Source organism: Paroedura picta, chromosome 4 (assembly GCF_049243985.1).
Source record: "Paroedura picta isolate Pp20150507F chromosome 4, Ppicta_v3.0, whole genome shotgun sequence".
NCBI classification, from domain to species: Eukaryota; Metazoa; Chordata; class Lepidosauria; order Squamata; family Gekkonidae; genus Paroedura; species Paroedura picta.
This window is the reverse complement of record NC_135372.1, coordinates 138,416,997-138,560,644: the sequence shown is the minus strand read 5'-3', so window position 1 is coordinate 138,560,644 and position 143,648 is coordinate 138,416,997. Positions and strand designations below refer to the sequence as shown.

General features: G+C 48.7%; 1 protein-coding gene and 1 pseudogene across 1 annotated transcript; both read right to left on the bottom strand.

The window, feature by feature from the left end:
* Positions 1–38,299: 38,299 nt before the first annotated feature.
* Positions 38,300–131,938, bottom strand: NTSR1 (neurotensin receptor 1). The gene is made up of 4 exons (XM_077335799.1): positions 130,788–131,938; positions 49,045–49,246; positions 41,456–41,546; positions 38,300–38,681 (listed from the first exon to the last, which is right to left on the bottom strand). Exons 1-4 carry the CDS (start codon positions 131,481–131,483, stop codon positions 38,432–38,434), a joined length of 1,239 nt encoding a protein of 412 aa, XP_077191914.1. The 5' UTR covers positions 131,484–131,938; the 3' UTR covers positions 38,300–38,431.
* Positions 87,532–88,390, bottom strand: LOC143836478 (small nuclear ribonucleoprotein F-like; annotated as a pseudogene).
* Positions 131,939–143,648: the final 11,710 nt, after the last annotated feature.

The following is a 143,648-nucleotide window of genomic DNA, read 5'->3' as shown; positions in this document are numbered from 1 at the left end:
CTCACTGCAACATGGTGTCCTGGGGAATCAGGTGGGACAGCGGGAGCTCAGTGGGTCACTGTTGTTGTTCTTCTCAGCCATTCAGTCCAGTCCGACTCTCGGCGATCCCACGGCACAGCTGTCGCCACGATCCCCAATCCGCAATCCCTCCCTTTTTGCAAGCAGCAAATGGCATTCGGAACCTCTTCAATTGTGCAATAGCATTTCATGTCTCCCTTTTAAAAAATCTTCTAACTTCTTGCATTTCAGATTTCAGTATGCGTCACTGTCTATTTTTGCTGCCCTTGGAAGATCTGCATTTAACTGTCTTGCTTTCCCCCTTTTTGCCTGCAGCTTTTGCTGCTTTCCTACATTCAGCTATTCTTATAGTTTCATCTGAGAGCCATTTTGTTCTTTTTCCTGGCTTCTTTTTCCTTGCAATGGAAGTCATGCCATTCCTTCTTATGGAGTCGTGTCCTGAATTGTAGATGGTAAAATCCTCCGATGGAAAAAAATCATCATCTGTCCAATGTAATTCACTGATGCCAAGGAGGTCAATGTTCAACCTGACAATTTTGACAATGTCCAATTTCCCTAGGGCCACTCCTCGAACATTCCAAGTTGCTATTCGGTGTATCTTTGTAAAGCTTTCACCCTTGCTTTCACCACTGGCAGCATCAGCACCTGCGGTTCCTGCTGGATTTGCTCCAGGCATTTCATCAAATCCACAGCTCCTTGCTGCAGGTCCTTGCTCCTCCCCCGTCAATTGTCGGGTACCTTCTGACCTGAGGGGCTCACCATTGGGCACCACACTGAAGTAATTTCAGAGCTGTACCTTAGGATTTTCTTGACAAAAAGAATAATTTAATAAGCTATATTCCCATTGTTTCATTGTCAGGGCTACTGGTATTGGGTTATTTGGCTAATATAGCAGAGTTTGCCCAGCCATAGAAGTGTGAAGCTGACTGCAGTAAATACATTTCCCAGGGAATATATTGCAAAGAAGATACTTACAATTATTCAAATAGATTCAGTTTACATTCAGGATGCAGTCAAAAGAAGATAAAGGGGCCTAATGGAAAGCACTTTCCCTGTTGCAAAAGGCCAACTTGTTTTGCATTCTGGGCATGGGAGGAAGAGGCCATTGTCTCAACAGACAAGACCTGCAGAGACCAGGGCTGCCATCTCTGGACTGGGAAATAACTGGAGACTTTGAGGGTGAAACTGGGAGTGGGTGGGTTTTTTGAGGGGGAGTGGAGTCTAATGCTAGCTAGTTTGATGTAGTGGTTAGGACTTCTAATCTGGTGAGCCGGGATCGATTCTGCACTCCCCCACATGCAGCCAGCTGGGTGACCTTGGGCTCGCCACAGCACTGATAAAGCTGTTCTGACCAAGCAGTAATATCAGGGCGCTCTCAGCCTCACCCACCTCACAGGGTGTCTGTTGTGAGGAGAGGAAAGGGAAGTCAACTGTAAGCCGCTTTTAGACTCCCTCGTTTAGAGAAAAGTGGCATATAAGAACCAACTCTTCTTCTTCTTCTTCTTCTTCTTCTTCTTCTTCTTCTTCTTCTTCTTCTTCTTCTTCTTCTTCGGAGCCCACCCTCCAAAGTAGCCATTTCCCAAGGGGAACTGATCTCTGTCACCTGGACTTGAACTTTAAAACTGGGGGATCCCTAGGTCCCACATGGGAACTGGCATCCCTAAATCTCCATGGGAGGCCATGTCAAGAGAGGGGTCAGAGGCAGCTCCTAGGTGAAGACAAAGAGAGGCATTTCACTCAAGGAGATAACACCGGTACAGCCTTAGAGTGATGCCCCCCCCGCCCCGTGTCTAGGTACTCCAGGAACTAGTGTGTGATTATTCACATGGGGGAAAAGTAAATGAGAAATGCCCCATTCATTGTCTGGATAGACTTTTGACAAAACAGAACACAAATATCAATGAATGAATCAATGTGTTTGAAAGGCTCCTGGCAGTCTGCTTTAGAGAGCTGAGGAGGTCGGAGAAGATGGGTGGGTAAAAACAACAACAAAGCCCTGACATCAAAGCTTTACAGCCAGAAAGGTTTCCTGTCGAAAACGATGAATATGAATGGGGAGAGTAACAGAAGTGAATGCAATGAATTAGACAAAACACAGTGCAAACGAACATAATTGGAACATAACAAGAATGATAATGAAATTGAATGAAGATCAAAAACCGAGTTTACAGATCCTTAACCTACATCATAGGCAGCCAAATTGGACAATATGTATTGGTCGGTATCCCTTGTAGCAAAAGCAGAGGCGACAGCAGGGGTCTGTCTGATCTCCCCCCCAACAAGGCTGCATAATAACTTCTGGGAGCTCTTTGGCCTTCATGGGTTGCCAGCTCTTGGTTGGGGAATACCTGGAGACTTTGGGGGTGGAGCTTGGAGTGGATTTGAGGCAGGGAAGGAGCTCAGTAGAGTATAATGCTGGGGAGTTCTCCTTTCTTCTTTTTCTCCTTTAGCTGGCGATGGGTGGAGCAGGAGGTATTCTGCATGGAGCCAAATAAAACAGTTTAAAAAACAACCATTTTAGACCACATTATTATATTACAATCGTTGTTCTGCATTGAATATAGTCTGTTGAAAAACTACGCTGCAATGCTCTCTGCATGGAACAATTCATAGCCCTGCCCCCTGTGGTTTCGCCAACTCCGCTTTGTTCTCTAATGTAGTCACTAATCTGCATAACTAAGGAGCTTCTCTGCATGGCTAATAGCCCATCTCAGGCAGGCAGGAGAGAAATTAATCAATGAAAAGCCTCTTTCAGAAAAAACGCTTAAAAGACGCTTAAAGCACCGAAGAGGCAGTTCACCATGCAGAGCAAAATCAGTTGTGCGGAGTAAATTCACTCTTCTGTGCAAAGATCAGAAAAACAACGATGTATTTAGTGAGTTTTCATCAGCTTATCCATCATGCAGAAGAGGCCCAGGTTGTCCTCACAGCCAATGCACTGCTGGAGGTGCCACTGGATTTTCTGCCTTGTTTATAACATGTTTCCACTCTAGGCAATTGGGGGCAGCAGCTTTGGCCACGTGGAGAGTCAATCGCTGGCTTCTGAGTTCTTCCTAGATCTGTTTCAGCCAAGTTTTCTTTGGCACCAGTCGTTGGCTCTTCCATTCAGGTGGCCGTTCTTGCCGGAGGGGTTTATGAGGCAGTCTGCTGGTGTTGATTCTGTAGACATGGCCAAACCACTGCACTTTGGGATTGGTTCTTTAATTTGCGGTTGGTTCTCACATTTTGTCCAAATTGTCTCATATGATCATGTAAACTGATTATGGATGGGGATGACTGCACTGGGCTTCTACTGATTTCTGTGCAGGGGGAAAGGAATCCCCCGGTGCACATGGTTCGCCCCAGAGCTGTGTGCACACGTGCATAACTCCGGGGCAGGTGGGTTCCACTGCTCCTCATGGTGGCAGTGGGGGCAGGGGGCTGGGGACATGGCACTCCCCCTGCATGATGGTGGGAGAGAAGCATGTTGCTATCCCACCATTGTGTTTGTGGGGGGTGAAAACACCCTGTTGGGCTCCCCAGCATCGTGAAGCCATGATGTCCGCCCCAGATATCTATTTTGGAAGAAGAAGAAGAAGAAGAAGAAGAAGAAGAAGAAGAAGAAGAAGAAGAAGAAGAAGAAGAAGAGTTGGTTTCTATACCTCACTTTTCACTGCCCAAAGGAGCTTCAATAAACTATCCAAATAACCCAATAACAAAGAGAAAAGACAGGGCTTGACCCCTTCTCTCTGCTCTGCACGAGCATAGTAATTAAAGAGAGAGGCAGACAGAGAGAGAGAGAATATGTTAATCTGCTTCTGTGCCTAATAAGAAACAGTCTTTTCTGGCAAAGGTCTCCAGATCAGATGACTGCGACCGGGTTGGTCTCCACCGGCCAGCTTCTGTTAGCAAGATAACGGTGCCCTTTAAAATGCTTGCCGTCTATCAAGGCCTGTCACTCTGCATCCCTGCCTCTTGCTGATTTCCAGTGACACTCTTGGCTAGAGACGTAGAACTCGGGGGGGGGGGGGGCTATGTGTTGCCAGCTTCTCTTTGTGTGGCAAGGATAGGATACATTCAAGTTAGCCCTGCGGGGCTGAGAAATGCGAGCATCCCCATGGTGGTTGTGGTGGTAACCCATTAGGGTTTGCCACCCTAATGAGGTGGCCAGAACGAACAAAGCGTTGACGAAGCAGGGGGGTTATGCTATAGCACTATTTATCTTCATGGTGTTCTTCCCAGGGGAAGGGAAAAGGAACGAGTCTGTTCACAACCCCCCCACCCCCTCGATAATCAGGGGTGGGTGATAATTGCCTCACCCTTGATTTCACTCTCCTGTTAACAGCCTGCTGGACAAACCAATTTTGCACTGAGTTGCTTGTCTTCATGATCCCTCTCCCCCTCAATTTGTCGTCAAGTAATATCTGACTTAGGGGTTACCCTGTAGAGTTTTCCAGGCGAGACGCATTCGGAGGTGGCTTGCCAATGTTTGCCTCTGCATCTGTTGGAAGATTTTAAATATGCACAGAGCCCAGTAGCCTACCTCAGAGACGATGTCCTTTTAACAGTGGACAGGGAGAAACCAGAGAATTCTCCTCGATTTATTGCCCAACATAAGATATTTGAAACATAGAATCATAGAGTTGGGAGGGACCTCCTGGGTCATCTAGTCCAACCCCCTGCACTATGCAGGACACTCACAACCCTCTCGCTCATCCACTGTCACCTGCCACCCCCTTGAACCTTCACAGAATCAGCCTCTCCGTCAGATGGCTCTCCAGCCTCTGTTTAAAAACCTCCAAAGATGGAGAACCCACCAGCTCCCGAGGAAGCCTGTTCCACTGAGGAACCATTCTAACTGTCAGGAACTTCTTCCGGATGTTGAGACGGAATTTAGAATCATAGAATCCTAGAGTTGGAAGGGACATCCTGGGTCATCTAGTCCAACCCCCTGCACTATGCAGGACACTCACAACCCTCTCGCTCCTCCACTGTCACCTGCCACCCCTTGAGCCTTCACAGAATCAGCCTCTCCGTCAGATGGCTCTCCAGCCTCTGTTTAAAAATCTCCAAAGATGGAGAACCCACCACTTCCCGAGGAAGCCTGTTCCACTGAGGAACCACTCTGACTGTCAGGAACTTCTTCCGGATGTTGAGACGGAATTTAGAATCATAGAATCCTAGAGTTGGAAGGGACATCCTGGGTCATCTAGTCCAACGCCCTGCACTATGCAGAATGCTCACATCACAATTGCACATCTACTGTAACCTGCCACCCCTTTGCCTTCACAGAATCAGCCTCTCTGTCAGACGGCTCTCCAGCCTCTGTTTAAAAATCTCCAAAGATGGAGAACCCACCACCTCCCGAGGAAGCCTGTTCCACTGAGAAACCGCTCTGTCAGGAAGTTAGATTCGAGGCAAACAATTAGAACCTGTTCTGCATAGATATTCAGACCTGCCAAAAAGGGAAAAGATAAAGAAGCTGCAAAGTGACGGAGGAAGCCATGCAACCAATTTTGCGCTGCCGCCATTAAGGTGCACAAGAATGGCCAGCAGGTGCAAGAAAGCAATTGTGTTTTCAGCAGCCTAAATTGGGTCACCTTGTTACATCTGGGAGCCAGTTTTGAGCCTTGGCAGCCTGTGTGAACTCTGACCGGGTTCGGTTTCAGCAAATGATTTTTACAAGAAGGCACTGAGCCCCCCCCCCAAAAAAACAAGCTCTAACCGGTGGCTTTTCTAGTCACAAATATTTGTTGTATTGTTTAGCTGTTGCTGGTGACTGTTCTGAAACTATTTGACAACAATGTTGGTTGGAATTCTTTTTTTAGCTTTGTGTTCTCTTGTTGGGAGTAATTCTGCCGTCCACAGTTCCCGCTGGGCTGTGAGATTCGCCATGAAGATGCACAGCACTGGTAATGCTGAAATAAGAACTTGGCTTCCATCATTTTAACTTCACATAGATAACTATGTGGTACAATTTACCAATAAATAACATTCAATTAAACACTGAAACTTAAGCACCATTAAGACCTTTAAAATTGAACATACCGGCTAATTCACCATCAGGCATTCCTGTCTTCAGTTTTTGGGTTTGGCTTTGGTGTGTGTGTAACCATATAGAGGGAGCCCATTGATGTTGTCATGTTCAGTGGCCCCAACCAAATGCCTGGTGGAAGCTGAACCAGCTCTTGGAGGGCCTACAGCTCTTCCAGGAGCTCATTCCAGGAGCTCAGGGACAGGACTTAAAAGGCCCTGGTCCAGTTTGAGATCAGACGTACTTCTTTAGGGCCAGGGATCACCAATTTGTTGCCTTGTGCGTTTTTAAGAAGGTTATAGCATCAATAAAACACATGCTGACAATTAAGCAATTTTCACTGTCTGTTTCTCCATGGTATTCTTCTATGCGGGATGTTTTTCTTCTTCCTCTCATTCTCTAAGTCTTCTACTTTCTGTTTCAACGGAACAATATGCCTCCCAGTTCTATTCGCCTGTATATTGGGATGCACTGCAATATTCACCGAATATTGTGCAACATAGTTTTCACCCTGAATCATAGAATCATAGAATCATAGAATCATAGAATCATAGAGTTGGAAGGGGTCATACAGGCCATCTAGTCCAACCCCCTGCTCAACGCAGGATTAGCCCTAAGCATCCTAAAGCATCCAAAAAAAACCTTTGCTTGAAGACTTCCAGTGAGGGGGAGCTCACCACCTCCTTAGGCAGCCTATTCCACTGCTGAACTACTCTGACTGTGAATTTTTTTCTTCTGATATCTAGCCTATATCGTTGTACTTGAAGTTTAAACCCATTACTGCGCGTCCTCTCCTCTGCAGCCAATGGGAACAGCATCCTGCCCTCCTCCAAGTGACAACCTTTCAAATACTTAAAGAGGGCTATCATGTCCCCTCTCAACCTCCTTTTCTCCAGGCTGAACATTCCCAAGTCCCTCAACCTATCTTCATAGGGCTTGGTCCCTTGCAGATGGAGAAGTAGTTCTTGAACTTGCAGATGGAGAGGTAGTTCTTTTGTTGGAGGCCTTTACACGCAGGAAAATGGCTCATTAGTTGCATCAAGTTGCATTTGCATTACCTTTTCATTGTAAATATGCGGTAAGCCGTAAACCAAGAAAAGAAATGCAGATGTCAGGCCAGCATAGAAACAAATTGGTTTAATTCCCTGAGGGGGTCCCTTCCCCCTCATTCTTAACTCATTCTGCCCCTAATTAATGTTGCCATGCAAACCGATATTGAATCCGTGCAACTGGAGGAGCAATTGTATTGCTGGAAAAATAGGTAAAGCTGCCATATTATTTTAAAATTACTCATGCCTTGCCGAGAAACCTGCACATTTGTCCTTCTGGCACACAGTGTCTTGGGCATATCTATTAAAGGATCCGATTTGAAAAATGCATGGCATAACATATGTCATTCCATTTTCCCAAAAGAAGAAAACGAATAGCTTCATTACTGACTAATTAGACAGATGGAGAGTGAATCAATTATAAGGAGGCCATTGTCTGAATTCATACTCGGTATAATTAGGTTGGTTGGCTGTCATCTGTCAAAAGAATGGGACCAGAGGGGGGGGGGGGGGAAACCCAATACATTCAAACTTCAGGAAATTAGAAAACATTTGTCTCTTAGTATCCTTTGGTGGGTGCTGGAGGGGTGGGTTTTAATTTTGATATTATTACATTATTAGAACCAATCAGTCCATCAGTCTTTGTTCTTATAACCTGATCTTCCTGTGAGGCTCAGGAGAGGTAACATCAATCGATAAAATAGAGTCAAAAGCATTAAAATCGCCATTTGTAAATTTCCATCATTGGATGTAATGGAGTTCATAAGGCAGCAAGCTCTTTAGGTGCCCCTAGAATTGCCCCCCCTGGTCCAATCTTTTTAAACAGGGGTAGTCAAACTGCGGCCCTCCAGATGTCCATGGACTACAATTCCCAGGAGCCCCCTGCCAGCATTCGCTGGCAGGGGGCTCCTGGGAATTGTAGTCCATGGACATCTGGAGGGCCGCAGTTTGACTACCCCTGTTTTAAACATGGTGTTCTTTTAAGAAGTTCCTGTAGTTGTGTTGCAAATTTGGTGTCTCTGCCTGAAACCTCCACACCCACTCTCAACTGTGGCAGGAGAAAAGAAAGCCATAAAGTCATTACCTGAACCATTCCATCTCTTTCAGGGGGAACCCGGAAGTGACAGAGGGTAGCTCTAGGAATCACTGGGAAATCTGTGGTTTCGCCCTCTGTCACTTTTTGTCCCCGTGGCAAGAGAGAAGCCATTTTAGAGGAACGATCCAGCTCAGCTGCCATCTCATTGCACTCTAACTGATCTGCAGGCCTCACCTCCTTGTCAAAGGACTGTTAATTAGTTCACACACAGTTCTGCTGTGAAACTGGTATGGGAGGCTGAGCCACTTCTATTCAGGGAGTTCCATGGAGACTGCCCGGTGAGTGGGAAGGTCAGGAGGTCATGGCCGGCAGCTTCTACAGAATATAAGCCAGGCTTTTTCAACCAGGGGTTCGTGAAATCCTGGGGTTTTCTACCTGGCCCAGGTAGGGCTCCCTGAAGGGATGGGAGTTAATTAGTTTTTAAATGTATTCTTTAAATTTGTTAAACGTTTATCAGGTAGCATGAGATGGTCATGTTGATGGTTCCCCCCCTTTCCCAAAATGGCCAATGATGGTGTGTCCACAGCTCTGCTTCCCAACTGTATTCTGCACAATTGCGCCACATCTGGGGTTTCTTGAAGTCTCAAGATTGTTTCAGGGCTTTCTCAAGAGTATAAAAGTCAAGAAAGGCTGCTATAGGCCAGGTGTAGTCAAACTGCGGCCCTCCAGATGTCCATGGACTACAATTCCCATGAGCTGTCAGGGGCACATGGGAATTGTAGTCCATGGACATCTGGGGGGCCACAGTTTGACTACACCTGCTATAGGCCATGGTAGGGAGGAACCGATGTGGCTAGCCCAGGTGAGCCTAGTCTCGTGACATATCAGAATCTAAGCGGAATTGGCCTGGTTAGCAGCATGCCGACCGTCAAGGAATACCAGGACCATGATGCAGAGGCAGGCAATGGCCAACCACCTCTGTTGCTTTGGAAACCCTAAGTCTGCAGTGATTGGACGGCACTTCTCACCAAAGCTAGTGAACCAGCTACTTTCATTGCTCCTTCTTCCCCCCTCTTGGGCTTGAGTGAATTTTCTCATGGTTTCTGTGCCTGGGAGTGGTGGAGCCTGGATGCCAACTCCTGCCTTAAACCACTTCCCCCCCAGTCTTCCTCAAGCCTGTCTATTAACGTGTGTGGTGATGTCACTTCCTGTGCCATGGCACTTCCAGGGTGTGTGGAAGGAAGGTGTGGCCAGATGACATCACTTTTGGGGCTCCTCAAAGTCTGAAAAATTATTTCAGGGGCTCCATGGTTGAAAGGTTGAAAAAGGCTCCTCTAGGTGGTGGTTGGAGATCTCCTGGGATTACAACTGATCTCCATGGAGATCCATTCCCCTGGAGAAAATGGCTGCTTTGGGAGGTGGCTGCTATGGCAACATACCCAGCTGAGGGTCCTCCCCACCCTACTCATACACTGCCCCCCAAATCTTCACCCCTTCCCAAAATCTCCGGCTACTTCCCACCCTCGAGCTGGCCACCCTTGGTGTCCATGTCATTTTATCCCCACTTAGTGCAGGGAGAGGGAGCAGAATACACAGAATCTCCATAAAGGCCAATTACAATTGACATCAGTCTGCTGAGAGTTTGTGTCTCCGTCTGTAAAATCAAAGGCATCTGATTGGATCGTTCTGCCAGCGTGGAGGGTCCTCTTTTCACATCACATCGTATAAACATCAAATGCCAAACTGAAGACACGGTGACGGACAGGATCCGGATTGTTGTAAAAACTATTAGGAGGGAATTCAGGTATGAGATCATCAGTCGCAAACGTCCTTCAGAATAGCGATCCCCAACCTGTGGGCCGCGGACCACATGTGGTCCTTCGACTAATTGGAGGTGGGCCCTGAAGGGCGCCTTCTCCCCCCCGGCCCTTTACTTCACCCCCCCCAGCCCTTTACAACACACTTCATTGTTGTGGCGTGTCTGTATCTTATTTCGAAGGGATGTTTAAACATTACCATAGCGATCAGAGAGCGTTAGGGCAGTGGTTGAGAGTAGAGGAGTAAACTACCCCCCCCCCCACCACCAGGCCTCAGTAAAAGGCATTGAGTGGTCCCTGGTGATAAAAAGGTTGGGGACCACTGCTTCAGAAGACCGGGCTTTATAGAGACGTCAGCAGCCTGAACCCAGGACAGGGGCTGCTAGGCATCCTATGGGGTAGCCAACCTCCAGGTGGGACCTGGAACAGCCTTTTCCGACCTTTTGACCATGAAGGAACCCCTGAAATGTTTATCAGGCTTTGAGGAACCCCGGAAGTGGTGACATGCTCCTTCAGAGAAGTGGGTGCAGAAGTAAGATGCGGGTGCCAGCCAGCCAGCCAATCGATTGATCGATCATTTGCTTTTCCCATTGCGGAGAAAGAGATGGTCTGTAGGGCAACAGGGGAAGGGGGCTCCAGTGTTGTCTAGAGATGTCAGTGGCCATCCAAAGTTCTGGAGAAGGTCATGTAATCTATGGGGAGCTCTTGTGTAACCCCATGCATTTGCCCAAAACAGAGATCCTTTTGTTGTTGTTTTTTCTATTTGTAACATATCACAATTGACTGTTTTTTGTTTGCATTGTGTGTAATTTTGCTATGGTAGCCCTGTTGTGTTGCTTGCTGGTTGACTGGGGGGGGGCATTTTCTCTTGGCCTTACCTACCTCACAGGGATGTTGTGAGGATTAAAAGAGCAAAGAACTATGCCTTGAGGACCTTGGAGGAAATAGATCTGGGGTTCTTTTGGGACTTGGACCTGGTATGGAAATACAGCCGCAGAGTCACAGAGTATACAGTTATTAGTTACCTTTGTGGGTGAGGCACAGATCCAGACTCACAACACTTTGAGGTTTAAAAGAGAGTAATCTTTGCTAGAAAGATTATTTAGACATATATATATATATCATATTCAACTGCTTCAGTCTCCTTACTGAAACAGAGTACAAAAGTTTAAAGAGTAATAACAAAAGCAGCACATTGCAAACCTCAATGTGGTTAACAATGGCAGCCTCTGATTTGGAGAACTAACTTTGATTCTCCACTCTTCCTCATGCAGCCAGCTGGGTGACCTTGGCCAATTACAGTTCTCTCAGAGCTCTCTCAGCCGCACCTACCTTGCAGGGGAGAGCAAGGGAAGATGATTGTAAGCTGCTTTGAGACACACGAGGCCTGCTGGGTGATCTTGAGCCAGTCAGTTCTCTCAGAGCTCTCTCAGCCCCATCTACCTTCCAGGGTGTCTGTTGGGAGGAGAAGAAGGGAAGGCGATTGCAAGCTTCTTTGAGACTCCCTTGGGTAGGAAAAAGTAGGGTCCAAAATCTCAGTTCCTACTTTTTGTGGAGAGAAAACCCCCAATCGTCCCTTCCCACTTTCTAAAAAAATACCTGCTAGGCGGCAGGGAAGCTACTGGGGGCACCCTGTTGGAGACCCCTGGGACAGAGCACTGTTCTTGCTTCTGGCACCTTGCTTGCTGTCAAGACAGAAGGGAAAGACACTTTACTGGCAGCCCTCTTGTAAAAAAGGAGTCAGGGCTGTTTTCAATCTGTCAGAGTGTCACTTTGGCTGAGGCCGACGAGGAAGCCCATCTCTATTTCAAGACTGCATTCAGCCCCTTTCCATCCTTCCTCCATGGCCTGACTTGACAAAACAACCGGCGGAGCTGACAGCGAATATTTATATCAATAGACTCCGACAGCAGGAATGGAGGAGTGTGTGATACGTACCTTCTCCCTCCCCCGTTTCCGTTTTGCTGGCATGTCTTGGTGTCAAGGAGACATTTTGTTCCAGGCCTTTGAAAAAGAGAGCGTTTTGTCGCTTCCTGACTTTCTTTTCTTCCCTTCTCTTGAGACACGGCTTCCAGGATATTAGACCTCTCTTTCCAAGTGTCAGAGCGCATTCATGAGCAACAAGGATGTTCCTCAAGATGTCTAGGAGCGCACCGTCTCACTTCGTGAGATCTGGGCTGATTCTGCACTTACTATGTTTTTTTCCCCTGTTGTGGATCCTGCTGAATTCAGATCGGTTTGAACCCAGGTTTTCCTCCTTCCTCCTGCCCCCCCCCGAATTGTAACAGAAAGCCTTCTGCACTTGATTGGGGAAGCTGAGAGGGAGGAGGGGAGAATTGGCCACGAAGCTGAATTACCTTTTCTGTACTAGCGAGGGAGTGTGTGCTTTATTTCTTCTCTTTTGACTCCTGAGCCAGCAGAGAACGAGGCAAATCTCTGCTGAGAGAAGTGTGGGCTTATGGAGCACAGTCACTTTAAGACAGGGAGGGAAGACTTGCAACCAGGAACCAGGAAATCTTTGAACTGACACGCTGCCCAATCAGGGAAGATTGCTTTGCTATGCCAGCATTGCAGGCATGGAACAGGAAGTGAATTTGCAAAAAGCAGAAACCTACACTTATACTGGTGGCGGTTTTTCAAATATCGTGGCTTATATCCTCTCCTGGGTATCGCGGGGGAAAGGTAGGGTCACCGTGGATCAATCATGCATGTTGCAGAGGGAAAATTTAAAGCACCCAGAATCAAAATGGAAATCGAATTCAGGCAGTGGGGGAGGGATTTATTTGAGCTGGGATAAAACCCCCCATAAAAAGCCTCATGCAGACTCGACCCTGGTACATGTGAAGCTTCCTTATATTGAGTAGGACAATTGGTCCATGAGAGATCAGTATTGTCTAGTCAGACTGGCAGCTGCTCTCCAGGGTCTAATATAGAGATCTTTCGTATCACCTATGACCTGGTCCTTTTCACCAGAGATCCCAGAGAGCGAACATCTGGAGCAGAGGTCCATCAGTAGCCATTTATTTATTTATTTATTTATTTATTTATTTATTTATTTATTTATTATTTATTTATTTATATACCACTGCTCTCAAATGTCTTGTGGCGGTTTACAGAATTCATAAAAACAATACAATCCCATAAAACCCATTAAAAACTTCATTAAAACACAATTAGCCTCAAGGTATAGATGGAATGCTCTACGTGGGGCAGTGTATTCTTGGTGCTTAGGGGGCAAGAGTGGGAGGGCTTCTAGACTTCTACTCCTGTTGGTGGACCTCCCGATGGCACTTAGGTTTTGGCCACTGTGTAGCACAGCATGTTGGACTGGAAGGTCCAGGGGTCTGATCCAACAAAAAAATTCAGTTGCAAAGTGGACTGGGTATTATTTACTGTGCATCTCTGCTTCTAGACCAACATGCACGACACATCATTGCAAAACATGTACATTTCATGGGGATAACTGGGTGCAAGAAAACAGGAAAGGAAGGCCAAATAAAGAATCATTGCTCTCAGTTAGTTCTGCAAGTCTCCCATGTTGCAGCCCTGTGCAAATTATGTTGGCAGTTTGAATGTGCAGAAAGACCGAAGCACCAGGCTACTCATATAATAAAATAGTTTTTATTCAGAAAAGAAACAACTATGGGCACAAATCCAAATGCATGAATGAATGAATGCATGCATGCATGCATGAATGAATGAATGAATGAATGAATGAATAAAAGAGGAGAGAAGAGACCTAACTATCCAGCTATCTGTTGTTTGCAGTCATTCTGTCTGTTCAACATCTGCTCTGGAGAGAAGCAGGGGGACAGTGTGCTCAAAAGAGCAGGAAGTCGCCTCTTGAGCCAATCAGAACCCAGGCAGAGATCATTTGAAATTCCCATCCTATCTATGCTAATGACTGGGGAAGGCACTGGCAAACCACCCCGTATTGAGTCTGCCATGAAAACGCTAGAGGGCGTCACCCCAAGGGTCAGACATGACTCGGTGCTTGCACAGGGGTTACCTTTACCTTTTTATCTATGCTATATACATCTCCTCTGATGCCCCCTTCAGGACACCCTTTACATTGCACTCAATTATGCTCTTGCACCCTCCAACCAATGAAAGCCTTCAACAGGAAAGCAAAGAGAAGCAATCTTAGAAGCAGAAATAAAACAGAGAATGCCATGCCCTCGGGGAAAGGAAGCAGGCTGAAAGAATCAGAGAGCTCTCCCCATCCAACAAGGAAGGAAAGATCCGGCATGCGGCTTTCAGCAGAGAGTCCGTGCCCCTTGAGAAATTGCCCAAATTAGCAAGAGACAGAACGTGTCGGCCTCGCTCGGTGCCAACGAACAGCAGAGACGACATCATTCTGAGGTCAACGCTGCCAACTCCAATAAAGCGTTTGGAAGGCTTTGCCTTGTCCTGATCGGAACTGAGGGATCACCTTAGCCCATAATTGCCCTGAACTGGCAGGAGGGCCAAAAAGGAAGCCCGTTCATCTGCTTAAGGAGGTCGGTTTATTTAGCCCCGCTAGTGAGGCTTAGTTGTGCATTAGGCTTGCCAACTACGGGTCGGGATATTTCTGGAGATTGAGGGGTGGAGCCTGAGGAGGGGAGGGACCTCAAGAGGGGTATGACGCCATAGAAGTCCAGCCTCCAGGGGAATTGACCTGCATCATCGGGAGATGGGGAAGATGGGGAAGAAATTGAGGTAGTGACAGATTTTGTTTTCCTGGGCTCCAAGATCACTGCAGATGGGGACTTCAGCAAAGAAATTAAAAGACGCTTGCTCCTGGGGAAGAAAGCTATGGCAAATCTAGACAGCATCCTAAAAAGCAGAGACATCATCCTGCCAACTAAAGTGCATCTAGTCAAGGCTATGGTCTTCCCAGTTGCAATGTATGGCTGTGAAAGTTGGACCGTAAGGAAGGCCGAGCGTCAAAGAATTGAGGCTTTTGAACTCTGGTGCTGGAGAAGACTCTTGCGAGTCCCTTGGACTGCAAGGCGAACAAACCGGTCAGTCCTAGAGGAGATCAGCCCTGCCTGCTCCTTAGAAGGCCAGATCCTGAAGATGAAACTCAAATACTTTGGCCACCTCATGAGAAGGAAGGACTCCCTGGAGAAGAGCCTAATGCTGGGAGCGATCGAGGGCAAAAGAAGAAGGGGACGACAGAGGATGAGGTGGCTGGATGGAGTCACTGAAGCAGTCGGTGCAAACTTAAATGGACTCTGGGGAATGGTAGAGGACAGGAAGGCCTCGAGGATCATTGTCCATGGGGTCGCGATGGGTCGGACACGACTTCGCACATAACAACAACAACAATCGGGAGAACTGAGGCAATTCCAGGGGAACGCCAGGTCATTCTTGGGAGGTTGTCAGCCCTGTCTCTGTTTGATGCTAGGGATGCCAGTCTCCAGGTGGGGCCTGGGGATTCCCTGGAATTACAGCTGGAAGGTGGAGGTGGGGAGAGAGGGAGAGGGAGGGAGGGAGAGGGAGGGAGGGAGGGGGGGAGGGAGAGGGAGAGGGAGGGAGGGAGGGAGGGAGAGGGGGAGAGAGAGGGAGAGGGAAAGGGGGGAGAGGGAGAGAGGGAGAGAGGAAGGTGGAGAGGAAGGAATATATATATTTTCTTGGCCAGCGCTGTTTTTCTGTTCAGCTCGAAAGTTCATAGCACCATCAGGGAGCCCCAGTGTCTGCCAAATGCTGTTTCATTTATCCGCTGGAAAGTTCAGATTTAGGGAAATGGCTCCAATCAGTCTGCACCTAGGGAGTAAAAAGCTGGAGCGTGCAAACTTTGTAGGACTGCCAATTGTCTGCAGAGGGATGAGGGAAGAAAAAGTCCGGTGCCTTTAATGGAGACCACCTCTGGTGTTATTTACCAGGTGCTGGCATTTACCTGCATACTGCAAACAGCTGCCAGTTTTCACACATTAAGCCTCTATTAAAGGGGCACAGCCTTTCTCTCCAGTTAGAAGGTAAAAGGCGCTCATGTATAAAGGTAAAGGTAAAGGTATCCCCTGTGCAAGCACCGAGTCATGTCTGACCCTTGGGGTGACGCCCTCCAGCGTTTTCATGGCAGACTCAATACGGGGTGGTTTGCCAGTGCCTTCCCCAGTCATCACCGTTTACCCCCCAGCAAGCTGGGTACTCATGTACCCATCATGTATGGGCAACAGCAAAGGCCCAACCCTCAGCCTCTGTGGCCAGTAAGAGGAGGACATAAAATGGCCAGCAGCTGGATTTGATGGAAGTGCTAAGTTCTTTCAGGGATGTTTCAGGCCCCAAACACCTTTTATTTATTGACTTACCTGATTTATACCATGCCTTTCTTCCTAATGGAGCCCTAATCTGGTGAGGTCATTATGTTTCCCTGATCCTCCACATGCAGCCAGCTGGGTGACCTTGGGCTTGTCACAGCCCTGATAGGGGCAGTAACTTCAGGGCTCTCTCAGCCCCACCTACCTTGCAGGGTGACTGTTGTGGGGAGAGGAAGCTACTTTGAGACTCTTTCAGGTAGAGAAAAGCGGCATATAAGAACCAACTATGCTTCTTCTTCAGTAATATCAGGGCTTTCTCAGCCTCCCCTCCCTCACAGGGTGTCTGTTGCAGGGAGAGGAAAGGGAAGGCGAATGGAAGCCTCTTTGTGACTCCTTCGGGTAGAGAAAAGCGGCATATAAGAACCAGCTCTTCTTCTCCTTCAATAATCTCAGGTCTCTCTCAGCCTCACCTCCCTCATAGGGTGTCTGTTGTGGGGAGAGGAAAGGGAAGGCGAATGGAAGCCTCTTTGTGACTCCTTCGGGTAGAGAAAAGCGGCATCTAAGAACCAACTCTTCTTCTTCTTCAGTAATCTCAGGGCTCTCTCAGCCTCCCCTCCCTCACAGGGTGTCTGTTGTGAGGAGAGGAAAGGGAAGGTGAACGTAAGCCGCTTTGAGACTCCTTTGGGCCATGGAAAACAGGGTATAAAAACAATTTGGCATCCTGTTTGGATGTCTTTGATACTAACAGCTCTTGGATCCTTTGCAGCTTCATTCAATCAAAGCAAAATTCTGTTTTGGTGTGCGTGAAGTTTTGTTTTGATAGACTGGCGGGGAGGGGATGCGTTCTGAGGTGATCAATAGCGTACACATGACGCCAAGGAAGAGAGTTGTGCTTCAAGGAATGAAGGATCAGATTATAAGAACGTGGCAAACCTTCCGACTGATCTGGCCATCTCAAACTGCTCTTCGACATTCCCGTTTCTACCTGGACGCAGTTCCCAAAGCGACAATTCCCCACGAGGTTGCAGGACAGTTGTGGGTGTCGACACGCAGCAGCCACACGCCACAAGAACAAGGATTGCCATGCTCCGTTTTGGAGGATGAAGGAAACTTAACTGACAAACTGTCAGAAAAGGGAACGTCGGGAAAACCTTTCGAAGGCTGACAGCAGCCTGAAGGGATGAGCTGGATTCGAGGCTGATCGCACCTTCGGGACCAAGAACAGTTTCAGGAAATGAGCTTTGGCGGATCAAAGGTCTCTTTGTCTTCTGAGACAAAAGCCCACCCCCTGATATTCAGGTGGGTCTCTAAGGGGCTTGTGGACTCGAATCTAACTGTTCTAATGCAGCTCAGCTCACAGTTTGTCACCTTATCCCCCTCACAGGGCTTTGTTGGTCATTCCTGGCCCCAGGGAAGTGCATTTGGCCTTGATCCGGGCTGGGGCCTTTTCAGTCCTGGCCCCTACCTGGTGGAATGAGCTCCCAGGAGAGCTGCAGGCCCTGCGGGAGCAGCAGGCTTTCCGCTGGGCCTGCAAGACGGATGCCCTCCCCCTCCCTTAGAAAGTACAACATCCTTCCACCATCTTGAGGATGTTTGCTGACACAGCCCTCTGCCGCTCGGTGGCAGGCATTCCATTATGGGGAAGGATTGTTTTCCGCCATGTTGGGTTTTTTTTAATTGGTTGTTGTTTTAATGGGGTCTTAAAGGTAAAGGTAAAGGTATCCCCTGTGCAAGCACCAGGTCATGTCTGACCCTTGGGGTGACGCCCTCTAGCGTTTTCATGGCAGACGCAATACGGGGTGGCTTGTCATTCCCTTCTCCAGTCATGACCGTTTACCCCCCAGCAAGCTGGGTCCTCATTTTACCGACCTCGGAAGGATGGAAGGCTGAGTCAACCTTGAGCCGGCTGCTGGGATCGAACTCCCAGCCTCATGGGCAGAGCTTTCAGACTGCATGCCTGCTGCCTTACCACTCTGCGCCACAAGAGGCTCTTATGGGGTCTTATTGGGGTTTTATTGTTGTGGGGTTTTTTTATCTTGTAACCCACCATGAGCTGGCGTGCCCTGACATCTTTGGACTGTGTTCCCGATCTTGGACTGGGCCTAACAGGTGCTGTGTTGACCCTCCCATTCAGGACAAAGGTCAGAGCATCTCAGGTAGCAAGTAGGAGATGGGAAAGCCCTGAGATGTTGCAGCATTGCTGCCAATCAGAAGAGACCAAACAGATCTCAATAAGCCAGGGGTCTGATTCAGCCGACTGCAGCTTCAAGTGTTTACAAGAAACATTCGGGCTGCCAACACACTGCTCTCAACGCGCATACTCTGACTGGCACCAGGCAACAGCGGTGTCACATGCACCTCGTACCACTTGCAATTTCCAGATAATTTCCGAGGCAGGTCCCATGGGGAACATCATTGGCACTGTTTTATGTTTTCAGCTATTGTATTTGAGACTTGCATTATTTTAATAATGTTTCCCAGCTACCTTGGGCATTTTGCAGAGGGAACAGCTGAGCGGTATTTCAAATGCCATCAATAATGAAGCCGTTTGCAGCTCTTCCTTCGGCTCATTTCAGAGAGGAGGTCTTTTGCCACCTCTGAAGTCACTTTTCTCCCGCATGGTCTTTTGTGGTCGGAGTAGGGGAAGGGCCATGGGTCAGTGGGATAGTTTCTATTTGGTCCCAAGTTCAATCCCCTGCATCTCCAGTTAAAAGGAACAGGCAGGAGGTGATGGGAAAGGCCTCTATCTGAGGCCCTGGGGAGCCATGAAGTGGGGGCTGTAGCTCAGTGGCTGAGCCTCTGCTTGGTGTGCAGAAAGTCACAGGTTCAATCCCCAGCATCTCCAGTTAAAAGGAACAGGCAGGAGGTGATAGGAAGGACACTCTATCTGAGACTCTGGGGAGCTGCTGCCAACCTGAGTAGGCAATACTGACCTTGATGGACCAAGGGTATGATGATTCAGTATAAGGTAGCTTCATTTGTGTTCATGTGGAGGTTCTACCTTATTTGACTGTCATTCAGTGCAATGCCCCTGTGAGAGTTTGCTCTGCTATACAAAAGATTCTGATCATATCTATGAAATATTCAGTACTTGATGTAAGGAGCCTGTTGATTTATCCTCAGCAAAACAACCTTCTTTTGCTCTCATACATGTTAACATATAACAACATCAGAAGAACCCTTCTGGATCAGACCAGTTGATCCATCTAGCCCAGCATCCTGTCTCACACAGTGGCCAACCAGTTCCTCAGGAGGGCCAACAACAGGGCAGAGAGGCCGAGGCCTTCCTAAGAACATCAGAAGAACCCTTCTGGATCAGACCAGTTGATCCATCTAGCCCAGCATCCTGTCTCACACAGTGGCCAACCAGTTCCTCAGGAGGGCCAACAACAGGGCAGAGAGGCTGAGGCCTTCATGAGAACATCAGAAGAGCCCTGCTGGGTCAGACCAGTGGTCCATCTAGTCCAACATCCTGTCTCATCCAGTGGCCAACCAGTTTCTCTTGACGGTCAACAACAGGGCAGAGAGGCTGAGGCCTTGATGAGAACATCAGAAGAGCCCTGCTGGGTCAGACCAGGGGTCCATCTAGTCCAGCTTCCTGTCTCACACAGTGGCCAACCAGTTCCTCTGGAGGTCAGCAACAGGGCAGAGACGCCAAGGCCTTCATAAGAACATCAGGAGAGCACTGCTGGATGAGACCAGTGATCCAGCTAGTCCAGATTCAGGTGGAGCTTGAGGATCGATGGCTTTGGTAGTATGACACCACCATCCTCCAAAGCAACTACTTTCCCCGGGCAAAGTGATCACTCTTACTCTGGAGGTCAGTTGTAATCCCAAGATCTCCAGCACTTCACTTGGTCTTTGGTAGTCCTAGGATAGAGGCAGTCCTTTTCCTGATGTTGCCTGCCTCCCAGCAATGATATTCAGAGGTTTCCTACATCTCTCTCTTGATGCTTGGCTTGTTACAGCTCTTTATTCCTTATATTAATTAATCATCTGACCGATCTGGTTGCCTCACTCCCATTAGGCCATTAGGACTTCAGGAGATCAGTAGCATGGTTGTCCCCCGGCTGAACAAGGGATATAGATAGTGTTTTTTGCCTGCTGCCTCGATATTGATATTGATATTAATTGGTTTTAGTAATTTTATTGAGGGAACTATGGGATTTTATTGTAAATTATTTATTCTGTAAACCACCGTGAACCTAAGGGAACGGTGGTATATAAATTCAATAAACAAACAAACAAACAAACAAATAAACGAACAAAACAAATGAATATTAATTGAATTTGTTTCCACCTCTTCTAGACTAGCTGGCTCGGGGTGGGTTACAAAATAAAAAGCCCCACAATTGAACCCGACCCTTACCATCCCTCTGACAACAAGAATAATCTAAAACTCCAGGCCCATCCCTCTCCCAGCAGCTCAAACCCTGCCTGGGAGGAGGCTTTTAAATAAGGAGTTTGCCCAGGTGTTCTGGCTATTTTGAGGAGGGGTTCTCTGATCTTCTCTACACCAGCCCCAATCAAATGCCTGACAGAAGAACTCCAGCTTGCTGGCCCTGCAGAACTGTGTAAACTCCAGCAGGCCTTCGGTCAGGAACTCCAAGAAGTGATCCTGAAGGAACTCACTTGAATGGCAGCATCTTAGAGACCCAGGTTTGAAGCAATCAAAAAGAAGTATTTATTCAGAGAAGTCCAGGCAGGCAGGTTGACAAAAGCTCACAGAACAAACTGTTTGACAGAGACAAAGAGCCCAGGCTTGTGAGGGGGTTTTATACCTGGGGATACGTCAGAGGGGGTCCCAGTGAAAACCCAGGAGTGCGCTTTGATCAGAGAGGTGAGAAACAGGATCGGATGTTGAGGCTATGCAAAGGGTACAAGGCCGGATAGAGATAAGCCATCTCCTCTGCTGGGAGTGCTTATAAATGCAAAGAACCAGAGGAGGGAACCAGGAGCCTCTAGGGAGGACACAAAGCCTCTTTTGCATGATGGAAAAACTGATGAAAACTCACTAAAAACATCGTGTTTTTTCTGATCTCTGCACAGGAGAGTTAATTTACTCCTCAAAACTGATTTTGCTCTGCAAGGTCAACCATGTCTTTTTGCTTATAGCGTCTCTTCATCGTTGTTTCTGAAAGAGGCTTAAAGATGATTTATTTCTCTCCTGCCTGTCTCGGCCGCTCTATTAGTCATGCAGAGCTTCCTTGGTTATGCGGATTAGTGACTGCACCAGAGAACAAAGCGTGTCACTGAGTTTCTAATAGAGTCTCTAGCAAGTGGAGTTGGCAAATTTACAGTGGGCAGGGATATGAATTTTTCAACAGACTATATTCAATGCAGAACAACAATTGTGGTATAATAAAGCGGTCTAAACTGGTTGTTTTTGAAACTGTTTTATTTGGCTCCGTGGAAAATACCTCCAACATTCCACATTCCAAAGGTGAGAGGGAGGGGAAGGATATAGGAACCCGGGAGCATGCTGCTATATTAGAAATGGGTTGGGTCGAGAACATGACACCTTCTGCTCCTCCAGGAGCCCATTCCACCAAGTTGGGGCCAGGACTGAAAAGGACCCTGGTTGTGGTCAGTTACATTTCCCAGGTTGGGAACCACCAACAAATTTGCCCCAACAGAGTGCCCTGCAGAGGGCATAAGGCGATAGGTCACATGTGTCTGATCATCCCATTCTGACATTGTCTTTGTCCCTGGGAATGTGCCCTAAAGAGTCCTGGGTTGCTTGCAAGAACAAAAGACCATTGTGTTGTCCCGACCTTCGGCACGACAGTCTAGACGGGTAGTAAAAAGCATTGAAGCATAGTCTGATAAATTCTCTCTCTCTCTCTCTTTCTCCCCTCCCCCTCCCCATGGCAATTTGTACTATAAACAAGAGAAACTGCCCTGCAGTCCATCAAATCTAGGACTTGAATCTTCACTCCTTCTCTGTACCCAGCAATGAAATGTGATTTCTAATCTAGCTGAGTGCCTCGGGTATCAGTGACTGGGTAAAGAGACAATAATGCAATAAAATAGAATGTTTTCTCTTGTTCTTCAGCAATATTTTCGTTAGAGAAGAAATGAGCAAAGAGGGGGAAGGGAGTCTAAATTTCTAACAACATAATGGAGCTGAACTGATGAAAGACGTAGAAAGAGTGATTTTCCTCCTCTCCTCCCCACAGCAGCACCGCCCCCAATCCTGACTATTAATTTATTGAGGTTGTAATGAGGGTCGGTGAGCTCAAATTTAATGCAGATGACTCACTCCCTAATTGATAGGCCCCCCTGGAAATATTCCCCCAGCAAGAGATGGTCCTTAGCTAGGAATGGCCTGCCATGGTAGTTTAGCCCCAATTAGGAAGGAGTCCTTGGGCTTGGAAGGGCTAATACGGCGTCAGCTCTCCGCCTCCAACTTCCTGCCAGTTTCAGAATATTTACTTATGAGTAAGTCATGGCCCTCAGCCAGGAATGGCCCACCCTGGTAGTTTACCCCTTATCAGGAAGGAGTTCTCTACCAGGAAGGGTTTCCCGAATGGGTGAGGGTTAATCCATTTTTAATATATATTTTAAATTTTAAACATGTAAATTTGTTAAACATGTCAACCCACCCACCTCCCTTCCAAAATGGCCAATGAGGGGCCTGGATGGGGTGGAAGGGGAGGGGCCCCAGGTGAGTTTATACCCAGATATCCTTCCCAACCGTATTCTGCATGATCATACCGCTTCTGGGGTTTCTCGAAGCCTGAAGAAAGTTTCAGAGGTTTCTCAGTGGTAAAAAGGTTGCGAAAGGCTGGAATATTCTGATTTCTCTAACCTTTGTGTCCTTAATGCATGTTTGTGGGTTGTTTTTTCTCCCTCGTTTCAGATTGCTTGCCGGGATGACACCTCCCCACGTAATGGCTCAATGTTCTCCTGAATCCTGAACGGATGCTAAGTCCTTGTCTTTTGTTACAGGCAGGAGGGACAAACATTTACCACTGCTGAGAGCTTGTCTCGAGCAAGGAGGTTAAAAGTTGCAGCATGTTTCGTCAAGGTTGTTTCTCCCGAGCAAGCGGTTGACAAGTGGCTCCAAAATGATTGTAACAGATATGTGCAAAGTGCTTTTCACTGTTGGGGTGGACCCACACCAGAGCGGGTAGCCAGAGGCCGGAGACGTGGCTAGGGCTTGCAGGAGATGATTCTAAAGTGAGGCGAAGGTCTGACTGAGCACTCACAGCAGCCGCGTGGATGAGCATGCCAGGGGACATCTCCAAAAGGCATGAGGTTGAGGCAAGTGATAAAAAGAGCCGTCCTTCAGCCAGGGTGACCAGACTGTGGCGCTCCAGATATCCACAGACTACAATTCCCAGGAGCCCCTGCCAACACTGGGCTCCTGGGAATTGTAGTCCATGGATATCTGGAGCATCACAGTTTGGCCACCCCTGGATATCATGGGAATTGTAGTCCATGGACATCTGGAGTGTCGCAGTTTGGCCACCCCTGGATCATAAGAGGCTCACTATTGGGGAAACCAGGGGGCAACATCCTGCGCATTGCATCTAACATCATGCTGATTCTGTGAATCTAAGAGGTATATGGGTTTGAGGGCAGGATGGGATGAGCCCGTGCTCAGTTCTCGTGGGCCTTTCTTCCATGACCAGGGTCATGTTGTCTGCCACTTTGGGATCAGGAAGGGATTTTCCTCCATCCTGGATTGGCCCAGGGATTCTAGAGGTATTTGGCCTTTCTCTAAGCATAGAGCAGATCAGTGGAAGAGTGTGGAATGTGGTAGTCACTGCAGAAGGCTACAGAGATCAGTTCCCCTGGAGCAAATGGATAGAATCATAGAATCATAGAGTTGGAAGGGGCCATACAGGCCATCTAGTCCAACCCCCTGCTCAACGCAGGATCAGCCCTAAGCATCCTAAAGCATACTTTGGATACTTTGGAGGGTGGACTCTAGGGCATTGCCCCCCCCCACTGAGGACTCTGTCCTCCCCAGGCTCCATCCAGGAGTTCCTCAACTTGGATTCAGAGGCACTTCCCCTCATTCTCCACCAGAGGGTGGCAGATCTGGCAGCCATAGTTGAATGGGAGGGTGGACTAGATGACCATTGATCCCCCTTTCAGCTTTATGTTTAGGGCACGTGAGGGGAAACGGCCCTGTCAAAAGCAGAGCTCTTGCCTAAGTGCTACGTATTATTAGCTCATATCCCAAATGAAATGTGATACTGTGAAACTTAGTTCAGCTATTGACTGGCAATCACTGAGGAAGATACAGAAAGTGGGCTAAGAATACCCGGGACCCCGTTTTGGTTGCTGATGTTTGGAAATTAATGGATACTGATGAGTTGAAAATTAGAAATACATTCGTTACATAAGAAGAAAAACTACTTTCATACATTTGTGCCATTTAGATTTGACTTTTGACTTCTAGTTGTTCACAAAAAATCCACGGTGTTCTTTCTAGCTCCCAGGGTCCAGCAAGATCAAACCAGCATGTCTCGTTCAAAACGACATCAGCGGAAAAAATCATAGAATCATAGAATCATAGAGTTGGAAGGGGCCATACAGGCCATAGAATCATAGAATCATAGAGTTGGAAGGGGCCATACAGGCCATAGAATCATAGAATCATAGAGTCGGAAGGGGCCATACAGGCCATAGAATCATAGAGTTGGAAGGGGCCATACAGGCCATAGAATCATAGAATCATAGAGTTTGAAGGGGCCATACAGGCCATAGAATCATAGAATCATAGAGTTGGAAGGGGCCATACAGGCCATAGAATCATAGAATCATAAAGTTTGAAGGGGCCATACAGGCCATAGAATCATAGAATCATAGAGTTGGAAGGGGCCATACAGGCCATAGAATCATAGAATCATAGAGTCGGAAGGGGCCATACAGGCCATAGAATCATAGAGTTGGAAGGGGCCATACAGGCCATAGAATCATAGAATCATAGAGTTTGAAGGGGCCATACAGGCCATAGAATCATAGAATCATAGAGTTGGAAGGGGCCATACAGGCCATAGAATCATAGAATCATAAAGTTTGAAGGGGCCATACAGGCCATAGAATCATAGAATCATAAAGTTTGAAGGGGCCATACAGGCCATAGAACCATAGAATCATAGAGTTGGAAGGGGCCATACAGGCCATAGAATCCTAGAATCATAGAGTTGGAAGGGGCCACACAGGCCATCTAGTCCAACCCCCTGCTCAACGCAGGATCAGCCCTGAAACCAGGGGAACTTCCCGGGTGCTGTGCAGGCCCTGTAGAATGTTGGATGACCTTCGACCTTAGGCGCCCCTCGTCATCGCTACACCCTCCACCACCCATGGGCCAGCACAGGCCTCAGAGCTCTGCCCAGCCTTCCTCCCCACCGCTTCCTGGCTCTTGAGATCAGGCGCGATGCTTTTCCCCCGATGGGCTCTCGCTGCGCACCCGCTGATGCTAATAATCCTGGCGCGAGCACAGGGAACATTCTGTTTAATTGAATTTAATTCTGAGCAGCACATCCCCTCGAGGAGCTTTGCTCACTTCGTGCTGTGCACTGAGTCCTGCGAGTTGGCCGAGGCCCGCCGCACTAATCGCTGCCCCGAGATGCATCAGCCGGCAGGGGATGGCCTTTACCGCCCAAAAAATTTGTTGCAGGCAAACTGGCAACACAGGCGGGTGTCCCGTAGGACAAGGGGGGGCGGAGGAGAGCGGGACAGGTACAAACGTCATGGGGAAATTATGATTTTGTACGGGATCCCACTGGTCTTCCCATTAGGCAGCCGGCAGGAGGAGCCATCTGGATTGCAGCAGGGGAGGCCCTCGATGTTGGGGTATTGGGTTGGCCAAACTGGCCTCCACCGTAAGACTGGTGGAAGAACTCCATCTTGCGCCCTACGGAACCAACCCTGATGTTCTGTTAGGGCTTTAATGTTCTTGGGGAGCTCATTCCACCAATGGAAAAGCCCTGGCCTTGGTCTAGGCCAGGTGGGCTTCTTTTGGGCCAAGGATTACCAGGTGATTTGCAGTTGCTGACGTAGCGTCCTTCAGGGGACGCATTCACCTGGTGGCCTCTGTGTGAAGGGAAGAAGGGCCAGAAGGTGGCCTGGGTGAATGAGCCAGCTTGGTGCTGTGGTTAGAGTGTGAGACTAGATCTGGGAGACCCAGATTCCAATGCCACCTTGTTGCATCGGAGCTAGGTGGGTAGCCTTGGGCCAGATCATATCCTTAGCCTATCCAACCTCATGGGGTTGTTGTGACTGTGTTGCAGAGGAAAGAGGAATGAAAGGTTGGATTTATGAACATAAATTCTCCTGGAAAAAGGGATGCTTTGGAGGGTGGGCATTATAGCACTGTAACCCCTGTCCTCCCCAATCTCCCTCCCCAAATCTTCAGGAATTCCCCAGCCTGTCAAATCTATGAGAGAGAAAGCCATTATTCCAAAGTCACCTTGAGAAGGGCATGGCTGAGTGGGGACCAGAGGCAGATAACCTCCCTGGTCCCAGTATGATGCTCTGACCACCACACTGTGTCTGCTTCAAGACAGCGGAGGTTGTTGTCCCCTTGCTCTCCTCAAATAGACCTAGGCTGCTAGCATGTGAGTGTCAGAGGTCATGACCCCATCCAGTTCTGGAAGGTTCCAAGGATCATCCTCCACAGACAAAGGAGCACAAGCATGCAGCTGAAGAGTGAGTACATGGCTGGTTGCAGGTTTGGTTTGCACTTGGCTCTGGGTTCTGCTGGGCTCCTCTGGTCAGACAATGGTTCTGCAGGGCTTTCAAAAGTGCCCCCCTTGAATTTCTTTTGCTGGGATTTTCTGGTTTGACAATTCTGTTGGGCATGTCATATTGGCTTGTGGTTTTCAAGGGAGTCCTGGATGCTGGATGGGTTCTGTTGGGCTTGCTATTGGTTCTTGCATGGGAGACACTGAGCAGTAGTCTCTGCAGGAATGCCCTTTTGCTTTTGCCCTGGATAAAGCAGGACTCCCCCACACGTTGGAAACACTGGGGGATGTAGGGGGCACCTTTTGGGGGGGGCATAGGGTTTCCCCCCTTCAGCCAAACTTCTTGAAAAGAGAGGATTCTTCTGTGGACAAATGCAAGCAGCCCTGGTGCAATTTTAGTGCATGTACCTTTGAAAACAGCCCCATACCTACTCCTGTTAGGCTATAATGGAGCTGAATAATACTGCATTGATGAATTAAAAAATTCAAACACCATACCGGTATTTGGACCCTGAAAAATTGGGGATTTTGATATCCTTTGGATGCACACCTCCAACTAGGTCCTTCTGCATGTGAAACAGGTGTTCTGGTACTATGCCATCTCCCACAACTTATCATCCTGAAAACGTTTTTCATCTATCTGGAGGAGAAAGTTGGAATGTACAGGTGCAGGTGACCCGCTGAAACACTGTCAGTCAAAACAAACCCTCTGGCTCTTTATTTCTCAAGATCAATGCATGACAAAATAGTACCGTACTGTACAAAGGTTAATATCAGGAAGCTGCTTCTTATTCCTTACAGTTGGATCTAAAAATACATTTTTTGTAGCATTTTAGTTTGGTACATTGAGAAATGGGAAAAGGAACTCTCTTTCCCCGCTCCCTTTTACATGAAAACTGTCAATGGTGCATTCATTACTTTGAATTCTTTGTTCTATTCGACAATGGATTATATAGCCCCCCCCCAAAAAAACTCAATAACCCAGCAACAAGAGAGCACTTATATTTTTCGCCCTTTAAACGACTCAGCTTTTGAATTTCTTCTGTAAGGATGAGACACTGAATATTGCATTGAATGGGCTGACGCCTTTGCAAACAGAAACGGGGATTGTTGTCGTGAAAAGTGCGGGCAGGTTTTCATCTGAACCGCTACTCACTAAACTGGTACTCCAGAACACATTAAAAACAACAACAACAACACTGGAACTAAAGACCAAAGTAGATGGGAAAACATCCTTGTGGGTTACACCATGAGGACATCGTGGTCATTGTAAAGTCACTTCAAAAAGTCTACAACAGGGGTAGTCAAACTGCGCCCCTCCAGATGTCAATGAACTACAATTCCCATGAGACCCTGCCAGCATTCGCTGGCAGGGGCTCATGGGAATTGTAGTCCATTGACGTCTGGAGGGTCGCAGTTTGACTACCCCTGGTCTACAAGGCCTGATGCAGACATGTAGAATTCATTGACGCAGGAAGTGGTGGCAGCTCCAAGCACAGATGGCCACCAGAGGGAACTGGAGAAACATCTGAGCAGAGTCCCATCATGTTCTGACCCTGATCAGGCCCACTGCATGGGGAGCAGAGGGATTCTTGTCCCCCACACACACATCTTATTGAGTCCCAGAACATCTGCACCTGCTGCAGCTGTTTTGGCACGTCAAAAGATGCATTGGGACAGGAGTGCTGTGTTGTGGATCTGGTCAAGATGGAGCATAAGAACATAATAGAAGCCATGGTGGACCAGGATGGCCCATCCAGCCCAACAGTCTGAGTCACACACTGGCCAAAACCCAGGTGCTATCAGGAGGTTAACCTGGGGAGGGGCACAACTCCCAAAGCCCTCCCACTGTTGCCCCTCAAGCATCGAGAAGACAGAGCAACACTGCTCCAGACAGAAACATAAGAGAAGCTATGTTGGATCAGGATAATGGCCCGTCCAGTCCAACTCGAGTCACACAGTGGCCAAAACCCAGGTGCCATCAAGAGGTCCACCATACCACCAGTGTTCCCAAAATTCCAAAAGCCTTCCTACTCTTGCCCCTCAATCACTGAGAATACAGATCATCACTGCCCCAGACATGAAAATAAGAGAAGCCATGTTGGATCAGGATAATGGCCTATCCAGTCCAACATTCTGTTTTACACAGTGGCCATAACCTTTGTGCCATCAGGAGGTCCGTCAGCAGGGCCAGAACTCCAGAAGCCCTCTCAATCTTGTGTCCCCTCTACACCTTGTGACTAATAGCCATAGATGGGCCTCTGCTTCATAGGTTTCTCCAGTCCCCTCTTCAAGCTATGTTTGTAGCCACCACCACTTCCTGCGGCAGTAAGTTCCAAGTGTGGATTTCTCTTTGGGCGAAGGAGGACTTCCTTTGGGAAACCCGAGGATTTTGAAATGACTTTGAGATGACAGCAATATCCATTTGGCAGCCAAGAAGCGGTTGTTGCATCTAGTTTGGTCATCAGTCTTGGAGATATGGAGGTTCTAACAAAGGAGTGCAGCTACTGTGTACCCTTGACTGAAGAACGGAACAGCCCTTCTCTCTGGGATGGTCATCCTGTTCCACTGAGCATGGAGCATCAGGAGAAATGCTCATGGAGTGGTGAGGCACACCTGTGCCTAACCAGCCAGGTCTGTCAAATCAACTCTAGCAATCCGTGGAATGACGGATGTCACAACCAGATTTCCCTTCTACCTAGCCGTGGCACTTGAGTAATTTTTAAAATTTATTTATTTAGGGCATTTGTAAGCCCTAAAAGTTCCATTTGAGAAGAGCATCTGGGAGGTGGCATAGAACAAATATGAATAATACAATCCTGGATTCTTAAAGCACAATCATTAGCCATCGAAGCATTCATGACCTTTCTGCATTGTGTGTGAGCAGCTACAGCTCCCCCCACCCTCAACTATTAGGGCTTTCAAGAAAGGAAATGTGATTTCTGAACAGATGTCAACTCTGCTGCCTCCTCTCCTTTGAGAACGAAGCACTGGAGAACATGACTTTCCAATCTGCCAAAAAAGGGAATTGCCAGAAATCCCTAATTCTCAAAATTCACTGCCCCTTACAGAGAGATCAGTGGGCCATAGGGAGAATCTGTACACTTTCACGCTCACTAGATAATACACTTTCAATGCATTTTATCACTGGATTTTATTGTGTGAAATGGCAAAATCCACTTCCAAAGTGGATTGACACTGCATTATTGAACACTAGTAATAAAACCCGTTTTGGGAAACAGTACAATGGGCACCAGAAAAAGAGGGGAAGGGGTTCACGATGGGCTGTAGCAAAGATGGGGAGAGCAGACCTACCAGCTTGCTTTCCCTGAGCAGCCTCTAGCCACTGCCCCGCTAGCTTGCTCACCTACCCCAAAGATCTCCAGCCTCCAGCCTCTTTACCTGCTCACCCAAGCAGCCTCTAGCCTCAATCTGGGTCTCTGCCAAGCCACTGGTCCTGAGGCTCAGCTGCTTGGCAGGGTTTTTAACTGCTTCCACTGCACCCCCCCCTCTGAAGTTGCAGAGAGTGTTCTCTCTGAAGCATCAGAGGGGTGTGTGGGGAAGAAAGACCCCACCAAGCAGCTGATCTAGAGGCTCAGCTGCTTGTTAGGTCTTTAAATGCTTCTCCTGCACACCCCTCTGATGCTGCAGAGAGGGCTCTCTCCACAGCCAGAGTGGTGTGCAGGGAAGAAAGATCCCACCAAACAGCTGATCTGGAGTCTCAGCTGCTCGGCAGGGTCTTTAAATGCTTCCTCCAAAGACCCAAAGCAGGCACCACTTGGCCACAGGAGTCTACAGTTGTTGTTGGGGAAGCAGGTGTGAGGTGAAGCATCCTCAGACATGCTGACATTACACAGACCCTGCTCCCTGCTTTAAGAAGCAAGTCGTCAGCAATGCAGCTTGCCTTTTATATAGCAGAGGATGCGTGAAAGTGCCCAGAGTTGTGAATCCCTCCACCTCCTGGTACAGAACAGCAAGGGCATGCAACGAGACAGTATTAGCATCTGTTTTACAGTGCTGGAACGTTCAGCCGATTCTGAACAAGGGCATGTTCCGGAAGTAAGTCAAGGGCACAACCGCACTTTACTTGATGTAGCCACTGAAATTGGCATCCTTGTGCTGAGTTCTTTTGTAACCTCATGTAGAACATGATTTTGGTGTCATCAGATCATGCGTTTTCATAAAGTTGAGTTTCATCCAAAACATTTTTATTAAGGCATTTTCTTGGGGGGGGGGGAAGGTGGCCAAGGGTGAGGAGGAGTTTCTAGTTGCCATTTTTTTAAAAAGATGCCAATTAATTTGGCTACTTATTCCTAATGTTGTTCCTTGCCCTGAGACTTCAGGGATAGGACATGATAACAGTTCAAATCGAGAAGAAGAAACACATGGAGCAGAATAGCTCTGACCTGGTAGCCCAGGCTAACTCAGTCTTGTCAGATCTTGGAAGCTAAGCAGGGTTGGCCCTGGTTAGCATTTGGATGGGGGACCACCAAGGAATTCCAAGGGCAAAGAGCAGAGGTAAGGTAATGGCAGACCATATCTGTAAGTCTCTTGCCTTGAAAATCCGATGAAGCCAACGGCAACCTGGTGACACTTTAAAGTTGGCTTTCTCAACCAGGGTTCTGTGAAAGCCTGAAGTTCTTGACAGCCCTGGTTTCTGGAATGAGTGGGAGTCTAAATATATATTATTTATTTATTTCTTATTAAATTTCTCAGTGGTATGTCCATATATGGTCATGCTGACACACCCACCCCCTTCCAAAATGGCCAATGATGGGCCTGGAGGGGGTGGGAAGGGGAGGGGCCCCGGGTGGGTGTGGCCTCAGCTCTGCTTCCCAACCATATTCAGCATGATGGTGCCACTTCTGGGGTTTCTTGAAGCCTGAAGAATGTTTCAGGGGTTTCTTAACGGTAAAAAAAAAAAGTTGAAAAACGCTGCTTTGAGAACCAATGCTCCCTTTGTTCAGCTACCCTTTGTGCATTTGGCAAAGGGGACTTTGACTTTCAAAAATTCATACATCAAAAATCTTATGGGTCTCTAAGATTTACTGGATTTGAATCTAGCCGTTCTACTGGGGACCAATACAGCTACCCTCTGAAACCAAGGGTATGTGCATATAAAGTGCCATAAACCATATAAAGTGCCACCACCAATTTATGACAACTTCAGCAAGGGGCTTTTAAGGCAAACAAAAAGCCGAAATGGGATTGCCATTGCAGCTCTTCAGAGCCTTCCTTGGCGGTCTCCCTTCCTTCCTCCCTTCCTCCCTTCCTCCCTCCCAACTCTGCTTCGTTTCCGAGATCGGGCTACCCTATGCTGCCTTTCTTCCCACAGACCTGGACAGCTGCCCTTCAATTTCACATTCTGTTCCGGCAACCTCAGCCCCAAACCAGGATCCAGAAACAAAACAGGCCAAACGGTTCGTTTTGCGTTCGGCGGCGGGGAATATCCCTTAGCGATTTGCAGTTTGCAATTTTGCCGTTTCACTTTGTAACGGAATGACTGTACGATGTACCACACTCGACAAAAGATCGGAACACGACTCGAAATTATTGCACATGAAAAGCTTTTGCCGTGTCATGCAATTTGCATGAAAGTCTGCTTATGGAGAGAGAGAGAGAAAAAAGAATATCGTTGCCCTACATAAGGGATGCTTGATTGAAGCCAACGACAGCATCCAGCATTAGTGAGCGCGGCATTTGCACGGCGTTCTGTAAAGCCGTTTGACACAGCCAATGAAAGCATCTGTTTATTTCCCTGTCTCCATGTTGTGTCCCCGTTAGGCCTTCCATCTGCCCTTCTGTTGCACTCACTTCCTTAAGAACAGAGTCACTGGAGCGAAATCTCGCACGCACGCCGAACCAAAGACAAGGAGAAGGGCACTGCCCGGATGCATGTCGTAAGGACCTTTGGAGACAGAATCCGGGCTGCGAGGGGGTTTACGGGGGAGGCAACACATTCTGGAGCCTGACTCCTCCAAGCCATCGAACGGATGAAACTCTCAGGAAAACCGAGCAGAGAAAGCGATCCTTGGGAACGTGTTTTCGAGAAGTCATACGGCGGCCTTGTAAAAACAAATGTGACCCATCTGCTCTCGCTTCGCTTCCCTAACTTTCTCATCTTCTTTTGTAGTCCGAAGTGGAAATTAGAAACGTCTAATGGGACTGCGAGGTCTGCCTAACTCAATTTCACGCAAACAGAGAGTTCCCGGCCGTTCAACTAATGTCTGACTCCTGCTCAGAGAACATTCTTGTAGCGCTGATGAAGAGCATACGTGGGTTGTCCTTGACAGTTCATTTTACCGTTCACCTAGTTTGCCAGCAAGCAAACTAAATCACTTGTCACATCCATCCTTAGATGACATCTCTCTAAGCATGGTGCTTTCAAACTTCCCACCTTTCATCTTCTTTGGGGTTGTTTTGGTCCTTTATGCTCCTGGCTCTCCCGCTGAGTTGTGGCGCTTCCCTGGGTCCTCTCAACAGCGCCCGTCCCGTCTCTTCCTTGCTCATCCCGCGTTTACTTTCTTTCCTCACTTCAAGGCTAATCTGCCCGGCAAGGCAGTCTAAACACCAGATGGCTGCTTGGGCTAATTTTTTGGTTTTGCACCTTTTGAGATCAGAGAACAGTATTGTTCTTTTCCTGTGTGAATCCAGGTTCCTGCCAAAAGCCAATTCCTTGCTCCCTCCCCCACCCCCCAGGCCCAGGTCTATATTCTATTCAACCCCCCATCCCAGTAATTCCTGTCTACAAACTTATGCGATGTGCTGATCTTTGTAATGATTCTCCAGATAAAGACTTTTGCTTAAAGATTCATCCTGAAACCGAAGAGTGATGTCTTTGCTGCGAATCTCCTGGTTCTCAACCACTTGGTTCCTGACAGTGAAGCCCATCCACTTGTCCACTCATGAACCCCTTGCCTTGGAAACACAGGGCGTTGTAGGTGATCCTGGGTCATCTTGTGGGGCCATACAGGTCATGTAGGATCTCATTGTCACCCTGTTCCAAATGAACAGTCTGCCTAGAGCAGGGGTGGCATCAGGCTGGTAGGGGCTCATGGGAATTGTAGTCCATGGGCATCTGGAGAGCCACAGTTTAGCCACTCCTGGCCAACACATTCCTATGGCTGCATGTCACATGAGAAGACCTTCCGGGGCAAACAAGCTGTCTTCCAAGTGGGGATGCAAAGTGGCTTCCCTCTTCTGTTTTAGTTTCACAACCACAATTCTGTGAGATAGGTTAGGCAGAGAGAGAGACAGAGAGAGAGAGAGAGAGAGAGAAACTGGCCCAAAGGCACCTGGCAAGTTTCTATAGCAGAGTGCAAAATTGAAACTCACTCATCTTTCAGGTGAGGGAACCTAATGTTTGCTCCTTCATGTAATAGTACATAAGAAGAAATCTGCTTTATGCAATAGAACATAAGAGCCCTGCTGGATCAGGGGTCCATCTAGTCCAACCTCCTGTCTCACACAGGGGCCAACCAGCTCCTCTGGAGGGCCAACTACAGGGCAGAGAGGCCGAGGCCTTCCTAAGAACATCAGGAGAGCCCTGCTGGATCAGACCAGGGGTCCATCTAGTCCAGCCTCCTGTCTCACACAGTGGTCAAGCAGTTCCTCTGGAGGGCCAACCACAGGGCAGAGAGGCCTTAACAAGAACATAAGAAAAGCCCTTCAAAATCAAGCCGGTTGTCCCTCTAGTCCAGCCTCTTGTCTCACAAAAGTGGCCAACCAGTTCCTCAGGCATAGTGGCTGAGGCCTTTCCTTGATGTCACCCCCAGGTTTCTGGATTTAGAAGCTTCAGTGGCTCTGAATATAGAGGTTTCCCTCAGTCATCCTGACTAGCAGCCACCGATAGATATCTCCTCCATGAATCTATCTCATCCCCTTGTGGCCATCACTACATCCTCCGGCAGCAAATTGCACATTTTTACCACTCTCTGAGTAAAGTAGTACTTCCTTTTGCCTGTCCTGATCCTACTGCCCGTCAGTTTCACTGAGTTCTAGTATTTTGGGAGAAAGAAAGGGGGGGGGGATGTTCTCTTTGTCAACTCTCTCCACCCTTAGTTCTCTCTTCCCTACATTGAAAAGTCTGAGATACTTCAGCCTTTCCTCCTGGGGAGGGTGCTCCATCCTTCAAATCATCTATCTAATCTCTTTTCCAAGCTGTTGGTTCCTGTGGCCATCACTACATCCTCGGGCTGCAAATTCCACATTTCAGTCACTCTCTGTGTATAGGACTATGTCCTTTTGTCCAGGGGTAGTCAACCTGTGGTCCTCCAGGTGTTCATGGACTACAATTCCCATGAGCCCCTGCCAGCGTTTGCTGGCAGTGGATCATGGGAATTGTAGTCCATGAACATCTGGAGGACCACAGGTTGATTACCCCTGCTTTTTTCCATCCCGAATCTACTGCCCATCAGCTTCATTGGGTGCCCTGGTCTTTTCAGAGAGGGAGAAACATTTCTCTTTGTTCGTCTCTCTCCACCCCATGCATAATTTTTAAAAAACCCTCTATCACATCTCCCCCTTAGTCATTTTCCTATCATAAAAGTCCCACACTCTTCAGCTTGTCCTCCATCTTGGTCATTCTCCTGTGCACTTTTTCAAACTCTCTGGAAAAAGGCTTTCCCAATCAGGGTTTTATGAAACCTTGGGCTTTCCTGATGGCCCTGGAGGGGTTTCCTGAATAGGGGAGACCAAATTAATCGTGCATATGTATTTTAAATGAGTTAAATATTTCTCCGGTGATATGACCTTATATGGTCATTTCGTCCCCCTGCCCCCTCCCAAAATGGCCAGTGATGGGCCTGGAGGGGGTGGGAAGGGGAGGGGCCCCAGGTGGGCGTGTCCACAGCTCTGCTTCCCAACTATATTCTGCACGAATGTGCCACTTCTGGGGTTTCTCAAAGCCTGAAGAATATTTTGGGGGTTTCTCAGTGGTATAAAAGTGGAGAAAGACTGCTCTGGAGATATGGAGATAGTTCTCTCTTGATGCTGAACATGAATTCAAAATGGAAGAAGACTTAGGTTCTATTCTTTCTTTCTTTCTTTCTTTTTCTTTCTTTCTGTCTTTCTTTCTTTCTGTCCCTCTCTCTCTCTCTCTCCCCCTCCCTCCCTCCCTCTCTCTTTCTTGCTCTCCCTCCCTCCCTCCCTCCCTCCCTCCCTCCCTCCTTCCCTCCCTCCCTCCCTCCTTCCTTCCTGTCTCCCTCCCTCCCTCCCTTCCTTCCTTCCTTCCTTCCTTCCTTCCTTCCTTCCTTCCTTCCTTCCTTCCTTCCTTCCTTCCTTCCTTCCTTCCTTCCTTCCTTCCTTCCTTCCTAACATTTATTAGCTGCCTTTCTCCCTTGTGGAACTCCAGGTGGCCTACATGCAGAGAAGGGCTTTATGCTTCTTTCTTAATGCGGAGAACGAGGTGCGCGGCCTTTGTAAGGCTGCCCGTGGACAGAATTAGCATTTCACCAAGGGTGGTGGGCACAGCTACAGAACGGCCGCTGCATCAGGCAGAGCTGTGCATGCAGAAGAAGCCCAAGAACAAGGCAGCGGAGAGAGCATTAAAAAATGCGCTGGGAAAAGGTTGGGACGTGCAAGGGCTACAGGGTTCAGATCCTACAGGGGGCATTGGGGGAGATGAGTAGTTAGCAGTTGCAGATCAGGAACTTCCTGCTGTTTTTGAAATAATCTCCTCCTACATCCTGATTGGCTCAGTTGGAGACTTCCTGCTCCTTCGAGCACACTTTGATTTTGTGTCGATGGGAATATCCCTAGGCACCACTTTTTCACCACTTTGGGGAGTCCCACTCTCAATCTGTTTTGCCTCCCCCACTGATGTAGTGTACGCATGCTCTTAGGCCTTATAGTCACCCTGGATCTTTGCTACACAAAACAAAGCTTGAGAAATCTTCCTCCTTCCTAAGGAGCATTCCTCCAGCTTCGAAGAAGACAAGTTGGTTTCAATACCCCGCTTTGCACTACCTGGAGGAGTCTCAAAGTGGCCTTCCACTCCTCACAACAGAGACCCTGGGGGGTGGGTGGGGTTGAGAGAGCTCAAAGAGAACTCCTCTGTGAGAACAGCTGTGACAGGACTGTGACTAGCCTAAGGTCACCCAGCTGGCTGCATGTTGAGGAGCGGGGAATCAGACCTGGCCCACCAGATTAGAAGCTGCTGCTCTTAACCATGACACCAAGTTGGCTCCTTAAGAAGATCTTCCTCCAACAGAAAGGATGTTGAAGTTGGAGGAAACCTCACTAGATTGCGAGAGCTTAATGGTGCCCACTGACGGACCACTGGTCCATCAACGCCAGGATCTTCTGCTCTCCAAGGTCTCTTGTCGTGGTCTTTAGCATCCCATCCACTGAACTGGAGATGTCCGCGGTTGAACCAGGTATCTTCTGCCTGCAAAGCAGAGGCTCCTCCACTGAGACACAGCCACCGACCTGCTTGGCCATAGACTAGTGCCCCATATCCAATTCCATATACCACCGTCTGACTTCTTGCCTTCTCCTCTTTGTTCTTCCACTGTCCGGTTCTCCAAGCAGAGCTTTCATTCTCCTCAGCCTTCCAAGACTCATGGTTGGCACCGACACAAAGGTTACACACAACTGCAAGTTCACAGTGCTAGAAGTTGACCATGAGGCCAAGCCCCAAGCCGATTTCAATGGCAAGCATAAGAAGCGGGTGTCCTTTGCTGTTGCGGGGGCTTAGCCGGAAATGCTTCTCTACCAGCAGCGTTTCTCTCCCATGGAAAGATCCTTCAGTCTCATAGCGCTCACTGAAGGCATTAGTCAAGCTCCCACTATACCAGGCACATTCAAACGAAAAGAAGACGCTTTCCTGGGTCAAAAAAGCACACAAGGGAAACGTAGCGCCTCGGAGCTAAACCCAAGATGGCGCGAAGGGCCAACCAAGTGACGCGAACCCAGGCTGGCTTCCCCAAATGCCCTGTACTCAACAGAGTTCAGCTCAGGTTCCTTAAACACCACGACAGTCTCATTCCCTGAGTATCGCATGCCCTTCTGAAATGAACAGTTTACATTCTTCTTACGATCGGATAGGTTTCTTTCTCCCCCCCCCCAAAAAAAAACACACCAGTTCCTTCTCACCCAAAAAGGAAAAGAAAAACCCTTGAAAGAACCATGTCATTTTTGACATGTCATTTTTTCAGTCTCAGAGTCACCGGAAGAGGTGGTCTCCATCTTTCGAACGTTCCTGTTGCCTTTCCCAATGGAGACGTTGACGACCAAAGAGGCATTCAAGCTTGACTCGATGGCTGGCAGGCCTTCCTCACTGATGCCACAGATGAACTTTAATGCCAGATCTAAGTTACAAAACATGGAGACGTTACTCACGGGAGGCAAGGGCCGATGCGTTAAAAGAACCCCAAGTTGGACGAGCGGAATGGCCCTCGATTGGCTCTGAGGGACGACAACCAGCAAACACACATTCATGCGAGAGTGAACTTGGAGGCCATGTCGAAAAGCGGTACAGCCCTCTTGGCGAGGTCCCGTTCAGCCTTGAATCGAGACCCTCGTCCTTCCGTTCCCTTGGCGACGGCCAGGTCATTAGTAGGTGGTTTCCCTGGTGACTTGGCTAGAAAAGGTATGGTTGCTGGAGATGCTGTTGGACTTCCGGTTGAACTTGGTCCTCTTCTTCTTCTTCCTCCACGGCAGGCACACGAACAGGAGCGTCGAGAGGAAGATTTGGCGGAAGTTGGCCGACACCAGGTTGTACAGGACCGGGTTGATGGCGGAACTGACGTAGAAGAGGATGTTCGTCAGCATATAGAAGTAGTGGTAGAAGTCGTAAAGGAAGCTGGTGGGAAAGGGAGAGAAAGACATCATCAGTTGGGTTTACCAAGGTCATGTTTTTGACCTTTAAAGACCTAAAAGCCTTTGAACTGGTATATCTGAAGGACTGATTTCCCCCCTCCGGGAACTGAGATCATAGGGAGAGTCCTTCCTGATTGTCCCACCAATCAATAAAGCTTTTACTGGGGAGGGCTTTTTTTAAAGAGCCAGTTTGGTGTAGTGGTTAGGAGTGCGGACTTCTAATCTGGCATGCCGGGTTCGATTCTGCGCTCCCCCACATGCAGCCAGCTGGGTGACCTTGGGCTCGCCACGGCACTGATAAAACTGTTCTGACCGAGCAGTGATATCAGGGCTCTCTCAGCCTCACCCACCCCACAGGGTGTCTGTTGTGGGGAGAGGAAAGGGAAGGCGACTGTAAGCCACTTTGAGCCTCCTTCGGGTAGGGAAAAGCGGCATATACGAACCAACTCTTCTTCTTCTTCTTAATAGTGGCCCCATGATTAAGTATGGAAAAACTCCCCCTGGGGTTGGTACCTGGCCTCCTTACTTTCGATCTTTAAGAGTCAGCTAAAGATGGCTTTGTTTAAGACTGCATTTGATTAAAAATTGTGAATTTAAATGTTGGGTTTATGTATTTTTATGCACTCTTGTGCTATGTATTTTATTGCTATTGTGAACCACCTTGAGTTCTGTAAGGGAGAGAGGCAGCTAATAAATGTTTTAAATGCATAATAAAGAAAGGTACCCTGACAGTTAACGGTATAGTTTATTGAACTAAGCAGGCCTGACAGTTTCTGTAAACAGTTAGACACATAGGAACAGACCTGGAAGGCACTCCAAGGGTCATCTAGTCCAACCCCCTACACAGTGCAGGAAAATTACAGCTATTCCCCCACTTGAATGCAGTCACCCCTGCTCTGTGCGTAGAGGAATAATTTGTTTTCAGTTGCATCTGCACGGTTGTTTCCGTTTCATCTTTGCAGAAGTTAACTATGAAGAAATGGCTTCATGCCAAGAACTAAACTAAGAACAAACAGGTCACAGATTAGAAAGAAACTGGTTATTTATATATCTTTATCAGGAGTGGTTTAAGGCAGGGCTAGTCAACCTGTGGTCCTCCAGATGTTCATGGACTACAATTCCCATGAGCCCCTACCAGCGAACACTGACAGGGGCTCATGGGGATTGTAGTCCATGGACATCTGGAGGACCAGAGGTTGACCATCCCTGGTTTAAGGGTTCTTAAAGGTGCCCCTGGACTCAAACAGAGTTTTGAACCCAGTATTTCAATGGGAAACTCATCCCAAGCTCAGAGCAATCTTGCTTCACATCTTCAGAGGAGACAAATGACCAGGTTTTAATACAGTCATGTGAGGTTCCAATAATTGAGTATATATCAGGTAGTTACACCTAAGCCCCCCTGAATCTCTCAGATATGGGTTGTATGAGAAAATCATCTTTCTGAAAGCACTTTGGTGACAATCTTAGAAACTGCATTTTATCTTTAGAAGTCAAGATCAATAAGGATAAGAGAAGACATTGATACTTCTCTGTTCTTCTCAGAACCAATGGGATGAAATTAGTTCAAAAGAAATTCTGTCTAAACATCCGGAAGAAGTTCCTGACCGTTAGAGCGGTTTCTCAGTGGAACAGGCTTCCTTGGGAGGTGGTGGGTTCTCCATCTTTGGAGATTTTTAAACAGAGGCTGGAGAGCCATCTGACGGAGAGGCTGATTCTGTGAAGATTCAAGGCGGTGGCAGGTTACAGTGGATGAGCGAGAGGGTTGTGAGTGTCCTGCCTAGTGCAGGGGGTTGGACTAGATGACCCCTAAGGCCCCTTCCAACTCTATGATTCTATAATACTATGATTCTGTCTCTAAGTCCACATGCATTGTGGCTCTTTTATATTTAGTCATTTCAAGAGTGATTTGACCGTTCAAGTTTTACAAGACAACAGTGAGTGAGTTTTGGCTAGGATATGGTTGAAACCTGGACTAACCAAATGAAGGTCTGACCTCTTTTTGCCTGTAAGTAAATTTTGGCTTCTAGGGAGAGTTCAGGCTATTTGAGAGAGAAAACAATTCAGCCTTTAATGTTGAAAGAGTCTAGGAGTCTTAGTAGACCATACATTGAACATGAGTCAGCAGTGTGACTCAGTGGCTAAAAAGGCAAATGGGAATTGATGGGACTGCTTTACTCTGCTCTGGTTCAGCCTCACTTGGAGTCCTGTGTTCAGTTTCGGGCAACCCAGTTGAAGAGGGATGTAGACAAACTGGAGCATGTCCAGAGGAGATGGTGAGGGGTTTGGAGACCAAGATGTAGGAAGAAAGGTTGGGGGAGCTTGGTCTGTTTAGCCCGGAGAGGAGACGACAGAGAGGGGATCTGATAACCATCTTCAAGTATTTAAAAGGCTGCCATATAGAGGATGGAACAGAATTGTTCTCTCTTGCCTGAGAGGGACAGACCAGAACCAATGGGATGAAATTAATGCAAAAGAAATTCCATCTAAACCTCTGAAAGAAGTTCCTGACAGTCAGAGTGGTTTCTCAGTGGAACAGGCTTCCTCGGGAGGTGGTGGGTTCTCCATATTTGGAGATGTTTAAACAGAGGCTGGAGAGCCATCTGACAGAGAGGCTGATTCTGTGAAGGCTCAAGGGGGTGGCAGGTTAGAGTGGATGAGTGAGAGGGTTGTGAGTGTCCTGCATAGTGCAGGGGGTTGGACTAGATGACCCCTGAGGCCCCTTCCAACTCTGTGATTCTAGGATTCTAGGTTACTCACTCTGTCCACTGATCTTCTGGCACGTAGCAGTACATAAGTCTCCGCACGTGATAGGGAAGCCAGCAGACCACAAAGGCAATCACAACAGCTCCTGCAAGGGACAAAAATAGAGTTCAAACCTTTCAAGCGGTCTTGACTTTTTGTCAGATTGGAAACCAACCCCACACCCCACGGACAAAGATTTGGATCATGAATTAGGATGAGTAGGAGCATTCCATGATCACGGCAACAGCTATCTTGTCTTGCTCCTTCGCGTCCTTCCTGCAGTACAAATCTGGAGCCAAAAAGGCATCTGACGTCGAGTTATTTATGGCAAAGCAGAAACGATGATAGGAAATGGGGTTCTCGGTGGTTCCATCACCTTTCTAGGCCGCATTTGCTCAAAAGCAGGAACGGGCTGTGGAAAAAAGGCCGGTAAGACACGGTAAAGCACAAATAGCCTCATAAAGTCTTAGAAGAGACCTTGGAGACCCTCGAGTTGAATCCCCCCTTGCTCCCTGTGGCGCTAGAGCTGGCAAGCCTGGTGCTCTTGTCTGTCTATGATTTATATATTTAGGAGACTGTGACCGTAAAGCTCTCAGCACCACATTTCAAAAGGATTTACATGCTTCCTGCCAGCTTCCTGCAGCACAAATGAAATAGGGAACCATTTGCCCCTGCTCACTGATATAGAAGAAGAAGAGGAATCATAGAATCATAGAACCATAGAGTGGGAAGGGGCCATACAGGCCATAGAATCATAGAATCATAGAGTTGGAAGGGGCCATACAGGCCATAGAATCATAGAATCATAGAGTTGGAAGGGGCCATACAGGCCATAGAATCATAGAATCATAGAACCATAGAGTTGGAAGGGGCCATACAGGCCATAGAATCATAGAATCATAGAGTTGGAAGGGGCCATACAGGCCATAGAATCATAGAATCATAGAACCATAGAGTTGGAAGGGGCCATACAGGCCATCTAGTCCAACCCCCTGCTCAACGTAGGATCAGACCAAAGCATCCTACAGCAAGTTTTTGTATGCCATTTTCCTCTTCCAGGAGTATGCCGTTTTTCTTGTCGTGCACAGCTTGGTGCAGTGGTTAGGAACAAGGAGAGAGGAGGGGGAGGAGAGAAATCAGACAGTGGTATATGAAACTACATATGGGGCAGTAGGCAAGCAGGGTGGGGACTGTGGCTCAGTGGAAGAGCCTTGGCTTCGCAAGCAGAAGATACCCAGTTCAATCCCTGTCATCTCCAGTTCAATGAGTCAGATTCACAGAGGAGTCAAAAGATCATGGCAAGAGACCTTGGAGAGCAGAAGGTCCTGGCTTTGATGGACCAGTGGTCCATCAGTGGGCAGCATGAAGCTCCTGCAGTCTAATGAGGCTTCCTTCAATTTAAGCATCCTTTTTGTGGGAGTAAGAACCTCTTAAGGAGCCAGTGTGATGTCGTGGTTAAGACCGGTGACTTCTAATCTGGCAAACTGGGTTCGATTCCCTGCTCCTCCACATGCAGCCAGCTGGGTGACCTTGGGCTCGTCAGATTTTTGTTAAGAGCTGTTCTTGCAGAGCAGTTCTCTCAGAGCCCTCCCAGTCCAACCCACCTCACAGGTTGTCTGTTGTGGGGAGAGGAAAGTGAGGGCAATCGTAAGCCACTTTGGTAGAGAATCTTGTGCCCTGATACAATGTTCTTAACCACTGCTTCACACTGCCCCATGCATCGTGGTGTGTGGGGGGCATAGTGACCAATATACAAGTCAGGAAATCCTCGGTACAAATCCTGCTCTTCTCACGCGGAGCCTCTGGGTAAGCTCCCCCCAGTCTCAGCCAGCCTTCTGCAGTACGGGCATAACTTGGACACTGGTTGTAAATATGATGACGGATAATAGTATTGGAAGATCCTGAGGACTTCAGAAGTGTTTGAGCATTTATAAATGCCTATTATCTCATATCTTTGCCTGTTTTATTTTTTTAGAAGAAGAGTTGGTTCTTAGATGCCGCTTTTCTCTACCCAACAGAGTCTCAAAGCGGCTTACAGTCGCCTTCCCTTTCCTCTCCCCACAACAGACCCCCTGTGAGGTGGGTGAGGCTGAGAGAGCCCTGATATTCCTGCTCGATCAGAACAGCTTTATCAGTGCTGCAGCGAGCCCAAGGTCACCCAGCTGGCTGCATGTGGAGGAATGGGGAATCAAACCCAGCTCGCCAGATTAGAAATCGGTGCTTCTAACCACTACACCAAGCTAACTCTTAACTTGATGGGCTGTTGTGAGCACCCCAAGTTCACACCTGTGGATCAGAAGAGAAAATAAGAATGCAGGTAGAGGCTGCTGGCTCAGCCCAAGGGCTCCACCTACTCAACCATCCTGCTCCACACAATGGCCATCTAGTTGACCTAGAGCAGGGGTAGTCAACCTGTGGTCCTCCAGATGTTCATGGACGACAATTCCCATGAGCCCCTGCCAGAAAATGCTGGCTGGGGCTCATGGGAACTGTAGTCCATGGACATCTCGAGGGACAACAAGCAGGGAATAGAAGTTGAAGCCCTCCTAGAGGTTTGCTGACCTCTATATATGGATACTCCCTTCAGTGATCTGGCCAATAGCCCTTGATAGAACTCTCTTTCATGAATCTCTCACCCCTTTTTAAAGCTAGCTAGGCTTGCGGCCAGCTTCGATATAGTGATTCAGAGTGGCGGCCTCTAGACAGGAGAGCTGGATTTGATTCCCCACTCCTCCCCATGCAGCCAACTGGGTGACCTTGAGCCAGTCCCAGTTCTCTCAGAGCGCTCTATGCCTCACCTACCTCACAAGGTGTCTGTTGTGGGGAGAGGAAAGGGAGGTGATAGTAAGCCACCTTGAGACTCCTTAGTGTAGTAAAATATGGAGTACAACTGCCCCCCTCAACTCTTCTTTTTTCTCCTCCTCTGGCAGTGAATTCCACAGCTTAAATCCTGTTGGTTACTGGTTGACTGACCCATCCTTAGGAAAGGCTCCCAACTAGGCCTCGTCTAATGAGCACTCTCCATGGTGCTGAAAGTTACAAATGGATTATTTTTTAAAAATTAGCAGCGCTCTATCATGTAAGAGCCTCTTGTGGCGCAGAGTGGTAAGGCAGTGAAATGCTGTCTGAAGCTGTCTGCCCATGAGGTTGGGAGTTCAATCCCAGCAGCCGGCTCGAGGTTGACTCAGCCTTCCATCCTTCCGAGGTCGGTAAAATGAGAACCCAGCTTGCTGGGGGGTAAGCGGTAATGACTGGGGAAGGCACTGGCAACCCACCCCGTACTGAGTCTGCCATGAAAACGCTAGAGGGCGTCACCCCAAGGGTCAGACATGACCCGGTGCTTGCACAGGGGATACCTTTACCTTTTATCATGTAGGACAAGAGCCTCTTGTGGCACAGGGTGGTAAGGCAGCCGACATGCTGTATGAAGCTCTGACCATGAGTTCAAACCCAGCAGCCAGCTCAAAGCTGACTCAGCCTTCCATCCTTCCGAGGTCGGTAAAATGAGTACCCAGCTTGCTTGCTGGGGAGTAAAACGGTAATGACTGGGGAAGGCACTGGCAAACCACCCCGTATTGAGTCTGCCATGAAAATGCTGGAGGGCGTCACCCCAAGGGTCAGGCATGACTCGGTGCTTGCACAGGGGATGCCTCTACCTTAACCTTTATCATGTAGGACAGTGGCCAAGGCTACTCAGACTTCTGTAACTCTCTCTACGTGGGCCTGCCCTTGTCCTTGACCCGGAAATTGCAGCTGGTGCAAAATGTGGCTGCTAGGGTCCTCACAGGAACACCAGCCTGTGCTGAGGCAGCTGTATTGGTTCCCAGTTGCAGCCCAGATCCAGTTCAAGGTTTTGGTACTGACCCTGTGCATTGTGGGACCCACATATCTGAGGGACTGTCTGTTGACCTATGCCCTGCATAGAGCTTTGTGCTCTGCGGGTACCAACTAGATGGTTGTTCCCAGCCCTAGAGAAACTCATTTAGTCTCAACCAGGGCCAGGGCCTTCTCAGTCCTGGCCCCTACCTGGTGGAATGAGCTCCCAGAAGAGCTGCAGGCCTGCGGGAGCTTTCTGTGTTCCGGACGGCATGCAAGATGGAGCTCTTCCGCCAGGTCTATGGTTGAGGCTGGGGTCTGACTAGAAGATCTTATTCCCCCCCCCCTGGTGCTAAGCAGCGGGACACAAGGGTAATCTATGGTGAGGGTTATGCCCCCAATCTTACCATTTCCCCTATTAGATTGGATGTTGTTATTGGGGGGGGGGAATAGGGGATCATACTGCCATGTTTGCTTATTTAATGTTGTATTTTTATGTCCTGTTTGATATTTTAATGGGGTTTTATTGTTTTTTTTTAATTGATGGACTATTTGCAACCTCCCATGAGCCAGCCCTGGGAGTGGCAGGAAATAGAAATCCAAAACTCACTAAATAAATAAGTAAATAAACAGTACGGAAGTACTCACTGTTTCAACCCCATTTGGTGATGCAGTCAGAGATTAATCGTGGGGATTGTTTTTAAGGCGTGTATTAATATTATGTGTTTTTATTAGATATTATGGTGTTTTCCTTTTTGTGAACCACCGCGAGCCAGCTCGCTGGGAGCAGCGGTATAAAAAGGTAAACATAAGTAAATAAATAAAGCACGGAACAAAAATCTCTGACCGGAATGACGTTTAAATGGCCAGACATTTAGAGCTGTTGAACCAGGTTTTGTCATTCTGATGATCCACGGCTCAAGCAGACTCTTGCATAAGGAGTCCTCACTCCATCACGGCTACAGCTGGGACTTCCTGAATGAGTAATGTGCCTTAATGTGAATCAAATGTTTCTGCTGTATGTTCACCCTTCAAGCTTTGTCAAAATTGCCTCCGGATGCTCCCAATGTATCTCATGTATCTCATCTTACGGCTTCGTCTTGAAGTGTTGGAGAGAGACTCCCAAGAGGAGTTACCAGCCAAGCCTTGGCTATTTAAGTTCTCTGTATAGGAATGGGAAGGCATTTGATCCGGGGAATTGTGTATTTGTTGGACTTATTGAAGAGTCCCTTAGCAGGGCTCACTTCACGTCTTCCCAACCTTCAGAAGTCAGGCAGGCAGCCAGTAAGAGCCCTGAGATTAGTGAAGAAGAAGAAGAGTTGGTTCTTATATGCCACTTTTCTCTACCCGAAGGAGTCTCAAAGCGGCTTAGAGTCGCCTTCCCTTTCCTCTCCCCACAACAGACACCCTGTGAGGGAGGGGAGGCTGAGAGAGCCCTGAGATTACTGAAGAAGAAGAAGATTTGGTTCTTATATGCCGCTTTTCCCTACCTGAAGGAGGCTCAAAGCGGCTTAGAGTCGCCTTCCCTTTCCTCTCCCCACAACAGACACCCTGTGAGGTGGGTGAGGCTGAGAGAGTCCTGATATCACTGCTTGGCCAGAACAGCTTTATCAGTGCCGTGGCAAGTCCAGGATCACCAGCTGGCTACATGTGGGGGAGCGCAGAATCGAACCTGGCATGCCAGATTAGAAGTCCGCACTCCTAACCACTACAGCAAACTGGCTGTTGATGGGGGTCTGACATAATCTTGCCCTCTCTCCCCATTCCTCATCCACAAGGAGTCAATCCCCGCATCTGTGTTAGCAAAAGAAAAGAACGTACTTTGGAAGAAATTGAGCTTTTTGAGTCATCTGGTTGGCCATGGTAGGATATGGGATGCTGGAGTAGGTGGACCATTGGTTGGATCCAACATGGCTCTCCTTATGTCTCTATTAAGTTAAGATGCTTCAGCAAGACAGTGAAATCATCGAGACAAGCAGATGGTTGAGCCTCGGATGAAATGCCGCAGGGATGCAAGAATATATGATGTTAATTCGCAGAGCGCTCAAAAGCCGTCTTATCAATAGCGACACAGATTTAGCAGAGGCTGCATATGGATTTTTTTGGGATCAGGCTTCAGAAGTAACGGCAGCTGTGATAACTGAATTCCAAGTTTTCCCTTTTGTTTCTAGCTGTAAGTATCCAGGAAGGGAGTGGGATGGCTTGGAAGAGATTTGGACTCTGCCATCTAGTTTGTTCGTGACCGCGGGCATTGTTAAGGGCTTTCCGTGCAAAGCTTTTTATGCCTTAATATATATATATACACATATCTTTTTCTTCAGGTGGATGATGTGACTCAGGAAATGAATAATCAATTAGTAACCGATTTATGATAATTGCGTAATGCTTCATGCAATCACTCTGCTATTATAAGTTTAAAAATTAAATAAGATATGCAATTAAGAGCAACTGAGGTAAACTTGCACAGAGAGACAGAGAGAGAGAGAGAGACAGAGAGAGAGAGAGACAGATAGAGACAGAGAGGAAAGAAGAGGAAGAAGTAAGACACAGTAGGCACAGCCCCTGTGGCCCACGATACTTCTTAGGGGCCCACAAAAATGTTTAAAAGTTCTTTTAAAGCTAAAAGGGGGGAAAAAAGAACTTTTAGAGTTGAAGAAAATGTTTTCATTTTTTTCTCAACTCAGAACAAAAAAAATGAAACTGCAGGAGCCACATAAATGTATCACGTTTTGTCTAAAACAGAAAAAAAGTTGAACCATTTCAATTATATATATATATATATATATACACACACACACACACACACACACACACACACACACAGACAGACAGATAGATAGATATTATTATGATGGGAGGTCCCATAAAGGCAAATTATGTCTGGGTGGAGTTCATTAGCAAGTTGATTAGGGAGTGTTTTTCTTGTATCTGCGTGGAGTTCATTAGGAAGTCTTTGACAATTAATTGGGATAAGTTCCTTATTGAATAACCTAGTTATTCTCCCTGGAAGGCTTAGTATGGTGACACCTTATCAGCCTTTCTCAAATTTTTTATGTTGAGAACTCACTGAAACATTCTTCAAGCTGTGAGAAACTCCAGAAATGGCATGATCGTGCAGAATGCGGTTGGGAAGCCGAGCTGTGGGCATGCCCACCCGGGGCCCCTCCCCTTCCCACCCCCTTCTTGGCCTGTGCTTGGCTAGTTTGGGAGGGTTGGGTGAGTTAACATGACCATATGTGGTCATATCACCTGATAAATGTTTAACAAATTAAATATATATATATTAAAAATTAATTCCCACTAATTTGGGAAACCTTTCCAGGGTCATCAAGAAACCCCAGGGCTTCATGAAACCGTGGTGGAAAAAGTCTTGCCTTATCAGATGCCCAGAAAGCTTAAAAGAGAAATTATGCGCCCTTTGGCAAGAGAAACATATAAGTATTTTTCATGACAGATAGAGATGTTCATGAATTCTGGGTTGGATCTAAACATTCTGTGAATGGCGGAACTGTCTGTTGATACCAGGCCTCCAGTTGGTCCACAGACCTTCACTGTGCTACAAAAGGCATACTGTTATGCCGGAAGACTCTTTGTAGTGGCGGAAGTCTCCACTGTTAGCGGAAGAGGTGGATTCAACCCACTGTTTTGCAAACATGCATTTTCTACTAACTCCCAGTTTCTTTACACAGGCTAAATATGTCTCTTCTAGGCCTCAAGCCCCCCACCACAGCCTTGGTGAAGGCAACAGCTGAATTGACGAACAGCAGCTTAACACGAGTGGTACATACTTAGAACGCAGACTCCGTGCTTCAGGGCTTGTACACGGCCGGGTTCCATGGACATGCTGAGCATGGTCTGCTGCCCTCCGATTGTGCACACCTGGTTTTCTTGGGCAGCCTGCTTGAACATGACAATGAGCTGGTTGGCAATGATGGTGTTCAGGACAGAGATGACCACCATGGGGAAGACGAAGGAAATGAAGGCGTTGACCTGAGGGAGAGAGGAAGAACAGACAAAACAGGTCTTATGATCCGCAGGTCTTCTGATCTTATATGGTCTAGGCTCTCCATATCTGAAGGACCACCTTTCTGCATACTTTCCCCAGGGAGAAATTTGGTCAAGCAATTCCAAGCAGCTGAGGAACCTTTGCCCTAAAGGAGGACACTTGACCTCAACCAGAGCCAGGGTCTTTTTGGTCTTGGCTCCTGCTTGGTGGAATGAGCTCCCCGGTGAGATCAGGGCCCTAACGAAACTTACCAACTTCTATAGGGCCTGCAAATTGAAGCTCTTCTGCTGAGTTTACAACTGAACTATATTGTAACATCTAACTGAGCCTCTTCTGGTCCACTCCTCCCACCTGATTCTTACCACCTTATATTATAATATTAATGTCAGTGATTGCTCCTCACCGATGCCGATAGCTACTTATAATCATAGGATCATAGAATCATAGACTCATAAGGGACATCATGGTCATCTAGTCCAACCCCCTGCACTATGCAGGACACTTACAACCCTCTCGCTCACCACTGTAACCCGCCATCCTTTTGCCTTCACAGATTCACCCTCTCTGTCAGATGGCTCTCCAGCCTCTGTTTAAAAATCTCCAAAGATGGAGAACCCACCCCCTCCCGAGGAAGCCTGTTCCACTGAGAACAGTGTAACCTTAATTTTAAATTTTATGCTGTTTTAGTGTTTTAATGTTTATCCCTGTTGGAATGCTTTTACTCCTGATATTGTTGTTCTCTACCCAAAGATGACAAGTCCGAGAGGGGCGGTATAAAAGTCAAATTATAAATAATAAATTTAAAAAAAACACAAGGCTACAAACTATGTATTCGCTTCAATATTATAAACATTTTTTTTCTAAATGGGGTATTTATTTACAAATCAATACTATAAATGTCAAGATAAATAGACAAGCATAATATCAGTATATTGATATGGAAATATGATATTTGTGCTTCTTCTCCACAGAAATCTTTGGCTTCTCTTCAGATTGTATAAACCTTTTCATTGTATTTGTGTATCAATATACCGATCCTTAGAGCCTCTTGTGGCGCAGAGTGGTAAGGCAGCAGACGTGCAGTCTGAAGCTCTGACCATGAGGCTGGGAGTACACTCCCAGCAGCCGGCTCAAGGTTGACTCAGCCTTCTATCCTTCCGGAGTGGTTTGCCAGTCAAACAAGACCCAGTGCTTGCACAGAGGATACATTTATCTTTGCCTATATCGATCCTTATCCTGAATGCTTTAGGCAGAACTGGCTAGATGGCCTGTTTGGCCCCTTCCGACACTAAGATTCTATGTTGATTAAAATAAGCCATAGATCTTGTTAGACAAATAGCCAGCAAGATGTTTTCTGGTTTCCATGGCACAAGCTAACACTTTACAACATCAATAATATCTGATTTGCGGTGGAGGCCGGTTCAGTCATCTGATTAGTTTTATTATCGCTTGGGTCCTCCTGAGCCTCGGTTGTCTTCCATTTCTGCTGGGAAGCGGACTCTTTGGTGTAAATTTTAATGACATGGTACTCTTGCCCGTGATCCAATTAGCCAGTGAGCTCTGCCCCACAAGCTGGGGATCGGTTTTAGCCATAAATCGAACTTATGACTTTACTAAAATCTGATTTCTGTGGCTATTCCTTTTCGGAGAAAATGAAATGGGATGGAATTAACCAGGCAGGGAAACAAACAAAACAGGGGGAACAAACTGTACCCCAAAATATTCCAGTTTTGTTGAACTACTTGGACTATGAATCCCCCCCCCCCCCCGGTACTGCTCTACATGTAGTTTAAAGCCATTCCTGTGGGTTCTATCCTCTGCTGCCAACAGAACCTTTTCCCTACCCTCTTCTCTGTGACAACCTTGCAAGTACAAATAAAGGAGAGCCAGTTTGGTGTAGTGGTTAGGAGTGCGGACTTCTAATCTGGCATGCTGGGTTTGATTCTGCACTCCCCCACATGCAGCCAGCTGGGTGACCTTGGGCTCGCCACGGCACTGATAAAGCTGTTCTGACTGAGCAGGAATATCAGGGCTCTCTCAGCCTCACCCACCCCACAGGGTGTCTGTTGTGGAGAGAGGAAAGGGAAGGCGACTGTAAGCCGCTTTGAGCCTCCTTCGGGTAGAGAAAAGCAGCAAATAAGAACCAACTCTTCTTCTTCTACTACTTAAAGACAGCAATGTCCCCTCTCAACATCTTCTTTCCCTGCCCTCCTTTTCGGATACTTTAAGAGAGCCATCATGTTCCCTCTCCACCTACTTTTCTCCAGGCTGAACATTCCCCTCAGCCTTTCCTCCTAGGGCTTGGTCCCCAGGCCCCAGATCATTCTCATCACTCTCCTCTGCACCCTCTCAATTTTGTCCACCTCCTTTTTGACGTGGGGCCTCCAGAACTGCACACGGTACTCCAGGTGGGGCCTGACCAATGTGGTATACTAGGACAACTTGGGATTTTGAAGTGATGCCTCTGTTGATACATCCCAAGACTGCATTTGCTTTAGAATCATAGAATCACAGAGTTGGAAGGGAACCCCCAGGGTCATCCAGTCCAACCCCCTGCAGAATGCAGGAACCTCGGAACTACCTGTCCACCCACAGTAATGCCAGTTCCATGCCCAGAGGATACCCTCCCTCAAAAACAAACGTAATTCCTCTAACCTGGAGGAAATTCATCCCTAAATCCAAAGTGGTGATCAGCTTTCCTTGGCCATGCAAGGAAGGGCCACCAGAGCCAAGCACGGACACAGTCCCTTCTGCCCAGCCACTCACAAGCTGCTTTCTTTACTGCTGCATCACAGTAGCTGCTCATATTTAGCTTGCAATCCACAATCCCCAGATCTCGTTCACATGCACTGCTGCCAGAGGAACGGAGCAGATCCAATGGGATGAAATTAATGCAAAGAAACTCCGTCTAAACCTCCGGAAGGAGTTCCTGACAGTTAGAGCGGTTCCTCAGTGGAACAGGCTTCCTCGGGAGGTGGTGGGTTTTCCATTTTTGGGAATTTTTAAACAGAGGCTGGAGAGCCACCTGACGGAGAGGCTGGTTCTGTGAAGGCTCAAGGGGGTGGCAGGTGACAGTGGAGGAGCGATTGGGATGTGAGTGTCCTGCACGGTTCAGGGGGTTGGACTAAATGACCCATGAGGCCCCTTCCAACTCTGTGATTCTATGATATGGTTGAATTATATTGAGGTTTCACACTCTTCCATTAGGAATGTCTGTAAATTGTACAGCCTGATATTCAGGCCAATAATGTTTTATTGGTCCTGACCCAGATTGCCCAGATGAGCCCAATTTCATCATATGGCCCTGGCTGGTATTTGGATGGGAGACCACCAAGGAAATCCAGGGAGGCAGGCCATAGCAAGCCACCCCTCAACCCCAGCTGTGACTTGACGGCAAAAAGAAAGGCAGACTTGGATGGCCTCACTTTTTCCGAGAACCTGCCGTTTCCTCTTAAGAGATGCAGAGGCAGATGAGCGATGGGTTCTCCGTGCAGAAATCATTTCACCAAAGGCTTTGGGACTTGCCGTAAACAACCGGAGCTGGCCTGGAATTCTTTATGATCAGCACAGACCCCCGAGATGAATCGAACCTTCCTGCAAAAGGCGCCGTGGAAGATTAATAGGCTTGCCATGGTTTTTAAAACTCTGAAACAGTCATAAAATTGGACCCGTTTACTGCACATCGCTGAGACCTTTAAACTGGCTTTGTTAGCAGTAAAACATTTTTGGGATTGTAGCCAAGCCGCAGAGGTCAAGCTGACTCCTTTGCCCGAAACGGTCCATTCGTCTCCACCTCTCAGTAGTCCAGTATAATCAGCCTGTTTACTGTGTGAATTTTCCGTGGGTAGACTTGCTGTTAAAATTCCACAATGTGGGGTTTGGTCAGCCTACAGGTGGCAGCTGAAGCTCTCTTGCTATTACAGCCGACTTCCAGGCCATGAGTTCATCATCTCCCAGAGGTGAGTTGCCCTGAAGAAAATGGTCTCTTTGGAAGGTGGACCTTTTGGCACTTGAAGAAGAAGAAGAAGAAGAAGAAGAAGAAGAAGAAGAAGAAGAAGAAGAAGAAGAAGAAGAAGAAGAAGAAGAAGAAGAAGAAGAAGAGTTGGACCACTGCTCTGATCCAGCAGGGTTCTTCATATGTTCTTATGAAGACCTCATCCTCTATCCTCTTATGAAGACCTCATCCTCTATAAGGAGGTGGTGAGCTCCCCCTCACTGGCAGTCTTCAAGCAAAGGTTGGATACACACTTTTCTTGGATGCTTTAGGATGCTTAGGGCTGATCCTGCGTTGAGCAGGGGGTAGGGCTAGATGGCCTGTATGGCCCCTTCCAACTCTATGATTCTATGATTCTATACGCTGAGGATCTGGTTGGCTGCTGTATGAGACAGGAGGCTGGACTAGATGGACCCCTGGTCTGAACTATCAGGGCTCTCCTTATGATCTTAGGAAGGCCTCAGCCTCTACACCCTATTGTTGACCATCCAGAGAAACCAGTTGGCCACTGTATGAGAAAGGATGCTGGACTAGATGGACTACTGATCTGACCCAGTCAACCTGTGGTCCTCCAGTTGTTCATGGACTACAATTCCCATGAGCCCCTGCCAGCAAATGCTGGCAGGGGCTCATGGGAATTGTAGTCCATGGACATCTGGAAGACCACAGGTTGACTACCCCTGCAGCAGGGCTCTTCTTTTGTTCTTAGGAAGGCCTCGGCCTCTCTGCCCTGTTGCTGGTCCTCCAGAGGAACCGGTTGGTCGCTATGTGAGACAGGAGGCTGGACTAGACGGCCTACTTGTTCGATCCAGCAGGACTCTTCTTATTAAGGGGAGGCATGTAGGTTGTGATTGCTTTTCCAGACCCCCCTCTGACTTAGAGCTAACCAGCACAGCAGTGGGAGAAAGGGACCTAAATCAGTGGTGCAATCCACAGGCACAGATGCAATTTCTTCAGCTTGAAACTGCAATCAATCCCGGGCACCTCAACGCTCCAGAATCTCATATTTGCAGCAAAAAATGTCAGCTGAAACATTTAGTCAGAGAGCCCGGGAATAGACGGGGCTAATCCCAGCTTGGCCACTCGTCGATGCCAGCAGCAGGCTGAGTCCTAAATTCCCCCTGGAATCGAGCCAATCATGCCTTATTTGTTGCTGGCGAGGAAGAACGAGTCGCTAACCCACTTCCACCCTGCAGGCCACGGCGGGAGCCGAAAAGCAATTTGGTGTCCTCGCTTGCTTACGTTTTGCGAGATGCAATTATTTCCTTGGGACCGGAGGAAGTCTTATGAAATCACTAACGGCTTGGCCTGAGCCGGCAGGAAGCCCCCACATCGAAGGGCCAGAGAGTAGCATTTTACAGGGGGTGGGGGTGGGGGGAGCTGCTGCTGGAAGAGTTTAAACGCGCGAGAGAGCTGAGCACCAGCCAAAAGACAAAATAGTTTTCTTATGATGCGAAACAAAAGGAGAGGAGGGTCCTGGCAGTCTAATTAGGCCTACTGTTCATTCAGGAGACAAGCAGGGAGATTAGAACATCATCGAGATTGGCCCCCTCCTGCAAGAGCCGTCCCCTGGAATGGGAGAAGCATCTTAAAGCAACGGGCCATAAACGCTGGTGTCATAATGGGATTTGAAGTGTTCTGCATTTTAAGGGTTCGAATCCTTTTTTGATTTGATGTTCATATTCATCAGGCAATGTTGTAAGCCACCCCAAGCCGGCTATTCGGGAAGAGCAAATAGTCCAATCATAAATAAATAAAGGAGCAGGCAGTCTCTTGCTGACCCACTGGAGGAAACCACTTTAAAATATCGCTAATTCCCAGTCTAATTATGCTAAATGCACATCTCCTCCGATGCCCCCTGCAGGGCATTCTCCACATTCTGTACAATGATGCACACTGCAAATCTTGCAGATGCTAACAGCTGGTACATCTTACTTGTCCATCATAAGAAACAAAGAGAAGTTATTTCCTTTCTCCTCCACGACAGCTGATTAGCCTTCATTTGGGTGGGCTTGTTTCACGGTATTCCTCCAAAGTCACAAATGTGAAGTTTCCAGGGTTTAAACAATATATTTATATAAATGACCTACCCTATCTATTAGTTTAAGAGCCTCTTGTGGCGCAGAGTGGTAAGGCAACAGACATGCAGTCTGAAAGCTCTGACCATGAGGCTGGGAGTTTGATCCCAGCAGCCGGCTCAAGGTTGACTCAGCCTTACATCCTTCCGGGGTCGGTAAAATGAGTACCCAGCTTGCTGGGGGGTGAACGGTAATGACTGGGGAAGGCACTGGCAAACCACCTCGTATTGAGTCTGCCATGAAAACGCTGGAGGGCGTCACCCCAAGGGTCAGACATGACTCGGTGCTTGCACAGGGGATACCTTTCCCTTTTTATCTATTAGGTTGAGAGTGAGCGATATTTTAAAGATTCTCTTAGGACAGTAGCCATGTGGGTCTGCAAGAGAAAAGCAAGGTCAAGGGGTTCCAGCAGGGTGTGGCCGTCAGAGTGCTGGATTAGGGTCTGGAGGAATGGGAAAAGGGGACTGGATAGCTCCATGGAGCATAGGTCTATCAGTGGCTACTCGCCATGGTGACCAAGGGGAACTTCCATGTTCAGAGGCAGTCAATCACTCATTAGCAGTGTAAGGAAGCAACATCAGAGGAGGGCCTTGGCCTCTATGCCTTACTGTTAGCCCTGGTTGGCTAGTGGATGGACCATTGGTCTGACCCAGCAGGCCTTGGCTTCTATGTCCTGAGGTTGGCCATCTAAAGGAACTGGTCAGCCACTGTGTGAGAAAACTGTGGTCTGACCCAGCAGGGCTCTTCTGATGTTCTTGTGATGGCCTTGGCCTCTATGTCCTGTGGTTGGCCCTCCAGAGGAACTGGTTGGCCAGACAGGATGGTGGATGAGAGGGACCACTGGTTGACTCCAGCAGGGTTCTTCTGACGTTCTTGTGACGGCCTTGACTTCTATGCCCTGTGGTTGCCCCCTCCCCAGAGGAACTGGTTGGCTAGTGGATGCTGGACTAGATGAACCATTGGTCTGATCCAGCAGGGCTCTTCTGATGTACTTATGAAGGTCCAAGTAAGGTAAAGGTAAAGGTATCCCCTGTGCAAGCACCTTGTCATGTCTGACCCTTGGGGTGACGCCCTCTAGCGTTTTCTTGGCAGACTCAATACGGGGTGGTTTGCCAGTGCCTTCCCCAGTCATTACCGTTTACCCCCCAGCAAGCTGGGTACTAATTTTACCGACCTCGGAAGGATGGAAGGCTGAGTCGACCTTGAGCCGGCTGCTGGGATTGAACTCCCAGCCTCATGGGCAAAGCTTTCAGACGACTGTCTTACCACTCTGCGCCACAAGAGGCTCTATGAAGGTCCAAGTAGCATTTTAGAAACCAACAAGATTTCAGGGGGGGCGGGTATAAACTGCTGAGAGGCTTTATGCCAATAAAAGGTTACTGACTGACTGACTGACTGCTGAGAGGCAAAGCTCCCTCCATCAGATACCTTGACTCTCAAAATCTTAGACCTCCCAAATCTTCTTGGTCTCTAAAATGCTACTGGACTCGATTTTAACTCTGATATATATATTTAATCCTCTCCTTTTTGCATCCTGTGTAGAACAGGGGGTTGGACTAGATAGCTGGTATGGCCCCTTCCAGCTCTAAGCTTCTATGAAATATTTTAGATGGGATGTACCTGGAGGGGGGAGCTTTCCAACATTAACCCTCCCCCGAGAGTCAAGCAAAGAGTTAAACACTTTCGACCCTGTGATTTCAATCAGGGATAGGTAGATCTTGCCGAGTCTGCTATGAAAATAATCTGGGAAAAACTGGATTAATTTCCTAGACATCTGCTGGACACCCGGACAGTTAATCCGGACTCTGGCTTAGGTGCGGATTTGGCTTTTTGTCTCTGGCGCGTGACACCGATGTCATCTCTATGTTCTGATGAGACCCTCCTATGGCTTCCCGCGGAGGGAATTTCACCCCATTTGGAGGTCAGGCTTTTGGGCCGTCAAGTCACAGCTGATTTGTGCTGACCCCATGGGATTTCCAAGGCAAGAGACTTTCTGAGTTGGTTTGCCATTGCCTGCCTCCCTGGACTTCCTTAGGGGTCTCCCCGGGGCCTGTTTATCCATGTAGCGCGTGCTGCGGGCCCTGCACTTCCAGGGGCCCCATGCAGGGCCTACCCCTCATGGATCAGGACTTAAGCGTCTCTCCTCTGAATTTGCAGTGAAAGAGGAAGTGGTGGTGAATATGAGTACAAAATGAGACCCATCAATGGTAATAGCCAAGTATAGATGAAATACTCTGGGGCAACGATGCTCTGTATTCCTGGTGTTTGGGGGGAGCAACACTGGGAAGGCTTCTGGAGTTCTGGCCCCACTGGTGGACCTCCTGATGGCCCCTGGGTTTTGGCCATTGTGTGACGCAGGGTGTGGACTGGATGGGCAATTGACCTGATCCAACATGGCTTCTCTTCTATTCTTAGGAGTGGACTGGATAAACATACAGAGCAGAGGTCCATGAGAAGCTATTAGCTACCTTGTATAGGTGGAACATTCTAGCTAGGGCATTGATGCTTGGTATTCTTGGTGCTGGTGGCCCACAGTGGGAGGACATCTGGAGTTCTAGCCCCGCCGGTGGACCTCCTGATGGCCCTTGGGTTTTGTCCACTGTGTGACACAGGGTGTTGAACTAGATGGGCCATTGGCTTAATCCAACATGGCTTCTCTTATGTTCTTATGTCTGGGGCAGAGATGCTCTGTCTTCTTGGTTATTGGGGGCCCACAGTGGGAGGACATCTGGAGTTCTAGCCCCGCCGGTGGACCTCCTGATGGCCCTTGGGTTTTGTCCACTGTGTGACACAGGGTGTTGAACTAGATGGGCCATTGGCTTAATCCAACATGGCTTCTCTTATGTTCTTTATGTTCTATGAACCCCAAGCAATTGGCATTCCAACATATGCAACCTTTATGCATGTAGGTTACATTCCAACTTTTGACCTCTCTCTCTCTCTCCTTTTACATTACACCCTCTAATCTAATCAAGAAATTCTTTTAAGAAACCATCAAAACATGTTTCACTTCCTCATCATGTGTATGCAGTGAAGAAAAGATACATAACTAGGGTATGATATGGAAGATCCTGTTTCCAGGGTCAGACCTTGGTTTCCAAAATACAAAAGAGAGCAATGGAAAGGGTGGGGTGGCCACTGAGGAGGGTCTATGACCCACTTTCAGTGGCCACATGCCCACTTTTGGGTCCTGATCCACAGGTTGGGAAACACGGCTCTAGAGGAAGAACGGGGCAGGAATTTGCTGTTGCAGAAGGGAGGGTGAATCTTTGTCACCCAAGCCGGTGTCTGAATCTGTGGCTGCGGAGATAAGCCATATAGGGTTATACTGTCAACACTCCCTCCTCCGCACCAGGCAAGGGAATATCTCACTGTCAGGTTATCTCTGAAAACATGGACTGCGATTGCATGACGAGCTGAAAATTGCTACGAAGGAGCACTATTTAGGGGAGAAAAACAGACAGGAAGGCAATTGAAAAGATGTGGGACTGACAACTATTTTGGAGGAAGGAACATCATGTGAACTTTGTGGAACAAACAAGGGAGCAACCAGTGCCAGTGCCGAAGAGAAAGGTTAGTGTGCAAGAGTTCAGTGGTGAAAAGTCATCCATGTATTAGAACACCAGAAGAGCCTTGCTGGATCAGGCCAGTGATCCTTCTAGTCCAGCCTCCTTTCTCACACAGGGGCCAACCAGTTTTTCCGCATGGCCAACAACAAGGTTATGGAGTAGTGATTCTCAACCTTTTGGGGGTTGAACGACCCTTTCACAGGGGTCGCGTCAGGGCATGCAGGGGGGGGGGCACCATCCAAACAACAGCCTTGTGGGGTAGAGCGAGATAGAGTTTGTCTGTCCGGAGCAGTGGAAAAGAGCAAGATCGGCATGGTGGGACAAGAGGCAGAACTGAACTGAGAAACTCCGGGGAGGAAAAAAAAACAACCATTATAAAGACTGTGGCCTTCATAAGAACATCAGGAGATCCCTGCTGGATCAGACCAGTGGTCCATCTGTCTCACACAGCAACCAACCAGTTCCTCTTGAGGGCCAACAACTGGGCACAGATGCTGAGGCCTTCATAAGAATATCAGAAGAGCCCTGCTGGACCACACCAGTACTCCACCTAGTCCAGCATCCTATCTCATGCAGCAATCAACCGGTTCTTCTGGAGGGCCAACAACAGGGCACAGAGGCCGAGGCCTTCATAAGAACATCAGAAGAGCCCTGCGGGATGAGAACAGTGGTCCAGCATCATGTCTCACGCAGTGGCATCTGAAGCAATTATCTTGTTGGGCCCACGGTGACAGGAACAAGAATCCTGGGTTGTATCTATTACAGCCTGCAGTCAATTGCTGCCGGGAAGGCTAGCTGAGGATAGACGCAGAGATGGCCTTGGGTAGAGATCATGACAAGAAAGGATGAGTCAGAGGGAAGTGTGCTTGAGGCTCTACGTTTGAAATGATGCATTCGACGAACAGAGAATGGAGCATGAGGAGCTTTGCCAATCTCCAGGTGGGGTCTGGAGAGTGACTGGAATTACCACGAATCTCCCAGTGCATTTAGATAAGCTTCCCTGAAGGAAATTGTTCCTTCGGAGCAACCTTACTTTCTTATTGTTGAGAAACCCCTCAAACATTCTTCAGGCTTTGACAAACCCCAGAAGTGGTGCCATGGTGCGGAATAGCTTCTACCTTAGCCGGTTTTTTAACCCAATACCAGAATCGTTTGCATCTCCAGTGCCCTGATGATGTCACTTCCTGGTCTCCCGGAAGTGACATCACCACTTCCCCACGGACATCATTTTGGTGCTGGGCTAAGCATTTCCCCATTGCTGGTAAGTCTCCCAGCCCCTGTTGGTTGCCAACAAGGGACTTGGCAATCTTAGAAGGGTGTGGTGATGAAAGCAAGAACCGAAGGGCAAAATGTTGAAATATTGAGAGCCACTCCAAGCATCTAGGACAGGGGAGGCTTCTCTCTCTCTCTCTCTCTCTCTCTCTCTCTCTCTCTCTCTCTCTCTCTCTCTCTCTCTGCCTGTCTCTGTAACCTCATTGTTAGGAGACATCTGCAGCCCTGCAGGGGAAGGAAGATCAGGGGAGGGGGGATAATCTGAGTGAAAAAAGCAGCTGACGGAGAGGGGAGCGCAAAAATCCCTCCCAAATGCTGAAAATGCAGTAGGTAGACAGAATGGCCCCTTTGGGGTGTGGTTCGTTGGGGGCAGTGGCAACAGATTGCTGTTTTCGGCCTGCTATGTGTTGATTTTAATGGAAGGGTGACAAAGGTAATGCTTACCACCTTCTACAATGGGTAGAAATTGGCTTCTAATTCCATATTGGAGACCAAGATCTGATCTCACTTTTTGCAAGAGATGCTGGGGGGTGATGTCAGCTTTCACACAGGGGAAAGAGTTTATAGATTTGACTTCCAGATAGGCTAACAAATGACGTTTTGACTACAATTTTAGGGTCAATGTACTTTTACATCCTTGATAGAACAAGCTGGCGCCAGGGTGGTTTAAAGAATATGCTCTGTTTAGTATAAGCTTGAAGGATGAATCTTGACCGGGTGACCCTAACACAGCTTTTCTCAACTTTTTTACCGTTGAGAAACCCCTGAAACATTCTTCAGGCTTCAAGAAACCCCAGAAGTGGCAGGATCGTGCAGAAGATGGTTGGGAAGCAGAGCTGTGTCCACAGCCACTCGGAGCCCCTCCCCTTCCCACCCCCTCCAGGCCCACCACTGGCCATTTTGAGGGGAGTAAGTCAGCATGACTATATATGGTCATATCACCTGATAAATGTTGAACAATTAAAATATATTAAAATAATTAACTCCCATCCATTTGGGAAACCCTTCCAGGGCCTTCAGGAAAGCCCAGGCTTTCACAGAACCCTGGGTGTAGCCTGCATGGGGCTTTTTACCCACTGCCAGCTTGAATAAATCCCTCCCATCTACACTGAATTCCACTTTGATTATGGGCACTTAAAATTTTCCATCTGCAACATGCATGATTGATCTGTAGTGACCCTCCCTTTCCTCCGTGATATCCAGACATGGCTATAACCCTCCATATTTGAAAAATCGTCATCAGTAAATGTGCACTCTTCCCTGATTGGCCAGGGTTCAAAGACTTCCTGGTTCAAAGAGTTCCTGGTTCCCAGTTGCAAGGCTTGTCTTAAAGTGACTGCTCTCCAGAAGCCCTCACTTCTCTCAGAAGAGATTTGCCTCTTGGATTTATTCCTTCTCCCCTGCTGTCTCCAATCTCCCCACTCCTCCCCATTCAAGAAAAGAAGGAAAGAGACTCCCGCTGCGCTTGGCCCCCCTCCCCGCTCTGAGCTTCCCCAATCAAGTGCAGAACACTTTCTGTTTCAATGGGGGGAGAGGATAGAGGAAGACCCGAGTTCAAATCAATCTGAATTCAGCAGGATCCACCATGGAAAAAAAAAACAAAAAGTAAGTGCAGAATCAGCCCTGGCTGAGAAAGCTTGCCCTGCCATTTGAGAGGGATGGGATCAGGGATCCAGGGCTGGCCTAGAGACTTTGGAGGAGGACCCAAAGGATCCTGTAGATGACTTTGAAAGGAGTGACATTATCGATCCAGGCCTCTGAGCCAGCCCTATGAGGTAGGCCTGAGGTACACCTATAAAACCCCATTCAGCTCTCTATTCCTGGCACAGGCATGATGATCATGAGTTCCCTGTGACTTTTGTTTTCCTTGCAGCTTAAAAAAAAAATCAATTCATAAAAAGGTTTTCCAGTCAGGTGTTTTTTTTCCGGCAAACTCATGCTAGGCAAGGCCGCCTGGCCCAGGGCTGACAACCTGAAATGAAACTTGGCTGAGAGATAATTGAAATCATCTAAGAGAGTGACAAGGACACAGAAGCATTGAACTCAGCATGAAGTTTCTCAGGGCCCCAGTGAGGGGAGTCAAGGTGGCAGGATCAAGAGCCCGAATGTCCTTAGAAGAATCAGAGAATTCTCTTCCTCATTAACTCAAAGGGGATCCCTGAAGAGTAGATACCCCCATCCTTGTTGCCAGAAATGTCGGAGGTAGCCTTATGAAGCTGGTGGATGAGGGAACTTCAAATTCACCCTGGGCAACTGAAAGGAATGGCTTATCTTTCTTCTCTCCCCCAAACGGAGAGAACAGGTTTGATAAAGAACTTGAGAGAGTGGAGGGGCTGGGGGGTGGTGGTGTTGAGGGAGAGGAAACCAGCCCTCTTCGGGGGTCATGAAGCATGTTGGGATTACTTTGGGATGCATCTGTTGGAGAAGCTTTGAGGGAAAATGTGATAAGCCGGCTCAACGGACCTTCCTGAGCCAGTGAAAGGATGGAAGGTAAAGGAATGAGGGACTCCAGTTGTGGCTCAGTGGTAGAACATCTGCTTCTCATTCAGAAGGTCCCAGGTTCAATCCCTGGGATCTCCAGTTAAAAGGACTAGGCAAGAGGTGATGGGAAAGACCATAGCCTGAGACCTTGGAGTTGCTCATTGACCATTTATGCACTGGAGATTTCATGCCGAGCTGCAGGCTGGAATTTTAGCATTGGCAGGTTGCCCTACTTCTTCCTGCACCCACATGGGAGAGCATTTGACCTGGTGCACCTCATCTGTCTCCGATTTGTGCTCCTGCACAGGAGCTGGGGCAGTGAGGTTCCCCGTGCATAAATGGCCATTGGGAGGTCCTCTGCTTGACATGCAGAAGGTTCCAGGTTCAGTGCCTGAGATCTCTAGTTAAAAGGACTAGACAGGAGGTGATGTGAAAGACCATAGCCTGAGACCCTGGAGAGCTATGGAGAGGGGATGTGAAAGATCTTTAGCCTGAGAGGCTTGCAATGTGCTGCTTTTGTAACTACCCATGAAGCTTTTGTACTCTGTATGTCCGTTGGGATATATGTTTGTAAATAATCTTTCCCAGTAAAGATTACTCTCTTTTACTCCCAAAGCACTGCAACTCTGGATCCGTACCTAATCCACAAAAGTAACTAATCACTGTATTCTTTCAAATGCTCTGCAGCTCTATTTCTCGGGAGGGACACAGGACCAAGCCGAGTCCAAAACTCCCAACAGTTCCCCTGGAGATAGACTCAGACTCAAAAACCTTTAATGGCATGCACAATGGATCAGACATGTCTATGTTCCCAGTTCTCCTGGAGTAAATGGCAGCCTTGGAGGGTGGACTCTATGACATTTTAACACACTGAGGTCCTGTCCCTCCCCAAACTACCTCCCACAGACGCCCCCCCCTAATTTCCAGGTATTTTCCAATTCAGAGTAGACAACTCTTAAAAATCCCATCTCTTTCTCTCCTCTGGTCGAACCTTTCAGAACTGCTTGAGGAACAGTTTTCCACGGTTCCTAATTGAAGGCCACCTCGGCAGACGATCAGGACTGCAACACCACCACGGCATGCCGAGAATGACCAATTTGAGAAAACTCATTACAAAGGGATGTCAGGAGAAGGGAAGGTAACCCTGGGCGATCGCTCAGCCGAGATGTCTCCGATGAAAGAGCCAGAGGGCGTTTTTGTTGGGCTGTCTCCATGTCAGCCAATTAAAGGTCTCTTTCTCCCCGTCTGGCCAGACATTAGTCCCCCTCCGCTGTCACCATTGTCAGTGTTCCATTATCTCCGTGTGAGAAACCAATTTGCACAGCTGTGCGCTACTGGAGCAGCTTGGCTCCGGGAGAACAGAATCAACAGCCAAAGGCCGCGGTCAGAGGCTCAAAGGACATGTCGCATCTGACAAGGCGAGCTCTGACTCCTGGGTCGGGTTGCCAGCCTCCAGGAGATCAACGAACCCAAAGCAGCTGTTCAGGCCACTACCGATCCTCACGCTTAGCAACCGTAACAGCGTTAACATTAAGAACGGCGTTTACCCATTTGAGGTTTCGTGCCATGCTGACAGCAGATCGTAGTGGCTGATTTTCCCATAGCCCTGTGCCTGATTGGCTCTGTGTATGTGGCCTGTCAGTCTTCAGGAGGCAAGTGAAGAGGGTTTTATTTAGAAGACGATGATTTGGGTTTTATATGCCGGTTTTCACTGCCTGAAGGAGTCTCAAAGTGGCTTACAGTTGCCTTTCCCTTTCCTCTCCCCACAACAGACACCCTGTGGGGTAGGTGAGGCTGAGAGAGCCCTGATATTACTGAAGAAGAAGAAGAGTTGGTTCTTACATGCCGCTTTTCTCTACCCGAAGGAGTCTCAAAGCAGCTTACAGTCGCCTTCCCTTTCCCCTCCCCACAACAGACACCCTGTGAGGTGGGTGAGGCTGAGAGAGCCCTGAGATTACTGAAGAAGAAGAAGAGTTGGTTCTTATATGTTGCTTTTCTCTACCCGAAGGAGTCTCAAAGTGGCTTACATTTGCCTTTCTTTTCCTCTCCCCACAACAGACACCCTGTGAGGTGGGTGAGGCTGAGAGAGCCCTGAGATTACTAAAGAAGAAGAAGAGTTGGTTCTTACATGCCGCTTTTCTCTACCCGAAGGTGTCTCAAAGTGGCTTCAATCACCTTCCCTTCCTCTCCCCACAACAGACACCCTGTGAGGGAGGTGAGGCTGAGAGAGCCCTGAGATTCCTGCTTTGTTAGAACAGCTTTATCAATGCTGTGATGAGCCCAAGGTCACCCAGCTGGCTGCCTGTGGGGGAGCGCGGAATCACACCGTGCTCACCAGATTAGAAGTCCACCCTCTTAACCACTACAGCAATCATGTCCTTGTTAGAACAAATGTCTGATTCATTATGGGGCAGCCCCATATTCCCGTATCTTCATGATGTCAAACACTATCCATTCGCCTGTGATCTGATGTCCCAGTGTTACAGTTCATTATGAATTACAGATGTCACCTTTGTAGCTACATGCAGGAGAATGCTGATGGCTGGAAGGTGACATGTCGTATGACAACTGGACTATTTACTCCAAGAAAGTGGGTACATCGTAGGGTCGATTCTATGGCATTGTACCCCACTGAGGTCCCCGTCTTCCGCTGGCACCATCCCCAAATTCCCCGCCAGTGGCCAGAGGGCAACCTGGTGAATTTTAATAGGTTGGTGATCCCTGGCCTTGACCATGGCCAGGGTCGTTTCAGCCCTGGCCCCTACCTGGTAGAATAAGCTCATCGAAGAGATGAGGATTTTGCCACAGGGCTTGCAAAATGGACCTCTTCTGCCAGGCGTTTGGTTGAGGGCAGGGCTAGGAAGATCTTGCTGGGCCCCTCCTCTGTCTTGAGGCATTGGGTCAAGATGGGCCGTGGAGCCAGAAATTGTGGAGGGATGGGTTTGGGTTTTGTTCTTAGAAGAGCAAGTTCATTGCATTCAGGAATACAATGGGAACTTGATTAGGGGGGTGGAGTGGAAGAACCCCCTCCCCCCAGGACCTGTTAGGGAAGTCACCGGCAGGGATCTGCAGCCTCCGAGCCTCGGAGGGAAGTGGAAGGAGGAAGGGGTGGTCAGGGGAGGGGAACAGAAGGTGGTTGGCTGGCCGCTGGATAGACAGGCAAGCCAGTTGGAGGAGGAGGCACTCAGGGGCGGGATAGTCACCCTGTGTGGAACCAGCTCCTCCTCCAAGGCCTTTCCAGAAATATATAGTGGAACAGAAGATTGGATGAGTCTATTTTATTGTATTGTATTTCACTTGTAATCTGCCTCTAGCTGGCTGGCCCGAGAGAGTCAGTTAATAAATGTAATAAAAATAAAACAAAATAAACTCTCTCTGGCACTCAGAATATGAACACCGTCCTCACAGCTGCGGCCTCCTATCCTGACTTTATGTCCTTTGAATTCCAAAGACCCTTCCTTCCTTCATTGTGGGATTTGGACAGGCCGGCCCCAGTTTAACAGACACCAGACTCCTAGGGGTCTCCTTCGGAGGTCATCTCCTCAAATAACCACTCAGCAGCTGAACAAACAGTTTATCTTGACTTTAAAAACCAGCAACTCCGCAGCATTAGGGAGCTGTGAAGAGTTTATATACAATTCAGTTTCTTGTTATTAGTAGGACATTCCGGTTAGCCTTAATAATCAAAGGGCTTCCGTAACCTGGAAAGAAACAAGTGCATTTTTCGCTTGTTTATGTACGGCCTCAAATAAACACAGATTTACAGAGAAGAGTGGGCAAAATCCTTCCTCTTAGATGACAGAGCGAAATCAAGCATGCAAGCCATATACAGCTGGAAAGCTGAATATACATGCGATTTTCAAAACAAGGCATTCAAAGCGTTGAAAAGTGGAAGATTAACTATGTCCCTTGTTTGGATTGTCACTTGATTTAGAACAGAAGGCCCCAACGTGGTGCCTGAGCCCCTCCAGAAAAATAGAGCTGCAGAGTAACAGAGCCTTTGCAGTTATTAGTTGCCTTTTGTGGATGAGGCGCAGATCCAGAGTCACTGGGCTTTGAGGTTTAAAGGGAATAATCTTTACTGGAAAGATTATACAGAATATATATCATATTCATTCGCTTCAGTCTTCTTAGTGAAGCAGTGGAACAAAACTTAAAAAGTAGTTGCAAAGAAACATATTGCAAGCCCCTATGGCAAAACTGCAAGTAGAACAAGAGGAAGAAGAAGAGTTGGTTGTTATATGCTGCTTTTCTCTACCCAAAGGAGTCTCAGAGCGGTTTGCATTTGTCTTCCCTTTCCTCTCCCCACAACAGACACCCTGTGAGGGAGGTGACGCTGAGAGAGCCCTGATATTACTGAAGAAGAAGAAGAAGAAGAAGAAGAAGAGTTGGTTCTTATATGCTGCTTTTCTCTACCCGAAGGAGTCTCAAAGTGGCTTCCATTCACCTTCCCTTTCCCCTCCCCACAACAGACACCCTGTGAGGGAGGTGAGGCTGAGAGAGCCCTGAGATTACTGAAGAAGAAGAAAAAGAGTTGGTTCTTATATAATGGTTTTCTCTACCCAAAGGAGTCTCAAAGCGGCTTCCATTCACCTTCCCTTTCCCCTCCCCACAACAGACACCCTGTGAGGGAGGGGAGGCTGAGAGAGCCCTGGGAGCTAATTACACCAGGTTGGGGCCAGGACCAAAAAGGCCCTGGACTGGGTTGAGGCCAGATGCACTTTCCTTGGGCCAGGGAGCTCCAGCAGATTAGCACCCGCAAAGTGCCCTGTGGGGGGCATAGACCATTTATGCACTGGGAACTTCTCTGCCCCAGCTCCCATGCAGTAACACAAATTGGGAGCGGATGAGGTGCACCAGGCCAAATGCTCCCCCATGTCAGTGCAGGAAGAGGTGGGGCAACCTGCCACAACTAAAACTCCAGCCTGTTGCCTGGTATGAAACCTCCAGTGCATAAACGGTCATAAGGAGACAAGCGGTCCCTCTATTTATTACCCATTCATCTCACATTTTCCACAAGACGTTTGGGACAGCAAGTTTTCACGCATGTGGAATACTGCATTTTCCATTCATTTTCAATGTCCTTTGCAGCTGCATTTTAGTTCTGTGCAGCAGCAACCTTCTTGCAGGTCTCATTCTGCACACGTTGGATAATTCGCTTTCAATGTGCTTTTGCCGCTAGATTTTCTTGTATGGAACAGGATACTCCACTTCGGAAATGCACCGAAAGTGCATTATCCAACATGTGCAGAATGAGAGCTCGAAGTGGATTAAAAGAACACGGCTTAAAGCACCGCTGTGATCTCTTGTAAGCCTACAAGCCGCAGCATGAATTTTCGCTATTCAAAAGCAAGCTGTTGCAACAAGCATGCTACTAAAAACAAGCCAAAGATGAGGTGCCACCACTGATAAGGCCCTGCTTATAATTGTCACCTGCTTTAAGAGGCGGTGCTTGGGAGGCAGATCTTAACTGGTGGGCTGGACAGTTGAAGAAGAGGCCCTACCCAGCCGTGATCCATTTCCAGCCTTAAAGGCCTAACCGAACTGTGCTTAGAAACGTATGGGCAGCCAATTCTGATCTTTCAGCATGGATGTGATACAGTCCCTGAATTCAGATCCTGATAATAACATCACAACTATGTTTTGGATCTATTTTAAATAGGGCTCCCGGATTTTAGAAACAAGTCTGTTTGCATTCAGACCCCTTCCGGTACTTACAAAGGTGAGTCAATTTCCTGCCGAAATTCTGTATTTGCAGCTGGATCTATATTATTATGCCCAATCCTGTGGTCTTTTATGAGACTACAGGAAAAGGCAGGCAGTGAGGAGAATATAAGGCTTCATGCGACGGAAACGGCCCAACCCCGCCCCCCCCCCCCACTTTGCTCTGTGTTACCACCAGAGGCAGAAATCATTAAGGAAACCGATTTTGCAATTAGGCAGCAAATATTCTGCTATTAAGAGAGTCTGGTGCTTTCCCGTGTTCCGTGCTGTAAATCAGGAGCGGCTAATCTCATACGGAAAAATCCATTGGGCTTTCACCGGGAATGCTCATTTAATTAACTGCAGGCCGTTTTGATTCTTGTAGCAGTTGATTAAATTAGTCTGATTCATTTCATAAACTGTTCTTTCTCTCTCTCTCCCCCCCCCCCACCTTCTGCACTAGGTTTGCTGGCCCCTAACACAACCAGCAGGGAACTGGGGGGGGGGGACATACCTGGAGAGAAAAGCCCAGGTCTCATGTGGCCTGGGGATCACCCAGTTTGGCACCTTTCACCCCATTTCATTCATTCATTCATTCATTCATTCACTCACTCACTCACTCACTCACTCACTCACTCACTCACTCACTCACTCACTCACTCACTCACTCACTCACTCACTCACTCACTCACTCACTCACTCTCTCTTTCTTTCTTTCTTTCTTTCTTTCTTTCTTTCTTTCTTTCTTTCTTTCTTTCTTTCTTTCTTTCTTTCTTTCTTTCTTTCTTTCTTTCTTTCTTTCTTTCTTTCTTCTATTTATATCCCACCATTCACGATTGGTCGTCACATGGCGGTTTCACAAACAAACATTAAAACTGCAGTATAAAATCCCCATAAACTTCGTACAACAATACATACAATTATAACAACAGATAGCGGCTTAATTAAAATCTCAACTCAGGTACACCCAGCCCCGCTGTTCAAGCCAATGGGCCCAGCTAAAGACCCCAAGCAAGATGGCCCCATGGGTCTTGATTGTTGAAAGTTGGCAACAGAAATGGGGGGGGGGGGAATCTGAGAAGAATACTACTATAGACTTTTTGCTGTTGATTGAATCCTGTTATAGATTCAGGTGTTTCACCGTGTTGGTCCGAAGCAGCAGAACAAAGTTTGAGAGACCTGCTGCACCTTTAAGACCCACAGCATCTTATTCAAAGTATATCCCTGTATGCACATGAAAGCTTATCCTTATCCATGGTTCCTCTATATATTTGTGAAACAGCCTGGGGGTGTGGAACATGTCTGGGTGTCCGAGTTGGAATAGGGCCAATCAGGGTGCAGCCAGCATTGCTGGCTGCACCCTGATTGGCCCTGCCCCTACAGCTCCCGCCCTCCCTCCCTGGACGCTAGCCACGTTCCTCTCAGGCACGCCACAGACAGAGAGAGACACAGAGCCCTGCCAGACCGAACACGAGCCCTCATTCCCTCCTATTGCTCCTGCTGCAAGGGAGGCAGAGAGAGACACAGAGACCATTTACGCACTGGAGGTTTCATGCCGGGCTGCAGGATGGAGTTTTAGTCGTAGCTGGTTGCCCCACCTCTTCCTGCACCAACACGGGGGAGCATTTGACCTGGTGCACCTCATCTGTCCCCAATTTGTGCTCCTGCATGGGAGCTAGGGCAGTGAAGTTCCCAGTGCCTAAACGGTCAGAGAGAGCTGCCCCAAGCTGGTGACCAGCCCTGCTTCCCTCCTAAGAATGGGCACTAATTACCTGCTATTCCTCCTACTGCGAGGCACACCAGAGACATGCAGCAAGAGGGAGAAGGAGGGAAAGAGACACAGAGAGAGATCTGCACCTCCCGGTATTCCCTGGGTCCTAGTGCCCATTGCATTCCTGGTTGCAATGTGCTTTCTTGCTAGTACCTTGAATACAACTTTGTGGATCTTAAAGGTGCCGCAGGTCTCTCAAACTTCTTTCTGGATCCAATGGTTTAATTTTGCATCACTTGATCATGTAGTCTGAAGATACGGTTTGCTTCGTTTCTGTTTCTGAGACTTCTGGCTGGGTAGCTGTGTCAGTTATCGGAGGGAGCAGCTTGCCCAACCCAAATCCTACTGTTTATCGAACGCCCCATCCTGTCAATTCGATTGGCTCGCTCTCTGCAATCTGCCTTGAATCCCATTAAGAAACATGAACTGTAAATTACGTCAATCAATGAGCATTTGTGCAAAAAGAAAGTGCAATTGAGATTCTGGAGAACTTGGGGAGAGAAGCACGGAAGCCACCGTTCTGAGCTGGTTGAGTGATCTTGGAGGACGAGGATTTCTCGCTGCCCAGGAGTCTAATGTAGGGGGTGCCAACCTCCAGGTGAGGCCTGGAGGTCTCCTGGAATTTCTCCAGATGAAAGGGATCACCTCCCTGGGAGAAAATGGCTGATTTTGAGGGTGGACTCGAGGGATTTACACCCCACTGAGGTCCCTCCCCAAACCCTGCCCTCCTGTGAGTAGCAGACCTCCAGCCTTGTAGGTGTGCCCCCAAACCTCCACCTGGGCTATCCCTTCAGACCTGCACATTAAAAATATTATAGAGATACCTCCTGTCTCCATTGCTCCCTCCTATGAGGAAATCTATCTCAGGGAAGCAGTAACTCTGCAGTTTCTCACTGCTCAGAGAACTGGGGCACCAGTGAGAATGCAATGTCAGCGTTTACGCGTCCCTAAAATTCCTGAAATCGGACACCGCCTGAGCATCTAGCTGTCTGCGTGGCTTACAGCTCAACACTGCCTACAAATTTAGAGGAAAATGCCTTGTCCCTTTAAGAGAGATCAAGATGGGTAGCTGTGCAAATTGTTAGAATGAGTGGCTCAGCGTGCCTGGGCATTGGGAGACGCTACATCAGTTTAAGTGTGTCTAGGCCAGGGGTAGTCAAACTGCGGCCCTCCAGATGTCCATGGACTACAATTCCCAGGAGCCCCCTGCCAGCATTCGCTGGCAGGGGGCTCCTGGGAATTGTAGTCCATGGACATCTGGAGGGCCGCAGTTTGACTACCCCTGGTCTAGGCATTATCTCCTTGAATGGGAGGAGCTGCCCACAGACCCCTCCTCTCCCCCTTTGTCCTCTCCCTCTCTGCACATGGCCTTCCACGGAGAAACATCTACGCAGGTCGCTCCTGTTAGCACAATGCCTTCATGTACACATGATGCCGGAGAAGCTGGCCATTTGCGATAGGGAAAGCAGTTTTAGACTGGGCTTCTTTTGACTGCAGCCTGAATGGGAGCTAGCTCTGTTTGAATAAATTTAACTTGATCTTAGGGATTCCAGTCCCCCAGTGGGACGCGGGGAAATTTGGTCCTGCATTGACCGAAACGGGAAGTAGCAGCAACACAGACTGGGATAAACAGGGACGATGTCAGGCTCGTCTCTCTCCCATCTTATCCAGCTGTCCTTTGTTTTGCTTCCCCCGAAACATCTGGATGCATCCTGCGGTTGTCAAATCTATGATTATTTCTTTAAACTGTGTTATGCTTTTCTATCGAAATGTATGACATCGAAATGTCACTGGCAGTCTTCAAGCAAAGGTTGGAGACACACTTTTCTTGGATGCTTTAGGATGCTTAGGGCTGATCCTGCGTTGAGCAGGGGGTTGGACTAGATGGCCTGTATGGCCCCTTCCAACTCTATGATTCTATGCATTGTGCAGGGGGTTGGACTAGATGGCCTGTGTGGCCCCTTCCAACTCTATGGTTCTATGATTCTATGATTCTATGATTCTATGCATTGTGCAGGGGGTTGGACTAGATGGCCTGTATGGCCCCTTCCCACTCTATGGTTCTATGATTCTATAATCACATGTTGTGAAAACCCACCAATCTACAACAGCTGCATTTACAAAAAAAAATCAGCAAACACCCTGAAACTTGTTTGAAAGCAGGGGCAGCAACCCATGAGAAGCAGGGCCAGTCGACAACTCAGGATTTTGCCTGCTGTGCATCGAACAGCAAAGTGGGGGCTGAGTGAACCTTACCATGGAGGAGATTTCTGGGCTGTGGCACCACCACTGAAAAGGCCCTGCAAAGTTCATTTTTGCCTAAACAGACACGGCTCCTATGATACTCGCAAGACTGGGTCCCAAATGGGCATTTCACTTTGAGGAAAACAATAAATTCATTTTATGGCAGTGGATTCATTGATACTATTCAATAACTGACCTCTTTTTTACTAGGCTATAGGTGGAAATGTAGTAAATTTACTCGAGACGATTGCTTAGATTGAGATCTTTTAGTCCTGCTTAATTGGTTTTTGTTTAGTTTCAGTTCTTTTTAGAATTTTAAAAATAAATCTCTTGTCATTACTGGTTTGATTTACAGTGCGGTCTCTGGAATGGGTGGCTGATCAGTGTATTACTCGAGAGCCAGCCTGGTGTTGTGCTTAAGAGTGGCAGAATCTAATCTGGAGAATCTAACCAGGTTTCAGATTCAGCCTGAATTGGTTCAGGTCAGTGCTCAAATGGCATGAATTTTTGTGTGCACACACCTTGTTCTCACTGAACTGAACTACACCGCCCCTTGACGTTTCTATGATAGGCTTGAGAACTGGTCTAAAATGAATATAATGAAATTCAATAGGGACAAGTGTAAAGTCCTGCATTTAGGTAGGAAAAAGCAAATACACTAATATAAGATGGGGGAGACTTGTCTTGGCAGTAGCATGTGTGAAAAGGATCTAGGAGTCTTAGTAGACCATACATTGAACAGGAGTCAACAGTGTGATTCGGTGGCTAAAAAGCAAATGGGATTTTGGGCTGTATCAAACGGAGCATCGTGTCCAGATCACGGGAGGTGATGGTACCGCTTTACTCTGCTCTGGTTCGGCCTCACTTGGAGTCCTGTGTTCAGTTTTGGCCACCCCAGTTGAAGAGGGATGTAGACAAACTGGAGCATGTCCAGAGGAGGGCAACAAAGATGGTGAGGGGTTTGGAGACCAAGACAAATGAAGAAAGGTTGGGGGAGCTTGGTCTGTTTAGTGTGGAGAGGAGACAACTGAGAGGGGATCTTCAAGTATTTAAAAGGCTGCCATGTAGCAGAAGAAGAAGAAGAGTAGGTTCTTATGTGCCGCTTTTCCCTACCCAAAGGAAGCTTGAAGCGGCTTACAATTGCCTTCCCATTCCTCTCCCCACAATAAAGCATGGAGCAGAGTTGTTCTCTCTTGCCCCGGAGGGATGGACCAGAACCAGTGGGATGAAATTAATTCAAAAGAAATTCCATCTAAACATCCAGAAGAAGTTCCTGACAGTCATAGCAGTTTCTCAGTGGAACAGGCTTCCTCGGGAGGTGGTGGGTTCTCCATCTTTGGAAATTTTTAAACAGAGGCTGGAGAGCCATCTGACAGAGAGGCTGATTCTGGGAAGGTTCAAGGGGGTGGCAGGTGACAGTAGGTGAGCGATTGGGATGTGAGTGTCCTGCATAGTGCAGGGGGTTGGACTAGATGACCCAAGAGGTCCCTTCCAACTCTGTTATTCTATGATTCATAGCTAGAAGAAAAATATCTCCAGGGTCTCTCTGGGAATTGCTTTCCTAAGGCTAGTGAACCACTGATATCTCTAAACCTAACCATAGGCGCATGGGCAGAAGGAAACTGAGCACTGACCAAACCAACATTGGCTGTTGAAATCGCTTCTCCACTTCCCCAGCCTACGCTTTTAATAATTGCTGGCCGTACTGGAACAACAGGAGCACCCGTCTGCTGCCCGCTGAAAACGAGATGTGCAAGGCCATCAGAGTTCTGGACAATCAGCTGGACGGGCTACCAGCTGAGCACTATAAATATGAATGGCTTTGTGGGCAGCCCATTTAACCTCCATCTCCCTGCAGGATTCACAGTCCAGAGTGCTCTCCCCCCCATTCATAAATAATTTCACTGTCGGGTGACTGATCAGGGCTAGCTGTGCGAATCAGGCCTTTGTCAAAGTGTGCCCAGAGGCCACGTTTGAAATATATGTGGCAGAGAGGGATGGAATGTGGAAATATGTCAGAAGTGGCAGTTTGGGGGAGGGGGCTCATCTCCCTGTCATGGCCTGGGCTTGCCCCAGCGTAGGAGGAAGCCAGGTCTGGCCATTGAGACCCTGGAGAATCCTTGATGGCCACAGTATTTAGGGACCGGTTCATTTGCACCAGGGCTGGTTTAGCTATGTTGCACATGTAACAGGGGCCGCCAGGGAGTGCCTTCCCCCTATGGATCAGGGCCTTTTCTCCCCCCTTTTAGGGCACTCTTTTAGGAGTGCCACCCCTTTTCACTGTAGGGGCCCCTCTGTCACCCGTCTTGTTGCTCCCGCCGCTATTGCTAGGGCCCTGCAAATTCTTAAATTGGCTCTGGGGCTGTGGACCACACCAGTCCTTAAGCCACTCCTGGTTTGCAGCTGTTGTGGGATAGGATCCAAGCATCCATACTGAGCAAGAGATTTCTGGTCTGTCTGAGCAGTGATATATGGGCTCTCTCAACCTCACCCTCCCTCACAGGGTGTCTGTTGTGGGGAAAGGAAATGGAAGGCGAATGGAAGCTGTTTTGAGACTCCTTCAGATAGAGAAAAGCGGCATATAAGAACCAACTCTTCTTCTTCTTCAGTAATATCAGGGCTCTCTCAGCCTCACCCACCTCACAGGGTAGGGAGAGGAAAGGAAGGTGAATGTAAGCCACTTTGAGACTCCTTTGGGTAGAGAAAAAGCAGTATATAAGAGCCAACTCTCTTCTTCTTCTTCTTCTATATCATTTAATGACTGCAGCCATTACAAGCCAATTAGCAAGTGGCATCAGGCCTATTTCCCCAAATGGACTGCCCGGAGCCAATCTATAGAGTTAGCATTATACACCCCAAATTAGGTCATTATCTACTCAGCCACTCCTGTGCATTCATGGATGAAAACCTTCCAGGCAGCTCATGGCAGATCAATGGCCAGGAATCCAGGACTGGCCTCATGTCATTTTCTCATCCTGTGTTTTCCCTCCCAGGCGTGTGCTGCCACACTCTGTACAATGCTCTGGAAGGCTGCCAGGACACCTGCAGACACCTTGTTGTGTACAGAGGTCAGCTTGAAACAACCTCCATTTCTCTAATGGCAGGACACTGTACGAAGGAACACTAAAATGGCCACTCCATCAGCCGGGTCCTGACTGGCAGTCTTCAAGCAAAGGTTGGATACACACTTTTCTTGGATGCTCTAGGATGCTTAGGGCTGATCCTGCGTTGAGCAGGGGGTTGGACTAGATGGCCTGTGTGGCCCCTTCCAACTCTATGATTCTGTGATTCTATGATTCTATGGCCTGTATGGCCCCCTCCAACTATATGATTCTGTGATTCTATGAGTCTATTACTCCCAGCAAGCCTTGCACTAGAGGCTTTCTCACTCCTGTATTCCTGTTTCGTTCTCCAAGAGAGAAGGCTGAGTTAGAATGATGTCACCTGTCCGCGTGTTATGGCAGAGAACCGGCCCAATGTTTTGATCAGTCCTTGGGAGTGTGAAAAGCTGTAAAATGTTATCTGCTCTGAGAGGGCGGTTTTGCCTTTTGATTTTTTAAGGCTCTGGTTGTTTCCCTTTTAGGTCTGAAGATGCCAGAGTGGCATATGTGTCTTTCCATGCTGTCATAGAATCATAGAGTTGGAAGGGACCTCCAGGGTCATCTAGTCCAACCCGCTGCACAATGCAGGAACTCACAACTACCTGCCCAAATACAGTGACCCCGATTTCATGTCCAAGTGATCCCCCCCACCAAAAATCTCCAGCCTGACCTGGAGGGAATTCAATGACCATCCCACAGTGGCGATCAGAATATGCAAGGAAGGGCCACAAGAGACAAACCCTGGCACATCCCTCCCTGCTCACCCACTCACCATCTGCCTAAGTTCATAAGATCAGCATTTCTGTCAGATGACTCTCTAGCCTCTGCTTAAAAACTTCCAAAGACGGAGACCCCCCACCTCCTGAGGAAGCCTGTGATTGTTAAATTGTTTGAATCCACCCCCCATTGTCCCCTTTTGGCAGTCCCTGTTCACCCTATCATCTATCCACCCATCCCTCCTTCCCTTCCCTTCCCTTCCCTTCCCTTCCCTTCCCTTCCCTTCCCTTCCCTTCCCTTCCCTTCCCTTCCCTTCCCTTCCCTTCTTGGCTGAAACCAAGTAGTAAAAGAGTTGGCCTGTATATCCCACTTTAGCTACCTGAAGGAGTCTCAAAGTGACTTACAAATACCTTACCCTTCCTGTCCCCACAACAGACACCCTGCGGGGTAAGAGAGGCTGAGACAGCTCTGAGAGAACAGGGACTGGCCCACAGCCGCCCAGCCGGCTGCATGTGGAGGAGTGGGGAATCAAACCCGGTTCTCCAGATTTGGAAGCCACAGCTCTTAACTAATCCACCAAGTTGATGCTCGGATGAGTACTAACATTTGAATATTTAAATTAAAAAAAAAACCCTAGTATTTTTAAATCGTGAGCCGCCCTAAGCTTCCAGGGAAGGGCTAGGTAGAATAATAAATACAATAAAAAAATAAATAAATCCATCCATTTATTCATCAGGACAATTGGCAGACTCTCCTTCATTCATTCATTCATTCATTCATTCATTCATTCATTCATTCATTCATTCATTCATTCATTCATTCATTCATTCATTCATTCATTCATTCATTCTATTTATATACCGCCTTCCCCAGAGGCTTTCCTTTGTCCCACTATCCTGGATGGTTCCCCCTGTCCAGCATCCAGATGGGCCTCTGCTTCTGGTTTCCTTCTCTCAAAGAATGCCTCTTTACGAGCTGTCAATTCCTTTGAGACAGTTTCCTGCTCCCATCCTCTGTGTTCCCAATGAGGGCTGAACTGGGCTTTCAATAATGCATTCATGCATTAAGCTACTCCCCCCCCCCCCCCAAATCTGTTTGCGTTCCAGCGAGGGCTTGGTTTCACCGCAGGCCAGCTGTCCATTGCCCATCACAATTAATTCTATTTCCCAGCCGAACTGTCCCCTTTTCCCTCCCTCTAGGTGTTTTTATGAATGTCGAGGCAGTTCTCACTGCTCCTGACATTTGAAAACTTTGGATGCGGCAAATTGGGGGGCTCCTTCCCCCTTTTTCTTGGCTTTTCTTTTGTGTACAGAGGGGCGGGGGGGGGGGAGGGAGGGAGAAATCTCAGCAGATGGCTGCTGTCTTGTCAAAGGCACATCATCGTTGGCAGAGTGGAGCTCCCAAGTGAGGGGCGATGGGTTTCCTTTGCTCCTTGCTGCTAATGCTGTCGCCAAAAGAGAGGACAAGTCCTACTAGATATGTCTACTCTTTATCATAGAATCCTAGAGTGGGAAGGGGCCACACAGGCCATCTAGTCCCACCCCCTGCTCAGTGCAGGACCAGCCTCAAGCATCCAGGAGAAGGATCTGTCCAGCTGCTGCTTGAAGGCGGCCAGTGAGGGGGAGCTTCCCACCTCCTTGGAAGAAAAAGAAGAGTTGGTTCTTATATGCCGCTTTTCTCTACCCGAAGGAGGCTCAAAGCGGCTTACAGTCGCCTTCCCTTCCTCTCCCTACAACAGACACCCTGTGAGGGAGGTGAGGCTGAGAGAGCCCTGATATTCCTGCTGAGTCAGAACAGCTTCATCAGTGCCCTGGCGAGCCGAAGGCCACTCAGCTGGCTGCATGTGGGGGAGCGCAGAATCGAACCTAGCTCGCCAGATTAGAGGTCTGCACTCCTAACCACGACACCAAACTGGCTCTTTGGAGGGTGGACTGCATAGCATTAGACTCCACTGAGGTCCGTCCCCCCCAAATCCCACCCACTCCCAGCTCCACCCCCCAATCTATCCAGGAATTTCCCAAACGAGAGCTGGTAACCCTATATTTTGGCTATTCATACTTCAATCGATACCAGATGCCATATTATTTTGAGAGTATTGCTGTTTCTATTGGAGATCCCCCCCCCCTGCAAGAATGAGTTCACTTCTGCTTGTGGTCTTGCTCGAATGATTTTCTGGCTAAGAAAGGGCATCTAGAGTTTGGGTCAGCGATAGCTCTTCTGTAGAAACCACCTGAGCCAGTCTTCCTGTTCTGGACAATTGATGTGGATGTGAGACGAAAATTTCAGGATCCTCATCTGAATAAGAAGCCTGCACACTCTTCTAATTATCATTTAATCACCCTGTCAACAGACCTGGATATTAACATTACATGAGACTTGTGCAGGCATATAGATGGTGCAATTAAACATCATTTGTTTTTAATGAATATCGAAGAGCAAGAACTTGCTGCTATATTGCTGTCGTTCACTGCCTGAACAGCCTATTGGCTTGAAGGCCTAGGTGAGATCTCTATTAGCCAGAAGGCATAGATGGAATGCTCTGTCTTGTGCGGTGATGCTCTGTGTTCTTGGTGCTGGGGTGGGGGGCAACCGTAAGAGGGCTCCTGGAGTTCAGTCCCCACTGGTGTTCCTCCTGATGGCCCCTGAGTTTGGACCACTTTGTGACACAGAATGTTGGACAGGAGGGGCCACTGGCTTGATCCAACATGGCTTCTCTTATGCTCTTCTGTCTGGGCGGTATTCTTGGTGCTTGGGGAGAAACAGGGGGAGGGCTTCTGGAGTTCTGGACCCACTGGTGGATCCCCTGATGCCCCCTGGGTTTTGCCCACTGTGTTGGACTGGATGGGCCATTGACCTGATCCAACATGGCTTCTCTTATGTTCTTCTGTCTGGGGCAATTATACTCTGTATCCTTGGTGCTATGAAAGCTAAGAGTGAGAGGGCTTCTGGAGTTCTGGCCCTGCTGGTGGACCTCCCGATGGCCCCTGGGTTGACACAGGCCACTGTGTGACACAGAGTGTTGGACTGGATGGGCCATTGGCCTGATCCAACATGGCTTCTCTTATGTTCTTATGTCTGGGGCAGGGATGCTCTGTATTCTTGGTGCTTGGGGGGGGGGCAATAGTAGGAGGTACTTGGGGGGGGGCAACCGTGGGAGGGCCTCTGGAGTTCTGGCCCTGCTGGTGGACTTCCACCACACTGTTTCCACAACCCAGCCAGGGATCCCCTATCTTATACATTTTACATCACACTGTTATTACCCGAATTGAATACTTTACGCTTCTCCCTATGAAAATTCCATTTGTTGTCCACCCTCAAATGCCTTACGCGATATTCAACCCCCTCCAAAGCACGTTTAAAACGGCCTTGAAAAAGAAAGATTCAGCAGCATTATCTTTTCACAGTGGAGAGAGCGGCGAAGACTGCAGGCATTCAGGCTCCCTCACGCTTGGGGGTTAAGAGGCTGCTTCTGAAAGAATGGCCTTAATGGCCCAAATGGGCCAGACGTTTGGACGAAGCAGAGCGAATGCGCTAATGAGCCCCATCAACTCAGGGCTGGAACCGAGAAGAGAGGGTTCATTGTCAAAGGCCATGTAACCTCGAAAGGAGGAGATGCCTGCTGGGCAGATTCCTTTCCAAGCTTCAGGGAGATATGAAAAGACCGCTGAGCATCCGCTGGAATCCGAGGCAAGCGTTGCCAATCCAGGATGAATATCTGTCCAGCCACTACTTGAAGACTGCCAGTGAGGGGGAGCTCCCCACCTCCTTAGGCAGCCCATTCCACTGCTGAGCTATACTCCTAGAATCCTAGAGTGGGAAGGGGCCATACGGGCTATCTAGTCCACCCCCTGCTCAATGCAGGATCAGCCTCCAGCATCCAGGAGAAGGATCTGTCCAGCCGCTGCTTGAAGACTGCCAGTGAGGGGGAGCTCCCCACCTCCTTAGGCAGCCCCTTCCACTGCTGAGCTAGACTCCTAGAATCCTAGAGTGGGAAGGGGCCATACGGGCTATCTAGTCCACCCCCTGCTCAATGCAGGATCAGCCTCCAGCATCCAGGAGAAGGATCTGTCCAGCTACTGCTTGAAGATCGCCAGTGGTGGTGGTGGTGGTGGGGGGGTTCACCACCTCCTGAGGCAGTTGCTTGCATAGCTGAAGTACTCTGACTGTGAAACCCCCCTCCAGCGAGTCCCATTCTACATGTAGTTTAAACCCATGGATTTGTGTCCTCTCCTCTGCTGCCAACAGGAACCTTTGCCTGCCCTCCTCTAAGCGATAACCTTTCAGATCCTTCAAGACAGCCTTCCGGTCCCTTCTCGACCTCCTCTTCTCCAGGCTGAACATTCCCAGGTCCCTCAGCCTTCCCTCCTAGGGCTTGGTCCCCAGGCCCTGGATCATCCTCTTTGCTCTCCTCTGCCCCCTCTCAATTTTACCCATATCCTTTTGAGGTGGGGCCTCCAGAACTGCACACAGGGCTCCAGGTGGGGTCTGGCCAATGCGATATACATCACACTCTCAGTCTGGCCTACCTCTTGAGTTGCCAACCTTCAGGTGGTGCTCAGAGATCTCACAGGAATGTAACCGATCTCCAGGTGACGGGATCCATTCGCCTAGACAAAATGGCAGTGATGGAAGACAGATTCGATGGCCGTCGAACTCACTGAAGGCCCTTCCCTCCCTAAATGTCCACATTTCTAGCTGGCAACTTCCCCTGCCTCACAGGGTTGTTGTTAGGAGGAAATGGAGGAGGAGACAAGTGGGATATAAATGAACAGACAAACAAATGCAAAAAATAAATGACTGCAGGTGTTGACCAGTCACAGTCCTAGGATGCCAACCTCTTCCAGGCTAGGACTAGATGATGAAGAAGGGTTGTTTTTATACCCTGCTGTTGATTCCCGAAGGAATCTCAAAGTGGTTTACGATTCCCCTCCCTTCCTCTCACCAGACACCCTGTGAGGTCGGTGGGGCTGAGCTTATTCTAAGAGAACTGCTCTTTGAGAACTGCTCTATCAGGACTGTGACTGGCGCAAGGACACCCAGTTGGCTGCATATGGAGTAGGAGCGGGGAATCAAATCTGGCTCTTAATCACGACACTAAACCACTATCAATCAGATTTGGACTCGTGGGTTATCCTACCGAAAAGCCTGGGAACCGCTTCTTTCGCGCATGGATATACTCATGCGTCTCTCTCTTATCCCCCTTCTCTTTGATTTTGCAGTCCGTGGCTCTTTGTTGTCCCAGGGAAGTGCCTCTCGGTCGCCCATGCCAAGGGTTGTTATTTTTCTCGCCTTTCCGAGTCAGTTCCCCAGGTTTCTTTCTCCATCCCTGCATGACCGCGGCCCTCGCCCGAGAATCCCCGACATTTCTCCGCCCTGGAACGCTGCCCTCCCAAGGGATGAAACAGATTTAACCCCATGGCGAGTGGACTCGCTGGACCGCCGTCTTGTGACCCACACGGCAGGCTTGCCCGTAGCTAGAAAGATGCACTGCCTTCGTAAAGGGAGGATGTGGAGCAGAAACCCCCAGTGCGAGGAACATAACAATAGAGAAACAAAGGAAGCGAACAGACCTTCCTTCTGCCCCCCCCTCCCTGGGGGGAACATCATCTTTAATGTATTTACACAAAGCCCATACCATTACCACAGGAGCCTGCCCTTCTGTCATTAAAAATGTACCGCCTGCCTCGAGCGACCGTCCGGGGCTAACTTCCGTCTGCTAGGTCTTCCGGGATCGTACTGAAGGGGGGGTATCAGAACGAATCAGACGCTCGCCCTCAGAGGAGATGGCCTCCTCCGCCTCAACGCAGGGGTGGTCCAAAGAGAAGGGATTCCCCCCCTCTCCTGCTAGACGGAGATCCTCTCGAACATTAGCAATGGGGGAGAAAGGGGCAGTCTCATTATGCAAGCACAACCCCGTCGATGTCTTGCTTGTGCGCTGCACAAGGCCCATCCTTTAGCTTTACTGGAGGAGGATGCGCATTTAAGGTCTTTTGCATCTGCTATGCGCATCTATCGCTCAATTCTGCATTCTGTTGCTGAGGCTTTGGGTGAGGAAGGAGGAACGCTTAAGCCGATCACACACCCACAGATTGTGAGGCAGATTGGAAGTGGGTGGTCAGAAGGGACTGCGTCTGAGCTAGGCTCTTGCGGCCCTTTCTTGCAAGCCCGGGGAAATGCCGATCGCCACTTTGGGGTCGGGAAGGCGAATTTTCTCCAGGCCAGATTGGCCAGGGATTCTGGTATTTTTGGGAGGGGGCCTCATCTGGGCATCTGGCTCACGGTGGGCAGCCAGGGAATTGTGAGTTTCCTGCATTCGGCAGGGGGTTGGACTAGATGACCGTGGAGTTCCCTTCCGACTCCATGATTGTATGATGACAAAAAAATGCCGAACATCCCTGTGACAAGTGAGACTGTCGGTTCGTTCAGCCTAGAGTTCTTTGCCCAAAATGGCAGAAGCTCCCCCTGGGTCTCAGAGAAATGTCTTTCTCTCCCATCAGGCTAGGCTTAAAGATCCGCAGGGCCTTAGCAGAACATAACTGGAGAGCCAGTTTGGTGTAGTGGTTAGGAGTGCGGACTTCTAATCTGGCATGCCAGGTTCGATTCTGCGCTCCCCCACATGCTGCCAGCTGGGTGGCCTTGGGCTCGCCACGGCACTGATAAAACTGTTCTGACTGAGCAGTGATATCAGCGCTCTCTCAGCCTCACCCATCCCACAGGGTGTCTGTTGTGGGGAGAGGAAAGGGAAGGCAACTGTAAGCCGCGTTGAGACTCCTTCGGGTAGGGAAAAGCAGCATATAAGAACCAACTCTTCTTCTTCTTCTTCTTCTTCTTCTTCTTCTTCTTCTTCTTCTTCTTCAAGCAACTGACAGCTTGGCCTTGCTGAAAACATTTCCCAAACCTTGGTGGGATGTGCAAACCCAATGCCCCAATATCTTAGGGGCCTTTCACACTACTGTGGCTTGCTTGCTTGCTTATTTGTTTGTTTGTTTGTTTGTTTATATACCGCTGCTTTGAAATGTCTCGCAGTGGTTTACAAAAATCCGTTAAATACAATAAAACCCATTAAAACTTAAGGTAAAACACTATATCAAGATGGTGGATAATAAATATATAGCCCACTCCCCTCCCCCTGTTCATCAAGGGTTTATCACTCTTCAACTGGGAGCGAGGGACTTAGTTGTTCTCAGCTAGAGATCCTCAGCTGACAATGCCAGCAACCGCTCTGGCCTCAACCATAAGCCAGGCGGAAGAGCTCCATCTTGCAGGCCCTGTGGAAAGCTGACAAATCCCACAGGGCCCGTAGCTCTTCCGGGAGCTCATTCCATCAGGTTGGGGTCAGGGCCGAAAAAGCCCTGGCCCTGGTTGAGGCCAGGCGTATCTCCTGGGGGGCCTGGGACCACTAGTAAATTCATACCCACAGAGCGAAGATCCCTGCAGGGGGAATAAGAAGATAAACAGTCCCACAGATAAGCAGGACCCAGGCCATGTAAAAGCCTTAAAGGTTCATACCAAAACCTTGTGGTCCACATGTGTGCTCAGTGAGCAATGTGCATGCTCAGTTATTAACAGAGCATGTGTATCACCCTTTTTCCTTACTTGCTGACCACAAGTCGCATAAATAACAATCACAATGGAAAGGTCTCCTAACTGTACACCACGGCACGGCCCTTGGAACTTGCCATCCAGATCTGGTTCAAGGTTTGGTTTTGACCTTTAAGGCCCTTCGTGGTCTGGGGCTCACATAGCTGTGGGACCACCTGTCACCCTATGCCTCTTGCAGAGCTGTACGCTCTGTGGGCACCGACTTGCTGGTTGTTTCCGGCACCAGAGAAGCACGCCTGGCCTCAACCAGGGCCAGGGCCTCTTTGGGCCTGGCCCCTACCTGGTGGAATGAGCTCCCGGTAGAGCTGTGGGCCCTGCACGATCTTTTGGCATTCCGTAGTGCAAGGGCAGTCAAACTGCGGCCCTCCAGAAGTCCATGGACTACAATTCCCATGAGCCCCTGCCAGTTAATAACTGAATTGTAGTCCATGGACGTCTGGAGGGCCGCAGTTGGACTACCTCTGCCGTAGGGTCTGCAAGATGGAGCTCTTCTGCCAGATTTGCGGTTGACGCCAGGGCAGCGAGGAAGATGCTTTAGGATGCTTAGGATGCTGATCCTGCGTTGAGCAGGGGGTTGGACTAGATGGCCTGTGTGGCCCCTTCCAACTCTATGGTTCTATGATTCTATGATCCTGCGTTGAGCAGGGGGTTGGACTAGATGGCCTGTGTGGCCCCTTCCAACTCTATGATTCTGTGATTCTAAGATCTGATTGGGGTTTTCCCCACGCTAGGCAGTATTGAGACATCTGTTATCTACGGCACCCCTCTTCACACTCCCTGTATTAGATTTTTTTGGGGGGTGGGATGGGAGACTGAGCAATACCACCATGTTTGTTCTGGTTTTCTAGTTGTTCTGGTTTTCTTTTATACATCCTTGGAGTGTTTTGATGGGGTTTTATTGGGGTTTTAGCATGGACAATTTGCAACCCGCCACGAGCCGGTCTCGGGAGTGGCGGGAAATAAATGTTAATAATAATAATAATAATAATAATAATAATAATAATAATAATAATAATAATAATATCACCCACCAAATGCTTAACAAATTTTAAAAACAAATTTATCAACTCCCACCCATTCAGGAAACCATCCAGAAACCCCAGGTGTTCACGAAACTCTGGTTGAAAAAGCCTGCCCGAAACACAGATATCCAAGTTTTCAGTCCACTCAATCACAGCTGGGGACAGGAAAAACAGCTCTGTCACACCTCCCCGGAAAGCACGACGCTCACATTCCCGTGACAGATGGGAAAGGGTACGGCCGGTTACAAGCTGGCTTGATGGCTCATTCCACCACTACCTGAGAGGCAGATTACAGATTCTCTAAGCCGATACAGAAATGAGGATGACGCTTTCAGCCAATCGCAATGGCCGGAGTGTCTTACATTAGCATATTAGACCGACGCACCGTGAAACCCTGGTCTATTTGATTGATACCTACAGGATTACAGGGCAGCGATAAGATTTTGACTCGAGCACGTTCTGTAATTGAATCTACCCACACGAGAGATTGCAACCACCACTTTTATTGCCCGGACCTGTTTTTATTGCCTCGGCAACCTCGTTATCGGCAAAATCCGTTCATTCCGGGCTGCACCCGTTCAGCATCCGCGGCGTCATTTTGAGACAGACGGTTTCGGTATCAAGCAATTACATCTCTGCTTAACGCCATCGATTGGTGAAGGAAATTAAAACCACAGACGAGTCACGTTTACCAGGAGAGGGGAAAAAAATCCCCGTGTCCCGTCACATTGGCCCACGTTTCAAATCACGGCCCAACGATTCAATTTGCATGAAAGCGAAATTATCCCGATGGATCCTCTGTGCCAGAAAGAACGCTCACCCCTCACCTGCCCACCACATTTTGCCATCTGAACAGAAGAAAGGGGGTCTGGAAGATGCAGGGTGGAGATAAAACAAAGTCTGTCTCAAAGAAGGAGCTGGTGGGTTCTCCTTCTTTGGGAGTTTTTAAGCAGGGGCCAGATAGCCATCTCACAGAATTGCTGATTCTGTGAACGCAGGCAGATTGTGAGGGGGTGGGCAGAAGGAATTGTATCTGAGCTTGACTCTTACAGCATGCCCAGGGAAATGCCGATCGCCACTTTTGAGCCAGAAGGCAAATTTCCTCCAAACCAGACTGACCAGGAATTCTGGGATTTTTTCGGGAGGGAGGGCATTTGGGCATGGAAATAGGGTCACTGTGGATGGGCAGGTCCTTGAGAATTTCCTGCATTCTTCAGGGCAGTGGTTCTCAACCTTCCTAATGCTGCGACCCTTTAATCCAGTTCCTCTTGTTGTGGTGACCCCCAACCATAAAACTATGCAAGTGTTCTTTCATAGAAATTAAACCGAAACTGACCAATGGCGTGAAGATCCATTGTTCACGGATCGTATATAAATTGGGTTTTTTTTCAGGGTTTCTCAGTTCAGTTCTGCCTCTTGCCCCAAACAGAGAGAAACAGACCTATCCACTGGCAATATGATAAATAAAAGAAAGAAAAATGTCCTATTTTTGTAGTTTTCCTTGTTTCTTTATTCTTTAGGACTTCTGCCAAAACGGAATCTGGGGAATATACGTTTTCAGTGGGATTCTTTCATCAGGGACAAGTCCTTATATATATTAATAGTATAATACTGGCCACAGGCTCACATAGGTATGGGGATAAAGGTAAAGGTAAAGGTATCCCCCGTGCAAGCACCGAGTCCTGTCTGACCCTTGGGGTGATGCCCTCCAGCGTTTTCATGGCAGACTCAATACGGGGTGGTTTGCCAGTGCCTTCCCCAGTCATTACCGTTTACCCCCCAGCAGCAAGCTGGGTACTCATTTTACCGACCTCGGAAGGATGGAAGGCTGAGTCGACCTTGAGCCGGCTGCTGGGATTGAACTCCCAGCCTTATGGGCAAAGCTTTCAGACAGCTGCCTTACCACTCTGCGCCACAAGAGGCTCTAGGTATGGGGATACCAGTCTGTATTGACACGTTTCCCTTTTCCCACCAAGCTGCACCGTCATCTGGAGCTCCTGCCGGGAGGCTGCTCTGTGCTGGAGGAACTGCTGGATCAGCTGGTGGCCAAACCTGAGCGCCTGCAGGAAGAGCAGCAACAGTGGCCGTGCCCCCCCCGCCAAGCTGCTCGCCCTACCACGACCCCTGTGAAAGGGTCGTTCGACCCCCGGGTTGAGAACCACTGCTTCAGGGGATTGGACTAGATGACCCTGGAGGTCCCTTCCAGCTCTAGGATTCTAGGATTCTAAGGGAAAGCCGGCTCTGCTGTCGTTCTAATGTGCATTTCACATTCATCTCCCCGTGCGAGGAGAGAAAGAGACTAAAAGCTATGACAAAACATCTGAGGGAAAGGGGAGAGGACAAGATTGCCTCCGACATCCCGAGCCACACATCCCGTCTTGGGGAAGGAGCTAGCCTGCTCTGCTCGATGGCAAATGGGCCTGCCATTTTGTTATTCATAGGTTATTAAATATGGATGTTGCCGCGGAGGCTCACGCTTTGGTGAACAGACGTCCAAGATGCTGGGGACGATTTCTGGGTATCTCTGAGTCAGCCACGGCAGAAAGTTAATAGTGTTGCTCAGGTGGGACTTTCTAGGAGATTTAGGGAGGGCAGAGTTTGGGGATGGAAGGGTGTAATAACTTAAATCATCGAGTCTCCCCACTCTGGAACACCTCCCCCTCCAGTGTATATCCACATAAAGGAGCCTTTTAAAAAAAGTTTCCAACAATTAGTTTATTCTCTTATTTCTCCATCTTTTTCCTCTTCCTCCACGCCCATTATATAAAGAACGTTATTACACCAGGGCTGATTCTGCACTTAGTTTGTTTATTCCAGTGTGGATCCTGCTGAATTCAGATCAATTTGAACTCGGGTCTTCCTCTATCCCCCTCCCCCCCATTGAAACAGAAAGTGTTCTGCATGTGATTAGGGAAACTCAGAGCGGAGAGGGAAGGCAAGTGCAGCAGGAGTCTTTTTCTTTCTTTTCTTGAATGGGGGGGGGGGGATTGGAGACAGCAGAGGATGGGGAATAAATCCAAGAGGCAAATCTCTGCTGAGAGAAGTTAGGGTTTCTGGAGCGCAGTCACTTTAAGACAAGCCTTGCAACTGGAAACCAGGAAGTCTTTGAACTGATGCCCTGGCCAATTGGGAAGACTCCTTTGCTACAGCATTGGAGGCAGGAAGTTAATTTGCAAAAAGCAGAAATCTGCACATTTACTGATGCCGAGTTTTAAAATATCAATGGTTATATCCACTTCTGGATATCGCAGGGAAAAGGTAGGGTCACTCCGGATCAATCATGCATGTTGCAGAGAGAAAATTTAAAGCACTGATAATCAAAGTGGGAATTGAATTCGGTGTAGACGGCAGGGATTCAGTAGGAGTGGGTTAAAAGCCCCGTGCAGACTACACCCTGATCAGAACTTCACCAAGGTGTCCCAATAACACACCATCAATATATTCTTCTGTATTTGCAAGCTGCTTGTTCATGTTGCCATTGACTGAAATCAGGTAGCCCTCGTATCCCATCCCCCACTTCAGCTTCACCAATCACAGGCTTCCCAGTCTGCTTCGGATCGAGAAGCAAACTCATGGCAACCCGACCCAGCAGGAGACAACCGTAACAACAAGTGTCCAAAGGGAAAGGCCAGGAGGAACCAGAAAAACACCCTGGTGTGCTGTAACTGCGATTCTTAAACATTTCCACCAAGCTAGGCCAACACTACTAGAGATCCATCACTGAGCACCACCCTCTTGCAGTGTGGGCTCCACATTTCATTTAATATTCTGTTTCAACTATGGAGTCTGCAGAGGCTTTCTCTGCCTTTGTTCGCAGGCAGGATGGCAAAAATCTCACCCTTTTATCCCAGCTGGAAAAGAGCAATTGTGTATCTGTGACAGGCAATTGTGTATCTGTGATGTCTGCTGTGTTGGAAAAGGGAAGATCTGTAGTGGGCATGATTCAAAAGGCTATGGAAAATATTCCACAGGGGGCGCCAGAGGAGATGTGTAGTTAGTATCTTTAGATCAGGAACTTCCTGATATTTGTCAAAGAATCTCCAGTCTACTGATTGTGTCATTGGCGACTTCCCGCATACTTCCTCCTGGCTTGCCTCCTGAACAGACTGAAGGAATGTCGAACGGAACAGTTAGACAGTTAGGAATCTCTCTCTCTCTTCTCTCTTTCCATGCAAAGTTGTTTCCCTTCTTAATAAAGTTATTTTATTCTTTTAAGCTCGGGATCCTGTTTGTAAATTTAAACTCTGCCGACAAGCTGGACTCCCAGTCACGGGCTTCCATTTCATGTCTAGTTGGACCTCAGATAAGTCGCACTAGAATGCTTCCAATTAAGGGGGCAAGGATGTCCGCAAAGGTCGCATTGGGTCGATGCGGGGAATTAATCTGCTTAATGACATGAGAAGCCTCGTCGATCCACAGCGGGGGACAGGGTTGCAGTTCTGTAAATTGCCACGACGTGGGAAGAAAAGAAGCCCCGACAGCGAAATTAATTAGATTGGAGAAATCATCCAATAACGTGAAATCTCAGAAATGTCATCAGTCAGGGAAATGAGGTAGAAGTGTTTCATTAGAAACTCAATTTGCGCTTTATTGAGATGTATATTCTGCAGGTATGCCAGATACAGGTTGATTCTGACTGCAAAGGCAGGATTTGGACAAAACCCTCACTGTTTTGCCTCATGCATTTGCTTTTGCTACAGCTTTATTTTTTCTTGAGGGGGAAAAAAACGAGCAGAAGTTCTTGGGATTTCAAAATTAAATGCAATCAGACCATGGATCCATCCAGTCCAGCGTCCTGTCTCACAAGGTGGCCACTTTGGGGGCAGCCAAAGAGCATAGATGCCAAAGCTTCCATCAGATTGGTTCTTGGTCAGGGCTTGGTTCTTGTCTGCCCAGGGAAATGCCAATTGCCAGTTTGGGGCCAGGAGCTGAATTTCCTCCAGGCCAGACTGGCATGGGATTCTGGTTTTTTTTTGAGGGGGGGGAATCATCTGGCCAAGAAATTGGGAGCACTGTGAGAAGGTAGGTAGTTGTGAATTCCCTGCATTGTGCAGGGGGTTGGACTAGATGACCCTGGAGATCCCTTTCAACTCTGATTTTCTGATTCTCTGATTCTATACACCTGTCAACCTGAATTCTATGGCAGTTTCCCTGCTGAGGCCTCTTCCCTCTCCACATCCAACCCCCCCAGCCCCCTCCCCAAATCTCCCAACCCAGAGCTGCAACCCTAATTCGTTTCTGACCTTTGTGATATTCGACGAGGCTTACCAGCCCAGCTGATATTCAGAGGGCATTATTTCAGGTTGCTCTCTGGAGAAAGAATTTCTAAATTTTAAAGGCCATTGAACTCACTTCCAAAGCAATATGTACAAAACGAGGCTGCTATTCTAGCGGATTGCTTTGGGTCATTCAGCGGCCACACCATCTCCCTACGGGGACTGTGAACTGCACCCATTTTTCTTTTAAGGATAAGAGCCCCCGAGATTGTCTCGGTGGCTGGATTCTCGTTCGGCTCAGATAATTAACAGATAGTTAAAACAGGTGTCAGGACAGGGTGGAGACTGAAAGAACCTGAAGCTCTAAGCAAAAATTAGACATTTTTTTCCTGGCTGACTTTGGAAGTCCACCTGGTGTCTATTTTCAGCTTAATTTGTGCAGTTTGGCTAAAAAAAACCACACACACACACACACATGCTTTTGAGACAAACATAAAAGGACCCGAATCTTCATTTAACCCTGGTAGCAATGAGGCATTACGTGAAAGATGAGGGAGAAGAGGAGAATATATACTCTGAGTTCTTGCCCAGCCTGTGGAGGATATCTGGGATCAAGAATCTCTACTGTGCTAATTGTTTAACATGGGGAATTCGCTGCCACAAGAAGTGGTACAACAACAACAATATCTATTTACGGTCATTCAGACCAAATTTCAAATATTGTAATCAGAAGAAGTGGTAATGGGGACAAGCATAGCTAGCTTCAACAGGGCCGGTTTAAGGATTTTTGGGGTCCGAAGCACCAGAACCAGCAGAGACCTAGCAGAGTACAACTGGTGCTGTTTTCATAGAATCATAGAATCAAAGAGTTGGAAGGTGCCATAGAGGCCATCTAGTCCAACCCCCCGCTCTACGCAGGATCAGCCCAGAGTATCCTAATGCATCCAAGAAAAGTGTGTATCCAACCTTTGCTTGAAGACTGCCAGTGAGGGGGAGCTCACCACCTCCTTAGGCAGCCTATTCCACTGCTGAACTACTCTGACTGTGAAAATTGTTTTCCTGATATCTAGCCTATATCGTTGTGCTTGAAGTTTAAAACCATTACCTGTCCTCTCCTCTGCAGCCAACAAAAACAGCATCCTGCCCTCCTCCAAGTGACAACCTTTCAAATACTTAAAGAGGGCTATCATGTCCCCTCTCAACCTCCTCTTCTCCAGGCTGAACATTCCCCAGTCCCTCAGCCTTTCCTCATAGGGCTTTGTCCAGGCCCCAGATCATCTTTGCTGCTCTCCTCTGCACCCACTCCCCTCTGCACCGTCTCCATTCCCCCTTGTCTTTTTTGAAGTGATGGAAGGGCTAATCCTGCGTTGAGCAGGGGGTTGGACTAGATGGCCTGTATGGCCCCTTCCAACTCTATGATTCTATGATTCAATGAAGGCCATCTTGTTCCACCCTCCCCGCCCCCCCGACTTTTGCCACCAGCTGGCAAACCCTAGGGACAGAGTCTAAGCTAATTAATTCCCAAAGAAGGAACATACTGGGAGCCTAAGAAAACAGCACCTTAAGTGATGGATTGCTTTATTAGAATGCACTGCCCTTGAAATATATTTCATTCTGCCCCGGAAACGGGCCTCTACTTTCCCAGGAGCATTTCTGCCACAGGTAAAAGTATAAAGAACAGCTGGTAAGCCTGTGAGCGCGAGAGACGGAATCGAGGGAAAGTTCTGCCAAATTTCGAGCCAGCCTCTGTAGCGGGCTTCTGCCTTTGACAGGAGCTTGAAGAGAGGCCAGGAGCAGCTGATATTTACCTCCAAGCTGTGACAAGCCACCCGCTGATATCAAAGAGTCAACGGCATGCCCCATAGCTTTTTTGGGTTGCCAAGCAGGCAATGGGACAGTGAGGTGGCTTTATGATTCTGGGCTTAAAATGTTTTATGGAGATATGTGCATTCACATGCATGCTTGGGGGGGGGGGGAAGGAATTGGGCCGGGGGACGCCTTGGTTTGGCTTGCTTAATTGAAAGGGTACAGAGGAGAGCGACGAAGATGATCTGGGGCCAAGGGACCAAGCCCTATGAAGATAAGTTGAGGGACTTGGGAATGTTCAGCCTGGAGAAAAGGAAGTTGAGAGGGGACATGATAGCCCTCTTTAAGTATTTGAAAGGTTGTCACTTGGAGGAGGGCAGGAGGCTGTTTCTGTTGGCTGGAGAGGAGAGGACACGCAGTAATGGGTTTAAACTTCAAGTACAACGATATAGGCTAGATATCAGGAAAAACATTTTCACAGTCAGAGTAGTTCAGCAGTGGAATAGGCTGCCTCAGGAGGTGGTGAGCTCCCCCTCACTGGCAGTCTTCAAGCAAAGGCTGGATACACACTTCTCTTGGATGCTTTAGGATGCTTAGGGCTGATCCTGCGTAGAGCAGGGGGTTGGACTAGATGGCCTGTATGGCCCCTTCCAACTCTATGGTTCTATGATTCTAATTTCATTTGGCGGAGATCGGCTATGTCAGTGTTAAATCCGAGCCCTGTCGGAACTAGCTCATTTCCTCAGGGCTTGTCAAATGGAGCTCTTCCGTTAGGCCTTTGGTGGGAACCAAAGACAAATAACTTCTACCAATTTTATGGCCCCACCCATCCATCTACAAGTTACCATTACTGACCGGTTGGAAGAAGCTCCAAATTCTTGCCAGGCCCCTGCCAGCTCTGAGAACAGAAATGCCCCTGCTGACTTTAACCTGCTTGTGTTAACAAAATTTTAATTTATTTCAAGCTTAAATGTTACTCTGTTGTAACTTATTGCATTAAACCACTATATAGGACACCGCCCTGTGCTGGCTCACTGGCTAGAGAAGTCCTATAGAAGTCAAATAAATAAATCTCAAATGAGGTTTGCCAGGAGGGCTGGGGGTGGGAACATGGGAGAAGAAGAAGAAGACGAGCTGGTTCTTATGTGCCTCTTTCCCCTACCCGAAGGAGGCTCAAAGCAGCTTACAGTCGCCTTCCCTTTCCTCTCCCCACAACAGACACCCTGTGAGGGAGGGGAGGCTAAGAGAACCCAGATATTACTGAAGAAGGATAAGTGTTGTTTCATATATGCTGCTTTTCTCTACCCAAGGGAGGCTCAAAGCAGCTTACAGTCGCCTTCCCTTTCCTCTCCCCACAACAGACACCCTGTGGGGTGGGTGAGGCTGAGAGAGCCCTGATATCACTGCTCGGTCAGAACAGCTTTATCAGTGCTGTGGTGAGCCCAAGGTCACCCAGCTGGTTGCATGTGGGGGAGCACAGAATCGAAACTGGTATGCCAGATTAGAAGTCCGCACTCCTAACCACTATACCAAACTGGCTCTCGGGGAGAGTGTGCAATTTCACTGACAGGTACCAGGAGTTTAAAAGTTTCTTTGGGTCCATCTCTCCCAGTATCCCCTCTTCCAACAGTGCTAAGATCTAGTAGCTGGAATTTGCTTAGGTTCTCTGGCCCCAAAGAGGTGAAATGGGCCTCAGCCAGGGCTAGGGCCTTCTCAGTCCCGGCTCTGGCTTGGTGAGATGTTAGATTAAGTTCAGGGCCTTGTGGGATCTTAATGAGTTCCGTAGAGCTGTTCTGCCAGGCCTACGATTGAGGCCAGAAATAACATCAAGAAGATTCTGGCCTCCCTGTTCGAAAAGCCACCTGTTGGTAACATCTAATGTGCTCCATTCCTCCACCCCCAGCAGAAATCCATTTCTTTATTTAAGAAGAGGTGGCCATAGGTTTTTACAATTGAATTGTTTTTTTTTATACCTAAATTTAAATTTTAAAACTGAAATTATATTTAACTACTGTGTATCTTTGTTGAAGGCCGGTCTGAGCACAAAACTAACAACATTACATTAAACAAAAATTCTAATTTAAAAAGGGTAGCTCTAGGAACTTGTCCATTGGGGGACAAAGAAGAAGGGGACAACAGAGAATGAGGTGGCTGGATGGAGTCACTGAAGCAGTCGGTGCAAACTTAAATGGACTCCGGGGAATGGTAGAGGACAGGAAGGCCTGGAGGATCATTGTCCATGGGGTCGCGATGGGTCGGACACGACTTCGCACCTAACAACAACAACAAGCTCTAGGAATCTTCAGAAACTCTATGGTAAAACCTGGTCACGAAATAGAATTAACATCATTTGCCCTCAATCCCTGCTGATGATCAGCTGGCCAGCGGGAGGACCTACTGGCAGTCGGGGAGGCCTACCTCAAGGTCTCAGTGTGGCATGTGCTGGAAGTGACATCATCACGTTACTGGCACTCTGGTGTTTGGGCAAAAACTCAATGGTAAAAATGGCTTCTACCACAGAGTTTTTTGCCCAAATACCAGAGTGCCCCCACGCTGCCATGCCGCACCAGGTGTCCTGAACCAGCCTAACCCAACACAGTGCTTCAGTATGTAATTTAACGCAAATTCTAGGAGAGTAATGTTGAAGTTCAGGCACATAACAAATCCATTTCTATTTCAGACTTCGGCGCTCTTCCCGGGGCAAACCCTCGCAGTCCCTGTCCCTTGCAATACGGTGACCTGGTTGTTTGGTGGTTCCCTGATTCTCAATGCCACGACAGTGTCTGAAACTGATGCGCAAACGGAAGAGGAATGGCCCGCCCGCCCGCCCACCCGTCTGTGTTCTGAGAGTATCAGTTGCCACTTGTGATACATCCTCCCCGCAGGGCTCGGGAAATATCTGCATCTTCCAGGTATCACCCTTGTCGAGAAGATTAGTCATCCTTAAAAACCAGCTGCTTTCCAGCAAACGGATTAAGTTTCTCCTGCTGGGCACAGGATGTTTGGACAACTGTGGAAGAAGACTGATGAAATGCGCCTGTGGTTTCTTGCGCGGTTCGTTCCCCTTGCCATCTCCCCCCAGCAGCACCCCCTTGGGTAGTTTAGATTAAGATGTCGATCCCTGAAGTGTTTCCTTCTCTGCCCCTCGGAGACTTTACAGGCCTCTGTTCTGTGAGATGCTGCTGGGGGCGCATGTGAGTGCTCCCGAGATCAGGGAAGGGAGGGGTTATGGCATGCACCGAGTTAAGCCACATGTACTCCAGAAATTCTCGCTCATCCACTGTAACCTGCCACCCCCTTGAGCCTTCACAGAATCAGCCTCTCCGTCAGATGGAGTTTAAAAATCTCCAAAGATGGAGAACCCACCACCTCCCGAGGAAGCCTGTTCCACTGAGAAACCGCTCTGACTGTCAGGAACTTCTTCCAGATGTTTAGATGAAATTTCTTTTGCCTTAATTTCATCCCATTGGTTCTGGTTTCATCCCGTTGGTTTCACCACTGGACACTAGAAATGTCTCCAAAAGCTCAAGTTTAGAGCTAACACACACACACATCACATGCACATTAGCCCTCAACTTAAGCTTCCAGGGAGACTTCCTTGAACCTCAAAGGCCCACCTTGAAACATATCAAGACGGTTAGCCATGTGGGCTACAACTAATTAGATGCAGATGCAAATCCATGGATTCTTGCTGCTGCTCCTTCCTTCCGTGCCCCCGTCCTTGCCTTTGGACGGCGCATTTCCTCGGAGTATTCCCAGTTCTCTCCACTCCCCACCTCCCCAGTCTATCTCTGCGGTCTTGAGAACTGCTAAGGGGCACCCTTATTTGCTTGGCAGACAATAAGCCAGGCAGGCATCTCTCATAAATAAGTCAAGGTGTTACTCCTGCTAGACTGGAAGTGGGGCGGGAGCTCTTGCCGAGGCGCTGCTCGTCTTTGACCTCAGGTAAACCTACGCTGGCTAAAAATAAATGGCATGAAAACACATTTGCTGGGGGGGGGGGAGAGATAGGGACACCTGGAAGGGCGATGGGCGGCAGACGGAAAGGCTGCAATTTAACTGCCCAGCCCTGGAAAGGATTGGAGCTGATGTGAGGCTTCACTTGGGGTTTGCTCAGAGTCGCCTTCCCGGGGTCCCCCTCCCAGCCACCAGTAAGGGATGGGGTTAGGGTTGCCTGATCCGGGCCAGGAAATTCCTGGAGGGAGGAGAGGAAGAAGAAGAGGACGAGGAAGAAGAGGACGATGAGGAAGAAGAGGAGGAAGAAGAAGAGGAAGAAGAGGAGGAGGGGGAGGAAAGGAAAGAAAAGCTCAACATGGCAAGAAATTTACAACTGGCATGCGCCAAATGGACTTCTAAGCCAAAATGGCGTGCATGTGCACATTAAGCGCAATCAAGTCGCTTCCAGCTTAAGGATTCTAGGAATTTACGTCAACCTAAATGACCTGTCATTGGTAGCCTTGTCCTTATCTTGCAAACTAAGAACCGCAAATTCCTTGATGGAGTCAATCCATCTCCTGTCGGGCCTTCCTCCTTTCCTGCCGCCTTCTGCTTCTCCTAGCGATCCCAAAATACTAAATAATAATAGTAATAGTAATAATAATAACAACAACAACAAGAAGAAGTTTCAAACGTGTACACATGCACGTGCATACACTCTTGGGTCACCTAAACTTCATTCAAACTCTAAATGCACAAATTCTGGTTTTAGTGGGCTTAATGAGAGCCAGTTTGGTGTAGTGGTTAGGAGTGCGGACTTCTAATCTGGCATGCCGGGTTCGATTCTGCACTCCCCCACATGCAGCCAGCTGGGTGACCTTGGGCTCGCCAAGGCACTGATAAAACTGTTCTGACCTAGCAGTGATATCAGGGCTCTCTCAGCCTCACCCACCCCACAGGGTGTCTGTTGTGGGGAGAGGAAAGGGAAGGAGACTGTAAGCCCCTTTGAGAATTCTTCTGGTAGAGAAAAGCGGCATACAAGAACCAACTCCTCTTCCTCTTCCTCTTCCTCCTCCTCCTCCTCCTCCTCCTGTTCCTGTTCCTGTTCCTGTTCCTGTTCCTCCTCTTCTTCTTCTTCTTCTTCTTCTTCTTCTTCTTCTTCTTCTTCTTCTTCTTCTTCTTCTTCTTCTTCTTCTTCTTCTTCTTCTTCTTCTTCTTCTTCTTCTTCTTCATTTCAACGGAATTCATTAGCACTCTTTCAGCTATGTACATAGACAGCTGCCGCTCCTATTTTAGGTCTGGCAGCGCCTCGTCCTAATTTACAAGGTTCTCTGGGGGAGGATTGTGGTCAGACAACTCAGTGTTCTTTTACACATGGAGCTGCCAACCTTCCTGGGCAAGGAATCCGATAAATATTTAAAAAGGGAAAAGAAGGATGACTCTTATTAAACACCATACTCAAACAAACCCACAACTATGGCATAGAACCACAGAATCACATAGAGACCACCAAGGGCCATCCAGTCCAGCACTCCCCACCTTCACGGAGACTGAAAATCATACATTCCCGGCAGGTGATTGTTATGTCTGTAGGATCGGTGAATAGAGACACAGTATTCTTCTTCATTAGTAGCTCTCTTTATGCAAACACCAACTATACCGAACGGGGAACAGGGAGAACACACAGAGTTACATGCACTTCTAGTGTCCTGCCAAGAGCCCTGATTGGCTCTTAACAAGGCAATTTGATTGGTCCATAGATTTCCACGAATAACTGGATTCTTTTCAAGCTCTTCTCTGCATAGTGTTCATCTTAGCTCTGTCCACATACATGACAGTGCTCCTCCAGTCTCTTCCTCAAAACTTCCAGCAAAGGAGACCCCCTCCACCCTCCGAGGCAGCCTGTTCCATCAACAAACAGCCCTCAACGTCAGAAAGGGCTTTCTAATATTTAAGTGGAATCTCTTTTGCTGTAATTTGAACCCGCTGCTCCTGGTCCTTCCCTCTCAAGCTTTCCCCTCTTCAACAGGTCGACCTTTTACATAGTTCAGCACAGCTATCATATCAACCCTTACCCTCCTGTCCTCCAAGCGACACACAACTGAGGGGAAATTGCCTTCTGCCAGTGGGCAATGGGGATTTTTAATTCTCCTTTCATGTGATGGTTGATGTTAAATCTGTAGACCAGGGTGTATTCTGCACGGGGCTTTTTACCCAGTCCCAGTTTGAATGAATCCCTCCCATCTACACTGACTTCGATTTCCATTTTGATTTTGGGCGCTTTAAATTTCCCCTCTGCAACAAACAGGATTGATCCGGAGTGACCCCACATTTCCCCTGCAATATCCCGGAGTGGATATAACCCTCAATATTGCAAAAACCACCATGAGTAAATTTGCACCTCTCTGCTTTTTGCAAATTAACTTGCTGCCTCCAATGCTGTAGCCAGAGCAGCCTTCCCTGATTGGCCAGGGCATCAGTTCAAAGTCTTCCTAGTTCCCGGTTGAAAGGCTTGTCTCAAAGTGACTGTGATCCAGAAGCCCTAACTTCTCTCAGCAGAGATTTGCCTCTTGGATTTATTTCCCCTCCTCTGCTGTTTCCAATCCTCTCCCCCTCTCCCCCGTTCAAGAAAAGAGACTCCTGCTGTGCTTGGCTCCCCTCCCTGCTCTGAGCTTCCCCAATCGAGTGCAGAACACTTTCTGTTTCAGTGGTGGTGGTGGTGGTGGGGGGGGGGGGGGATAGAGGAAGACCCAAGTTCAAATTGATCTGAATTTAGCAGGATCCACAATGGAATAATAAACAAAGTAAGTGCAGAATCAGTTCTTGATACTGGGAGTTCATTTCAGCTCTTTGTGGTGACCCCAGCATGAATTATTTTTAAATTTATACCCCACCTCTCACGACAATGTGCGAATAAAACTATAAAACAGCATACCCCATAAAGTCCCATTAAAACAACAATAACATGGATCATAATATCCCACAGCAATAAGATGGCAGTTAACGACAATCTCCCCAACCCAACTCTGCTGATTCCAACCAAGAATCAACGTCCTGATCGTCATTATGTGACAAAGAGGCAAACACTGAACCAGAGAAACCTCAACAAACCTCAACCTATACACATGCACAAACACAAAGATCTCCCATCCCCCCCACCGGGCACGCTATAGGCCAGTTTTGATTTAAACCGACTGGATCCTGCGGTCAGGATCTAGCCACACATTGGCTGACACATGTGCAGACTTCCAATCCTTCTTTGGAGATCAGGGTCAGTCCTTAGCAGGTCTAGACATGAAAGTTGATTTGCATGATTTGGGCTCACGAGAACCAGTTTGGTGTAGTGGTTAGGAGTGCGGACTTCTAATCTGGCATGCCGGGTTCAATTCTGCACTCCCCCACATGCAACCAGCTGGGTGACCTCGGGCTCCCCACGGCACTGATAAAACTGTTCTGACTGAGCAGTGATATCAGGGCTCTCTCAGCCTCACCCACCTCACAGGGTGTCTGTTGTGGGGAGAGGGAAGGGAAGGCGATTGGAAGCCACTTTGAGACTCCTTCGGTGAGAGAAAAGCGGCATATAAGAACCAACTCTTCTTCTTCTTCTTCTTCTTCTTCTTCTTCTTCTTCTTCTTCTTCTTCTTCTTCTTCTTCTTCTTCTTCTTCTTCTTCTTCTTCCTTTAACCAAGCCCTTAGCTCCAATAACAGCCACTACCAGCGAGAGAAAGAGAGAGGCAGAGACCCCCAAGGCTGGATCGCTACAGATATTTATGTCCTTAAGTTATTTATAGTCTGGCTTTCTCGTAGGGTGAGTCCCACGTAGCAAGTCGGTACAATCAACAAAATGAGATATTCAATAATGAATGCATTAGGATATTAGAAGCCTGGAAGGCCCCGAAAGCAACAGAAACACGACGTCGGTATTAAAACGACACATTAAGAGGTACAGAGATTACATAAGAGGATCCTGCTCCTAATACGCCAGACACAGCCATGTAGACCAGAAGTCTATATTTGGGGGATGAGGATTCTGCTCATACAAATACTTTACAGGACCCAAACCGGCCACGCCAGATTACAGAAGTAAGCAAATAATAACATTAGTATTTGTACTATTGTACGAGGACGATAGCAGCACTAATTTTTCATCATTTTTGTTACCCACAGGTCCCCTTTCCTATTGTAAATTGGAAAAAAAAATTGTTATAGACAACAGTGTGTATCTATATTGCTTTAGGATGCTAGGGCTGATCCTGCGTTGAGCAGGGGGTTGGACTAGATGGCCTGTATGGCCCCTTCCAACTCTATGATTCTATGATTCTTCTATGATTCTATATCAGGGTTTGTCAAACCCTGGGGTTTCTTGATGGCCCTGGAAGGGTTTCCCAAATGAGTGAGAGTTAATTTTTTATACATTTTTAAAATATGTTAAACATTGATCTGGTGATATGGTTATGTCGAACCTACCTCCCCCACCCCTACAATGATGGCCTGGAGGGGGTGGGAGGGGGAGGGGCTCCGGGTGGGCGTGTCCACAGCTCTGCTTCCCAACCATATTCTGCATGATGGTGACACTTCTGGGGTTTCTCAGAGCCTGAAGAAGGTTTCAGAGGGTTTCTCAAGGGTAAAAATGTTGAGAAAGGCTGATCTATATACTGACCTCTAATAAAAGTCCGTATGACCGAAACACGTCAGGCCTGAACTGGCTGGCATTTGTGGTTTACACACTGAAATGCGTGCCCAATAGATATGGTATTCTTTTATGGTTTTAAAGCATCTTATTGATCTCCAATAATAAATTGTTTCTGTTTTTCTACCTTTGGTTTTATCCCTAACCTTTGTGGTTCTCACCTGTTCTCCAGGTTGGATTTTTATTTTCCCTTATGTTATTTATTTCTCCTGCAGTATAGACGACAAGTCCCGAGGATTCACCTAAGCAAAAGTTTAAATCCAATGGCACCTTCAAGACCAACTGAGTAGCACTGGTAGTGCGGGGAATCAAACCTGGCTCACCAGACTAGAAGCTGACACTATTAACCACCAAACCACCCTGGACAAGACGGAGAAGACGTTCTTCTCCAGAACAGCATCTGCACTCCAGAAGACCAAACACACAGAATGGATTGGGTGGAATTTCAGGCCTGGTCTATCATGCAGCAGAATGGGGCAGCTGAATTCCAGAGCAGTGAAGCTTAGGAAATAATTCTAGAGCAGAAACTCAAGAAGCTGACTTCTGAGTCAGACCCTGGGTCCCTCAAGGTGAGTATTGTCTACTCTGCTGGGCAGGCGCTCACCAGGGTCTTAGGCCAAGGTTTTTCCCATCACCTCCTGCCTGGTCCTTTAGAACTGGAGATGCTGGAGTTCAGAACACCAAGCAGATGCTGGAGTGGAGCCTAGATCCTTACCCAGCTGTACTACAGGTCACCTAGGAGATGCCCAGTTCTGCCACACCAATACTATATATATATATATATATATATATATATTTTCACCCTTCTATCGCCCAAAATGTGTTGATGTGTCTCTGACATTGTGGCCTGGAGGTTGCTTTCAAAGTCCAGCGATTTATTTGGCTCGAGTCACCTAAGTGGCGCCTGGTTGAGTAAATAAGTTCAACTCCAAACTTTTCCTCTTGTGCCCTTTGCCTGTTCACAATTAATACACATCTCACCCCGTGAATTCTTGTTTTCTCTCGTTGGGATACGTGTACGTAGAAGTACATTCTTTCCCCGACAAATCCCGGCTTCCAACAAGGAGAACAGATTTGCCCCTGCACTGCAGTCAGGTTTGCAGAAGACGGAGAGGGAAAGAACCCCGAGTTTGGAAACACAATCCGGTCTCAAAAAAGAAAAAAAGAAAATTAAAAAGCACACCAATAATTCTTCTGCCCCGCCAGACCTTTCAAGTATGCCTAAACACGGCCTAATAATAGGGAACTGGAGACGAGATCTTTGTTTATCGGAGCAGAGGGTTTCTGGAGCCCAGCACCGGTACGACATTTCCAGATATGTCTCGTTTTTGTTCACCTTCAAGGAAATAGTTTTAAATAACTGGTGGGGGAGGGAGGAACAGTACAGATAGCCAACAACACCCCCCCCCCCCCCGCTCCCAGCCTGGAAGCTTGTTTGGTTTGCTGGTTTGGCTAGAGGCAATCAGTTCTGTATCGAGAGAGATCATGACAGCAATCCTGTGCTCTGGACATGGGGTTTACATTGTTCTTGAGCTAGAAGCTGGTTGCCCTTCTCTTGGCCAAGTGGTGTTTTGTCTTGGGGGTGGATTGACTGACTGCATTTCTCTCCGGGGTTGTCACCTCCTTGTGATTTGGAGGGCGGAGCCTAGAGCCAGCTTGGTGTAGTGGTTAGGAGTGCAGATTTCAAATCTGGAGAGCCGGGTTTGAATCTGCGCTTCCCCACATGCAACCAGCTGGGTGGCCTTGGGATCACCACGGCACTGATAAAGCTGTTCCGACAGAGCAGGAATATCAGGGCCTTCTCAGCCTCCCCTCCCTCACAGGGTGTCTGTTGTGGGGAGAGGGAAGGGAAGGCGAATGTAAGCTGCTTTGAGACTCCTTCAGGTAGAGAAATGCGGCATAGAAGAACCAACTCTTCTTCTTCTTCAGTAATATCAGGTCTCTCTCAGCCTCTCCTCCCTCACAGGGTGTCTGTTGTGGGGAGAGGAAAGGGAAGGCAACTGTAAGCCGCTTTGAGACTCCTTCGGGTAGAGAAAAGCGGCATCTAAGAACCAACTCTTCTTCTTCATCACCACATTCCTGCAGAACTCCCATTCTCTCTCCAGGGTCCTCCCTCCCCAGGTTTTAACTCCAAATCCTCAGGAATTCCCCATCCCAGAGACTGCAACCCTACTCGGCCCCCTCTCCTCCTCAGAACTGAGCTAGAAGAAGAAGAAGAAGAAGAGTTGGTTCTTATATGCCGCTTTTCCCTACCCGAAGGAGGCTCAAAGCGGCTTACAGTCGCCTTCCCATTCCTCTCCCCACAACAGACACCCTGTGGGGTTTAAAGCTACACTTTAAACACACAGGAAAGAATAATGTTTGTATTGTCTCCTCGTGGAGTGCAAGGTCAACAAGTTCTATGGCACCACCACTCAAAAGGCTCTGTTGCAAGTTCTAATATTTAGAACTAATATTTCTGACGCCTTATCTGGAAGGAGCTTCACTGTTCTTATTGTTTAATAACTTCTAGGGAAGCTGTAGAGTGTGAGTGAGGAGAGACCTACCAAAACACCTTCAGAACTGCTTCTAGAAACAGGGTAGGACTAACTTCAGCCCAAATCTGAACTTTGAACAGTTCATTGACAAGTATGACTGGCTGCTACTCTCATTGTAAGCTGGATGCTCAGCTAATCCCAAACACCTGCCTAATTAGTCAGACAAATATAAAATATAATATATATACAAACAAACTCCCAACTATCTGGGAAACCCTTCTAAAGCTGTCAAGAAATCCCTGGTTACGGAAGCCTGATGAAGACAAACTGGAGCGTGTCCAGAGGAAGGGAAAGAAAATGGTGAGAGGTTTGGAGACCAAGACATTTGAGGAAAGGTTGAGAGAGCTTAGCCTGTTCAGCCTGGAGAGAAGGTGACTAAGAGGTGATATGATAACCATCTTCAAATGCTTGAGGGGCTGTCATAGAGAAGATGGAGCAGAATTGTTTTCTGTTGCCCCAGAGGGTCGGACCAGAAACAATGTGTTGGAAATTAATTCAAAAGAATTTTCAGCTAAACCTCCGGAAGAAATTCCTGACAGTTAGAGCGGTTCCTCAGTGGAACTGGCTTCCTTGGGAGGTGGTGGGTTCTCCTTCTTTGGAAGATTTTAAGCAGAGGCTAGATAGCCATCTGACAGAGAGGCTGATTTTATGAACTTAGGTAGATGTTGAGTGGGTGGGCAGGAAGGGATGTGCCAGGGTTTGTCTCTTGTGGCCCTTCCTTGCATACTCAGGGAATCACTGATTACTACTGTGGGCTGGTAGGTGAATTTCCTCCAGGCCAGGCTGATCAGGAAGTCTTTTTTTTTTTGAGGGGGGGGGAGCATCATCTGAGCATGAAATTGGGGCCACTCTGGACAGGCAGGTAGTTTTGAATTTCTTGCATAGTGCAGCGGGTGAACTAGAGGACCCTGGAGATCCCTTCCAACTCTATGATTCCATGATTTATTATTCATTTGTTCAAAACATTTGTTCCACTTCTCCATTTTCAACCATGAAGTAGGCTTTTCTAAACAATGCAGTCTTGGCAGTGGCTGCTTCCTGACGTTCCCATTGGTGGAATGACTGCTTCCGGATGTTATCCCTGACAAAGTGGCTGCTTCCTGAGGTTCCCATGGACAGAATGACTGCTTCCTGTTGCTAACTTACCCTTAATCGACTCCTTCCTGGCATTGCCATTGCTGGAAGGGATGTGGCTTTTGCCTCATGTGCAAAAGTGTAGCTGGCTGCACCACTGTTCAGTCCGTTCTGCTTTTGCTGAATCCATTATAGAGCCGATATTTCAACTTGACTCCAGTTTTATGGCATCGCTATGTGCTGAGATATGACGTTTAATACTTGGGAGTGATTAAAGGCACAATACCCATCTGTTTAAGATGCCTGGTTTCCTGCAATAAGTTGCTTCCTTTGTTCTTTTTTATCCTGCCTAGGGAGCTCTCCCAATATATTGTCTCTCCCCCATTCAGAGCTAAGGAAATAAAACTGTCGGGGAGATAACATTCTCCCCCAAACCTTCACAGAACAGCATATTGTTACGGAGAAACAAAGCGGCAGACAGGAATTGTATGACTTATTTGAGGATCGTGTTGTTAAAAATATTAAGGGAAGCAATTAACAAGCCAGGCAGTTGCTTAATGGAAGGGCCTCTGCTAGGCATGCAGAAGATCCCAGGTTCAATCCCCGGCATCTCCAGCTAAAAGGACCAAGTAGTAGGTGATGGGAAAGACTCCTGCCTGAGATCCTGGAGAGCAGCTGCCAGCCTGAGTAGACAATACTGACCGGGGTGTAGTCTGCACAAGGGGTTTTACTCGCTCCCAGATTGACAAAATCCCTCCCGTCTACACTGAACTGGATTTCCATTTTGATTTGGGGCGCTTTAACTTTTCCCTCTGCAACATGCATGATTGATTTGTGGTGGCCCTGCCTTTCCCCCACGATATCCTGGAGTGGATATAAGCTTCGATATTTGAAAAACCACCCCGAGTAAATGTGCAGCTCTTTTTTTTTTTTGCAAATTAACTTGCTGCCTTGTGCCACCAATGCCATAGCAAAGCACTCTTCCCTGATTGGCCAGGGCGTCAGTTCAAAGACTTCCTGGTTTCTGGTTGCAAGGCTTGTCTTAAAGTGACTGTGCTCCAGAAGCCCTAACTTCTTTCAGTAGAGATTTGCCTCTTGGATTTATTCCTCCTCTGCTGTCTCCAATCTTCCCCTCCCCCCCAACCGTCCTAGCTCAAGAAAATAGCCAGTTTGGTATAGTGGTTAGGAGTGCGGACTTCTAATCTGGCATGCCGGGTTCGATTCTGCAATCCCCCACATGCAGCCAGATGGGTGACCTTGGGCTCACCACAGCACTGATAAAACTATTCTGACCGAGTAGTGATATCCGGGCTCTCTCAGCCTCACCCACCTCACAGGGTGTCTGTTGTGGGGAGAGGAAAGGGAAGGCGACTGTAAGCCGCTTTGAGACTCCTCCTCCTCCTCCTTCTCTCAGTCCCCCCCTAACTCACAGGTTGTCTGCATAGTGCAGGGGGTTAGACTAGATGACCCAGGAGGTATCTTCCAACTCTATGATTCTATGATTTTTCTCTGTAGTCTGGAGATGAGCTACAATTCTGGGAGATCCCCAGCTCCCACAGGGAGGCTGGCACCCCTACCAACATATGCACCTCATATTTCTTTTAGTGGGAACATATCACAAAATCACCCTTTGGTGCGACCCGCAAGCTGAATGTGATCTTGTGTGAAGACTGCAAACAATACCAGCCCACCGTGAGTCACAGTACATGGCTTCCCTAGTTAAGTACCTACTTTAATTTACTACGTACATATTTTTATATGCATGAAAAAATACGGCGCTCCCTATTGACATGCAAAACAGTACAATGGAAATGTTTTTATTCGACTCTCTGCACTGTAAGGCAGGCATGGCCCGTCTCCCCAGTGGGGAAAGCGATAAGGAAGTAATTAACTGTGTGATTCTGTGCACTCAAAATATTTATGCCCCAGCTTTCTTAAGGCGGCTTGAAAAGATTGGCCACGATGTGAAAGAAAAATGGATTTGCTTCCCCTATAGAAGTTTGAGTGAATAAGCTACGAGCACAGCAGGGGAAGAAGGGATAAGCCAAAATAAAGAGCTGTGATATACTTCAGCAGTCCCCAGTCCTTTTGGTAGGGTGAGCCACACGTCCAAATGTACTCAGTAGGGTCACCTGTCCAGTAGTGGGTCGCTCAGTAATGATAAGTTTGAATGAAGCACGGAAAAGCAAGGACATAACCAGACTACTGAATTCAGACTAGCTCCATTTCTAACAGCCACCTATGGCTGTGAAAGTTGGACGATTAAAAAATTGGACAAGAGGAGAAGGGACTCATTTGGTGCTGGAGAAGGCTTCTGTGGGTCCCATGGACAGCCAAAGCCACGAACAAGGAAACACTAGAGTGCATAAAGCTTGATATATCCCTATAAGGCAAAATCACAAAACTCTGGCTCACTTCCTTGGGCTGTATCACGCAATCTAAAATAGCGATCCCCAACCTGTGTTCCGTTGACTAACTGGAGGTGGGCCCCGAAGGACGCCTTCTCTCCCCCCCCCGGCCCTTTACTTCACCCCCCTCCGGCCCTTTACAACACACTTTGGGTGTCATTGTCTCCCATCACTCCCAGATGGGACTATCTCGCTGCAGAGAAACAAGCTCAGGGTTCCCATTGATTTGTCATTGTCATGAGTTAAAATTTCCATGAAAATAAAACGTTCCTCATGTTCATTGTTGTGGCGTGTCTGTATCTTATTTTGAAGGGAGGTTTAAACATTACCATAGCGACGAGAGAGTGTTAGGGCAGTGGTTGAGAGTAGAGGAGTAAACTACCCCCCCCCCACTGGGCCTCAGTAAAAGGCGTTGAGTGGTCCCCGGTGATAAAAAGTTTGGAGACCACTGATCTAAAGTGATGACGCTGGGACTGGTCAGTGGCAAAAGGAAACCAGGCTGACAAAGAACATGGCGATTAGGCAAGATCAAAATGGACTCTGGCCAGAGTGTTATTCAACTAAAAGAAGTAGTGCAAGATGGAAAAAATGTGGGGGCAGTTGAGCCATAGGGTCTGATAGGGAAGATTCTTAAGTATCAGAACGGTGACCGAGATCACGCCCAATTTACTCCAAGCCATTTGTTAAAATACTACTACACTGTCCCTCCTCAGAAACCATATTGTGACGGCAGAAAACCCCAACCGAGGCAGATCTCGAGATGTTAAAGGCAATGCTAGAAACGTAAACAGGGCCCATTCCGCACACGTAGGAAAATGCACTTTCAATGTGTTTTGGCAGCTGGATTTTCCTGTGCGGAATAGGAAAATCTACTTCTCAAGTGCATTATCCTATGTGTGTGGAATAGGCCCAGGCCTCCTCTGTGATTCTGGCTAACCAAAAGCCAGCTCCATGTGAGACCTCGCAACACCCTGAAGTGAGTATGAAGGAGAACGGCCAAAAGGAAAGAAGAAGCCCTCAAATACAGTGACTGTTCTGGTTAGTAATAGAGCTGAGCATGCCTGTTCTCATCAGGCACTGTTGTTTGTGGACGGCCATTTGAAGAAAGCTTCCATTCATCCCTGCCTGGCACTGAGAGATTAAAAGGGGATTATTGTCTTTGTGTGAAGGCCTGCACTGTTAGCCAGGTGCGATACCTCGCAGAGTCTGTAACTATATTACAAGCAGTTTTAGAAAGTGAAGCTGGAGCAAGACAGTTTGACTTGTGTGAAGATGGAAATTGAGAAAGACATCTGGGAAGGAGAAGGAGGAGAAGAAGAAGGAGAAGAAGGAGAAGAAGGAGAAGAAGGAGAAGAAGGAGAAGAAGGAGAAGAAGAAGAAGAAGAAGAAGAGGAAGAAGAAGAAGAAGAAGAAGAAGAGGAGGAGGAGAAGGAGGAGGAGGAGGAGGTTTTTATACCCCCTGACACCCGATTTTTACTATCCTCCAGATACAGCCAGCTGGGTGACCTTGGGCTCATCACAGTCCTGATAGTTCTGTTCTCACCAAGTATTCTATCGGAGCTCTCTCAGCCTCACCTCCCTCACAAGGTGTCTGTTGTGGGGAGAGGAAGGGAAGATGATTGGAAGCCGCTTTGAGACTCCTTTGGGCAGTGAAAAGCAGGGTATAAAAAAACTACTTCTTCTTCTTCTCCCCACAACAGAAACCCTGTGAGAGAGGGGGGGCTGAGAGAACTCTGAGAGAACTGTGACTGACCCAAGATCCCCCAGCTGGCTTCATATGGAAGAGTGGGGACTACAACCCTGTTTCCCAGATTATACTACGCTGGCTCTTCTCGTGGGCTCGGAATCTACCTCAGCCTGCTCCCTTTTCTTATCTCAACACTCTTCAGCCATGGCCCGATCCTAAAAGCACTGCAAGGTTTGCTGGAGCATGAGAGCATTCTGCTGGGTCAGACCAGTGGTCCATGGAGTCCAACATCCTATTTCACACAGTGGCCAACGCCTGGCCCAGCTCCTACACTATCGAGCCTTGATCCCTTGTCAGCTGGCCAGCAGGATGACTTACCAATAGGAAGAGGAAGGCTCAGGCTCCCTCACCGATACCACACAGGAAGTGATGTCATCACACCAGCAACACCCGGGCAACGCTGTGGTATAGAATCATAGAGTTGGACGGGACCTCCTGTGTCATCTAGTCCAACCTCCCCGGCCGTATTTGGGCCAAAAGGCCATGGTAGAAGCCAGTTTTGCCCACATGCCCGAGCAGCACAGCATCATTGGAATTTGGTGACATCACTTCCTGCCCGATGCCGGCCACGGTACCTTTGCCCTCCTCTTGCTCATGGTATGTCTTCGCCAGTTCACCGCTGGTTTTCAGGAGAGGCCTGGCCAGCCTAACCTGAGGAGCCTCAAATTCTCCCCAGCCATTTGCTTCAAGCAAAAATTAAAAAAAGAGTCTTGCGTCCGTCCAAAATAAAGCGAGACTGTGAGCTCTGCAAGTAAACCTGTGGCCGAGGTCAAGAGGACAAACTTTCTGTGCTTCAGCTCAAGGGCTCTCCTCGCGAAAAGCACGTCTCGGCCTCTGCGTGAAGCTCAAAAGAGGATGTGTGAGAACGCACACACAGACCTCGACAGAGTGCAATGGAAGATGGCCTGCCTTATTTTGTGATCTTCATCAGCGGGTCATGAACATTGAAAAATGCGTCCCGTTATCGGTGGCCTTGGGCGCACGTTGCCCAAATTGGGGCAATATGAATGCACCTTGTGTGGTATTGCTTTTGGATTCCTTTGCCAGGCCCATGGTCCCTGGGCACTGCTTACACTGCCAGAGTGCTGGATGATTGAAGTGTGAGTAAGAACAACAGACTGGGTGACAGATGTTTAAAGCAGCCTGACCAGCCTCGCAGGGTTGGTGTGAGAATGAAAGACAAGTCTGGAGGACCATGAACTCCTTGGAGGAATCACTCTCAAGCTTTCTCAACCAGGGTTTCGTGAAACCCTGGGGTTTCTTGACAACCCTGGAAAAGTTTCCCGAATGGTTCATTAATTTTAAAAAATATTTTTAAAAATTTGTTAAACATTGATTGGGAATATGACTGCATATGGTCATGGTGCTCCACCCCTCCCCAATTGGCCAATGATGGGCCTGGAGGTGGTGGGAAGGGGAGGGGCCCTGGGTGGGCGTGTCCACAGCTCCGCTTCCGAACCATATTTGGCACAACTGCACCACTTCTGGGTTTTCCTGAAGCCTGAAGATCGTTTCAGGGGATTGTCAATGGCAAAAAAGTTGAGAAAGGCTACTCTAGATTTACCAGGTTGCTCACTGTCACAACATCCCAGACCAGCTGCTCAGCCTCACTGAGTAGAGAGGTGGTAGCAAAACTGGGGAGGGGCAGTGTGTGTGTGTATAATATACATGTATATATGTCTGTGTGTATGTAATTAGTGATATCCTTATCCATGGTTCCTCTTAATATTTGTGAAACCGACCTGGGGGTGGAGCGAGTCCGGGGTGTCCGAGCCCACCACTTGCATCCCACGCCCTCTGACCCAACTCCACAACAAGCACCCCTCCTCTGCGGTAAGCTCAGTCCATATTCACCCTTCCACAACGCTGCCTCCCTTCCACAACCCCTTCCCGCTAGCTCCTTGGCCTGGGCTTTCGCCTTGGTGTGAACTTTCGCCTAGTATTTGTTTAAAAATTTCTCCTGCCAGTGCTCAGAGACCAGAAACCGGAGCTGAGGGAAGGGCTTCCTTCAGCTCCACAGGAGTCTTTCGGCCTTCACAGTCTCGGATCGTATGAAGGATTCCCACGTGCGCTAGATTTCCTCTGCTGTGGAGCTAGGGCTGCTACAGGCAGCACTTCCATGGGAAAGGATGGCTCCTCCCCCCCATATCCCTGCCCCCCCTAACTTATTCATAGGATTCGACCCGTTTGCTTTTCGCTTGTAAAATGGCGGGTGGTTTTCCGTAACTGTGAGGCTCAATCAGTACAGCTGATTATAAATCACAGACCGAGACGACAAACATGACAGGAAAAGACAGGCTGTCTTTTGCATAACAGGGAAGCTCGCAGGAGGAGGTGGGTTTGTATGTTCAACCGTGGCAGGCTAGCAAAAGCCTCCGGGAAGGGAGCTGCTCTTTCCTCCTGCTCACCCACGCCATCCCTTAATTTCCTCAGAGACTCTAGTGTCGAGAACTTGGATCCGAGACTAATTTCACTTTCCAAAGCGGAGCTCTGATATCAGCCGGAGATCCAGTGGTGTGCCTGAGTCAGTGCGTCTCTTAAGGACAGGAGCACCCACTGCCTGGCCTGTGATATTCACGAGGGGCCATTGTACCAGCGGGAGTAAGTGCCTCAAATGGACGCCCTGGTTTGAGGAAACCTTTCATCTTCTCCTGGTGGCTTTCTTAGCCAGATGATGGATCCTCCTTTCAGGTTCAAGAGAAGGGGATGAAAAGGCATCGGAGTATTCAGAGAATGATTCGTTAGCGAGATGGACGTGTGGAAGAAGCAGTTTCCTTTACGGACTGGCCCGTAGATTCAGGCTTTCATCTGAAGGCATGATGAAGGCCTTCATCACCCAAGGAAAGATGATCTTGGTGGTGGCTTCTGACATCTGGCACTATTTCCTCACAGTCATTTGCCTGCAGGCTGGGAATCCAGACCTGCGATGATTGTTTTGTTTACACTGGAAGCCAACTTGAGGACATGGGATGGGATATTTTAAGTCAGCCTCATCAGATTTCAGAAGCCAAGCAGGGTTGGGAACCATAGACCATCACGGAAGACTTTACCAGAGGAAGGCAAAAGGAAACCGCCGCTGCTTGATCACTTGTCTCTATGGGGTTAAAACCATAGAGCCAGAAGGGGCCTGGAGACATGGGCATGCACACAAAAGCTTGTAGCCAGAATTAAACTTTGTTGGCCTTGAAGGTCCCTCTGGAGTTATATTTTGTTCTTTTGCTTCCATCAACATGGCAACCCACCTGACCTGACCCCTGCAAGAGTCTTTCAAGGCAAGTGAAGAGCAGAGGTGGTTGGCCATGGCCTTCCTCTGCAGAGTCTTCCTTGGTGGTCTCCCTTCCAGATATTGAGCCCAGGGGCTTACAAAGCACGTGAGAAGCAGAGGTGGTTGGCCATTGCTTTTCTCTGCAGAGTCTTCCTTGGTGGTCTCCCTTCCAGAAACTGAGCCCAGCAAAGGGCTTTCAAGGCAGGTGAGAAGCAGAGGTGGTTGGCCATGGACTTCCTCTACAGAGCCTTCCTTGGTGGTCTCCCTTCCAAGTCCTGATCTCGCTTAGCTTCTCAGATCCAACAAGATCAGGCTACTATCTTTCCTTCCCAAGCTGGTATACGGGTGAACACTTTTCTCTCCTCCACACCTTTTATTTTCTTCTCCAACGGAGCCAAGAAATTTCAGAGACAAGTTGGAGTTGTAACCAATCCACCTTTAACGTTCCAGATCTCACTCTGGCAGGTCTTTGATGAACGGCTTCTCTTCTCCCCAGTGGTTCGCCGTTATGAAATTATGATTTGATCAAATAGCCTGGCGCTACATAGTGGATGATGACTGTGCTCCTTTCCGGAAATATTTTTCGATAAAAAAAAGAGCGTGTCTTGCTGTCATTGACAGGTTTTCTGTTCTTTGCCAGGATTTCCTGGACCGTCATTCATGGCCAACCCATCAAGGGAGTGTTTTGCAAGAGGCAGGGGCACCATATAGGGCCTGGGGGTATGGGGCGGAGGGTACAGACAGCCATTTTGAAGCTAAGCAGATCAGGGTCTGGGCAGGATCGGAATGGATTTCCTGGGAATGCAATACATGACATTTAGAGTCCCATAATGGAAGAAAGATGGGAGAGAGCAAGGCAATAAATATAATAAAAATGTATGAGGCTGTTTCTTGTCCTGCAGAAATGTCATACTTCCCCGGAGACAGTGAGAACTCGAAACGGACCCAGCAAAGTTAACCTGTTTTGAGAGCCGGCATGGCATAGTGCAGGTGTGGCCCAATTGTGGGTCTCCATGTGTCCTTAGACTACAATTCCCACGAGCCCTTGCCTGCATGCTTGCAGGGGCTCGTGGGAATTGTAGTCCATGGACATCTGGAGAGCCACAGTTGGGCCACCCTTGGCTTAGTACAGGGGTAGTCAAACTGCGGCCCTCCAGATGTCCATGGACTACAATTCCCAGAAGCCCCTGCCAGCGAATGCTGGCAGGGGCTCCTGGGAATTGTAGTCCATGGACATCTGGGGGGCCGCAGTTTGATTACCCCTGGCTTAGTGGATAGAGGGCCAGGCTAGGAAACCCGAGTTCAAATCCCCACTTCTGTCTTGGAAGGTCTCTTGGTTACCTTGCACCTGTAATAAGAAATTCATGCCGGCCTACCTCACTGGGATGTTGTGATAAAATGGAGGAAGGGAGAAGGATGTTCTGAGCTAATTCTGACCTTGCAACCAATGCATAGGGCTGCCTGCCTTCTGGTGATGAATTATAACTCTCCCGCAGTGTCAAAGGATGCCAGGCTACAGCAATCAGTCTCCCTAAGGAAAATGGCTGCCTTGGAGGGTGTGGCATAAGACCCTGCCCTCCCCACAAGCCCTGCCCACTCCACATTCCCAAATCTCCTAGAAGTTCCTAAGCTGCAGTCGGCAGCCCTGGGAATGAGCTCTCATCTCAGGCAGATTTCACCTCTGCCATGAAGGCACAACTTCCACATTACATGAGTACAGGGAAGACTGTTTGGGGCAGCCCATCATACGACGGCTTGGGGGTTTCCAAGACAGCCACTGGGGAGAGCCCTCCCACCCTGTGCCTGCCATATCCGGCTCTGAAGGAAGACAAAAGAAAGAGTTTTAATTTTGTTTTTTAGAATATCCGTCTTTATTTGGGCAGGTTGACCTGCCCCCTCCTAAAGTGACCCATGATGGCTGTGGAGGGGGTGGGAAAGGGAGGGGCCACAGACATTTAAAACATTGCAGGCTGAGGCTCCTCTCATTTCCGGGGGCGTGGCCAGCTGACATCACTTCCTGGTCCCTTGAAGCCTGAAAAATACTTCAGCGGTACCTCCGAGGATGGAAGGTTGTAAAAGGCTGTCCCATCTCCTCTCCAGGCTAAACAGACCAAGCTCCCCCAACCTTTCCTCCTACGTCTTGGTCTCCAAACCCCTCACCATCTTTGTTGCCCTCCTCTGGACACGCTCCAGTTTGTCTCCATCCCTCTCCAACTGGGGTGCCCAAAACTGAACCCAGGACTCCGAGTGAGGCCGAACCAGAGCAGAGTAAAAAACATGAATCTGCTTTATCTCAAATCAGGCCCTTTGCCCATCAAAGTCAATTCTACCCACCTACAGACACTTTCCAGGGTCTCAGGCAAAAATTACATAAGATCCACTTAACAGGAGAGGCCGGGGATAGAACCGGGGACTCTGCAAGGCCTCTGCCGCTAAGCCACACCCCATCCAGTCTGTTGCTAAAGACAGCCACTGCTGGGTTCGAGAAGCTGCAGGTCATTGCAGTTCACAAGGGCCCCTGCGGCTTGCTGCGTTTCCAGGGCGAGTCCTCAGGCTGCCCTGGCCTCCTTTCTCGGATGGCCTTTTGAAAGGCAGCGTTTCAAGCACGCAGCGTGCTGGCAAAGCATTCACAGTGGGGAGGGGAGAAAAAGGCACATGGCATCTGGGGAGGGAGGGGGGGAGAGTCGGGAGCGAGACACGCACAAATCCCAAAACTCTCTTGTGCCCTCTGCCCTGGAAGAAGAAGAAGAATTGTAAAAAGCTCTCGGAAACCCAGGCTGCCTTGAAGCACGAACGCTTGCTTGGGTCACACCTTTGCGATCGATCCAAAGAGAGCTCAGCGAGATTTCAGGGGCAAGGTGCGTTCCACACGTCGCCAAGTCGGGGCTGTGATTCGCGGAGCGTGGCTGTGCACGACGCTTGCTGATGGCCGTGGGACTCAGCGGTACAAGAACGGAAGCTTTTCTTTAAAATGAAGTTTCTGGTGCTTATGGTTGCAGAGAGAGGTTTGGTGGGAGCATCCCTCTAAAGGTGCTGTAGGTGTCATCTCCTTGAATTGGGGCTACGTTTCTCCCTGGACTGAAGAAGCCTAGAATCCTAGAGTTGGAAGGGAACTCCTGGGTCATCTAGTCCAACCCCCTGCACTATGCAGGACACCACAAGTCAGCAGCGACTTAACACCCCTTCCAAAACCAGAACAAATTAAAGCAAGGCAGAAACATTAGGCCAGTGGTTCTCAACCTTCCTAATGCCAGGACCCATGTTTTGGTGACCCCCAACTATAAAATTATGCAAGGTGTAATTTCACAGAAACCGAAACTGACCAATGGCGTGAAGATCCATTGTTCAGGATTGCATATAAGTATTTTTTTTCCCCACGGTTACTCAGTTCAGTGTCTGCCTCTTGTCTGACCATGCCGATCTCACTCTTTTCCACTGCTCCAGACAGACGAATGCTCTATCTCGATCTACACTGCAAGGCTGTTGTGTGGGTGGCAACCCCCCCCCCTTTGGCCAAGCTGCTTGCTATGCCACGCCCCCTCTCTCGACCCCTTGGTTGAGAACCACTGTATTAGGTGAAGTTCCTTCACTTGCATCGTTCAAGCAAGTCTCAGAACGTGGCTTTTCTCGCCACAGAATCTGCATGGCCCGGATTCTTCCCTACACGTCTCGGCCCCCTCGGGCTGCCTGAAATGTGACCAGTTCGTGTGGCAACTCTCTCACACCCTCCAGGGGCAGGGGGGGGGGCATTTTGCAAAAACCATCCACTATGCAACTGGGCTACCTTCCAACGAGCATCTTTAACGAAGCCTCGAAGAAACAAAGCCAAGCAATTCAGCGGCCACGCGAACCGTTCAACCAACGCTTCGTTTTCCACTTGCAAAGCGGCCTCTTTCCTCTGGCTTGTTTTGCCCGTGCCGACTTCCGTGGAAAGAAGCGGGCAGGATTCGCTCCACCGCAAAACCCTTGCTCTTTTCATTCCCGGCCCTTGAGGAGCTGCAAATCAATTATCATCGACGGACACACGCACGCAATTACGTAAGGCACACCCAGGCTCACTAAGCGGAGCCATTACGTAAAAGCAGGGAAAGCAAAGGACTTATTTAATTTCAATCCGGCCGGCGAGACGGGCTTCGGCGCAAGGAGGGTGGGATTAGTCGTTCCCGGGTAAATGCCGTTCACATTCCCCGAGAACAGCGTTTGCTGTCCTTCCAAGATGCAGCGAGACACAGGCTTCCCTCTAACTCAGCCTTTCTTGAATTTTTTGAATAATTGAGAAGCCCTAAAACATTCTTCGGGCTTTGAGAAACCCCAGAAGTGGCACCATCGTGCAGAATATGGTTGGGAAGCAGAGCTGTGGACACGCCCACCCGGGGCCCCTCCCCTTCCCACCCCCTCCAGGCCCATCATTAGCTATTGTGGGAGGGGTGGGTGGGTCAACATGACCATATATATGGGCCTTGTTGGAGCTATTGCAGTTCCACAGGGTCTGTGGAGGTCTTCTACCAGGTGTTTGGTTGAGGCTAGGGTCTGCTGGGTCCCTCCTCCAAGCATCCGCTCTGAGTTTTTTTGCAGGATGGATCTGTCGAGTCTGCTACGAATTTTAGCAGGATTAGGACTGGAAATTTCTTTATCATCATCATTTTATTAGGTCTTTTTTACTGTTTTGAGACAGATGGGCCGAGAGTGGTGGTTAATAAATCCATTTAACAAATCATAAATATCACCTAAAAGGTGAAGGTAAAGGTATCCCCTGTGCAAGCACTGAGTCATGTCTGACCCTTGGGGTGATGCCCTCTAGCATTTCATGGCAGGCTCAATACGGGGTGGTTTGCCAGTGCCTTCCCCAGTCATTACCGTTTACCCCCAGCAAGCTGGGTTCTCATTTTACCGACCTCGGAAGGATGAAAGGCTGAGTTGACCTTGAGCCGGCTACTGGGATTGAACTCCCAGCCTCATGGGCAGAGCTTTCAGACGGCTGCCTTACCACTCTGCACCACAAGAGGCTCTTAAATATCACCTAGGATCATAGAATGATAGAATCAGAGTTGGAAGGGACACCTTTTCAAATCCTTCAAGACCACCATGCTGTCCCCTCTCAGCCCCCTTCTCTCCAGGCTGGACATTCCCAGGTCCCTCAGCCTTTCCTCACAGGGCTTGGTCCCCAGGCCCCGGATCTTCCTTGGCACCCCCCTCTGCCCCATCTCCTTTTTGTCCACGCCCTTTTTGAAGTGAGGCCTCCAGAACTGCACACAGGATCCAGGGGGCCTAACCAACACAGTATAAATCACTTTTGTGACTTGATAAATTTTAACAAATTCAAAAACTATCGAAAAAATTAATCAACTCCCATTCCAGAGCTGCCAAGGAATCCCAAGCTCTCAAAAAACTCCAGGGTTTCACGACATCCTGATTGAGAAAGCCTGCTCTAACCAAAGAGCTATCCTATGAGAAAGGAACGACACCTACACGTTCCAGGGCTGGTTTTAGGTTGCCATGGGTGTTGGGGATACAGTAGGAGTACCAGGCCCCTGCTGGCGTTGGGGGAATGCCTGCCTCTGGGGCCCCTCCCCTGGCACCAATTACCTGGCTGGGGAAGGGGACTTAGAATCATAGAGTTGGAAGGGACCCCTGGGTCATCTAGCCCAACCCCCTGCACTGTGCAGGACACTCACAACCCTATCGCTCATCCACTGTCACCTGTCACCCCTTGAGCCTTCACAGAATCAGCCTCTCCGTCAGATGGCTCTCCAGCATCTGTTTAAAAATCTCCAAAGATGGAGAACCCACCACCTCCCGAGGAAGCCTGTTCCACTGAGATACCACGCTCACTGTCAGGAACTTCTTCCGGAGGTTTAGATGGAATTTCCTTTAGATTAATTTCATCCCATTCCTTCTGATCCATTCCTCTTGGGCAGGAGACTTGTCGCCAGCAAAAGGAGACCCTGGCCTGTGTCCCTGGTCATGCAGCGACCTCAATTTTGATGCGTCCCCGGAAAGGCTGTCTTCATATTGTTGGTGACACAGGGACACTGAGGGGAGAGACCTCAGTGAGATACGATGTCTTACTACCCACCCTGCAAAGCAGCCATTTTCTCATGAGGAACAGAGCTTTTTAGTCTGGAGATCCAGCTGCAATCCAGGAAACCACTCAACCCCATTTGCAGGTTAGCAATCTGTGAAACAAACCACTTGTCTGGGAAGCTAAGTTTTTCTGGGGGCAGGTACAGTCCTCACCACGATACAGTCCCATGCTGGACCCTTTTCTCCCCTATATGACTGTGGCATAAAGGGGGGGAAACAAGGGGAAAGGGGTTCAGACTCTACCCTCAAGGACAGCCAGGCAGTAGGAGGTACTTGTGGCAGCCATTCTTGTGACCCAGTCTCCACTGAGAGGGAATTCCAGAGTGGTGCATTGGGGAGGTTCCTGAAAGAGCTGCCTCATGAGTTTACTCTCCTCTTGGTTGTGAAACACATTTTGAATATCGAGATGCCCCGATGCATAAGGACTATTGGAGGCTTTTATTGTTTTATTTACTAGAACATTTACATCCTGCCTTTCCTCAAGGGCAGTGGCATCTACAAGATGAACAACATTTATGGCAAGGGAGGAGCTTTTGTGAGGCACTGCATGCAGAGGGGCAGTAAGCATGGAGAAATCAGCTTTGGTGATCAGACAGGAAAGCTAGGTCTCAAGACAATGCTGCATCCTGGACTAAATCAAGACCTAGGTTTCCTTTCTCATTACCAATACTGATTTCTCCACACTTACTGCCCCTCTGCATATCCCGCCTGCTTGCATGAAGTCTCTCTTCCACTCAGCATTTGGTTGAGGTCAAGGACCACCGCCACCATCAAGTCTGGCCCCCAGCTAGAACCCCTCTCCCCGTGTCTCAGGGGTTCCCTCTCTGTTTTGTGCCTGGTTGACTAACTGTAACCATCTTACTTCCAGGCACATCGAGGGAGCGACGTGGACAGCTTGATTTAATGTATTTAGAAATCTGATTTGTTGTATTGCTTGTAATTTATTATGCAAGCCGCCCTGAGGCTACAAGGAGAAGTGGCCTATACACAAATAAACAAAGGGCTGGTACACACGGAAGGAGACGGTCCTTCAACCCAGTCGCATATGAGGACCTCCTACAAGAACAGGCCAGATCTAACCTGCCTGAGCAGAGATTATTCTGGAAATCTGCTGTTACAACTTAAAAACATCTCTGCGTTGATTTCCTTCCTCCCTTATGACAAGGAGGCCCAGAATGTCCAGGTGACGTCTCACTCGTCTTTGCCTGAAGGGCCGGCCTCTGCTTTGCTCCTTCTGCATCAACTCACCAGGCATGAAGGGTCATTACTGCATTTTCTCTCCTCCCTCTCCAAATGCTCCAGATGGCTGACAGCGCTCACCAACACAACAGACCCACAGCCACGGGGGACCCCTGGAAGCCATGGCAAAATCGTGGATCCTCTGTTCAGCGCTGAAGGAACATCGACGTGAGCGTCAGTCAACGGAAGCTTTATTTCCGGTTCCTCCTGGGGCGACTGCAAGATGCCTCCTTTGAGCAAGTGGAGGACCGTGCAGGACCCCTCCGGTTTAAGCTTGGATAGAAAAAGCATGGAGGAACTGGAAAGGCTGGACCAGGAGAATGAGGAAATAGCCACACGAATCCGCATCCCCTCTCCCCCGCCATAAAAAAGGCAAACAATCAAACGAACGGCACTCAAAAAGCGAGTTTCCAATGAAAATTCAGCAGTCTTTATGTCTTGGTTGGTACGAATCCCTGTAATTAGGGCTGAGGTATGAACTAAACTCAATTCGCTTCAAGGGAAATTAGACAGGAACACATTTCTTTCTTTCCTACAAAGTTAGGCTCTGTTGAAGCGCATCACTTCATATTTATTTACTCAGAAAATGAATCCACCACCTCTTCAGAAATTGGCTTGAGCTGGTTCACAACATAAGTAGAATACAGTAAAGTCATTTAAAAAATCTTTGCAAAGTCCGTATCCATGCTTGATTAGCTGACTTCACGATGATTACATTAGTATTTGAATATCCATCAACGGGACAGCTAAATTGCTGAAATTTGCCTTTCTGATTATCAGATGACATCTCCTGCTCGTAAGGGTTTTTGTCAAAGAGCAAGTAATTGTGGAAGGACAGGTTCTAGGGGAGTGTGAAGAAACCCAACATCCTTGTAATTTTGGTTCCACTATATTGAATACTTTTGATTCCCAATCCTGGTCTGGTATTTGGACACGGTAAATATTCAGGAGTGCCAAATTTTTGCAACTCCCTTAAATCGGGGAGTATTATAGTTCAAATTCTCTGGGCCCCTAGGATGTTGCCCCCATCCTCCATGGTTTCCAATGGAGGAAAAGGCATTTAAATCCAGTTCCTTTAACATTTAAATGCCTTTTGCAAACAGTAAGGTAAAGGTAAAGGTAAAGGTATCCCCTGTGCAAGCACCAGGTCATGTCTGACCCTTGGGGTGACACCCTCTAGCGTTTTCTCGGCAGACTCAATACGGGATGGTTTGCCAGTGCCTTCCCCAGTCATTACTGTTTTACCCCCCAGCAAGCTGGGTACTCATTTTACCGACCGTTCGTTTGGAAGGCTGAGTCAACCTTGAGCCGGCTGCCGGGATTGAACTCCCAGCCTCATGGGCAAAGCTTTCAGACGGCTGCCTTACCACTCTGCGCCACAAGAGGCTCTTTGCAAACGATTTTGCAAACAGTGCTGGGTGCAAATGAACTCTGAAGGCATTTAAAGAGCTCGAAATCCCTTTAAATCCCATCGCCAAGCTAAGAGTTCACCCCGGAGGCGTTTAAAGGGACTGAGAACCCTTTAAATGCACTTCAGCAGTGGCTATCCGGTGCTCTGCCATTTCGGTAGCTGAAAAATATCAAAATTGATATTCAGAGGAATTAATATCCCCCAAATACCAAAAAAAGCATTTTCTGGGTATTTTTCCAGCTTGGATTAGCTGAATGTGCACCTCTACAAGGCTAGAAAAACGCAAAACTTCTGGGATGAAAGCCTGAAGCTCTTTGTGATTTGCTCATCATCAGGTATTGAAAGAGAGTCTGTAGATTACTGAAAAATTATCTGTCTCTGAAAATTCATGAGGGTCAATTGAAATTCACACTATACTCATTAGCTTTGATGGTTTTATCACTGACAACCTGATTGGACAGCAGATTCACTTCAGCCTTGGACAAAGTCTGTGCTGTTTTCATTAACTGCTTTGGCAGAGAGCATGGAATGTATCAAAAGTCAAAAAGCCCAGAATCCTTGGTCTGTTAAACACCCACATCTTACTGCAGGTTTTCAGAGGAGCAAGCCTTCTGTGCCTGCCTTACACACCACTCCTTTTCCTCCAGTCTATTTATTCTGCAATTTAAGAAACACATTTTTCTAAATCAAGGTGGAATGTCACATGGCATGTCTGCCCACATTTTCCAAAAGAAATTTACACAATTGCCCTATCACTCTTATGCAGTTGCATCTAGCAAGCACCTTCCATTTAAATCTTTGTAGTTTAACATCAGTTCATTGCGTGAAAGGGAACAGAAAGGAAAGTAGGCAAAGTTCCGAATAGACTTGCTAATGAACACGTCCTGATGGACTCGCTAATGAACTCCATCCATTCACAGGAAAAGTGAATGTTCCCGTCCATCCCACCCCAAGAAGTAAATAAAATGCCAAGCAACTATTGACACACACTACACTTTAGCATGGACGGATTCCCATCCTGCAATGGCCTACCTCTGAAGATGCTACCCACAGTTTCAGGCGAAACATCAGGGATTAAAACTACCAGACACAGCCCAGAAAACTCTCAGCAACCAGCATAAGCGATTTGTTTCTACGATTCCCACTTTTCAGATTCTCTTGAAGGTAAAACAGATGTGAACTGCCAGATATGATGAATTCTCTTTGAAAAGAGCTCCGGTGATGAAGTCAGCTTTTTGTATCTATGAGTAATTCTTCACTTGGTTGATTTCAAACTTAACACTGCCTGCTCTAACTAATAAGGATTTTTTTTTTGGCTTTGTGAAATGGGGGTCTGTTGCCATAGAGAAGGAAGCTAACAAAGGAAAGCAGAGAACCCCCCCCCCCGCCCTCCAAGATGGGAAGGAAGGAAGCGAACTTGTTATAACCTGAGATCTCTTGACATTTTTGAAACAGAAGGAAGATGGAGGAGTGTGGGCGTAGGGGGGGAACAGGTGGGTTTCCTTGCAGCTTCTAACTCCCTCGCAGCAAAAATTCTGCATCTTGCGACATTCGAGAAGTCGGACAGAAGTAAAGCCCCTCCCCCGAGATGCTTTTATTTATATTACTTATTAATTAATTAATTTGACTTATTACCCTCCACTTGCATAACTGGCTCGTGGCAGGTTACAACAGTTCTTTAAAACCCCGATTAAAAGCAATCTGGACATTCATCGATGCAGTGTCTTAAAATAACAGACTCCTTAAAAAAATTAAAAACTATGGTGGTCAACAACCTGCTAGCCCCTCAAGAAGCTAAGAGGAGTGGGAGGAGCTGGATGGGTTAAAACCACCCTAATCCAAAGCCTGGTAAAGTGAAAGGCTTTGGCCAGCAATGAAATGCAGCAGCGTAGCTTTCTCAATGAGGGGCCACAACGGAAAGGACCATGTCTCTTGTTGCCACCGGCCATGTCTGTGAAGGTATCCAGAGCAAGGCTTGAGAGGTAGGTCTTGAGTGGCAGGCTGGATAGTATGGGTACAGATTCAGCTCTGGGTTGGGAAATACCTGGGGATTTGGGGGTGGAGCCTGGGGGAGGTGGGCTTTTGAGAGGGTAGGCTCTTCAGTGTGGTGTGCTATGGAGTCTACCATCCAAAGCAGCTGGTTTCTCCAGGGGTGACCAGATGGAATTGCAGGAGTTCACCAGTTGTCAGCCCTAAGATGGTCCTTTAGGCACCAAGCCCAACCTCCTTAAGGCCTTCAGAGGGAAACAGGACTGTGAATAGTGCCCAGGAACAGATGGTTAGCCGATGTAGATCTTTCTGTGCCAAAATTTTAAGCCAGGCATTTCCAGCCAGGGTTTCGAGAAACCCTGGGGTTTCTTGACTGGCCTGGAAAGGTTCCCTTAATGGGTTTTTAAGTTTTAAACAGAGGCTGGAGAGCCATCTCACGGAGAGGCTGATTCTGTGAAGGCTCAAGGGGGTGGCAGGTGACAGTGGATGAGCGAGAGGGTTGTGAGTGTCCTACATAGTGCAGGGGGTTGACCCAGGAGGTCCCTCCCAACTCTAGGATTCTATGGATGGGAGTTTTTAAAATTTGTTAAACATTTTTTGAGTGATATGATGATATGTGGCCATGTGGACTCACCCACCCACTCCCACAATGGCCAATGATGGGCCTGGAGGAGGTGGGAAGGGGAGGAGCCCTGGGTGGTAGGCGTGTCCACAGCTCTGCTTCCCAACCATAATCTGCCTGATAGTGCCACTTCTGGGCTTTCTTCAAGCCTGAAGAATGTTTCAGGGGGTTTTCAATGGGAAGAAAGTTGGGAAAGGCTGTTTAAAGCAGAAGACAACATCAGGAGAGCCTGGAGGGGCCTCTCTTCCCCTATCATTTCCCAGGTCATAATGACTCTTTCTCAGTGGTCCTTTTCACCTGCCTTGTTTGGGAGAGGGAGAAAGCACCTTGAAGGAGATGGCATCGAGCTGTGAAAGAACCAGAGAGAACAGGGTTAAGCAGCCATTCTCTGTGTGCCTTTTGTCTCCCAACACACACACACTCACTCACTCACACACTAGCGGCCTTCTCCAGGACGCTCTGGGTAACGAAAGCAACAAACAGAAGCAGAAGGATCATGGTGCTCTGAGCAGCATCAACCCGAAAGTGTGACATGAAAACTTTCCAAGCTAAAGAGGAAGAAAGGAGAAGGAGGGAGAGAGAGGGGCATCTCAGAAAGGGTCACCCAGGAAAACCACATGCCGCAACTCATTCCAGTGGAAGCATTTATCTGCGCAAAATATCTTTGGGTCGGGTTTGTTTGGCCACCTTCTGCAGTCAAGCAATCCCGGAAGCATTGAAAATGTTTCCTGCTGAATGTCTTTTCAAGTTCCCAAGGGGATTTAACTGCAGGATGAATGTCAATGTGCTTCCTCTTGGGGTAAATCTGCCACCAATGTTTACTCAAGTAAACAGCTCATTGGGCTGTTTTTCTATTTTGGGGGGTGTATTTATTTACATTTTGATTCCTGTTCCACCCTTCCTCAAAAAGACGCCGGGTAGATTACAATGTCATCGAGATACGTACATTCTAAAAACATGCACAAATAAAATTTTTAAATTAATTACTATATATGTTGCGGGTAGATTACAATGTCATCGAGATACGTACATTCTAAAAACATGCACAAATAAAATTTTTAAATTAATTACTATATATGTTGCCTTTAATAGTGTTCTTCTATGGGAAGGGAAGCGTGCCACAACATAGCACTCTGAGAATTATAGCCCAGTATATCCAGGCAGAATAACTGGCGGCTAAATGTTACCGTACACTTTAACCATAATTAGCCCGGTTTCATCACTTCTCGGAAATTAAGCAAGGTCACTCCTGGCTAGTATTTGCATGGAAAATAGCTGAGGAAGGCCAAGGCTGCATTGCAGAGGCAGGCAATGGTAAACCCCCTGGGAATATCTCTTGCTTTGACAAACCTGTTGTGTCACCATAAGTTGGTTGAGACTTGACATCATTTTCTGCCACTCAGGGAAATGTGGACCTCCCCTTACAGGCCCAACTTGGACCCTCCGTTTCTTTTACCTGTAGCTGTGACATCTCATTCTCTTGCAAAGGGCAATCAGCTCTTAGTTGTGTGTAGTAGACAGAACTATCTGCAGGGCTTGAACAGTGTGGTAATGCATGAAGCTGCATTAGACCCTCGGTTCAAAAGGTCGGTATAGTCCACTCAGAAGAAGAAGAAGTTGGTTCTTATATGCCGCTTTTCTCTACCCGAAGGAGGCTCAAAGCGGCTTACAGTCGCCTTCCCATTCCTCTCCCCACAACAGACACCCTGTGGGGTGGGTGAGGCTGAGAGAGCCCTGATATCACTGCCCGGTCAGAACAGTTTTATCAGTGCTGTGGTGAGCCCAAGGTCACCCAGCTGGTTGCATGTGGGGGAGTGCAGAATCGAACCTGGCATGCCAGATTAGAAGTCTGCACTCCTAACCACTACACCAAACTGGCCCTCAGAGCTGCAGCCACTCACCAAGGTCTTAGGCAACTTTAGTATCACTTCTTTGTGGATCCTTTTTGCTGGATACCTGAGGATAGCATTTGAATATGCAAGAGCTGTACCGTGCATGATGAAACAGCATATGAAGATGTCCTACAGGGGGCGTTTGCTGGCGGGGGCTCATGGAAATTGTAGTCCATGGACATCGGGAGGACCACAGGTTGACTACCCCTGATCTAGGCTACATGTGCAGACCACTGGCTCATGCTTCAAAGCAATTCCCGGCAACTGGATTGTCTTGCACGCACGGGGAAAATTATTTTCTAGCACAACAATAACACAATTTGCCAGTGGTGTGTAGATTCAGGAATGGTAAATTCTCACTCCTTGTGTAGCTGGCTGTGTGGGGACAGTCTGGTTCCCTGCAACTGAAGAGGGGGATTTTGCCCCCTCCTGTGCTCTGGCATCTCTCCTGGGCTGTGAGTATCTTGCTAGACTAGGGGAATATCTTTGTTTCCCACTGATCTGCCAGCATTTAGCTCTAAAGAGCTTCCTGTTAGAGACAGCGACTGCCTCTTCAGTTTTTTTTTTGCAGCTAGCTAAAAGCGATTCCACTCATCTGACACTGATATCGATTCAAACTTTACTTGCGCTTTCAGTTCACGCCTCAGTAAACTTTAACAACACCAGACAACGTCTGCGGGATTTGTCCCTTCCACCAAGCATGACCTCTGAAGACGGTCACGAATCCCCTCCTTGTGGCCCACACCCCAAATTGATCTAAGAGCAGCTCTTCTGTGAGATTCAACGGTCTTTGGTCCGACAGAACCGCGGTTCAAAGGCTTAGCAGATCAAGCCATATGTTTCTTCTGCAACAGCTCTGCAGGGGACTAAAGTGTGCCGTAGGCATGCACGATTCCTTTCGGATTGTCCAGAAAGTACCTGAATCAATGTCGATTGGGACACTTTAGGGACAAACCTGGTTCAAATCGCACTTCCACTTGTTAAACTGCCTCAATCAACTTTAGCTGAATCGCCGAACTGTAATTCGGGCATGGTTCGGCCAGTTTAAAGGGACCACAATTTTGCTTTTCTGCTTATTCTATGGTCTGGGGAAGTGGAGGTTTGAGGTAGAGGCACCATATTTGCAGCGCAGCTGCTGGAACCTGTCCTCAAAAGAACCCCCAAGTTTCAAAAAGATCGGACCAGGGAGACCAATTTTACAGGCAACCAAAGAGGGTGTCCCCATCTGACCTCGATTGTTTCCAACGGAGAGGGGAAAAAGACAAGAAAAGAGAATTCCAAACGGTCCAATTCTTTTTGCGTGTGCGCGCACATGCCTGGTGTGTCATGCAGACCGATGAGATGTGTTTGCTGTGGGGACCGATCAGTGTTCAGTAAAATAAAACACACCGTGCCGAGAAGCTTGGGGGCATGGCACGATCCACAAACCGCTTGAGTCTAGTTGGATGTGCAGCCCAGGGAACAGACGCTAGATTGGTAGCCACAGGGCCAAGCTTACAAGACGATGCATGCTTCCTGGCTTGCTTTTGCACTGAATGAGACTGGAAAGGTCCGGTTCCACTTGCCTGGGAGTAAACTGAAGGGGGGAATGAAAGGGAACCTAGAGCCAAACTGGTTGAGGTGTGCGGAGATACGTGGGAGGGAAAGGATGTGGACAAAATGGAGAGGGTGCCGAGGGGAGTGACGAGGATGCTCCAGGGTCAGGGGACCAAGCTCTGTGAGGAAAGGCTGAGGGACTTGGGAATGCTCAGCCTGGAGAAGAGGAGGCAGAGAGGGGACAGGATGGCTTTCTTGAAGTATCTGAAAGGTAGTCCATGGAGGAGGGCAGGGACCAGTTCCTGTTCGCAGCAATTTTTCAGTGCGAGTAGTTCAGCAGTGGGATCGGCTGCCTAAGGAGTAACTCTGTGCACTCTGCCACATGCTAAATAATAATTAATAACAGTGCCACTGAATTCTGTGTGCCTTGCCTGGAAGGTCTGCCTACATCTGATCGGGGCACACTGAGTTTTAACTCCCATAGTAAAGCTAGCTTCATCTCGTCCAGTCTTAGAAGCGAAGAAGAGTCAGCCTTGGTTAGCATTCAGAGGGGAGACCACAAAGAAAGCCACAGAACCACAGAGATGGAAGGGGCCACACAGACCATCTTTTCCACACACCCCCTCCCCACCTCAGTGCAGGATCAGCCTCAAGCACCCAGGAGAAGGATCTGTCCAGCCGCTGCTTGAAGACGGCCAGTGAGGGGGAGCTCAACACCTCCTTAGGCAGCCCATTCCACTGCTGAACTAGACCCCTAGAATCCTAGAGTGGGAGGGGTCATGCTGGCCATCTAGTCCGCCCCCTGCTCAAGGCAGGATCAGCCTAAAGCAACCAGGATAAGAATAATAGAATCTTAGAGCTGGAAGAAGCCATACAGGCCATCTAGTCCAGCCCCCTGCTCAGTGCAGGATCAGCCTCGATCTGTCCACCCGGTGTTTGAAGACGGCTAGTGAGGGGGAGCTCCCCACCTCCTCAGGCAGCCCATCCCACTGCTGAACTAGACTCATAGAATCCTAGAGTGGGAAGGGGCCATGCAGGCCATCTAGTCCTGCCCCCTGCTCAGTGCAGGATCAGCCTCAAGCATCCAGGAGAAGGATCTGACCAGCCACTGTTTGAAGACGGCCAGCGAGGGGGAGCTCCCCACCTCCTCAGGCAGCCCATCCCACTGCTGAACTAGACTCATAGAATCCTAGAGAGGGAAGGGGCCATGAAGGCCATCTAGTCCTGCCCCCTGCTCAGTGCAGGATCAGCCTCAAGCACCCAGGAGAAGGATCTGTCCAGTTGCTGCTTGAAGACCACCAGTGAGGGGTGGTCTCTTTAGGCAGCCCCTTCCACTGCCGAACTACTCTGACTGGGAAAAACAATCCTTGCTATCTAGTCGGTAGTCCTGGGAGATGCATAGGCAGGGAATGGCTAACCATTTCTGATCATCTCCTTTGTTGTGGATGGCCCAGGCTGGCCTGATCTCAGAAGCTAAGCAGGGTTAGCCCTGGTTAACATTTGCATGGGAGACCACCTCTGGAAGCAGGCCCCAACATCACCACCTCTTGCCTTGGAAAACTGGACAGCCTTCCCCGCAAGCCGGCTGTGTGGCTTGAGGTCGCTTACCACCACCCCACCCCCAGTAAAGTTTGTGGGTGTAAACCAGATCCAGACTTTTGTTTGCTGCTCAGTCCAAAGCCTGCAGTTTGTCGAGGTAAGCCGTGCATTTGGGTGCGTGCCTGTCACTTAGCATTAGGCGCATTACTGAGCAGCAATGCTGGAGCAAAGTGCCAGCATAGAATTTCACAGTGTGACTAGAGATGACCCCTCCACGCGTGCCTCGGTTGGCCTGAGAGGCCAGATCTGTGAAAGTTTAGGGCAGGTAGCTTTGTTGGACTGCAGGATTCGAATCCAGGGGCACTGAAAAGGCCAACAAAGGTACACGTTTTTGAGTCTCCCAGATTCCTTTAGATACAAGCGGTAAGCGACTATTCCTACTTGTAGCTGACAGAGGAAACTGGTCCTCTTGAAAGCTTCTCCCATGGCTGGCCCTTAAGGTGTGACTGTTTATTTACCTATCGTAGGGCATGAGTGTAAGGTAGCCAAGAGATCCTAAGACTGTCCTGCTCAGAGGTGGTTTAAGAAGAAGGAGAGTTGGTTCTTATATGCCGCTTTTCTCTGCCCGAAGGCGCCTCAAAGCAGCTTACAGTCGCCTTTCCCTTTCCTCTCCACACAACAGACACCCTGTGAGGGAGGTGAGGCTGAGAGAGCCCTTACAGAACTGCTCTGTGAGAACAACTCTAACAAGACTGTGATCGGGCCCAGGTCACCCAGCTGGCTGCACGTGGAGGAGGAGCGAGGAATCCAACCCAGATTAGAAGCCACTCCAGATTAGAAGCCACTGCTCTTAACCACTACACCAAACCAGCTCTCTTAAGCAGAGGTTGCATGCCGTCGCCTTCCCCTGCAAACCCTGTGTGTGCCTCGGTTCTGAAATCTGACGGGATCGGGATGTGCCACGCCATTTTTATGCATCCAGTGTGCATTATGCACTGCTGATATTCTTGACTACTGATCTTGGTTCCTAATAACAAGTCAAACCGCTGAGCTTTCCCACCTCCCGTTAAGTTGTCTGTCCTGCTTGTCGTTATTGCTGTCACCCTGCAGCAGCGGTAGGGTGATCCTGCAGAGTTTCCAAGGCAAGAGAGGCAGAGAGGTGGTGTGCCATGCGACAATAATCTGTTCCTCGAGGGCTTGGGAACAATAACCAGGATTTTTAACCAGGATTTGTACATTTGCATTGCTTCGACTCCAGCACATAAAAAACAGTGTGATTTTAGGAACAAGGGGCAAGTGCTTGACAATCTTCTGTTTAGAAAGTCAGTCTCATGATGAGCAAGATATTCTACCCAGGAGCCTGGGGAATGCTCAGGCACTTGAATGAGATTACTCATAGAGTCAGAAAGCGGGATTCGAATACAGGATCCTGCATAATTCCTTTGGAGGTTTTAAATTAGGGACGAATGTCCCTCTCACTGCAATGCTGTGTCTGGGGAGTTAGGCAGATAGTGAGAGGGAGGGAAGGAAGGGATGAGCCAGCACTCAACTCCGGTGGCCCTTTCCTACATGCCCAGGGTGATGCCAATGATCACTTTGGGTTCAGGAAGGAATTTCCCCGCTGGGCAGGCTGGCTCAGAGATCGTGGACTGATTTGTTTTGAAATTCCTGCATTGTGCAGGGGGTTGGACTAGATGGCCCCGAGGTCCCTTCCCTCTCTGTCTCTCCACATTTCAGCCCGCACCCTTGACCAGCAAAAACAGTGCATGTGATGCAAATTAAGTCTCAATTAGGGATTCACACTGAAGAAGGGAAAACACGCAGGCCACCCTGCTGAATATGGACTGTACCCACGGACTGCAGGATTCAATTTTTCTCCACTGCCATACTCCAATCTCTTTTAACATGCATAAAACCCATCCTTGTCTATGACCCCAAGAGCCATTTCGCTCACCACAAAACAAGAAGAGCTGTTTTTTTAAATACCCTGTGCGTTTCACTGGCCGAGGAAACTTAAAGCAGCTTACAATGGCCTTTCCCTTCCTCTCCCCACAACAAACACCCTGCGAGGTAGGTGGGGCTGAGAGAGCTCTGAGAGAACTGCAACAGGGGAATAACCCTAAGAGTATTGGGTCAAGGTCACTCAGCTGGCTGCATTTGGAGGAGGAGGAGGAGGAGGAGGAGGAGCGGGGAAATCAAACCCAGCTCTCCAGATCAGAGGCCGCTGCCCTTCACCACACTGGCTCTTCCCACAACAGACACCCTGTGAGGCAGGTGGGGCTGAGAGAGCTCTGAGAGAACTGTAACTGGCCCAAAGTCACCCTGCTGGCTACATGAGTCTCCAAGCCACTTCAAATCCCCTTCCCTTCCTCTCTCTACAACCAAACTCCGATGGGGTATGTAAAACCGTGAGAGCCCTGGGAGAACTGTCAAGGAGGAGGAGTGGAGAATCCAACCGGGGTTCTCCAGATCAGAGACGGCCCCTCTTCACCACCGGTCTTCCCGGAACACGCCCTGGAGACAACCCAGCGGGGCTGCCCTCTGGCCCACTCATCAATACGACCCTCAGCCCCCCTCGGAGGTCACCCGAGGCGCCCTGTGCCCCAGTCGCTCCCCAAAGCTCCAAAGGATTGCAACGTGCCGGAGAAGACGCGCGCAAACGTTCCTTTGCAACATTCAAGCCGGCCCCGGTTCCTCGGGGAGCAGAGGCGCGCGAGAAGCAGGAGGAGGCGGAGGAGGAGGAGGGAGAGACGGCGCTCCGGAGACGGTCCGTATGGCCGTCTGCCGTGGCAGCAGAAAGCTTATGGCCGCGGAGGTCCGGCCTGGAGGGAGGGAGGGAGGGCGGGGGAACGGGGAAGACGCGCGCCTGCTAATCCCCCATCCCGAGGCATTAAGCGTGGCTCCAGGGCGCCTTCCACCCAGCTGCCACTGCTCGCATTCAAGGCGAGGCGACGGCGCCTGGACGGACGGCCCGACCGACCTGGATAATGCTCTTCAGCGTCGGCGTGTCCACCACGTTGGTGCAGATGAGCGAGTCGGGATCCTGCGCCACCTTGTAGACCTCGTCCATGGTGAAGAGCATGGGGATGGCGAGGAGGAAGGAGGCCACCCAGATGCCGCTGATGAACTTCTTGGTGCGGCTGCGGGACATGATGCTCTTGGCCTTGAACGGGTGGCAGATGGCCATGTAGCGCTCCACGCTCAGGCTGGCCACGTTGAGGGCCGTGGCGTAGGTGCAGGCGTCGCGCAGGAAGTAGTAGCCCTTGCACACGTCCCGCCCGAAGGCCCACGGGTGGTGCACCCAGATGAAGTTGTACAGCTCGATGGGCAGGCACAGGACGAAGATGAGCAGGTCGGAGGCGGCCAGGCTGGCCAGGTGGTAGTGGACGGTGCTCTGCAGGTTCTGCAGCGACTTCTTGCGCACCAGGGTGTAGGCGGTGATGGAGTTGCCCACCGTGCCCACGGCGAAGAGCGCCAGGTACACCACGGTGACGGCCACCTTGGAGTAGATGTCCGTGTTCACGTCCAGGTCCTCCTCGTCGGGCGGCCGCGACGAGCCGTTGGACGCGTTGGCGCCGGCCGCTGCCGGCTGAGCCGACGCGCTGGGCTGGAAGTAGAACTGGCCCATCAGGTACTCGGGCGGCGGCGGCAGCGACGGCGCGGCCGTCCGCGGCATGGCGCCTCCCGGCCGCTCTCCTCCGCCGGGACGGACGCAGGCGGCCAACGAGGCTCCGGCGACGAGGCGGCGGCCGCTCCGATGGGCACCCGCCGTCGGAGGAGACGCCAGCAGCGGCTGCAGGGAGAGCGCGAACTTGGCTGCTTGGCCGACGGGCGGGGAGGAGGGGAGGGGAGGGGAGGAGCCAGACGGCCGGCCGCCTGCTGCTGCTGCTGCTCCGGCTCTGTGGGGCTCCCTCCCTGGCGCGCTCGAGTCATGGCCCAGGCGCCGGACCCCGACGCCTCTGCAGCCCCCCAAGCGCCCCGACGGTTCCGACGGCCGCCGCCGCCGCCCGCATCTTGCCGCGGGGGCTTCCCTCCTCCCCAGCGCGCCTCCTGCTTTCGGCTCCGGCGCTCTCCAGATGTGAAGAGCGCTAATGTGGCTTAGCGGGGCAGTAATCTGCCTCTCTCTCTCCTCCTCCTCCCCCGCGCTCCTCTCTCTCCCTCCCCTTGCTCTTCCCTCTCTGTTTCCCCCTCGTCTCTTTGTCCCACCTCTCCTCCTGCCTCCTCCTCTTTCCTAGTTCTTCCCCCTTCTCTCCCCCTCCTCTCTTTCTCCCCTCTTTGTATCTCCTCTCTCCCCCTCTCCTCTTTCTCCCCTCTATCTAGTCTCCCCCCCTCTCCCCTTCCCTCTCTCCCCCTCACCTCCTCCCTCCTCCCTATCTCTCCTAGCTCTTCCCCCTCTGTCTCCCCTTCTCCTCTCTCTCTCCTCGCTCTTCCCCCTCTCCCCTCTTTTCCCCTCTATCTCTCTCCCTTCTCCTCTCTCCCCACTTTCTATCTCCCCTCTCCCCCTCTCTCTTTCTCCCCTCTCTTCTCTCCCCCTCTTTTCCCCCTCTCCCCTCCCCTCTCTCCCCTTCCTCCCTCCTCCCTCTCTCTCCTAGCTTCCCCCCTCTGTCTCCCCTTCTCCTCTCTCTCTCCTCGCTCTTCCCCCTCTCCCCTCTTTCCCCTCTATCACTCTCCCTTCTCCTCTCTCCCCACTTTCTCTCCCCCCTCTCCCCCCTCTTTCTCCCCTTTTCTCTCCTCCCTCTCTCCTCTTTCTCCCCTCTCCCTGTCTCCTCTCCGCCCTGAGGACAGAGGCAATCAACCTACATTGTCATCACCAAAGAGACCATTATTCTTTCCCAGTCCAGCCAGGTCCAACCAGCACAAACTCTGGATTCTTTCATCATTTTTCCAGGAATTCTTCCTCAGTGGAAAAGACTCAATAAAGCACACTAACAGGATACCGTGCAAACACAACCCATTCATAATATTGTAGCAGACATTCTCACAGGAATAATAGTGTTTAAGATAAACTCTTGGGGGACCAAACTTCCGCTGGTGGGAGTCACCTTCCATAATGCGTATCAGTCCTTTGCAGCCTTCTTTCCCTTGGCTGCTTAGCAATTTACTGGGCTGTTGTACTCTCTGCAAGAGCCTCTCGTGGTGCAGGGTGGTAAGGCAGCAGACATGCTGTCTGAAGCTCTGCCCATGAGGCTGGGAGTTCGATCCCAGCAGCCGGCTCAAGGTTGACTCAGCCTTCCATCCTTCCGGGGTCGGTAAAATGAGTTCCCAGCTTGCTGGGGGGTAAAGGGTAATGACTGGGGAAGACACTGGCAAACCACCCCGTATTGAGTCTGCCATGAAAATGCTGGAGGGCATCACCCCAAGGGTCAGACAAGACCCAGTGCTTGCACAGGGGATACCTTTACCTTTACCTGTACTCTCTGCTGTACTCCTTAAATTCCAGGTGGGGCCTGGAGATCTCCCAGACTACAGAGTTCAGTTCCTCTGGAGAAAAAAATGACTTCTTTAGGGGCTTTTTGTCATTATAACCCTGCTTGCCCTCAGGAGGTACGTTTGGCCTCATGCAGGGCCAGGACCTTCTCGGCTGTGGCCTCCAACAGGTGAAATGAGCTCTCCAAAGAGCTGTCGGCCCTTCAAGATTCAGCTGAGTTTCCAAGGGCCTGCAAGATGGAGCTCTTCCGCTGGGCATTTGGTTGGGGACAATCGCCAGTAAGATCTTAGAATTGTCCCCCTCCTGCCACAAACCTCCCCTGGAAATGAGAAATGTCTGCAGGCAACTGTTCGGAGACTTTTACGGCAATGGAACCTTAAAGAGGCCTTTTAATTGGTTTCGATTAATATTGCAATTGTATTTAATGCTGTAACTTGTATACAATTACCTACTATGTTATTAACCGCCCTGAGCCGGCAGCACATAAATCCAAATAATAAATAAAATAAATGTTTCCCTTCCGCAGACTACACCCCCCAAATCTCTAGGGATTTTCCAAAGTGGAGCTGGTGAATAGGATGGTGAGGGCATGGAATTGCATCCCGATACACGGAGGACAATGCACGTTCAACGCGCTTTTGCAGCTGCATTTTCCTATGCATCATTTCTTCTCCTCCTCCTCCTTCTTCCCACCCTAGAGCCTAAATTTGTCTGGCTGCCAGGCAGGAGATGTCTGGAAGTGGCTTGCCGTTTTCTGCCCTCTGGTAGAGTAGCGATCCCCAACCTGTGGGCCGTGGACCACATGTGGTCCGCTGACTAATTGGAGGTGGGCCACGAAGGACACCTTCTCCCCCCCCGGCCCTTTACAACACACTTCGGGTGTCCTTGACTCCCATCACTCCCAGATGGGACTATCTCGTTGCAGAGAAACAAGCTCAAGGTTCCCATTGATTTGTCATTGTCATGAGTTAAAATTTCCATGAAGATAAAATGTTCCTTATGTTCATTGTTGTGGCGTGTCTGTATCTTATTTTGAAGGGAGGTTTAAACATTACCATAGCGATCAGAGAGCGTTAGGGCAGTGGTTGAGAGTAGAGGAGTAAACTACCCCCCCCCCCCCACACACACACACCGGGCCTCAGTAAAATTGTCATGCGTTGAGTGGTCCCCGGTGATAAAAAGGTTGGGGACCACTGCCTTAGAGGTCCCCCTTTCCAAGTGCTCGCCAGGGCCAACCCTGCTTAGCTTCTAAGTTCTTTTGGGATTGGTCTTGCCTGGGCTATTGGCAGGGTTGGGCAGCATTCTGCACATGTCGGATAATGCACTTCCAGTGTGCTTTTGCAGCTGGGTTTTCCCGTGCAGAACAGGATAATCTACTTCTCAAGTGCATTGAAAGCACATTATCCAACATGTGCAGAATGGGGGGTTATTAAAGGGGCAAATTACTATTTTATTTATTTGACAGTAATCAGTCTGGAAGATGGATCCTATGGTATTATACCCCACGGAAGTCCCTCTCCTCTCCTCTCCTCTCCTCTCCTCTCCTCTCCTCTCCTCTCCTCTCCTCTCCTCTCCTCTCCTCTCCTCTCCTCTCCTCTCCTCTCCTCTCCTCTCCTCTCCTCTCCTCTCCTCTCCCCTCCCCTCCCCTCCCCTCCCCTCCCCTCCCCTCCCCCTCCCCCTCTCCTCGATCCCCACCACACTGTGCGCTCCACCCCCAAATTCTCCAGGAATTTGGAGTTCGAAAAACTATTTATCAAACCTCAGTTTAGCAGGCTGGGAAACGATGATCCTGTAATGAAACCCAGAAAGCGATCAGGGTCGTGAGAAAGGAAGGAGGGCAGCAGAAAATCTGCCGGCTTTTCCTGCGTCGACATCAACAAATCCTTTATTCCAGCCGTGCCAGTTCAAACACTTCAGCAGAAGGTGTGTAAATAACCAACATGGCTGCCCGGGCCTATCCCCGAGCACTTGGCAGAAAACCCTTGGCCTTGAGACCGAGCCAGCAAGGGAAGGCACGTCTGGTTGGGCCTGATTGCCAAGGCTGCCTCCCGCCTGAGCCGCCTCGAAGGGTCTGCGTACATCTCCCGGCGCTTTGGGTAAACGAGCCCCTGCCACGGAGTCTTTCACATTCTACTTACCCTTAAGGCCACGCACAAGGGTGTTTTTTTGGGGGGGGGTTAACCCCTCGAAAAAGATTAACTTCAAAAATACAACAAGCTACTAATGGAAGCGACGAAAGCCTATTAACTGGCACGAGGTAGGAAAGTAACAGAAAACGAGTTTAACAAGTGAAGGAAAAGCCAGAGAGAACGAATGGAGAAGTTTCATGAAGGTTCTGGAATGTATGGGGACACCTCCCCACCCCCAAATATCCTGTACATGAGCCGGGCTTACCCTCTTGCCCCTCTGACTGCCAGGGTGTTTGGTTTTCTCCCCAGACTGTGCTTTGGCATCCCTGATGCAGCTCCCGACATGCAGAGAATCTGGAAGGAAGACGATGTTCAGAGCTGAGGTTCTTTCCTCGCTGGAGAATTTGAGGCGTATCCTTGACGGAACAAGGTCTGATACAAGCAGGCACCAGAGTTGTTCAGGGAATACGTTTTGATTATTTATAAGCTTGAACCGATAAGTGCTGATCCAGTGACGCCGTGCCGTGTCAGGGGCTCCAGGGCTGGCCTGGAGACTTTGGGGATGGTCCTGGAAAAGGAAAGAAGAAGCATCTTTATCGAATTGGTCCAGGCCTCCAAGCCAGCCCTGTGGGGTAGGCATGATGCAGACGTCTAAAACTCTATGTAACCTTCTATTATTTGCACAGGTTTCTGATGAACAGGAGTTCCCCTGTGAATCCCCCCCCCCCCCCCAGCTGCAGCTGAAATAAAAAAATTCATTTAAAAGTTTTCCAGTCTGGCGTATATTTGGATAACTCACACTAGGCAAGGACTCTTGGCCCAGGGCCAACAGGTACGGATCAGATTAGCATGCTTCATAATGATTGGTGACTATATCAACTAGGCTTGCTTATGTTAAACACCTTCAGCCACCTATAGAATCATCGAGTTGGAAGGGACCTCCAGGGCCATCTAGTCCAACCCCCAGCACTATGCAGGAACTCACAACTGCCCACAGTGACCCCAATTTCATGCCCAAGTGATCCATCTCTAAGTGATCCCTCTACCTTCAAATGTCTCTTGCCTGGCAGCCACTAAGGCTGTATTACACGCAACGTATGATAAATAAATCAACAATACTTAAATTGTTTGCTAACCTTCTACCCATTTGGTGTACAGCCAGTTTGGTGTAGTGGTTAGGAGTACGGACTTCTAATCTGGCAAGCCGGGTTCAATTCTGCACTCCCCAACATGCAGCCAGCTGGGTGACCTTGGGCTCCCCACGGCACTGATAAAGCTGTTCTGACCGAGCAGGAATCTCAGGGCTCTTTCAGCCCCACCTCCCTCACAGGGTGTCTGTTGTGGGGAGAGGAAAGGGAAGGCGACTATAAACCGCTTTGAGCCTCCTTCGGGTAGAGAAAAGCGGCATATAAGAACCAACTCTTCTTCTTCAGTAATATCAGGGCTCTCTCAACCCCACCTCCCTCACAGGGTGTCTGTTGTGGGGAGAGGAAAGGAAAGGCGACTGTAAGCCGCTTTGAGACTCCTTCGGGTAGAGAAAAGCGGCATATAAGAACCAACTCTTCCTTTTCTTCTTTTACACGGACTGGTAACTTCTGTTTCCATTTGTCCAGAGAAGTGCGCTTCTGCAGAAAAGCTTATATCTTGTGGGAAACTGTTGATCTTAAAGGAGCCCTGAGACTCGAACTCTGTCCTTCCCTGTTAAAACTTTCTCCTCACCTTAGCCAGTTCCGCAGGGCCAGTAAGACAGAGCTGCCCCACCAGGTCTCTGGTCAAGGTCCAAATAATCCATTCAGAAGCGCTGGTGAAACAGAAAGAAAATCTGCCCTCCAAAGATCCTGAATCCTCCCCCAGTTCAAATTAGTTTGGGGTTATTGTAATTTATAAAATGTTTTATGGATTGTATGCTGATTTTACTGCACAATGGATTGTTTTTTAACTATGTTAGGATGGTGAACCCGTACCTTTTGCCACAATGAGACAGAAAAAGTATGATCTCATGAATAGTTTCTAGACTTTGCTTCGCTTGAGGGATTCAGGAATGTCAAAGGTCTCTCCTCCACTTAACCCTCCGAGCCACGAGGCCACGGCCACAGTCAAGCCTGAGAAAACATAATCAAGGAACAGTTCATCCCCCTTCCCCTTCCACCACAATCCACCCGATTTCTTTCTAACTTACCTGACCTTTGCGTTCAAGCTTGACTTTCCAGATGCATATTTAACAGGAGCTTTAAGAAAAGAATCTCCACGGCGGAGAGTAAGACCACCTCAAATGTTACATGGACTCAAAATCCTCTAGGAAAATGTCACCCCAAAGGCCTGCCCTATTAAAACTTACAGGGCTTGAATTGAAGATTTGCTTTGGGACCGGAAGGGAAAGCTTACCGGATGCCAGTAAAACCTACCTGCGTTAGGCCCTTGGGCTGTGCCATGAGGGATATTTGATTCCAGTTAAGGCAACCAGCCTTTGAATTCCCTTGACAGGGTGACCGCACGAGATCCGGAAACCCTGAGATGAAAACTAAGCCCTAAGAAGCACAACCGTCTCTGCAGAAGCGCCCACCTGTAGGCCAGCAAACAGGCCCGTGACCAATTTCCTAATCCCCCATTGAGCTATTTTTCTTCTTGTTCCAACAAATCAAAGAGCCTCTTGTGGCGCAGAGTGGTAAGGCAGCGGCATGCTGTCTGAAGCTGTCTGCCCATGAGGCTGGGAGTTCGATCCCAGCAGCCCGCTCAAGGTTGACTCAGCCTTCCATCCTTACGAGGTCGGTAAAATGAGTACCCAGCTTGCTGGGGGGTAGACGGTAATGACTGGGGAAGGCACTGGCAAACCACCCCGTATTCAGTCTGCCATGAAAACGCTGGAGGGCGTCACCCCAAGGGTCAGACATGACCCAGTGCTTGCACAGGGGATACCTTTACCTTTCCCTTCCAACAAATCACTTGGCAGACGTCTTGCATACTTCCCAAATAATATTTCCGTTGCATGCTCAACTGTCACGAGCTTTCCGAATGAATGCGATCGCTTGGAAGGAACCACAGTTGCTGGCGAAGTCCACCAAGACATCTCATCACAAGTGTGCAATCTGACCCTGTCATGAACCCCGATTCTTGATTTCTTCATTTCCTGGGCTTTGGCAAGGCCAGCCGTCATAAACCTGCAAATCTGTCCTTTGGCGCCAAGACTCCCCTTCCATTCCCAGCGAGGGGCCCCCCTTGCATTCCCAGTGGGGGCTCTGGAAAGGCTGAGGGTAGTAAACCTGTAAATCTATTCTCAGGCTCCAAGACTCCCCTTCTTTCCCAGTGGGAGTTGCTTTATCAATCTCCCTTTAGAGGCCTTGCTTAGACAGCCTAGTCTCAACAAAGCTGTAACTGTATAGATTAGATTCTGGCCATCTGGCAATCATGTGAACCCTGGCACTTTAGGTTAGCGATCCCCAACCTGTGGGCTGCGGACCACATGTGGTCCGTCGACTAATTGGAGGTGGGCTGCGAAGGACGCCTTCTCCCCCCCCCGGCCCTTTACTTCACCCCCCCCCCCGGCCCTTTACAACACACTTCGGGTGTCATTGTCTCCCATCACTCCCAGATGGGACTACCTCGTTGCAGAGAAATAAGCTCAGGGTTCCCATTTTGTTATTGTCATGAGTTAAAATTTCCATGAAAATAAAATGTTTCTTATGTTCATTGTTGTAGCGTGTCTGTATCTTATTTTGAAGGGATGTTTAAACATTACCATAGTGATCAGAGAGCGTTAGGGCAGTGGTTGAGAGTAGAGGAGTAAACTACCCCCCCCACCACCGGGCCTCAGTAAAATTGTCAAGCGTTGAGTGGTCCCCGGTGATAAAAAGGTTGGGGACCACTGCTTTAGGTGCCCTCTCGTTCTCCCGCCAAAATGCCTTTGTGCCCCTCCCTTATGGAGAGAACCCTATATCTGTTCTGCACTGACTATTGCTTATTGTTATTATCAAGATCTTTGCTTAGGAAGATCTTGGCTCGCTTTAGGATTCTGTAGACTCTGTTCAATAAAGCTCTCTTTGGATTTCAACTGACTGTTGGATCTCGGATGTGCCTTTATCACGGACTCTGCAGATTGGGCTCAGCCTGATTCCTGACAGAACCTTCCCTACAGCGTTATGTATCTGTAAAATGCAGGCAAGTCACACCCCAGTGTGGGGTTTTCAAAGTAAGGGATTAAGCAGACCCTCTGTTTTGTACATGGAAGGCCCCTGCTTCAGTCCCCATGATTTTCAATTGGAAAGACTGGTTGTGTTACCATTTGTGCAAAATCTTGCACAACTATTTTTGAGTCATTAGAGCAGAAAGCGCAAGGAGTAACTCCAGGGCTGCATTATGACTTCCACGGGTCTGAGGAACTTTTGACTTTATGGGCTTCTCACCCGGTAATATCACTATTCAAAGTTATTTTTGAGTGAACTTTAAATACTTTCCCCCAAAAGTTCTGTTTTAAGAAAAAATTAAGACATTTTTGTGGGCCTCAAACCTTCATTTTTTCCTGGTGTGCGGGGAAAACATTGTCTTTGACCCTAAAAGTTCATTTTTCTTCTTCTGATTTTAAAAGAAATTAAAACAAACTTGGCCTATTTCATGGCTGGCACTTCTCTGAAATATTTCCCAGGCTTTTGTCCAGTTCAGTTATGGGGTTCAGACAGTCTGCTGACTATCTTTTAGGTTTATTTACTTTGTTGTTGTTGTTGTTGTTGTTGTTGATAGGTGCGGTGTCCGACCCATCGCGACCCCATGGACAATGATCCTCCAGGCCTTCCTGTCCTCTACCTTTCCCCGGAGTCCATTTAAGTTTGCACCGACTGCTTCAGTGACTCCATCCAGCCACCTCATTCTCTGTCGTCCCCTTCTTCTTTTGCCCTCAATCACTCCCAGTATTAGGCTCTTCTCCAGGGAGTCCTTCCTTCTCATGAGGTGGCCAAAGTATTTGAGTTTCATCTTCAGGAGCAGGCAGAGCTGATCTCCTCTAGGACTGACCGGTTTGTTCGCCTTGCAGTTTATTTACTTATTTTATTTTGTTTATTTATTGACTTGGATTTTTATCCTGCCCATTGTTTACGGCTGCAAGCCTATTACTAATATTATTATTGGATTTTTATACCACCTCCCCCCCCCCCATAAGGGCTCAGATGAATTCTAACCACTCCATAGGACTCTGTATATTTGCATGCATGAGGGACAGACAGGCATAAGAACTGAGCATGGTTTTGTGCTGGCCTGGGTTGTTGATTTATATCCCTCAGTGGTACAGGAAACATTCCTTATAATGTCAGTGCATTTTTTATTTTTGTTATCTCTCCTGAAATGCCATTTCAGATTTCTCTCTGACATTGCTTGAGAGTTTGGATTACATGTTGGGCTGAAGACTGCCAACAGCACCACCTAGTGGTCAGAGCCTCCAGATTTGCAGCCTGGAAACGTTAAGCAGGGGTAATCAAACTGCGGCCCTCCAGATGTCCATGGACTACAATTCCCAGGAGCCCCTGCCAGCATTCGCTGGCAGGGGCTTCTGGGAATTGTAGTCCATGGACATCTGGAGGGCCGCAGTTTGACTACCCCTGCGTTACAGAGTTTGATACTTAGGCCCATTCCGCACAGAACTTTTTCAAAACTGTTGCAGATTGCTTGCAAGAGTGTAGCGCTTTTCGGAGGGTGAATCCACTTTTCTGGATATCCCTTTGAGCGCTACAATGAATCGCTTTTTGCGGATCAGTGTGGCAGATTGTGTGCGATGTCGTGCATAACTGCAAATTAGTAGCGTTTACAATTTGCCACACTCCTGCTACATTTAACTTGCGTGGAATGGGCCTTAGGCTTATCTTTAAACATACAAACCATACTGTCCTTCTGATGACGTGTGCCTCTGAGTGGCCTTCACTGGGGAGCATTCCTCCAATAGGCTGAGTGCTCTCTCCCACTGTGGGCCAATCAGAGCCTCTTTTCCACCCTGCTCCTACTCTGTTCCACTTCCCAGAGGAGGAAGAGCAAGCTGGGGAGCTGTGAGTTGCCCCCCAAGCACCGTCCTCCCCTCTCCACCCCAGTTGCACTGCTCTTCCTGGCCACTTACAACAGGAGCAGAGCTGAGCAGGTGTGCCCCATGCTCCTTAGAAGACACCACCATTCTCCCTGCCCCCCTGCCAGCGGGACAGGGGAAGTGGCACCTGGATGCCCTATGTGCCACCCTCCCCTACATCCTGCATGCTGAGGGATGCCCCCAGCCCCCTGCCCATTTTTAAAAAATGGGCTTTATTACTAGAGAGCCAGTTTGGTGTAGTGGTTAGGAGTGCAGACTTCTAATCTGGCATGACAGGTTCTATTCTGCACTCCCCCACATGCAACCAGCTGGGTGACCTTGGGCTCACCACGGCACTGATAAAACTGTTCTGACCGGGCAGTGATATCAGCGATCTCTCAGCCTCACCCACCCCACAGGGTGTCTGTTGTGGGGAGAGGAAAGGGAAGGTGACTATAAGCCGCTTTGAGACTCCTTCAGGTAGAGAAAAGCAGCATATAAGAACCAGCTCTTCTTCTTCTTCAGTAATCTCAGGGCTCTCTCAGCCTCCCCTCCCTCACAGGGTGTCTGTTGTGGGGAGAGGAAAGGGAAGGCGACTGTAAGCCGCTTTGAGCCTCCTTCGGGTAGGGAAAAGCGGCATATAAGAACCAAGTCTTCTTCTTCTTCTACTAGTAATTCAATAAGTATAACCCAGTTAAAATTAACCCACACCAACAGTCCAGTCCAATGCAGGGTTACTCTATTTTGATGTCATGAAATCATGAAACCACAAGGAATCTTTCTGTGGATTTTTCTCCACCCCCCATAGCATAAGATTGCCCTCCTGAACTTCAAAATGTCTTCAAACACATCTCCATATAGTGGTGTGTGCTCGTCTGTCCAAATGCACTAGCCCTGTGTACAGAATTGATAGCACCAGCTTTTTTGGTGTGTCAAAGGGAATTGATTCGATCAGAGTAATTGGGCCCACCCATGCGGATGGAATGTTCTTGTCATAGAATCATGGAACCAAGGGACCAAGTCCTATGAAGATAGGTTGAGGAACTTGGGAATGTTCAGCCTGGAGAAAAGGAGGATAAGAGGGGACATGATAGCCCTCTTTAAGTATTTGAAAGGTTGTCACTTGGAGGAGGACAGGATACTGTTTCTGTTGGCTGCAGAGGAAAGGACATGCAGTAATGGGTTTAAACTTCAAGTACAACGATATAGGCTAGATATCAGGAAAAAAGATGTTCACAGTCAGAGTAGTTCAGCAGTGGAATAGGCTGCCTAAGGAGGTGGTGAGCTCCCCCTCACTGGCAGTCTTCAAGCAAAGGTTGGATACACACTTTCCTTGGATGCTTTAGGATGCTTAGGGCTGATCCTGCATTGAGCAGGGGGTTGGACTAGATGGGCTGTATGGCCCCTTCGAACTCTATGATTCTATGATTCTATGATCATAGAACCATAGAGTTGGGAGGGTCCATCTAGGCCAGGGGTAGTCAAACTGCGGCCCTCCAGATGTCCATGGACTACAATTCCCAGGAGCCCCTGCCAGCATTCGCTGGCAGGGGCTCCTGGGAATTGTAGTCCATGGACATCTGGAGGGCCGCAGTTTGACTACCCCTGATCTAGGCCATCTAGTCCAACCCCCTGCTCCATGCAGCATCAACCTAAGGCATCCATGCTAAGCAGGAATAGTTAAAGGATTCTCAGGACCCATAGCATTCTGGCCATCTGGCAAGGATTCGCAGGGCCTTAGAAGAGTATAATTGTAGCAGAAGCATCTAGGCTGGGGGCCGAGGACCCCTGCACAGTGGAAAGGGGTGTCACTCCAATTGTCCTTAAAGAGGGGAAAGGGGGGAGGAGAGAGGCTATGGTTCATCTGAAGAAGGCACCATGCAGGGCCCCTGGAAACACTAGGCTCATAGCGCATGCTACATGTTCTACATGGATAACCGGGCCCTGATGGTATCTGTCCAGCTGCTGCTTGAAGACTGTCCATGAGGGAGAGCTCCCCACCTCTTTAGGCAGCCCATTCCTATTTCACACATTCCTACCATGTTGATTGGCCTGAGGTCACCTGGTGAGCTTGACAATTGAATGAAGATTTTAACAGAGTCCTTTGTGGGCCAATTTATTCCACAGGGTCTTTTAGCAGTGTGGGACTGCTCCACTTGGGGAAATGGCCAGCACAGTATATGAAGGAGACTTGAGTTAACTGTGATGTTGCTGGACCAGAATGACAGCTACTACTGGAGCAGA

Excerpts from the sequence above, each read along its gene's own strand:
- NTSR1 (XM_077335799.1), bottom strand. The coding sequence starts at position 131,483 with ATGCCGCGGACGGCCGCGCCGTCGCTGCCGCCGCCGCCCGAGTACCTG. Across the intron at positions 49,247-130,787 it reads CGCTGAAGAGCATTATCCAG|GTCAACGCCTTCATTTCCTT; the intron begins GTCGGTCGGGCC and ends TCTCTCCCTCAG. Across the intron at positions 41,547-49,044 it reads GCACGGAGTCTGCGTTCTAA|GAGCTGTTGTGATTGCCTTT; the intron begins GTATGTACCACT and ends TGTCCCTTGCAG.